The sequence below is a fragment of the Bubalus bubalis genome, chromosome 7 (assembly GCF_019923935.1).
Source record: "Bubalus bubalis isolate 160015118507 breed Murrah chromosome 7, NDDB_SH_1, whole genome shotgun sequence".
Lineage (NCBI taxonomy): Eukaryota > Metazoa > Chordata > Mammalia > Artiodactyla > Bovidae > Bubalus > Bubalus bubalis.
This window is the reverse complement of record NC_059163.1, coordinates 115,715,240-115,855,066: the sequence shown is the minus strand read 5'-3', so window position 1 is coordinate 115,855,066 and position 139,827 is coordinate 115,715,240. Positions and strand designations below refer to the sequence as shown.

Sequence of the window (139,827 nt, the reverse complement as noted above, 5' to 3'; positions counted from 1 at the left end):
TCCCTGGGTTGGGAAGATCCCCTGGAGGAGGGCATGGCAACCCACTCCAGTATTAGTGCCTGGAGAAGCTCATGGACAGAGGAGCCTGGCCATGGTGTCCAACAAAGTTGGACATGACTGAAGCGACTTAGCCCGCATGCATTCATTTCAACAACAATATTTATTGGCCTTCAAGGTCAAATGTTTGCTGTTCAGTTCCTGGCGTTTCTGATACTGACAATTGCTTTTGTCCTATAGCACAGAAGGGCTTCCTATCAATATCAGAGCCCATCTGAAGTGATCCATTGGCAATGTGCAAAGGTTACCTCAGACAACGGCTCTCATTTGCAATACAGTAGGAAGATGGCCAGTCTAGTCAGATATTTCGTTTAAATATTAATCATCTGGATGATTCCAAGACATTAATGTGGCTGGATTTTTTCTTTTTTTTTCTTTTTTACTGATTTGGCAGAGTCTTACTTCTAATCACAGTATGTGTATAAGCAGATTGGAGGCCCACAGAGTATACCTCTAACCACTTGGAATAAAGGAGGTCTGAAGTCACAGTTCTTGTTACTGTTATCCTGCTCTCAAGAACTTGAAACCTAGCCTACAGATTGCTCGGTGTCAGTGGGTTTCTTATTTCAAAAGACCAAAATGGTTGACTATTCAGTGAGTACAGTGTGGGGTGAGGAAAAATTCTGGAAATAGACAGTGATGGTGGTTATACAACACAATGAATGTATTTAATGGTACTGAGTTGAACACTTAGAAATGGTTAAAATGCTAGCTGGTACATCCAGAAAAGTCAGAGGACAGATCCTGAACGTTTCTGGGACACATTTGGGCTTCAGGGGTTCAGCCCAGTCTGGGTACAGATCGTCAAGGGAAAGAGGACAGACAAACTGCATATAACCTACCTGACAAAGTGCATGTATTTGCCCAAGAGCCTGGTGAAGGATGGACTTGCTCCCAAATCGAGCCAGGAACAGGAGACATGTTTTGCTTTCCCATATGTTATAGGCTCAATTATATCCTCCGCCTAAATTATATATTAAGTCAGTAATGCCCAGTACCTTAGAATGTGTCTATATTTAAAGTTAAGACCTTTAAAGAGCTTATTAAGTTAAAATGAGGCCATTCTGCTGCTGCTGCTGCTAAGTCGCTTCAGTCATGTCTGACTCTGTGCGATCCCATATACGGCAGCCCACCAGGCTCCCCTATCCCTGGGATTCTCCAGGCAAGAACACTGGAGTGGGTTGCCATTTCCTTCTCCAATGCATGAAGTGAAAAGTGAAAGTGAAGTCTCTCAGTCATGTCCGACTCTTAGTGACCCCATAGACGGCAGCCTACCAGGCTCCTCTGCCCACGCAAGAGTACTGGAGTGGGTTGCCATTGAGGCCATTCTAGTGGGCTCTAATCCAATCTGACTGGTGTCTTTCTAAGAAGAGGAAATTTGGGCACACAAGAGACTTTAGGATGCTCACCTTTCGGGGAAAGACCACGTGAGGACAGCTTGCCATCTGCAAGCCCAGAAGTCAAGTTTGCTGACACATTCTCCTGGGCTTCCAGCCTCTGGAACTGTGAGAAAGCAGCTCTCTGATGTTTAAGCCCCCCAGTCTGTGGGGTTTTGCTGTGGCAGCCCTAGCAAACTAAAACAAGTACAAAATGTGTTTCTCGAGGTATTCTTGTTCTATGGTAGAATAGTTTTATAGGCACTAATTTTTCACGCATGTGTGCTAAGTTGCTTCAGTCATGTCTGACCCTTTGTGACCCTCTGATCTGAAGCCCACCAGTCTCCTCTGTCCATGGGATTCTCCAGGTAAGAATACTGGAGTGGGTTGCATTTCCTTCTCCAGGGGATCTTCCCAGCCCAGGGATTGAACCTTCCGCCCAGGGATTGAACTTGCATCTCTGATGTCTCCTGTACTGGCAGGTGGGTTCTTTACCACTAGCGCCACATGGGAAGCCCCTAACCCTTCACAGGCTGTGCTGAAGAAGACTAAAGGGGAAGTGAAGGGGAACAAGCCTGATGAACATTGCCTTTGGGGTGACTTGAGGAGCAGTTGTCTAGACAGGACGTTGTGAGGAGCATCTTCTACGTTGTCACATCCTCTCAGCTGGAGATCCACCCCTGTGAGGCCAGCTCCCCGTGTCACTGTGCTCCTACGACTGACGGGGTGAGCATCGTCAGGGCCCAGCCATCTTCATTCTCTGACCCTGTTCCCATGCAGACCTGGAAACGGAAGCAAACGCTGCCCTAGCCACAAGTGGCTTAAATACCTGACAAAACCAATTTTATTATTAAACTAAAAGTATGCAAAACAACTGAACAAGAAAAAACAGCATATTCATTTTTCAAAGATTCAAAGACCTTTTTGAATGAGTTTTTAATTGATTGGAATTTTTTAAAAGACTTTTTTGATGCGGACCATTTAAAAAGTCTTTATTGAATTTGTCACAATACTCCTTTTGTCTTTTATGTCTTGGCTTTTTGGCCTAAGGCATGTGGGATCTTGGCTCCCCAACCAGGGATTGAACCTGTACCCCCTGCATTGGAAGGGGACTTTTTAGCCCCTGGACCACCAGGGAAGTCATGACTGGAATTTCATAGAAAGAAAGCTTCTAGTCCCTGGTCCTTTGGGGAGTTACCAGTTCCTAGCCTGGTGACTATTTTATTCTCTGCCTGCTGGTTTGTTTGAATCTTCCTCCTTTGCTTCGTTCTATGTGAAATGAGTCCCTACTGCAAAGCACTATGTTGAGTTGCTACAAAATTGGAGTTCAGTAAACACAGTTCCTACCCAATCCTCCTTTTGAAGGAGTTAAGTCATGTGAAGAGCCAAGTGGTCCAGTGGTTTCCTGCAGGGTGTTTAATCTCCCTGCAATGCAGGGATGCAGGCTCAGCTGAGAGCAGAGAGCGGGGGTAGCCAGAGGAGATGGAGGCTCCGCGAGGCTCAGGGAATGATGCTTGAGCTTGATTTTGAGGGAGACATTCTTTCACTCATCCAGCCAACAAACAGTTACAGGTTATGTGTCAGGTATTTGTACAGCGTTTCCAAACTTTAGTGAACATTAGAATCATCCGGAGGGCTTGGTTAAACGCAGATTGCTGCTCGCTAAGGCAGGTCTGCAGCGTACATTTCTAGACGAGGGTGCTATTGATCCAAGAATTGTACTTTGAGAACCACTGATTTAGGCAGAGCAATAAGAAATGGGGAAAAGATAAGCAGTGCCAACTGTCGGGTTTTGCAATGTTACCATGAAACAAAGGCAGCAGCGTGGGTTGTGGGGTGGCAGTGAGCTTGAAATCCAGCCCCAGTTGCGCTGGTTAAGCCCCTAGGGCCATGTAGACATAAGGGAAGGGCCACCTGTCTGTATTTGTCCTCCCAGAAGGGCCCCTTTGTTAAATGTCTGCCCTGTGGGTGTGTCTGCTCAGAGGGACCACTTTTTTTGTAACTTTCACAAAGGCATGGGTAAATCAAAGGCTGGAAGCAACATGCAAAGCAGGGCATGTGAGAGGGAAGTGGATGTGGCTCAGCTCGCCCAGAATGGAGCAGCGAGATGAGGCCATGGTTCCTGACTTCCGCTGTGGTCTATTTCATGCAAACGTCTCCATCCTTTTCCACACACAGATGGATTCTGGGTTCAGCTATTCCACTCACAAGGAGATTGTCTGCCTCTCAGCCTTTCTTGGGTTCATCCTGTCACTGTGGACAGCCCCTCAGCTTGCCTACATTTAGGCCAGGTGACGCTGCTGCTGCTGCTGCTAAGTCACTTCAGTCGTGTCCGACTCTGTGCGACCCCAGAGACGGCAGCCCACCAGGCTCCCCCTGTCCCTGGGATTCTCCAGGCAAGAACACTGGAGTGGGTTGCCATTTCCTTCTCCAATGCATGAAAGTGAAAAGTGAAAGTGAAGTCGCTCAGTCGTGTTCGACTCTTCCCGACCCCATGAACTGCAGCCCACCAGGCTCCTCTGTCCATGGGATTTTCCAGGTAAGAGTACTGGAGTGGGGTGCCATTGCCTTCTCCATTTTGCTATTGCCTTCTCCGCCAGGTGACGCTATCAGATGCTAAATAGATGCCAGAGAAAGGCAGAGATGAGGGACTCAAAGGACTGATCAAAGGAAACTAACAAAATAATGGTTTGGGCTGAAGAGGGTGAATGGATGGACTACACAGGAACAAGAAGCCTGACGATTACCGAGAACATCAGGGCTCAAGGTATGAGCCTGGTGATTAATGAGAAAAGAGGAAGGAGATTACTCACATGTCAAGTCAAGAAACAGCAACAGAAAAGATGATCAGAGTGGCTGCATTTGGAACTGACCTGAGAGGATTAGCAAAATGCTGCCTGAGAAGAAAGCCTATTAAGACAAGGCTAGAGTCCTTGGACAAAACAACATCTTAAGAGATCTAGCTTAGTAAAGAAGAGAGAGAACAGCCACCGACAAGCCCAAATAACCTACAGACGAGGACTTTTTAAATACTTAAAAGAAACACAGCCTGCTGGTTACTGTGTGGGAACCACACTCACTTACGTATCTAGAGCACTTCCACTGCCTGGAATTATTCACCTGCTTCTTTTCAACAGGACTTGGTTTCAGGGAATAAGATTCATGTGATACAATAGATTGGGGTGAGAACAAGAAAATATTGAAATATCAACCTTCCTGTAGTAGAGGCAAAAGGCTTCAGAAAGATGTATTTAAGGTCCTCCACAGCTGCTTTGTTCAGACTTCCCTCAGCACGAGAGAGACTCTGCTCTGTGTTATCTAGTTACTGTGATTAGAATCTGCTGTCTGCCCAGGATCCCACATGTGAAAGCTCAGCAGGAATCAAGGCCCTGGGATGATTGTTCTGACACCCTCTGGAGCATCTGATTCACCTTCCTGGGTATGCCCTGAAAGCTTGCATTTCTAATAAGGTCCCAGCTGATGCTGATGTAGCTAGTCTGGGGGCCACACTTTGAGAGCCACCATTTGGAAACAGCAATAATATCACTTCTTACAAGCAACAAATCAATGTCTAAATGCCTGAAGTTTTAAGACAGCATCTCGGGGACTTCCCTGGCAGTCCAGCGGTTGACTCTGATTTCCAGTGCAGGGGGTGCGGGTTTGATCCCCAGTTGGGGAACCAAGATCCCACATGCCTTGCAGCCAAAAAAACCAGGACATAAAACAGAAACAATATTGTGCCATGTTAAGTCGCTTCAGTCGTGTCTGACTCTGTGTGACGCTATGGACTGTGGTGACGTCCACAGAAGGTCTGGGAGCCTGGAAATCAAAAGAGCCACTGCTGAGATTGGGTTATAGCTCTCCTGTGCATTATTTAAGCATGCCTAGATTAAGTGCCTTATTTGGCCCCAAAGGAATCACTGAAATAATTGGAAGCAGGAAGAGCTTTTGCACACTGTCCTTCTTTATTTGATTCAGGACTCATCTCTTCAGTAAACAGATTCCAGCCAACATAATGATAAATGGTTCAGAACTAGGATGGAGTAAGCTCAAACTGGTGAACCAACAGCCATGGTGACTCCAAAATAAAACCGTGTGGGCACTGAAGAACTATTGCAGGAAACATGCCCGAGCCCCATTAGGAATGCTGCCGGAAGTAGCTGTGACGGGAGGGTAGAGTTCCGTTCCTTTAAGAGGAAGGTTGGGACTACTGACTGCGCTCTCAGCTTCTCTCATTAAAGGAGACTTGAATGAAGACTCCTGGCTGTGAAGGGGAGGCCAGCCAGACTGGGTGAAGGAGGATGCTTCTGCTAACAAGCCTGGTGTGAGGCCTTACAGAGAAAACCATCACAATCGGCTTCCTTTGTTGCTTCTACGTGGACTGATGTATAGGAGAGAAGGCCCTGGTGGGTTTGTTAAGGACACCCCTTTGGAGGGAGCCCTGGAAAGGGAGCCAGATGGTGAAATAAAGACTGGCTGAGATCAGTGTGACAGAGCCTTCACTGTGCCTTTAGTTATGGCTCTGTTATTCCGGGAAAACATGAGTTCCCCTCCTAGTTACACGCTTTGCTCATGTTGTGTGAGTGTCTTGAATGTGCCCCTGTATATGCAAAATGTCAAGACCAATAAAGAGTGTTGTTTTAACTTGTGCACACAGAGGCTCCTCAATTAGACCTCTTCCCATGATTTAAGTATTATGATGGTTGCTATTCTCTACTCTGCCCGTGGGGTAGAGCTGGTTGTTCAGTGGCTCAGTCGTGTCTGACTCTGTGACCTCATGGACAGCAGCATGCCAGGCTTTCCTGTCCTTCACTGTCTCCTAGAACTTGCTCAAACTCATGTCCATTGGGTCGATGATACTGTCCAACCATCTTAGCCTCTGTTGCCTCCTACTTTTCCTGCCACTGCTGCTGCTGCTGCTAAGTTGCTTCAGTCGTGTCCGACTCTGTGCGACCCCATAGACGGCAGCCCACTAGGCTCCTCTGTCCCTGGGATTCTCCAGGCAAGAACACTGGAGTGGGTTGCCATTTCCTTCTCCAATGCATGAAAGTGAAGAGTGAAAGTGAAGTCGCTCAGTCATGTCTGACTCGTAGCAACCCCATAGACTGCAGCCCACCAGGCTCCTCCATCCATGGGACTAGGTAACCGTAAATCCCAGATGGGCTGATAGCAAAAATTCACTCTAACCCACTTCAGTCAAGCATCTCCTGTTCTTTAAAGCACTTACGATGCATTTAGCACGCTTCTGTCCTCAGTGCTTGTGAGTATTTGGGCTTCTCCCTCGTGGAGAATGAGCTGGTCCCTGCAGTGTGTTCCTACTGCGTGGCCTCCAGACAGTGTGCCTATTATAAATGAGTTCAACTCAGAGGCCGGATTTCAGATCAGACTCAAGGTTAAATGGAATCTGATTTGGCAAGGAAATATGTTTATTTCTTAAATGTTAGCTCTGTCGTGTGTTTTGTTTGTTGTTTAGTCGTTAAGTCATGTCCAGCTGTCTTGCAACCCCGTGGACCATATCCCATCAGGCTTCTCTGTCCCTGGGATTTCCCAGGCAAGAACATCGGTGGTTATAGTGCATTAGAACAAATGAAAGTTAACTTAATATTACTACTGTTAATACTAATGGTCAATATTACCACGTTTAATGCCATGGGGGTAATACAGTTTCTGAGGCTTTGCTGAAACATGACTGACTACTGCTAATAACTACTGCTTTATTAATGCCTACTATATGCCAGGGAATTTACATACATTATTAATCATCTAAAAGCTCTATTAAATGTGTAAACCTTGGAATTAAGAAATAGGGACTGGCAAAAAAAAAAAAAAACAAAAAAAAAACCAGAAAACAAAAAAAGCCCAAGTTAATTCCTTCCAACTGTCCAAGTAGTAAGCAGAAGAGATGGGTCCAAACTGAGATCTGTCTGACTCCAAATTCCATGAGTTTCCACAACACTGTTATTATTTTGGAGTTTTTCTTTAAAATGAAGGAAAATTATTTTGATATATTTGAAAACTTTTTTTTTATTTTAAAGTTTTGCAAGTCATAAAAGGAACATGCTGCTGCTGCTGCTGCTAAGTCGCTTCAGTCGTGTCCGACTCTGTGCGACCACACAGACGGCAGCACACCAGGCTCCGCCGTCCCTGGGATTCTCCAGGCAAGAACATAATCTATCATAAAAGTATGTTTGGTACCCCAAACTCTAGGAAAACAATGGACGCCTTTCCGAAGGATGCTACCGTTCTCCTCCATTGACTCTGCAGCGCATTCAGCTATAGAAATTTTTTCCTAGACTTCTAGTGGAAAATATCCCCATTTTAAGCAAAGCTGCTTTCTGCATCTTCTACATTAATGGCACTAATTTTAAAATGTACTAATTAGCTGATGGACAGTGAACTAAGGTAGTTTCACCTTCTAGTATATTATGGGAAGTGGCGGCATCTACTGACGACATACGATATTGCAGTCTGGCCTCAGAAATTCTGAAGACTTTAGTACAGGAAGAACCGTTTTGTCAGGTTCTTTGAATTATAGAATGCATCTTCCTGGAGAAATATAGTATGTCTGGAGTATAAGTAGTTACATAATATGCATTGAACAGATTTCTGACATCTCAATTTTATTCAACATTTTTATATGAAAATAAATACATATTGTGACATAGGATCAGAAAAGGCGATGGCACCCCACTCTAGTACCCTTGCCTGGAAAATGCCATGGATGGAGGAGCCTGGAAGGCTGCAGTCCATGGGATTGCTAAGAGTCGGACATGACTGAGCGACTTCACTTTCACTTTTCACTTTCATGCATTGGAGAAGGAAATGGCAACCCACTCCAGTGTTCTTGCCTGGAGAATCCCAGGGACGGGGGAGCCTGGTGGGCTGCCGTCTATGGGGTTGCACAGAGTCGGACACGACTGAAGTGACTTAGTAGTAGTAGTGACACAGGATGCACAATTAGCCTATTAAAAAAAAATCTATGATGGAAATTTTCTAACAGTGTCTCTGTTTCAAACACGTTCATTCTCATCTTGCCACTAGAGGTTCTTCAGTGGAAAACTTTTAGAAATATTGGATCTAGCTCATTCCCTTTGTATGAAACATGAGAAAACCATGTTCCAGCTCTGGGTCTAGACAAGCTCATGAAAGAGAGAGTTCCAGACTCTTATTTTTCATTCTTTCCATCTGAACTTACCACAGGATCCCCATTTGTATTCCATATACCCAATTAAAGTAGCAAAAAAAATTCAATTTGGGGAATCACAAACTTGTGATTTTGGGTCAAAAGAATTTGGAAAATATGAGAATTTCTATAACCTTAGAATCACTGAAAATTGGTAGCAGTGCTAGAATAAAAATCTCTCATGGGAGAAATTCTGCAAGTCCTTAAAGGGCTGTGAGTGACATTAGTGATTCCAATAGCAAGCATGTCTTCTTTTTGCTGGAAGATAAACTTCAATTCTTCCCGGAGGAATTTTTGGTTATGAATATATCTTTAATTTTATTATGTAAGACAGTTAATAAATCACCAGCATTAACATTATAGCACAGTCTGCATTATGAAATACATCTAATCCATAAAATGAAGGACACTCAAATTTAGGACAAATTTTTAAGTTCAAAAAATAGTTTTAAAATAAGACTACTAATGAATCTATATTACTTGATTTGCAAATCACGATGGTGTGATCACTCACCTAGAGCCAGACATCCTTGAATGTGAAGTCAAGTGGGCCTTAGAAAGCATCACTACGAACAAAGCTAGTGGAGGTGATGGAATTCCAGTTGAGCTATTCCAAATCCTGAAAGATGATGCTGTGAAAGTGCTGCACTCAATATGCCAGCAAATTTGGAAAACTCAACAGTGGCCACAGGACTGGAAAAGGGCAGTTTTCATTCCAATCCCAAAGAAAGGCAATGCCAAAGAGTGCTCAAACTACCACAAAACTGCACTCAGCTCACATGCTAGCGAAGTATGCTCAAAATTCTCCAAGTCAGGCTTCAGCAATATGTGAACTGTGAACTTCCTGATGTTCAAGCTGGTTTTAAAAAAGGCAGAGGAACCAGAGATCAAATTGCCAACATCTGCTGGATCATGGAAAAAGCAAGAGAGTTCCAGAAAAACATCGATTTCTGCTTTATTGACTATGCCAAAACCTTTGACTGTGTGGATCACAACAAACTGTGGAAAATTCTGAAAGAGGATGGAAATACCAGACCACCTGACCTGCCTCTTGAGAAACCTATATGCAGGTCAGGAAGCAACAGTTAGAACTGGACATGAAACAACAGACTGGTTCCAAATAGGAAAAAAAGTATGTCAAGGCTGTATATTGTCACCCTGCTTATTTAACTTCTATGCAGAGTACATCATGAGAAATGCTGGGCTGGAAGAAGCACAGGCTAGAATGAAGATTGCCGGAGAAAATATCAATAACCTCAGATGTGCAGATGACACCACCCTTATGGCAGAAAATGAAGAGGAACTAAAAATCCTCTTGATGAAAGTGAAAGAGGAGAGTGAAAAAGTGGGCTTAAAGCTTAACATTCAGAAAACTTAAGATCATGGCATCTGGTCCCAGCACTTCATGGGAAATGGATGGGGAAACAGTGGAAACAGTGTCAGACTTTATTTTTTTGAGCTCCAAAATCACTGCAGATGGTGATTGCAGCCATGAAATTAAAAGACGCTTATTCCTTGGAAGGAAAGTTATGACCAACCTAGATAGCATATTAAAAAGCAGAGACATTACTTTGCCAATAAAGGTCTGTTTAGTCAAGGCTTTGGTTTTTCCATTGGTCATGGGAGTGTTGGACTGTGAAGAAAGCTGAGCACCAAAGAATTGATGCTTTTGAACTGTGGTGTTGGATAAGACTCTTGAGTGTCCTTTGGCCTGCAGGGAGATCCAACCACTCCATGTTAAAGGAAATCAGTCCTGAATATTCATTGGAAGGGCTGATGCTGAAGCTGAAACTCCAATAATCTGACCACCTCATGCGAAGAGTTGACTCATTGGAAAAGACCCTGATGCTGAGAGGGATTGGGGGCAGGAGGAGAAGGGGACAACAGAGGATGAGATGGCTGGATGGCATCATCGACTCGATGCACATGAGTTCGAGTAAACTCTGGGAGTTGGTGATGGACGGGGAGGCCTGTTGTGCTGAGATTCATGTGGTCGCAAAGAGTTGAACATGACTGAGTGACTGAACTGACTGACTAATCCAGATTTTGGGGATCATAGATGTGTTCTACTTCGCTTTATCAGAAAGCAAAAGAACTTAGATATGGCCTAACAATAGATCACTTCAAAATTTCCAAATGATCCTTCAAAATGAAATCATAGACTGAAGTTGGCAAAAATAAGAACTGAAAATATGTAAGGATCATTATGATAGCAAATAGCCAAGCCAGGCTCAGAAATGTGCAAATTAGCTGCTACCATATTGCTGAAAAGGCACTTTTTTCCTTTACTTATGTTATATTATAAAAAATTAAAAAGTTATATTATTATTATATTTTCTTATCATGTTAAAGTTTTGTAAACCTTTTTGATAGTGACAAAATTGCTTACAAATTAAAAATTTATTAAATAAATATTAAGCATATGAGCCAATTGTTCACCATATTTGATGTGTATGTGTTTTCCTAGTTTAAGTTTACATATTTATGCTATTTAAAAATATTTAAATATATTACATGTTAATACCACATACGATGTTGTGGTGTCCACATGATTATGATTGCATTTGTAGACCAAATCTATGGATGTTTTTAGTTGTTCCTTTCTTCTATTATGTTCAATATCACTTTTAAGGTTTTTACCTCTCAATTCATCTAGAATATATTCTTCAGCTACAGTGTAGCTTGCAAAACATGTTTTAAAGATACGCTGTAGCTATATGGATATTATAGATATATAGATGCTGTAGCTATACACACATGAGCATCTGCAATGGTATAAGATTTCAGCAGGTACATCGGTTTTCATCGTTGTCTCTTCACAACGTGAGGATCCTTTTTGACTGCTGGGAGCCAGTCTGGCTCAGAGAGCTGCTCTCAGCCGTGTGGAAGGTTTAGGATTAGAGGCCTGACCCTGTCAGGGGGGACCACGTGGTCCAACACTGTGGTTGCTGGGTCAGTTGAGGCAGGTTCTTAGCCAAGAAATATCTTCAAAAAACCAAAGACAGTAATTTCAAGTGGATGAAAAGTTGAAGAAAGAAGAGAAGCTTTTTTTCTTAAGAAAGCTTGTAAAGAGTGGAAGAAGAAAGCCCAGTGATTTCAAGTGAAGAATCAGAGCAGAGGGAGCCCCTTTCTGGGTGGACTTTCAGAGCTAAAGTAATGCTAGTAAGGAACATGGAGAAGCATCTTAGGCCGTGAAATGTGCGCCAAGACAGAAACTTCAAAAAAGTACTTGATGACCCTTATCCCATAAAGAGCCATCACAGATGGCCTTTTTCAGAAAAGCGTTCCCTGCTGGCTTGGTTGATGATTATGACATAGTTATGTATGGGCTGTTAATTTACCAAAGAGGACCTGAATGCTTCAGACAGTGACACTTGAGAATAAGGAACTTCTGGCTGTAATGTTCCTGGAGTTCCCAGTGAAGGGAAGGTGATTGGTTTTGTTCCTGGAGTGTCAGAGGATGGACGTTCTTTGAGGTCATCCTTTTTCCATTTCACTAATAAACCCTCTTTCTGCTAACTGCCTCCTTCCCCTTGTCAAAGTCTAGTAAAATCAGAAGATTGTGAAGAGGTCAGTTTAGATAAGAATGCGAGAACAGTGTTTTAAAGCTTACCACACTCTGAGTTCTGCTTCTTGGTCTAGCAATTCTCAATCCTAGGATGTGTAAATGCCACACTGGCATGACTGTCGCTAAGTTTTACAAGCTGCCATGTAACATCCTTACAATCATTGCTTATAAAGAATTTGCAATACACTCAGGTGGCATGTTTATTGGTGCAAAAGAACTTTCAGAAAGTTATCAGGAGAAAAAACAACCCACCAAGTTCAGTGCTCTTTCTACAAAATTTGCTCACTCATTACATTCTTATTTGACAAAAGTGAATCTCTTATAAGACCTCAGATAAAAGCTCTTAAACTATCTCAACTATTCCTATTGGGAAGAAAACTTATTTTTACCTGATTTTTTTTTTTTTCATTTTACTGGAAAGCAATCAGTGGAGGGTGAAGAAAATAGATGCTAAATTATTTGGTAACAAAGCAAGAATTAGTGTCCAAAGATAAATTAAAAATTTGCTAAATATTGTTAATGATAATTTCTTTTGAAAAACATATAAACCTGGAAAAATTAAATTTATGAATATAAATAAAAGTTATATCAGAAACATTGGCCTATCACTTCCTTATAGTTAAAAATTCATTTTAACTTTGTAAATTATCTTAGTGATTGATCCATATCGTGGGGTTAACTTTAATGTTTTATGAGAAATATACACTTACGCCATACTGTTTGGTAGAGCCCTATTAAACTAAGAATACCATAAAAATAAATTAAAACCTAGTTATCCTTTTGGGGAAAACAGGTCTACATTGCTAATTATTGAAATAATACATTTTGATAAAAGTCTTACAAAATTTTGCTAGCATATTTGAACATCATTATAGTTTGCTCAATTTAAATTGCCAAATTTTGACTGTCTCCTGTGATTTATGGAAGGAAGAGAATATTTATACCTTTTAGAGACATTGAGGGGCCAAGGAATAGGTTGGAAATTAAAAGGAGATTTAGTCTCCCCTGGCTTCAATGTATTCTCCCCACAGCTGCTAGAATATTTTTCCTTAGACCCCAGAAACAACAGGAACTGCCTCGGGTTGATATTACCCTCCCATCATGCCACACACAGTACAGTTTTATGCAAACAAAAGAAATTTTCAGTAAAATGGCACTGATAAATAATAGCATCCAAAACAGATAATTATCAAGATGTGAGTTAGGGTATGTGTAGAACTGGCCAAATGTCCAAAAATGTATTGATGACAGAAAATTTTGAAACCATTGGGAATTTTACCTTACCTTCTCATTGAGGAGCTGCACTGTATTTGAATTAATGTTTTGCTACAGAATAACTCAAAGCTTACAATGCTAGAGTTTAACTTTGCTGGAATGTAGCACCATCATCTCACTGATTTTTAAAGCAGAACCCATTTGGTATAGTGCTTTCACAAAGGAATACTATTTCCTATAATTTATTTATTAACAACCTATTAAAATGTAAATTATCAGTTATATACAAGCAGGTACTTCATCAAAAGAAATAAGGAAATTAGACATGGGCTTTGGTGGTTTTCTTTCATTGGAACTTTTCCCAAAGTTGCTTCATTAAAATATTTTCTTAAGGGACTTTGTCAGATTTTGGAGGAAATTCAAATGAATAATTGTATTTTATTTGTATTACAGTGTTTTCCCCTTTAAAATATATTAAAATGTACTGTGCAATGGTCCTAGGTAATATTTTGTCAGACTTGGAAGCATAACATTTAAATTAACTCATCTCATTATATTAAGGCTACCACCAATGCTACTTTTGATTTTCTAAAATATAATAAAGAAAAAGCAATTGGATATGTACATATATTCTTCACAAGACCATGGACTTAAACTCTGAGCTTTATCTTCCGCATCTGTGGTTAAGATTCTTTTGTTTTAAACTAGAGAAACTAACTCTAGCTGACTTAAAGAACTGCTGGAGAGATATGGGTTACTGACATGAATAACAGGGAAGCTGTAGAGCATGGTCAATCTTAAGGGGCCAATACAGCAGCCACTGCCTCCTCAAGGCACTCTGTTGGCTTGAAGATCAAATTCCAGCAAAGGAGAGTGCAACTGGCCTGGTTTGGATCACAAGGTTGTTCCTTGTCTAGGACAGGACAGGACACTTTCGATCAAACTGGGTCCAGTGGAGAAAAAAATAATTTTCCTAAATGATATTAGTGCAGTACTCCAAAAACATAATGGAATAAATGTTTGGAAATCAAGGACAGAGACTGAATACAAAGTGGAAAAAGGCAGAAGAGAAAGTAAAATAAAAATAATAAGGCAAAAAGCTATAGTAGAGGGCAAGGCAGGGTACCTAAGTACTGGACATGAACCTGTAGTGGGATGCTATGAACTCAATCCCCATGACCCGACAAATGTTCAGGACAGACTGTGCAAATCATGAGAAACTCATGGCAGGGATCAGATTACTTGTGGATCCTCTGAGAGGTTCGAAATTTCATATCCAGGCTTACATACAGAGTGACATGAGGCTTGGAGGTCACTGTGAGCTGGTAAAACAGAGATGGCAAAATAGAGATAGCAAGTCATCACAGAGGGTTATGAAGTTCACAGAAGCTGAGTGTTTTGGTCAAACTCAGAGTTACTATGCTGTGCGTCAGAGGTTTAAAAATAACTATGATGCCTCTCTCTAGGAGCAAGGCAAACAGACACATAAACAATAGTTTATAAAAGACTATTACTAGTCTAATGCATGAAGCAGGTATGGGTGGGGTCATAGAAGAGGAAATGAGCAAGACCAGTGGCAGACTTCTCTAAGGGAGGCTCTGTGAGAGCAGGAAGGGGACCACTGATGGCTGGCAGTGGGAGGATGCTCCAAGAATTGTTTGGGTGTGAATTGTCTTGGAAGCCATAATGAGGATTTCTGTGCTATACTACAGGCCATTTTTTTTTAAGCATTTTAAAATCAATTCTGTTCAGTCACTCAGTCATGTTTGCCTCTTTGCGACCCCATGGACTGCAGCACGCCAGGCCTCCCTGTCCACTACCAACTCCTGGAGTTTACCCAAACCCATGTCCATTGAGTTGGTGATGCCATCTGGCCATCTCATCCTCTGTTGTCCCCTTCTCCTCCCACCTTCAACCTTTCCCAGCATCAGGGTCTTTTCAAATGAGTCAGCTCTTCGCATCAGGTGTCCAAAGTATTGGAGTTTCAGTTTCAGCATCAGTCCTTCCAATGAACACACAGGACTTATCTCCTTTAGGATGGACTGGTTGAATCTCCTTGTAGTCCAAGGGACTCTCAAGAGTCTTCTCCAACACTACAGTTCAAAAGCATCAAGTCTTCGGCGCTCAGCTTTCTTTATAGTCCAACTCTCACATGCATACATGACTACTGGAAAAACCATAGCCTTGACCAGACGGACCTTTGTTGGCAAAGTAATGTCTCTGTTGTCTCGGCTGGTCATAACTTTTCTTCCAAGGAGCAAGCGTCTTTTAATTTCATGGCTGCAGTCACCATCTGCAGTGATTTTGAAGCCCCAAAAAATAAAGTCTGACACTGTTTCCACTGTTTCCCCATCTATTTGCCATGAAGTGATGGGACCAGATGCCATGATCTTAGTCTTTTGAATGTTGAGCTTTAAGCCAACTTTTTCACTCACCTCTTTCACTTTCATCAAGAGGTGTCTTAGTTCCTCTTCACTTTCTGCCATAAGGCTGGTGTCATCTGCATATTTGAGGTTATTGATATTTCTCCTGGCAATCTTGATTCCAGCTTGTGCTTCATCCAGCCCAGCATTTCTCATGATGTACTCTACATTTATATGTACTTATGTTAAATAAGCGGGGTGACAATATACAGCCTTGAAGTACTCCTTTTCCTATTTGGAAAACTTAACTGTGGCCACAGGACTGGAAAAGGTCAGTTTTTATTCCATGTTGTTCCATGTCCAGTTCTAACTGTTGCTTCATGACCTGCATACATATTTCTCAAGAGGCAGGTCAGGTGGTGTGGTATTCCCTTCTTTCAGAATTTTCCACAATTTATTGTGATCCACACAGTCAAAGGCTTTGGCATAAAGCAGAAATAGATGTTTTTCTGGAACTCTTTTGCTTTTTCGATGATCCAGCGGATGTTGGCAATTTGATCTCTGGTTCCTCTGCTTTTTCTAAATCCAGCTTGAACATCTGGAAGTTCACGGTTCATGTATTACTGAAGCCTGGCTTGGAGAATTTTGTGCATTACTTTACTAGAGTGTGAAATGAGTACAATTGTGTTGGAGAAGGGAATGGCAACCCACTCCAGTATTCTTGCCTGGAGAATCCCAGGGACAGAGGAGCCTGGTGGGCTGCTGTTCATGGGGTCGCACAGAGTGGGATATAACTGAAGCGACTTAGCAGCAGCAGCAGCAGTGTGGTAGTTGGAGCATTCTTTGGCATTGCCTTTCTTTGGGATTGGAATGAAAACTGACCTTTTCCAGTCTTGTGGCCAAAGCTGAGTTTTCCAAATTTGCTGGGATATTGAGTGCAGCACTTTCACAGCAAATAGTGCACACCTTTTATCAAATAACAAAAGATAGAGCTCTTAATTAAAAGATGTGTGTGTCAGTAGCTCAGTCGTGTCCGACTCTTTGTGACCCCATGGACTGTAGCCTGCCAGGCTCCTCTGTCCATGGAATTATCCAGGCAAGAATACTGGACTGGGTTGCCATTTCCTTCTCCAGGGGATCTTCCTGACCCAGGGATTGAACCTGGGCCTCCTGCATTGCAGGCAGATTCTTTACCATCTCAGCTACATCTCAGCTAGTAGGTCAATAAAAGATAAAGCAAACATTAAAAGATGCCTGCTCCTTGGAAGAACAGCTAAGAAAAACCTGGATAGAGTGTTAAAAAGTAGAGACATTACTTTGCCAACAAAGGTCCCTGTAGTCAAAGCTATGGTTTTTCCAGTAGTCATGTATGGATGTGAGAGTTGGAGTATAAAGAAGGCTGAGCACCAAAGAATTGATGTTTTTGATCTGTGGTGTTGGAGAAGACTCTTGAGAGTCCCCTGGACTGCAAGGAGATCAAACCAGTTAATCCTAAAGGAATTCAGTTCTGAATATTCATTGGAGGACTGAGGCTGAAGCTGAAACTCCAATACTTTGGCCCCCTGATGCGAAGAACTGACTTATTTGAAAAGACCCTGATGCTGGGAAAGATTGAAGACAGGAGGAGAAGGGGATTACAGGGGATGAGACAGTTGGATTGCATCACTGACTCGATGGACATGAGTTTGAGCAAGCTCTAGGAGATGGTGAAGGATAGGGAAGCCTTGGTGTGTTGCAGTTTATGGGGTCACAAAGAGTCAGACACGACTGAGCGACTGAACAACAACAGAGCTCTTAAAGAAGGCTCTGTTTCCATGTCTATCAGAAGGCTTTGGAACTTCTCTCTGGATCAGGTAGAGGGTCCCTGGCCCTGAGAACTAACTAGTCTTTCTTTCTTTTTTTTTTTAATTTTATTTTATTTTTAAACTTTACATAACTGTATTAGTTTTGCCAAATGTCTTTCTATCGCTCCTAGTGGTGGCTCTTAGGATTTGCCAGTGGACTTCATGACCACAATTTCAAAATACCAGAGCCCTGCCACTTTTACTGGGTTGCCAGTCCCAGGGACAGGGAACCCTGGTGGGCTGCCGTCTGTGGGGTCGTACAGAGTCGGACACGACTAAAGCGACTTAGCAGCAGCAGCAGCAGCAAAGAGTGAAATATAAGCTATCAGATTCATTATTTGAAATCTATTATTTCCACTTTTTCCCTCCCCTTCTGTTCTGAGTGTATGTGAGCTGTATACAGATTTATTTTTCACCAACATGAATTATATTCCCTAAGCAATTGCAGAAAATGGTGACAAAAAATAATCTATAGTACACAATGGCCTTCCACGGTGGCGCTAGTGGTAAAGAACCCTCGTGGCAATGTAGGAGATGTAAGAGATGCAGGTTTGATCCCTAGGTCTAGAAGATCCCCTTATCTAATAGTGTCTTCACTGATCTCCCCAAGTCTCTTATTGTGCACCCATGTGCATGTGAGGGATGTCAGAGAAAAGAAGTCAGGTACCCCGGCTGGATGGGGAGGGTAGCTCCGTTTGGAGCAGGATTGGGATGATCCACAAGACTGATCTATCTCATTTATCAGAAGCAGAAGCTCAGGGCCCAGTGTTACCAAAAAAAAAAAAAAATGTAAGCTGCTCCCGGAGAGGTTAGGCGGGATGCAGGGTTAGGTCCCCGGCTGACATTTGAACTACAGGTGTAGCGTAGGTGAGAGCTGATGCAAGTATGAACAGATGTTGAGAGTGAAGGATCTGGAGAGGAGCAGAGAGATTCGAGTGACATGGGGGCAGTGAAATGGGCAGCTAGAGGAGGCAGAGGGGAGAGGCGCTGCTGTCTCAGAGGCCTCTGGTTTGTGGGACCAGATGAATGGCAATTCTGTAGATGAAAATCAGGTATAGAAGACAGAGTGGGTTTAGAAGGGAAGATGTCATTCCTCACAGTTTGCGAAGTGTTAGGCTCTTAATTAGGAACCAGGAGAGGGATCTGGATTGAGAAATAGGAATCTAGAGACCCTCATGTAAGAGAGAACTTGAGATCACACTGTTGATATGCATGCTAGCATCCATCTTGCCTCTTTCAAACTTCAGTTACTTAAAAGGAATGTGAGATGAGTATGAAAAAAGAAATAGAAGACACTGAAGGGAAAGACATGTTTTTGATTTAAGTCATTCAGAAGCAGTCAGGAAACAGGAAGACATTAGAGCCTCCACCCAGGACAGAGAGAAAGAACCTATGGAAGTTAAACCGAATCAAAGGAGGAGAGAAGGCATAAGTCTCAACCTTTACATGCTGCTGCTGCTGCTGCTGCTGCTAAGTCGCTTCAGTCGTGTCCGACTCTGTGCAACCCTATAGACGGCAGCCCACCAGGCTCCCCTGTCCCTGGGATTCTCCAGGCAAGAACACTGGAGTGGGTTGCCCTTTCCTTCTCCAATGCATGAAAGTGAAAAGTGAAAGTGAAGTCGCTCAGTCGTGTCTGACTCTTCGAGACCCCATGGACTGCAGCCTACCAGGCTCCTCCGTCCATGGGATTTTCCAGGCAAGAGTACTGGAGTGGGGTGCCATCGCCTTCTCCTCCTTTACATGCTAGATTCTGTTTAATGCCGTATCCCCTTGCTAGAAATGCAGTCTCAGCGTAGGCGGACCCTGAGAACTCGCACACGTGCTCTCAGCCCCCCTTCCAGGGCAGGTGGACGATGAGGACTGAGCATGGCAAAGGCACGTGAAGGGACCCAGTGAGTAGCTTCACCAGCAGGAAGCCCGCTCTCCTGCCTGCAGAGGGGTGTCTCAGCGGAGGGGGCCTCGTGCTTGCCAGCTGCCTGTGCGTCTGTGTTGGCCGATGTGGGCTGTCATCTGAGGGCTGCAGAGGAGTAAGAAGGGAGCTGAGAGGCTTCCCTGCAGATGTGCAAACGGGCTCACCAGGCCACCCCAGCACACTCCCCCCCAGTCAAGGGCAGATTCCAGAAAGTCGGTTCACAGGAACCGAGGGATTCTCCCAGCCAATTAATTCTCAGTAATAAATTAAGGGCATTGGGAAGCCCTATGGGTTGGGTTTAGTTTACCCAAGTCGTTACTTCATGAACCTCATAAATTGGGCTCTTCTTTTGGATATTGGAATGGAATACAGTGGAAGAAGAGCAGAGAGAAATTATTTTAACTTCTGAGTTCAGGACACAAATTAGTGAGACTCACACCTTTCCACAAACATTAAATTCCCCTCATATAACTTGCAATTACTGGCAAGTTAATTGGTTTTAGACCTCAATGTTATCACTTCCTGTAGGAAGCATAAGATAGAGTTTGTCAATATTCCTGGAAATATATTATACACATGCAAGCATTTGAGGCAAATGGAAATAAATAGCTTTATTATGGAAAATTTTCCATTTGAATCTATCTACCCAACCACAGACAGAGAAACCGGAGGCCCAAGTGTTGCCTGGAAGGATGGGGAGGCAGAGGTGCGGGGTGTGTGTGTGTGTGTGTGTGCACACGTGCCTGTAATGTCTGTGGGTGTGTGTATGGCATGTGTGTATTAGCAGAACTTTCCTTTTTTATGGAACCACAAAGCCTGGGGGTGTAACTGTTTCCTCATAATACCATTCTCCCTTGGAGAGGAGACTGATGGGGAACACATGTATACCTATGGCAGATTCATTTTGATATTTGGCAAAACTAATACAATTATGCAAAGTTTAAAAATAAAATTAAATTAAAAAAATAAAATAAAACAGTCCGTAAACCTCAAAAAAAAAAAAAGAAAGTAGGCAAGAGAAATCACTTCTAAAATTATTGAAAAGTAAAAGTTAGGATTATAGCAAGTATTTTTCTTTTCTTTTGAGCCTGTACTTGAAGCTTAAGCCAGATCACAGTAGAGTTGCAGCAGCAATGCACCTGATTTTATATCTGCCCAGGATGTACTATCATGCAGGTGACCAGGAAGATCAGTACAAAAGTGAGAGATGAGACAAGGCAAAGAGATCTTACACTGGGGAGAATAATGGCTGCTAAATGAGTCTGTCCTCCCTTCAGATATGGACTCAATCAAAATTAGTGCAGAGAGAAAGAGGCATGAGATATGTTGACCTGCCTGGACATTGCTTAAAACAAGCCGGTATTTAAAGAATAATTGTTAAATTTAATGGTGGAATTGGGAGATATATGTCTTTTAGATTCAATTCTACCAGTGACTGAGGTACGTGAAAAAGTGTCAATGTGTGAAAGCAACCTACAAGGTCCATACTTGTACCTTTAATGCATTTTAACATTAAACGTTTATTTTTCTTTTTCTATGTAGGAGCTTAAATGAGATAATTCTCTTTACTCAGGGGGTAGCATAAATTCTATACAATATATAGTATTTTTATAAAAATATTTTCTCTTAAGAAGTATGCTCTCATACTGCAACATGAGGAAGACCAAAAGAATTGTAAAACAAGTGGAACTTGCTGGAATAATTTAGAAGCAGGATTAAAGCATGCACAGAACCGGGCAGCCCTGGAGAAGATTTGAATCCTGGCTCTGTCATTTTCTTGCCATGACATTTTGATCAATCACCTGTAGCAAGAGGATCATATGGCTCTTCTGCTTGGTGATGGAGCTCAGTAAATAAACTAAGGAGAATCATCTGGAAGCTAGCCCATGCTTAATAATATTAGAAATTTAGTCTGAAATAGTCTTTTCTGCAGATAAGGAAAGTGAAGTTAAAAACCTCTGTGCCCATGAGTGAGCATTAGAAGCTGGCCCCACTCCCAGACCTAACTAGGCTCCAAGGAAGGTCTTCTAACATCACCCCACAACCATGACAAAGTGAATATGCTTTTCTTTTAATGTGATACCTTCAAGTCAAAGATCAAATTCTCTGTGATCATTGAAAATCTAAAATATGCCTGGTCTTACTTTTCCAAAGCAAAGGAGACTGAGACTGTGAGCTGTGACTTCCTCTGCTTTCAAAGGGACAAGGCTATTCCTCATAGAGTTTCTAACATTGTGTGTGATAAAGAAGCAAGTGCACGGCCTAGGGGTATGACCCTCACAAGTAGTCCCCTAATGATTCAGGGAGAGGGACAGGAGGGGCTGCCTGGCTTGCAGATGAGGGGTGTGGAAGTCGGTCTCGGATTTGCAGTAGTACTCTGAGCAAGGGTCCTCTTTGTACTTTTGCCGTCACCCACTGGGAGTTCAAAAGAAATTAGGTCTCACCTAAACTGGATTTTCTCCCAGTACATTAGCATTTGTAAAATCTTGCCAATGTTTGGCAACTTGCTAATTAGTAATAGGATGTCTTCACTAAATTAAATCATGTATTATTGCTGCTGAATTGACCTATAACCAGCCAGTCAAGGAGTACTTCTTGTATATAGGTTCCATTTTTATTCTGGTCGGAACACCTCAGTTAGCAAACATAATCCAGTACTAGAAGTTGGATTACAATGATTTTTTAACTAATTCAAGGAAATGGGAATTTACAAAAATATAGCAAAATGTTAGGAAGCAACTGTTGTTTTTCTGATTCACTTACACTCAAGTATTGGCCAGGAATGATTTGTCTCTTTAACAAGTAGTAGAAAAAACAAAGCTTTAGTAAAACAAAGCTTTAGTAAGGAAAGGATAATTCTTTCTCAAGAATCATTAAGAATTAAGCAACCAAAGACTGAGGTTGAAAATATTTTACTTCATAAGACCCTTTAATCTTCCTATTATACAAAGCTTCAAGTATTTTCAGAAGTTGAAATAGAAAACATTGAGCTGGAATTAAGCAGAATAACATCTGGAAGTTGGAGCTAGATACTCCCAGGTGTATCTCTGGATTATTTATTTGACTGCAGCTTCAACTGATGCTCCTGGTTTTCTTTAGATATTTAGAGAAATACAGATATTCATGAATCGCACACTCTTGCTTTACACCTCCTCACAAAGAGGATCTCTAGTTGGTCCTAACAGAATCATTATTAAATGGATGAACTTAGTATTTTTAAATCTCTTTAATCTTTAGGGAGGCTTCCCTGATGGTTCAGATGGTAAAGAATCCTCTTGCAATGCAGGATACCTGGTTTCAATTCCTAGGTTGGGAAGACCTTCTGAAGGAGGGCATGGCAGCCCACTCCAGTTTTCTTGTTGGAGAATCTCCATGGACAGAGAAGCCTGGTGGGCTACAGTCCTTGGGGTCGCAAAGAGTCAGACACGACTGAATCACTAAGCAGAGCAGAGCACAGCACAGCACAGCATACCTGTAAAAATTGTTGATCTGTGTTTGCTGAAAAGTTCTCAAAGGATTTAATTCAGGGCTTCCCAGGTGGTGTTAAAGGTAAAGAACCCGCCTGCTAATGCAGGAGACGTAAGAGATGTGGGTTCAATCCCTGGGTTGGAAAGATCCCCTGGAGGAGGAAATGGCAACCCACTCCAGTATTCTTGCCTGGAGAATCCCATGGACAGAGGAGTCTGGCAGGCTATCAGATTTAGCACAATCTTTAGACATCTGTCATGTAACGGTATAATTTAACTGCAATAAAATTTGGATACATCCGTTTTCCATTTTAATTGGTTTGAGAAGACAGAGTTATGCTTTTTGTTAGTAATTATGCAAATACACAGGAAGGAAAGCAGATTTAACTGCAAATTCATGTATTTTTGAACTACTTCTCTAAATACATAGGTACACAGCAAAGCCATCACCATCGCGTTAGGATTTTATCCTTCATAATCTAGTCCACCTAAAAATGAAGTAGGCTCACAATTTCTCATCTTAAATGATTTGTTTATAGTTTCAAGTTTACTATTTTCTTTAGGTTGAATCTATTTAAGAAAGTATATACACCTCTTCAATTCTGTTTCTAGGTTCACTGAGGTGAACAGTCATGAATGTAGCATCTAGATAAACTGGCTAAAGACCTAAGCCTCTACAAAAATAATGGGAGCAATGTTAAAATTTTATAACTGCAGAAACTTTTCCCCCAGGGAACACATTTAAATCAACACACAATATCACTGCATCACAAATGGAGCTGCTGAAACCATGAAATCATTCCTGAAAGTCCAACAGCAATATACTGAAGAGAGTTTCGAGGCATCACCCATAATTCATCAGCCAAATCTCATTTCGAGGAAACTGGAAGCTGTGATAGGCTGTAAATTCTGGCTCCTTGGACTCGATCAGGATCTCAGCTGTCTCAGCCTCGTCCTCCATTCCTGCCAAGGAGAGCCATTCCTGGGCATCCGTAGTGAAGGCGGGGTGCGCAGCGGTGGCAGTCACGAGCCCCAGCAAGCACGGGGCGGAGGGCCCTCCCCCAGGCTGTCCCCGGCCCGTGTGCTCCTCCGCCGGTGTGTGCGTCTACTGACTGGCTTTCTTTTCTGACGGGAGACCTATGGAAACCAACGAAAATGCTTCAGATTGAAAATTAAAGATTCATTTCTTTTCTTCTGGCTTAGGGCTAACATAAACTTTGAGGCTGGCAAGAAAAGAAATACTTTATTCATGAGCCCCCACAAGTTTACACTGCGAAATCAAGAGGTGGCAAATGGAGGGTTATTATTTTCAACATTGACATATGCGAACTATTTACTGAAATCACTTGTGGCCTAGTTCTGATCATGCCTGAGGAGGAATGCTCTGGACTGCTCCTCATTCTTGCTGGCATTTTTGTGGCTCTGGAATTTGCTTATGAAAGTGAGTTATATATGTTACTATTAGGTTTAGTACTCAATCCACAGAGAGATAATTGCCAAATATACTACTTGAAAAATATGATACTGGGTGCATTATTGCCAAGGCCATAGATCAGAGTTGGTAAGATGTAAATGCGTATCATGAAAACCAATATGAAAAATTTGGAATTTTAGTAGGAGCAGGGAAAAATGCGACAAACGATTGCCATAGGGAAGATAAAGAAGTTTACTCATGGCAACAGAATTAAAAAATCATATGAATGCCAAGAAATGGGGTTTTCTTGATTGATGATAACGATTTAGTATGCTAAATGTTTTATATTTGCTGCCCTGCATTTGGCATTTCAAATATATGCTAAACATTTTAGTAACAGGAAGATAAAAAGTTACTTTTTCCATGTTTAAGAAATATTTTTCTGAGAACTGTGGTCATTATATTAAAAAATATCCACTGGAAACCACAAATCTTATAGAAGAAAACATAGGCAGAACTTCTTTGACATAAATCATAGCAATATTTTTTTGATCTGTCTAAGGCAAAGGAACAAAAGCAAAAATAAACAAATGGGACATAATTAAACTGGAAAGCATTTGCTCAGCAAAGGAAACCATCAACAAAATGAAAAGACAAGCTACTAAATGGGAGGAAAATACTTGCAAATGATTTGAATAACATGGGGTTAAAGCTAACATATATAAATAGTTCATATAACTCAATATTAACAAAAAACAATTGAAAATGGACACAAGACCTGAATAGACATTTTTCCAAAGAAGACAGACATTTGACCCATAGGCACATGAAAAGATGCTCACATCATTAATCATCAAAGAAATGAAAATCAAAACCACAATAAGAAATCAGCTCACACCTGCCCAAATGACTGTCATCAAAAAGACCACAGATAACCAGTGTTGGCAAGGAAGTGGAGAAATGGTAAACCTTGGGCACTGTTGATGGGAATGTTAGTTGGTATAGCCACTGTGGAAAATGACATAGAAACTCCTCAAAAAAATGAAAAATTGAACTACCATATGATCCAGCAATTCTACTCCTGGGTGTATAGCCAAAGAAAACAAAAGCACTAATTCAAAGTGATATATGTATCCCAAAGTCCATTGCTTTTAAAGATTAGTGTTTGTCTAGGAATGTATTTCGGAGAAGGCAATGGCATCCCACTCCAGTACTCTTGCCTGGAAAATCCCATGGACGGAGGAGCCTGGTGGGCTGTAGTCTATGGGGTCACGAAGATTCGGATGCGACTGAGCGACTTCCCTTTCATTTTTCACTTTCATGCATTGGAGAAGGAAATGGCAACCCACTCCAGTGTTCTTGCCTGGAGAATCCCAGGTACGGGGGAGCTTGGTGGGCTGCCGTCTATGGGGTCACACAGAGTCGGACACGACTGAAGCGACTTAGCAGCAGCAGCAGCAGGAATGTATTTACTACTTGCATTTTCATATGTTCCTGTACATGTAAATGTACTTTTGTGTTCTATTTAGTATTCTTGTAGCAAAATCACTTAGTTTACTGATAGGTTGACCTTTGGAGTATTAAAGGTGAAGTGGCATTTCTCCTATAACTCTTTTCTAACACTCTAGAAACAGGCATGAAATTATCTGTCTCTAAATTTCAATTAATTCTTCTTTCTCTATTCACTAAGAAAGTAAACTATTTTATAAAAGAAAAATATTGTTTTGTCCATTGGTATTGAAAATTGTACAATGCATAGTCTCTAAGTTTCTGCTGTTTCTTACATTTCTTGAGTAGTTTTTGCTATTTACACTGGTCTGTTATCTCTTTATACAACTGGGAACTGTAAAACTCCAACTAATCCAAGCCATTTACCAATGTAAAATCACCTGTAACGTTTATATATAAAAACAGCTATTAAAGACACAAACTGAGAAATATAGACTCTGACTTCCAGGACAGACCATCAGAATTTATTTAAATACAATAGTGCAAAGTATGATATTACTACATTTTACTTGATATGGCTTAGCGGTTACAATGTGGGCTTTGGAGCTCGACTGTGGGGGCGTGTCTGTGTTCCAGCCATGTGGGGTTCGACAAGTTACATGATCTTTCTGCTCCTCAGTCTCCACGTTTGCAAAACAGGACAATGGCAGTCCTCATTTCACACAGTTGCTATAAGGTTTTGATGAGATAATAAACATAAAGCACCTAAAATAGTTTCTGGCATATAGTCAGTGTTATAGGGTGAACTGTGCCCTCTTTAAAAGATATGTTTAAGTCCTTACCCTGTAAACATGTCCTTATTTGGGAATAGGGGCTTTGCAGATTAACATAAAGCCATACTGGATTAGCCTAATCCAATATGACTGGTGTCCTTATATATATAAGAAGGGGAAAATCGAGACACAGACACAAAGGGAAGATAGCCACATGAAGAAGATAGACACAGATTCAGATTATGCTGTCCCAACCAGGGAACATCTGGGATGACTAAAAGCTGAAAGAGGCAAGGAAGGACCCTCCCCTCCCTGCAGGCTCTAAAGGGAGCTTGACTCTTGTCAACACGTAGATTTCGGACTTCTACTTCTGAGAATAAATTATGTGAGAGCATAAATTTTTGATGCAATAAGACACCTAGTTTGTGGTATTTTGTTATGGTCGCCCTAGGATACGAATTCAGCCATTATTCTATTAATTACTTATTACTTGACATTGGTAAAGGCCAGTTAGAATGGTTAGGCTTTGATCTTCTGTATTGTAAAGAAATAATGATGTTTGCTTACAACACAATCTTGCATGCCTATGTTCACGCATTCCAAATATGTAAGGACTGAACAGCTTATTAGACAAACTTTAACTCTACACCATATGAGAATTTTGGAAGGTACAGAAGTGATCGGCATAAAATACAGTCAAAAACCATAGCCTTGTAACATTTCAGAAAGGAGGCAACAATGTGTTTTCAAGGCTATACTAACTCTACTGTGCCATAATTGTTTTGGAAACATGGAAATCATTTTGCATCCCATTCTGATAATGGATAAAATGAGATTGAAATATTCTTTGTAAAATCACACGTTTAAACAGAAACTGTAACCCATTAACATCTGTGGACTTCAAAGTAGAAAAATGCCATTACTTAATCCTATGCAGAGAGAAAGCCAGGAAACTCTCAAAGATTTGAAAACCTTTATTTAACTCTTTAGCTCTAAAAGATTTGCTTTTCAGTGTGTCCCCAAAGCACTCTAAAATAACCACGGCTGTAACTGAGAGCAAGGCTGAGCCGACGACTGTCCCATGCGTACCAAATACCTGCTGACCTTACTGCTCAGCCAGGGAGCCCTTTCCTGTGCCTCCTCCCGTCTTCAGAGGACCCAGCTCTGGCCCTCCTCCAGCCAGACTCCCCTTCACTAAGGGAGCCTGCCTCCCTTTAGAACAAGCCCCAGCACCTGCAGGTAGACCCACAGGTTCTCTGCCAGGCGACCCTGCGTCTGCTTCCAGGCTCCATGTGGTCCTCTTCTGTTGAGTGAGGGGTATATGGATGAAGTTGGGATATGCCCGCTGGGCTGTTCTCAAATTTACACTCCAGACCCCTCCCAGGGGGAGGGTGAGAGGGCACGGATGGGGGCACTGCCCAGATCATTCCATGCCACTGTGTTCTGGCACAGAGCTGATTGAAATCTCAGGGTTCTAAAGTTGATACTGGCCTTCCAGCTTCATTTATCAATAGGAAGATTGACATATTTTGGGATTCCCTGGTGGCTCAGATGGTAGAGTCTGCCTGTAATGTGGGTGACCTGGGTTCGATCCCTGGGTCAGGAAGATCCCCTGGAGGAGGGCATGGCAACCCACTCCAGTATTCTAGCTTGGAAAATCCCATGGATGGAGGAGACGGGCCGACTACAGTCCATGGATCACAAAGAGTTGGACATGACTGAGTGACTTCAATTTCACTTTCTTTTGCACCCACTATACTTTTGAAAAATCAGAAGGCTCCATGTATAAAAATCAGAGTCACTATTTAAGGTTAAATTATAATAAGAGGAATCACAAAGGAAGATGCTAAGATAAAAATATCCTACATATATTGGGGTCAGAAAAATAGATCTGTCATGAGTATAGGAAATTAATAAAACCCAAGAACTAGGACAATCTATAAAGCACATGTACTAATTAACATTAATTTAAATATCCATATTTTTAAAAGGATCCTTTTTATTTAAACAAAATATTTAAAGTATTATATGAGTAAAACTTAGAGCAATTTTCAGAAATAGTTTGTTTATAGATTATCAAAAACAGAGTCTCATTTTTCTACTCAATTTTCTTCCCACTGCTTGAATTTTGGTATTTCTGGCCCCAAACACAGGCCATATTGACTAGCACTATATTCTTGAATAGTGGAGAATAAATATATTCGTCATATAATGAGACAATAGAAATATCTTTATAATAAAAAGATTTTAAAACCTATATATTTTAAACAATACCACAAAATTATTTTCAAGCATGCTGAGCAACTGCATTGGTTCTACAAAGCAAAAGGAGCTTTCCAATTAAATGAAACAAAAACTAACAAGAATCATTACTGAAATTAATTAATGGTACATGCAATGTCTGTGACAGGGTGATTTCAGAGTTTCTGCCAAGTCTCAAGACCTGGCTTGACCTTGGAAATAGCATCAGCTTTGGAAACTAGAAGAGGAGCAGGTAGATTTTTAAGTAAGGAGTTTCTCTCTATGATGGTCCTCTGGTCATGATCAACCCTTTCCCTGCTATAGACAAGCCACAGTTAGCTGCAGAGCTGTGTTGGTACGGAGGTCAGGTTTCAAATGGTAATATCCCTTTAGTTTCCGCCAGAACTGCTCAAGCAAGATTTATCTTACGACACATTTATTATGCACTTATTCTTACGTGGGCTTCCCTGGTGGCTCAGTCAGGAAAGAATCCGCCTACAATATGAGAGACCTGGGTTTGATCCCTGGGCTGCGAAGATCCCCTGGAGGAGGGCATGGCAACCCACTCCAGTATTCTTGCCTGGAGAATCCCATGGACAGAGAAGCCTGGTGGGCTAAAGTCCATGGGATTGCAAAGAGTTGGACACAACTGAGTGACTAAGCACATTCTTACATAGCACTGTCTTTTACCTGTGAGAGTCTAAGTGTCGAATGAGAAGCACAGATAATGCATGCTATGACTTCCTAGGAAGAGGAGATTATTGAGGGTTAGGTACTAGTCCATAACTGTCCAAGATAAGACCCCAATTGTCATTTTTATATCTATCATTTTAGAAAATGCTTAATATAGCAAGAGAGGTAGGTTTTCAAGGGCACTATAGGATGTGATTCAAAGCACAGGTTTGGAAGTCTTAATGTATCTGAAATCTAATTCCAGGGCTAAATCTTCCTAATCAGTTTCCTCATCTGTAAAATGGTCACTTTATAGCATTGCTGTGAAGATTAAAACAATGTTTTAAAAGTACTCAGGTTGCTACATAATAAAGGCTAATTTTTCATTGTAATTTTACATCTGTAGACCATGTCACACAAGATGTTTTACATTACAAAGCTCTATATTTCTTACCAAATAGACAAAAATCAGTTGATCTCACACACTGGCTATAAAATTATATATTTGCATATTATTTAGGTTCTGGAGGTCATCACAATTCATTCCTGTTTTATATAGTTATTAGGTTCTATGATATTGGTCCAAGATGAATATAATAGTGATATATAAATAGCTTTATGATATTATTGAATTTTCTACTGTATAATTTTTTGTCTAGTGATTAAACTCCAACTCATGAGAAAATGGAGAAGGCAATGGCACCCCACTCCAGTACTCTTGCCTGGAAAATCCCATGGATGGAGGAGCCTGGTGGGCTGTAATCCATGGGGTCACGAAGAGTCGGGCACGACTGAGCGACTTCACTTTCACTTTTCACTTTCATGCATTGGAGAAGGAAATGGCAACCCACTCCAGTGTTCTTGCCTGGAGAATCCCAGGGACGGGGGAGCCTGGTGGGCTGCCGTCTATGGGGTCGAACAGAGTTGGTCACAACTGAAGCGACTTAGCAGCAGCAGCAGCAGGAGAAAATATGTTTAATATTCATTCCAGATCAATATAATATAAAATGGGAAATTATAATTGGGTGGCAACTCAGCTATTGTATAATAATGGATTTCAAAAACATAGACATTATGCAACAACCATTATGGTTAATAACATGCTTTTCAATTAAAAGCTCTCCATTAAGACTTGAACCCAAGAACCTCATTAAAGACAATGGTTATCTTAGTAGTAGAAAAGAAAAAAGAAAGTACTACAGTTTTCTGATAAATATATAGACATTCATTATAGAGCTCTCACTCTCTATCTTTCTTCTGCATAATACGACTGTGAGTTGTGGCCTTTGCACTCCACTGCTTCTGTGTGCAGCTGTCAAGGTTGTGTACTGCACAGCTGTAGGGAGCTCTGTTTATGCCGACTACCATGAAAAGCCCCTGGACTTGGGAAGTTCCCAACCGGAGCAACTACATATGGTATCCTGGCCCCTACTTCCACTCCATACTGGACTCTTTGTACTAGAAACTAGAATTCTGTGGCCTCAGATATGAACTAAAGGAGAAAACATTTCAAGCATGGCCTGAAACTGGTCTATGGCTTGTTTTCAGCTTTTCTAGATGGATTCCAATATCTGGATACTAACTACTTAAAGAGTTCCAGGTGTGGGTCACGTTGCGATTTTTAAGCATGTAGCAGACATTGCTGAGTTTTGATTGCGTGTGATGAGAACAGAAGTGGGATTATGATTATAGCCCAGTTTATTCAGCCCACTTCTGGGTGGCCTCACGAGAGCAGAGAAGCAAGCAACAGAATGTCTAGCAGGTTCTGAAAAGAAAGAGGAGCGTGACAAACCAGAGAAAAATAAGACGAAAGAGTATTCTTATTTGTGAGTACTTTGTAAGTGACTTTTTACTGTTTTCAAGCACACTTAAGAGTGGGTGTTGTGGGCAACTCTGGCCTAAACTTGGAGTCTGACATTTAGTCATTAGGGAACACAGCCCTGAGCTTTTGGTTTCGTCTGTCTGTCTGTCTGTTAGTGACATTTGAAGCATGTGTCTAGCAACCTCAACCTGAAAGAGTGACGCGCATCTGTACTTTGTAGTAGAATCACAGAACTTTGCGCTGTTATTGGTATAACAGAGCTCTGCTGGAATCTCTAACCCCAGCTGGAATACTGACTCTGAGATGGAATAGGAACAGAAGTCAGAACTGAGATCCATGCATTTCTGCACTCGAGCATTTTCTTTTTCTAAAGGAGTTTGATTTAACTCCAGGCGCATCACATGAGAGTTGTGTATGCAACACAACTTTATAGTGGGTCCTCCCCAAGTCCAAGTGAATGCATGTCGAGTAAACATCCCCCCCAAAGATCCTATTGAAATGTAAACATGAAAGAATGCTCAATCCAGCTGTGGTCTTACCACTTGCCTTGTGCTGCACATCTGGCGGAAACTGGTCAGGAGCATGCCACTGGCAGTCTGGCTGTGTGGAACAATAAAATATTATTATAGCAATATGCGCTGCAAGCCAAACACGGTGGCATGTTAAAAATATAGCTGTTCTATGTGGCTTTATTACCCAGGCAACACAAAAGTAGTTGCTACCCAAACCTGTTTCTCCCTTATCTCCCTGATCACTGTTATCATCTCCCGACCCACCCCCCTCCTAAATCCACTAAGTGTTTGGTCAGAATTTGGGATTCTGACTTTTTTTTTTTGAAACAGATGTGTTTTGAATATGTGCAGAAGTATAAACACATTTGTAAAAACTTACTATAGCCCATAAATAAAAGAATTTATCATCAACAAATGCTCTTTTTTAAAACCCTCACACAGGAGGTAACAGGAAGACCAAAAGACAAAAATGTCCAAGTTGAATGTTTTCCAGTGGTTCAAGGAAGGAATGTCAGCCATGAGGGCATGGCTTATGGAGGCTCAGGATGGGAAAGCAGGGAAAAACTTTCCTTTTGTACTGTTCCTCTGCAGAAACTGTTCTAAATTGCTTACATAGTTTAGAAAGGCAGTAAGACAGTAAACACTGGGATTCTTCTCTTGGAACTTCTCCTAGATGTACACCAATTAAGAACAGCTACATATTGAACCTCAGGAAAACTGTAAAATGAATTGCAGTGAAATAAATATAAACTATGGGCAGTCCTGGGTGTTCATTGGAAGGACTGATGTTGAAGCTGAAGCTCCAATACTTTGGCCACCTGATGTGAAGACCTGATTCATTTGAAAAGACTCTGATGCTGGGAAAGATTGAGGGCAGGAGGAGAAGGGGACGCAGGGGATGAGATGGCTGGATAGCATCACTGACTCAATGGACATGGGTCTGGGTGAACTCTGGGAGTTGGTGATGGACAGGGAGGCCTGGTGTGCTGCGATCCATGGGGTAGCAAAGAGTCAGACATGACTGCTCAGTCATGACTGAACTGAACTGATGGGCTTCCCAGGTGGATCAAGTAGTAAAGAATCTGCCTGCCAATTCAGGAGATGCAGGAGATGTGGGTTTGATCGCTGGGTTGGGAAGATCCCCTGGAGGAGGACATGACAACCCACTCCAGTGTTCTTGCTGGGAAAATTCCATGGACAGAGCAACCTGGTGGCTACAACCATGGGGTTGCAAAGGTCAGACACGACTGAACACAGACAAACAAAATATAAACTATAGACCTGAATTTCAAAAGATAGGTCCAATGCCAGAATATTGTATTTACCCACTTAGAAAAGAGTAGTCTCAGCTTTACCCAGGAGGTTGGTCTGTCTTCCTGCTCCAGATGCTGGTCCCTGCTTCCTCTACCTCTCTCCCCAAGACACAGTGAATACAAAGCTTTTGTTCTATTATTCAATTACCACCTGAAAATAACTCAGGAACATTTTCTCTAACAACCAGCCAATAGGGAGCATTTTACAGGGCTGCCAGACCACTGAAAGTAGCCTAAAATTTCAGTTCCTGACAAGCATCCTGACAAGATGCTAAGAAATACTGGATCTGGTGCAGTCTGACTCCACTTTATCCTCACTCAGACACCTAGGCTCTTGGCTCCTTTTGGTCCATGAAAAAACTAAAAGAGGATATGAGATCATCTCTGTTTTTCATCTCCTCATTTATTTTTAAATGTCTCAAATAACACTGGATAAGTGACTTGAGCCTCAGTTTTATATTCCAGGGCAGCTGCCAAAAGAAGGTGAATATATCATAATTTTACAAACACTATTGCATGGGCTTTAATTCAGGCTTAGAAATAAGCATGAAACATGAAATATTATTTTTAAATGGACTCTAGGAGTTTCTGTAATTTTTATCCTTATACTGAGATTTTGTTTAACTGAATACTGCTTGAAAATGTAGCCATTACATGACTTGGAATCTGGTTTCAAATACAGACCTTTATTTGGTGATAATTTTATGTGATCTGGACTGCCTTATTGCTTGTAATTGATAGGAAAAGACTCATGTGCTTTTGTAGTAGGTGAATTTCTGTCTTCTTGAAGATTTGAAGTCAACAGTCATTTTTACTTCCAGGAAAATTTGAATGACTCATTGGTTTTCTAGTTAACCTTCCACAAGAGCATTTCCCCCCAATTCCCTAAACTGTAGACAACTAAACTCCTTAGTAAATTTTTATCTCTTTATGTTTCCCACAATATTAATTTCCTTCTATATTCTGAAAAAAAATTAGAATGATAGCTGTGTTTGGAGATTCCCAGAAATGTTTCTAATGAAAAGAAAAAAGTAAGTAAACAGGTAAAGAAAAAAAAATGGAGGGGGGAGAGCAGACAGAAGCAGCAATCATCAGCAACACAAAAAGAACCAAATTCTCATCTGTGCACTGTGTCACACCAGGGTCAAATAAGAGATGCTCATTAAATTCTGACATCCTTCCGCCACCCAAAGAGTAATTATCTCCTGTCTTGGAAAAGGGCTTTTGAGTCAAAAGCCTCAAATACAAAAGTGTGAGAAGTTTCAGGCAACTCTGAACTCCTTGACTGTTCTCCTAGGAAAAGCCCAGTTAAAATTTCAGACTCTTTGCATAATCAGAAATATGGTTAATAATAACTAAGGGAAAAGAGATTGTCTGAGCCAATCCAAAATGAAGAAAAACGCATGATTTATTTCCTGCATAATGATTCTGTCTATGTAGGCGAAATAGAGAATAGAGACAAATTTCCAGACCATGGGAGAGGGTGGGTGGAATACTGCCATTGAGAAGGAAAGGGAGGGTGTTTTGGGTCTGACTTATTCAGGTTGACTGTTCAAATCAATTCCACTCACAAATAATTGCTTCACTGTTCACTTCATTTTGCCTGGGTAGACACAGCCATAGAAAGCAACTTAAGTGGGTCACTTTTTCTTGAATCCTTTAAGAATTCCCTTTCAATTGGAAAATGTCAAAGACTATTTTGCACAGATGTAACCATATTCACAGTAGTTGAATATAAGTTTACAACTGAAAAAGGCATCTCCCAGACTGTTTTGTTATGTTCACTTTGCTTTTCTTTAGACACAGAAATGTCTTCTTTGGTAGAGTCAGGTGTCATTAAAAATGACCCATATCAAATGGTATGTTTGTTCATGGAATTTTAGCTCAATTTGATACCTTTCAGTGAATGTATTCATATCTATATTTCCTGTAGATGCAGAGTTCCAAAGATACTTAGAGTGTACATTGACCACTGTAACTCTGCAAATCAGAGGCTAAGATAAATAGAGGCTCTTTTTGTAGAAAATAATATGTGCCAGTATCCCAGAGACAGACATCATTTCTACCAAAAGAGAGTATTAGTCAGAGAAGGCAATGGCACCCCACTCCAGTGCTTTTGCCTGGAAAGTCCCATGGACGGAGGAGCCTGGTGGGCTGCAGTCCATGGGGTCGTGAAGAGTTGGACACGACTGAGCGACTTCACCTTCACTTTTCACTTTCATGCATTGGAGAAGGAAATGGCAACCCACTCCAGTGTTCTTGCCTGGAGGATCCCAGGGATGGGGGAGCCTGGCGGGCTGCCGTCTATGGGGTCGCACAGAGTTGGACACGACTGAAGCGACTTAGCAGCAACTTAGCAGCAGAGACATAGAACTTGATGGTTGGAATGGAGGCCTTTACTTACTGGGTGCTTCTGTAGGTTCTGCACAGCCCCAAGGTCCATCAGTAGGTATGGATCCCTCAGGTGGAAATTCCAGCCGCAGTTACAGGTTGGGAAACACATCTGAGGAGAAGAATGCTGTTAGTTCACCGAAAGCAGGTGCAACTGGGGAGTCACACTGACCCTTGCTTTATACAACCCCAAGGTTTGGTTGAAATCTTACGGTTTAGCCTAAATCTGGCATAATCCAAATTCAAGATAGGAGGTCAGATACTGAGATAGATGAAGCCATAGGCCAAATTTTATTCAAAGTGAAACTATAGTTGTTTTTCCATGTTGAAGATACTAAAAATACCTGAAAATGTATATAGAGTTAACTTTATGTTTCTGAGTTATCTTCACAGAGTCCTCACTTAAGAAGAACCAATCTTTAAGTCATAACACAAATTTTCTTAAACTGCAGCCAGAGACTCCAATGATATAACTAATGTCCAGAGAGGAAATGAGGAATTAAGAGAAATAATATTCATTCCTAAGTCTACTAGAGAACCAACGGAATGGAATGCTCTAATGCCCAAGAAGATATTCTTTCTCAAAAGAAGGCAGAAGACATCTTTGACGTTGTTTTCAACTGTTAGTATAAGCGACTGTATGAACTATCAAGGAAATATATTTCCCAGGTGTTTGTAGTCTATGAAGAAATTTCTATCTGCATGAACACACACTAAGGCGTGTGCTCCTGTTGAAACCTGTTCTGTAAAGCATGTGCTTTTCTTGAGTGTTAGGGTCGAGAGGCCTTGGTACCTCAGTATTATCTCTCCACTGACATTTTAATTGATAATGAAAAGCATGAGTTGCCCTAGGCCCTCTGTAGCAGAACTTGAATTTGCCTTTAACTGGGACCACGAGAAACTGCTGCATTTGGGAATAAATGTGAGTAAAACTCAGAGTCGGCATTTCTAACATGACAAGAAGTTGTGAGTAAGGATCAACATACCTGTTTTAACTGCCTCTCTAGTTTTTCTTTCTCCATCTGACAGGCTTTTATCTGTGGACAAGACAAAAGCATTTGTGTATCAGAAAGAGCTGATGTCTTAAAGCAACTCCTGGCCCAGTTGGCAGGGATCTGCTCAGAAATCCAAGGGGTGAAGCCCTGATAACAATAATGCCAATAAAAGTAGTTGAATTTTGGATTTTCCAGGCATAAATTGGTTCTATTGTGAAATTTCCAAATTAAGTTTGCAAAGTTGGGTATTTTAAAATTGTTATTCCAAATTATTGTGACCACGGCAATTCTGTTTTAGGTTGATGTATTTGGATCTAGGTGTGAATGTAGATATAGACATAGATGTGGGTATATAAATAGCTTCTACTGCTTATTGAATGTAATTGTACAGTCAATTGTATAGTCAAAAGTTTCCACAATACATTTTAGAAGTTGCATATGCACTTAATACATGCCAGACACTGATCTAAGTGCTTTATACTTAATAACTCTCATTCAAGCCTCCAATACCCCTAAATGGCACTTAAAATTTATATTCCTATTTTGCAGAAGAGGTCACTGAGGTATGAGATGCTGAGTAACTTGTTCAAAGTCACACTGTTGTACTCCATCTGGCAGAGTCATCTCCCCTGAGTTCCCCCAACATCTGACACATCTAAGGAAAGCTGGTTTTTCTTGCACTCTTTACTCATGCTGTTGTCATCCCTGAAGTGAAAGTGAAAGTGTTAGCCACTCAGTTATGTCCAATTCTTTGTGATTTCATGGACTAAAGCTCACCAGGCTCCTCTATCCCTGGAATTTTCCAGGAAAGAATATTGGAATGGGTAGCCATTCCCTTCTTGAGAGGATCTTCCAAACCCAGGGACTGAACCCAGGTCTCCTGCATTGCAGGTGGATTCTTTACCATCTGAGCCATATGAATCCTTTCCAAGTCCCACCTATGGAATTATTCTCTCCTTTCAGTTCAGTTCAGTCTCTCAGTCATGTCCGACTCTTTGCAACCCCATGGACTGCAGCACTCCAGGCCTCCTATCCATCACCAACTCCTGGAGTTTACTCAAACTCATGTCCGTTGAGTCAGTGATGCCATCCAACCATCTCATCCTCTGTCATCCCCTTCTCCTCCCACTTTCAATCTTTCCCAACATCAGGGTCTTTTCAAATGAGTCAGTTCTTCATATCAGGTGGCCAAAGTATTGGTTCCAGCTTCAACATCAGTCCTTCTAGTGAACACCCAGGACTGATCTTTAGGATGGACTGGTTGGATCTCTTTGCAGTCCAAGGGACTCTCAAGAGTCTTCTCCAACACCATAGTACAAAAGCATCAATACTTTGGCATTCAGCTTTCTTTATAGTCCGACTTTCACATCCATACATGACTACTGGAAAAACCATAGCTTTGACTAGGTGGATTTTGTCGGCAAAGTAATGTCTCTGCTTTTTAATATGCTCTCTAGGTTGGTCATAGCTTTTCTTCCAAGGAGCACGCGTCTTTGAATTTTATGGCTGCAATCACCATCTGCAGTGATTTTGGAGCCCTCCAAAATAAAGTCTGTCACCGTTTCTTTTGTTTCCCCATCTGTTTGCCATGAAGTGATGGGACCGGATGCCATGATCTTAGTTTTCTGAATGTTGAGTTTAAATCCAAAATTTTCACTCTCCTCTTTCACTTTCATCAAGAGACTCTTTAGTTCTTCTTTGCTTTCTGCCATAAGCGAGGTGTCATCTGCATATCTGAGGATATTGATATTTCTCCCAGCAATCTTCATTCCAGCTTGTGCTTCATCCAGCCCAGCGTTTCTCATGATGTACTCTGCATATCAGTTAAATAAGCAAGGTGACAATATACAGCCTTAATGTACTCCTTTTCCTATTTGGAACCAGTCTGTTGTTCCACGTCCAGGTCTAATTGTTGCTTCCTGACGTGCATACAGATTTCTCAGGAAGCAGGTCAGGTGGTCTGGTATTCCCATGTCTTTCAGAATTTTCCACAGTTTATTGTGATCCACACAGTCAAAGGTTTTGGCATAGTCAATAAAGCAGAAATAGATGTTTTTCTGGAACTCTCTTGCTTTGTCTATGATCCAATGGATGTTGGCAATTTGATCTCTGGTTCCTCTGCCTTTTGTAAATCCAGCTTGAACATCTGGAAGTTCTTGGTTCATGTACTGTTGAAGCCTGGCTTGGAGAATTTTGAGTATTACTTTGCTAGCGTGTGAGATCAGTGCAGTTGTGTGGTAGTTTGAGCATTCTTTGGCATTGCCTTTCTTTGGGATTGGAATGAAAACTGCCCTTTTCCAGTCCTGTGGCCACTGCTGAGTTTTCCAAATTTGCTGGCATATTGAATGCAGCACTTTCACAGCATCATCTTTCAGGATTTGAAATAGCTCAACTGGATTCCATCACCTCCGCTAGCTTTGTTCATAGTGATGGTTTCTAAGACCCACTTGACTTCACATTCCAGGATGTCTGGCTCTAGGTGAGTGATCACACCATCATGATTATCTGGGTTGTGAAGATCTTTTTTGTATAGTTCTTCTGTATATTCTTGCCACCTCTTAATATCTTCTGCTTCTGTTAGATCCATAACATTTCTGCCCTTTATTGTCCCCATTTTGCATGAAATGTTCCCTATCTCTAATTTGCTTGAAGAGATCTCTAGTTTTCCCCATTCTATTGTTTTCCTCTATTTCTTTGCATTGATCACTGAGGAAGGCTTTCTTCACTTTTGTTATTCTTTGGAACTCTGCATTCAAATGGGTATATCTTTCCTTTTCTCCTTTGCCTTTCACTTCTCTTTTCTCAGCTATTTGTAAGGCCTCCTCAGACAACCATTTTGCCTTTTTGCATTTCTTTTTCTTGGGGATGGTCTTGATCCCTGTCTCCTGTACAATGTCACGAACCTCTGTCCATAGTTCATCAGGCACTCTATCAGATCTAGTCCCTTGATTCTATTTCTCACTTCCACTGTATAATCATAAGCGATTTGATTTAGGTCTTACTGAATGGTCTAGTGCTTTTCCTTACTTTCTTCAAGTCTGAATTTGGCAATAAGGAGTACATGATCTGAACCACAGTCAGCTCCCAGTCTTGTTTTTGCTGACCATATTGAGCTTCTCCATCTTTAGCTGCAAAGAATATAATCAATCCAATTTCAGTATTGACCATCTGGTGATGTCCATGTGTAGAGTCTTCTCTTGTGTTGTTGGAAGAGGCTGTTTGCTATGACCAGTTCGTTCTCTTGGCAAAACTCTATTAGCCTTTGCCGTGTTTCATTCTGTACTCCAAGGCCAAATTTGCCTGTTACTCCAGGTGTTTCTTGACTTCCTACCTTTGCATTCCAGTCCCCTATAATGAAAAGGACATTTTTTGGGGGTATTAATTCTAGAAGGTCTTGTAGGTCATCATAGAACCATTCAACTTCAGCTTCTTCAGCATTACTGGTCAGGGCATAGACTTGGATTACTGTGATATTGAATAATTTGCCTTGGAAATGAACAGAGATCATTCTGTCATTTTTGAGCTTGCATCCAAGTACTGCATTTTGGACTCTTTTGTTAACTATGATGGATACTCCATTTCTTCTAAGGGATTCTTGCCCACAGTAGTAGATATAATGGTCATCTGAGTTAAATTTACTCATTCCATTCCATTTTAGTTTGCTGATTTTTAAAATGTTGATGTTCACTCTTGCCAACTCCTGTTTGACCACTTCTAATTTGCCTTAATTCATGGACCTAACATTCCAGGTTCCTATGCAATATTGCTTTCTACAGTGTCAGACTTTACTTCCATCACCAGTCACGTCCACAACTGGGTGTTGTTTTTGCTTTGGCTCCATCCCTTCATTCTTTCTGGACTTATTTCTCCACTGATCTCCAATAGCATATTGAGCATCTACCAACCTGGGGAGTTCATCTTTCAGTGTCCTATCTTTTTGCCTTTTCATACTGTTCATGGGGTTCTCAAGGCAAGAATACTGAAGTGGTTTGCCATTCCCTTCTCCAGTGGACCACGTTTTGTCAGCCCTCTCCACCATGACCTGCCCGTCTTGGGTGGCCCTACACGGCATGGCTCATAGTTTCATTGAATTAGACAAGGCTGTGGTCCATGTGATCAGATTGGTTAGTTTTCTGTGATTGTGGTTTTCAGTCTGTCTGCCCTCTGATAGAGAAGGATAAGAGGCTTATGGAAGCTTCCTGATGGGAGAGACTGACTGAGGAGGAACCTGGGTCTTGTTCTGATGGGCAGGGCCATGCTCAGTAAATCTTTAATCCACAGCCCTGCTCATCAACAGAAAATTGAATTAAGGATTCTCTCCTTTGGTCCTCCCATATAGGGTCTCACATTTATTACATGTACTTTTTGTACTCCAGTGTGCACTATGTTCAGTCAATTCTCATGATTCACAGTAGTTATATTCTATAAAATAAGCATGAACACTGAAGTAACAAATACTGAATCATTGCTTCTGGGGAAATGCAGGCTTAGGTTCCTACCAGCCTCTGGTCATGCCAATTTTGTTAATCAATCAATACATAATCTTGTTTTATGTGTGTTTCTGTTAAAGATACCTTATTTGGTGTTCAGTCACTCAGTAGTGTCCGAGTCTTTGTGACCCCGTGGACTGCAGCACACCAGGCTTCCCTGTCCTTCACCATCTCCTGGAGCTTGCTCAAACTCATATCCATTGAGTCAGTGATGCCATCCAACCATCTCATCCTCTGTCATCCCCTTTTCCTTCTGCCTTCTATCTTTCCCACCATCAGAGCCTTTTTCCAATGAGCCAACTCTTCACATCAGGTGGCTGAAGTATTGGGGCTTCAGCTTCAGCATCAGTCCTTCCAATGAATATTCAGGGTTGATTTCCTTCAATATTGACCACTGTCAATACTTGCTGTCCAAGGGATTCTCAAGAGTCTTCCCAGCATCACATTTCAAAGGCATCAGTTCTTTGGCACTCAGACTTTTTTATTGTCCAGGTCCCACATCTGTACATGACTACTGGAAAAACCATAGCTTTGACTGTATGGACCTTTGTAGGCAAAGTAATGTCTCTGCTTTTTAATATGCTGTCTAGGTTTATCATTGCTTTTCTTCCAAGGAGCAAGCATCTTTTAATTTCATGGCTGCAGTCACCATCCAGAGTGATTTTGGAGGTGAAGAAAATCAAGTCTGTCACTGTTTCCTTTGTTTCCCCATCTATTTGCCATGAAGTTTAGTAAGTACTATAGATCCGTAAACAATAGCGCTATATTCATCCCTGAATGAAGCTTATCTGACACATATCTTTTCTCCAGTAGGCAGTTTGCAGCCTTCCTGCCCTTAGGAACACTGGATAGCACTTCAGCACTAGCTTGAGGGCCATTAAAAAATGAGATCCCCAACAAAAAGCTCAAAAATGTGAAAAATGTGGCACTAAATAGACCATGAAAAGAACACTTTATAGTACGAGAGCTGAAAGAAGGCAGCGTCACCTTTTGGACTTCCACTGGGAATAAGCGTGTTAGGAGGTCAAGTATTTTGCTGCTCTGTGCAAGTTCACAAATGAACTTAAAGGTGGTCCAAGAATTGATTTTGGGGGTGACAAATATATTTTAGTGAGTAAGTGAATTCACAAAATTGGAACCTGCAAACAATGAGGATAGACTATACAGGTTCCCCTCACTATACTGTGGGCCTTTTTGTAGCATGGATTATTTTTTAGTTCCTTCACAGCATATTGCAGAATGCCTTGCAGAAAGAAAGCATCAGAATTAGATATCATGAGGCACTGAATGTGGCAGGCTAATTATAAAACTAAATGAAACTATTATAAATTCTCCCTTCCAATAAACTATTTACAAAATACTTGTGAGCCATGACTTGGACTGGATGTTTTTGAATAGATTTTGTTTTTTTCACTTAATCCTGAGAATAACCTTGTGAAGTCATGAGGCAAGTATCATTATATTTTACAGGTGAGTATGGTGGTGGTGAGTGACTTCATTTTCACTTTTCACTTTCATGCATTGGAGGAGGAAATGGCAACCCACTCCAGTGTTCTTGCCTGGAGAATCCCAGGGATGGCGGGGCCTGGTGGGCTGCCATCTATGGGGTCACACAGAGTCGGACACGATTGAAGCGACTTAGCAGCAGCAGCAGCATGGCTGGTGGTAAAGAACCTGCCTGCAAATGCAGGAGGCTTAAGAGACTTGGGTTTGATCTTTGGGTTGGGAAGATTCCTTGGAGGAAATCATGGCAACCCACTCTAGTATTCTTGCCTCGAGAAGACATGGACAGAGGAGCCTGGAGGGCTACAGTCCAGAGGGGCACAAAGAATCAGACACAACTGAAGCGACTTAGCACGCATATGGTGAGAGAAGTTAACTAACTTATTTTAGAGAGAGAAGTTTTGGAATTACATGAAACATTTTAGAGATCATCTAATTCAATTTTGTCATTTTACAGATGAAGAAAAGGAAGTACAGGAAAAAGTTCAATATTTACTCAAGATCCTCACCAATTGTTAAAGCAGGCATGAACATCAGACTTTTTTATCCTTAGATTTCGCCTAAGCATCTTTCACTTTGCCACACTATTTTTACCAGTCATTGCCTTAAATGATAGGAGGCAGTGATAGTGAGAGAGTCAGTTCCTAGGCAGGTTGATAAGGAGTCTAGGGGTTCCCAAGGAGAGAGGGGTCTGGAATTCTCAAGGAGGAAGAAAGAACAAACTTTTTTTCTTTCTCCACATTCCTTAGGATTATGTAACAATAATGTATCGTGCCTGAGGACAGTCTCTGGATTAAACCTTCTGGCTAATTCTGTTATCTTAAAATGTAAATTATGGGAGTAGGTCTGATGAGGTCTTTACAACCTCCAGACATTCTTTGGATTATATAACTTCATTGTTAACACTAGCAAGCGGGTACTCTTTCTGCCCCCTTCTGATGCCTATGTCAGAAGCTTTCTCTATCTCCTTTATACTTTAATAAAACTTTATTACACAAAAGCTCTGAGCGATCAAGCCTCGTCTCTGGCCCCGGATTGAATTCTTCTCCTCCGAGGGCCAAGAATCCCGGTGTCTTTGCGTGATTCAACAACAACCTTTCAATAGGAGTTGATAGGAGGAATCACCGTCCTCAGTGATAGGAGGAATACACTCTGGTATGTAAGCAACTAGTACCAGATGGATTTGACCTAAAAATTCCTTTGGTCAAGTGGTCCATTTGGACCACAGGTAATATACTACTCAAATAAGTACTCTATTATATTATGGCATTTAATCTGCTGTTAAGGCATTTAATACAGATTGTTACACCATCTATTACATTTTGTGAATTCTATCCTACTTTTACCTGAGTAAATGAGACTTTTGAAGAATAAATGCTTGTACTATCATTATAAAGAAAATTTTGATAGTTTTAACATATTACTAACATCCTCCTTTAGTTCATAAGCACAGTTACACAGCACTGTGATTAAACAACACATTCATTTTATTGATATCAAACAGAAATTACAGATGACACAGAAAATTACTGTGGATTATAGTCTATAACACAAATAGATGATTGTGTGTTTCTAGCTGTACTAGAGTTTCTATAATGGGAAGAACATTGCCAATCTAGGTAAATACCTATCATCAATCTGATTTAATGTAGTAGAATGAATAAAATTAAAATATGGCAGGTAGTAAAATGATTTGTGCAGTGACAAGTTCAAAGAAATTAAGACAGTTATGCATGTAAGACATAAAAATTGAGAGCAATTTTCTAAGAACAATCAGAACATTTCTCACCCACTGTTATAAAAGTAGGTTGCATGAATTGCTTTTGGAAAAAGCATTTTATTATGTTTTTACCATTATTTTATTCCTTCCAATTTCTTAGAAAGGAAATGGTTGTTCTAAATAATTTTCCATGTGAAATTAGGAATTTAAAATTAATCCTTAAAAAAGATGTCAAAGAAGAAACAAAGAATTTAATTCACAATCTACTTTGTATTAGGAAGAAGAGTATGACAGAAAGTTTAAAATCTCCTCTGAGACTAAGGATTTTGAACTTACAGAGCTGTTACAGCATGTCTCACAACAATTTCCTATCTATTGAAACACATTGCATAATCTTGCAAATTAAAAATTTAGTGGTTCTTTTTCTTATCTTTCGGAGAAGGCAATGGCATCCCACTCCAGTACTCTTGCCTGGAGAATCCCATGGACGGAGGAGCCTGGTAGGCTGCAGTCCATGGGGTTGCACAGAGTCGGACACGACTGAGCGACTTCCCTTTTCTTATCTTAAGCCTAAATTGTGTTAGCTATATTTCCCTCATTAACATCAATATTTACCCATTATGGCAACTTCTTGAGTCTATGTTTAATAAATTCTATTGCACTTAATTTTAGCATGCTTACAGTTAATATTCTGTTCTAATAAAGTGGCTTATATTATCTGGCTTCCTTGAGAGCGCTCCAGTTACATTAAATCTGGGAACCCACTGAACAAAATTCTTGGTCTCACTAGATATATAAATGACATTCATTATGCATGTTTTTGGAAGATAGGAACATTCCAATGTAGTCCTTCAAGGAAAAATGCTAAGAATTTAGAAACAACTTCAATGTATTGGAGTGTTTTGTCTTTGAATTTAAGTGCTATTTAGTCCCAACTCTCATTCTACCAAGATAAATATTATGAGAAAAAAGATCAAAAGAATTGGATTTTGTACAAGACTTTGGAATCCAATTTCTTGGATAACTCTTTAATATACTTAAGTTCAAAGAAATCACCAGTCACTTTCATCTCTTTACAAAATTGTTTACAAATGATTTCATCCCAGATGCTAATTTCTCAAAAAAAAATGGCCATTAACAGAAGCCAAAATATCTTGATTTTTTAATGAAAAATAAATATAAAATACATATGTGCTGGTAAAGGTTATTTGAACTTATACCTGAGAATTCAGCCTGTTCAACTGGGATTGAGAAGTCTGAATAATCTGCTGTAGCTCCTCTTTTTCTTGCTTAAGTCTTTCTCGGTCTGATCGCTCCTTTTTGAAGTCTTCTTCATATATTTGCACCTAGGAAATATTAACATGCTGTTACTGCTAGCTTCCTTTTCTCTTAAGCCATTTAAATGAGTTCAGAAGAGATGCTGTCTGGGTTTGTCCAATTTGACATGGATGTCCTCTTTTCATGAATATTTCTTTATGGTGGGACTCCATCTTGATACCTGTGACTATAATTTTGTCTTTTAGTTTGTTTAGAATGGTACTTCCTCAACTTTTTTCTCATTGAGCAGTAATTCATAAGTAAATTCATGGATATTTTGCAAAAAATTCCCTTCACCAATATTTCTATTGCATATTACGTGACTGTGAGGAAACCTTGACCCCCCCGACTCCATCAATGTTAAGTGTCACTGTTTTGGAACAAATCATTCATCTCTAAAACAAGACTTTGACATATAAATATTGCTTGAAGTTCTTCGGTCAGTTTACTGACAATAGCTAAGCGAAACCACTGAATACTGACATGTCAAAGTTTCTAAACAGAAATTATAAGTTGAGCACAAGTTAAAAATGAAAGGCTCATGTATGTGGGAAAGCAAGGGATGTTTGTTAAAGGACATTCACCAGAGTTGCCCTTTATAAGTACCTGTGGGCACATATCATAAAAAAGAGGAACATTTTAGTGGAATGCCTCTTGAGAGGTACTCCAAATATTGTAGAAAAGTAATCAAAACAGCCCTGCCCCAGAACAGATTTAATTATTGTTTGTTTTAATTGGCATAGTGTTGATTGGTGGCTTGGAGACTAGAATGTGGAGTTATGAAAACAAATGAAGCTTAAGGAGTGAAGCAAAGGAATTCCTCTAAAACTAGATTTAAATTATAACTTACATGAGAACCTGCCAGTTAGATGTTTGTCTATTAATGTTAAACCACATTGCACCATCATCAACAGTGCAACAAATTTGAACTAAAGGGTTATCAATTTTAAGTTAATAATAATAGAGCAAAGAGTAATAGGCAAGAGAGGAAAAAATGAAACATTTTATATAGCCCTATACACAGATTTACATATTTAATTTCAAGCCTTTTTTCATCAGAAGCATTGCAAAAGAACTATACGCAGTCAAGCTGACATTTTGTTTTCTGGTGTTGGCTTTTTTTGGTTGAGAGTGCCAGTCTTAAGGCACAGATACAGTTTAATCAATGTACAATTAATAAACAATTACCAGAGGCAACTAAAGTGGGAGAAGCCCATTGATTAGACCAGAACACACTTATAGTGATGTCATCACTTAGGTGGCCAATTCAAGCTCAGTTTCTTGGTGAATTTAAATCCTCTAGAGTTTCATGCAGCACTTGGTGGTGTAATGATAGTAGGTACCCAGTTAGAAGTGTGCACAGTTAAAATATGAATGCAGAAAGCTATCAAAAGGGCCAAACATGAAGGAGATTAATTCTGGTCTACTCTGGGGGTTATGAAAAAAGAATACTTGCCACTGTCTCTATCAAATACAAACTAAACCATTGCTGTCAACACTGCACGTAAGAGCAACTCTCCTGCGTGAAATTCACATTATGTGAGAGCAATGAAGATGACTCGAGTGTCGAACATAAGCAGCCCTTTTTTCAGAGGAATCCTGGCTTGTGCCAATGATACTTCAGGGGCTGACAATGTGGCAGAGTTTTAACACTCTGACTATACCCTTATTCTCTCCATGGGTTTATTTCTAAGCTGTATATTTGATCCTGAATGTAATGAAGCAGATTATTCAAATGGAGTTGATAGAAGAAAAAGATCCAACTTTACGTCAAATGCTCTGGATATTTTAGATTTATACATAGGTTACACTCTACGAAGTAATAAGAGTAATGTAAATAACAATATCACAGTTGCTCAATTCTTCTATGTTTTGCATCAAGATTCCTTGTAATTGGCACTTGCTCAGAGCAAAACAGCCAACAAGTTACTCCCAGGGACATCAGAAAATCATACATATCCACTCTTCGTTCTATGACATCCTGCCCTGCAACCTGCCATTGTTAATATATCACCAACAATGTGTGCTTCAAGGATTGGAATTCCTGTATTTATCAATATCACCTTGAACTGTTCCAGCCTTTTACCTATATTAGTTCATTTTACCTCTCATAGGAAAAGAGATGTGATATGCTCGAGTGGCCCCATGGCTAAGCCAGTTCCAGCTGCTGCTGCTAAGTCACTTCAGTTGTGTCTGACTCTGTGCGACCCCATAGACGGCAGCCCACCAGGCTCCCCCATCCCTGGGATTCTCCAGGCAAGAACACTGGAGTGGGTTGTCATTTCCTTCTTCAATGCATGAAAGTGAAAAGTGAAAGTGAAGTTGCTCAGTCATGTCCGACCCTCAGCGACCCCATGGACTGCAGCCTACCAGGCTCCTCCATCCATGGGATTTTCCAGGCAAGAGTACTGGAGTGGGGTGCCATTGCCTTCTCCCCAGTTCCAGCTAGATGAACTGAATCTAGGCTCCGGTAGTTTAGACAGAGCTATGTCCCATAGCCCTGTGCCCCTGATGCATGCAGGAGCTTATTAGAGCATCCTTGACTCTTGCTGTGTACTTGGCAACAGTGAGTGAAGCAGGGTGGGTGGAAAGGAGGAAGCCATAACTCGTCAGTAAATTCCCAGGCAGTGCCATCCATATGTGGGAGTAGATAAACAGACGTGCCTCCTCTGTGATCAGTGCAGAGTATTCCCTTTAAAACTGCCCTCATTGTTCCAAAGCCTGGAAGGTCTGCAGCTATGGAGGAGCACCCCAGCTGCTACCATTTTCTGAAAAGGTCCAGAGTTTGGGTTAATAGTGTCTTCGAAATAAATTGTGTCTGCGTGAAAATCTCTGGAACCAGCACTAATAGAATTTCACTAAAAGGTTAATTAGCATGCCCTTCTTTTAAGTTGTGTGCTCTTGGGCAAGCCACTCGACCCATCTGAAATTCAATTTTCTCTTTTATAAAGCGTGAGAGTTGGACTAGTTGATCTAAATTTTCCCATAAAACTTTAAAATTAGGTAATTATAATTAAATACATGCAAAAACCTTTGACACAATGTGAAAAGCAGGACTTCTAGAAATGTCTAAAGCAGCACATGAACAACAGGCCCTAAGTTCTCCTCAAGATTGCTCCACTTTCAACTTCTCACCTGCTGTTTGAGAACTTCCATTTCTGTTCGCATCTCCTCACGGCTGCACTCCATTTCAGGCTTCCCCAAACGGTCCTCAGGAGATGAAGAACAATCCACTTTCAAGGCATCCTGCAGAGCCTGTGTTATAAGATAAGCACACTGTTGACCTAAGAGTTGCCACATATGTATTTCTCTGCAATTATTACAATCATTTCAAATGCACTCACAAGGTAGAAGTTCATTTTTAAAGGCCTCACTAAATAACATTATTCTGATTTTCTAGCATATGTGCATTTTTTTCCAGAATCTCTGTCTTTTCTCCATGATGGTGCTTATGTTATTCAATTCTCATTGTTACCTAAGAAGGTTTTTAATATTACAGACCCTCCCTCCCACCTGACTAATCATGGCTCTGCTTCAGTCAAATATATGCTCCATCAATAAAGCTCAAACTTTAGGAGGTGTCAGAATCACCTGGAGAGGCAGCAAATATGCCCATCTCTGGGCATTGTCCCCAAGGATCCTGAATCAGTATATGTGGGGGTTGGAACTGAAAATCTGCATTCTTCAAAAGCTGCAGCTGATGATCTCGGATGACATTCTGAGTAATATATTTCTGCTATATAACCATGTCCCTTACAGGAGAGGTGGGAATCCATGCAGATTTGTTACCATTAGATCTGTGGCACTGTTCTGCTCTGCACTCCTTCAGCATACCATGCCCTGGCCTAGCTACAGTTGTATTTATTCTCCAATAAAACATCCATTAACCCTCCACAGGGTAGACAGTTGTTGTTGTTTAGTTGCTAAGACGTGTCTGACTCTTTGTGACTCCATGCTCTGTAGCCTGCCAAGTTTCTCACCCATGGGATTTCCTTGGCAAGAATACTGGGGTTGGTTGCCATTTGCTTCTCCAGAGAATCTCCCTGACCTGGGGATCAAACCCACGTCTCCTGCATTGGCCAGGTGGATTATTTACCACTGAGCCACCAGGGAAGCCCACAAGGTGGAGAGAGTGCTCTGCTTTCTTGACATTCAGTACAATTTGGTGTTTTCACCATGGTGTGAGGAAGTGGAAGAAATAAGAGACTCTTAGATTTGCTAACCAGATCATCATCCTTACTCATAAATCCATGGTACTCTTACATATACTACACTTTGTCAGATTATATAAAAGATACTGTCTCTATTTGGTGTTTTCACCATGGCGTGAGGAAGTGGAAGAAATAAGAGACTCTTAGATTTGCTAACCAGATCATCATCCTTACTCATAAATCCATGGTACTCTTACATATACTACACTTTGTCAGATTATATAAAAGATACTGTCTCTATTCTGAAGACCTTTGCCTTGTGACGAGTTAAATAAAATGGCTGCCAAAAATGGTGAACATACCTCATCTTGTTGTGGTATCAAAGCCCACACACAATACGACTACTTGCTCCTTATCGAATGAGTCCTCTATACAGATAGGACAAGTTCACTTCCAACGCTACAAGACTTTACTTCCTCTGTATCTCGTTAGTTGCTTCAGTGATGTTCATTTGATGATTCTACTAGTAACTCACTTCCCTGCATTACTGTGTAATATGGTTGTAAGGTTAGAAAAGTAAAGTAAGTTTATGGTGTTAAATGTGTATATAATTAGGACTAGAAACTTCCTAATAGGATGTCATCTAGTCTATGGATGCTGTCTGCTGCTGCTGCTGCTAAGTCGCTTCAGTCGTGTCCGACTCTGTGCGACCCCATAGACGGAAGCCCACCAGGCTCCCCTCATCCCTGGGATTCTCCAGGCAAGAACACTGGAGTGGGTTGCCATTTCTTTCTCCAATGAATGAAAGTGAAAAGTGAAAGTGAAGTTGCTCTGTTGTGCCCGACTCTTAGCAATCCCATGGACTGCAGCCTTCCAGGCTCCTCTGTCCATGGGATTTTCCAGGCAAGAGGACTGGAGTGGGGTGATGGATGCTGTCTAGACTGATATAAATACCATTTTTCAGGAGGTTGTAAGAAAAACAAGAACTTTTTTCTTCCTCCAGGAATTCTTAAAACAACAGTTGTTTAATAATTTGTGTTTTGTTAGAATGTATTGCTAATCTACATAGTTCTAGGAATTATCATGATAGCTATACTTCTGATTAAATACCATTTTTCAGGAGGTTGTAAGAAAAACAAGAACTTTTTTCTTCCTCCAGGAATTCTTAAAACAACAGAAGTTGTTTAATAATTTGTGTTTTGTTAGAATGTATTGCTAATCTACATAGTTCTAGGAATTATCATGATAGCTACATAAAAAAAAAACATGTTAGTAGCATCAGAATCTAGGTGGGGTGAATGAAGTGAGTCAAGGTAATCAAATATGCTGGCTCCTTATCCTACAGCTATAAATAGACTTTTTGTGGGTCTTGTAATATTTGAATTTCCTGATCTACCTATTCAGACTTCTAGAAATTTTGCAAATGAATCATAAATGAAAGGTGAGTTTAGCAGATATTTATTTCATCTTGGGGTTTTCCAACTTCCCTGAACAAATAACTGTAACTTATTCTAGAACAGCAGTTTACCATCAGTACAGATAAGATATACTAAACACATTGATGGTGAGATGGCAGACACGTCACTTCTGCCCATGGGTGGCACTGGTTGACTGCTGCTGCTGCTGCTAAGTCGCTTCAGTCGCGTCCGACTCTGTGCGACCCCATAGACGGCAGCCCACCAGGCTCCCCCATCCCTGGGATTCTCCAGGCAAGAACACCGGAGTGGGTTGCCATTTCCTTCTCCAACGAATGAAAGGGAAAAGTGAAAGTGAAGTCGCTCAGTCGTGTCTGACTCTTAGCGACCCCATGGACTGCAGCCTACCAGGCTCCTCCATCCATGGGATTTTCCAGGCAAGAGTACTGGAGTGGGGTGCCATTGCCTTTTCTGACTGGTTGACTAGCCCCAGGTAATTTTTCTCACTTAGATTAAACATTTGGATTCTCTTGTCCAGACTTTATGAAAACAATACCCTTAGGTATCTCCTTCAAAGCAAAAAAGTAGAACTGAGTATATGTAGTTGTGTGAACTTCTGAAAACCATCTGCTAATTGCTAAGCTGACATGCTATGCATTTCTGCTGAGAGACTGGGTTAGCAGGCAGTAAGTTTGAGCAAGCAGGGTGGGCCCCAAATTCCATCCTGTGATGAATGGTGTGCACAATTAGCTACCCAAATCATCATTTTTGTGTAACTTCTATTTATTACAGTGGTAAAAGAGAAAAGAAAAATCTACAGTATAAAACAATAATTTCTTACATTTCATTAGACACTAAAGGAGAAAAAAATCTCTTTGTACTAAATGAAAAAAAAGAGAAAAAATTCTTTTTATAACTCATCACTTTTTATCTGTGTTTAAAAGTGACAGTTGAAGGTATAGATGTGGGAGATGAAATCTCTTCTTGTTTGAAGTACACTTTTATGTTTTCTTACTACTCATAAATAAGAGTAAAGCATTATGCCTATTAAAGCATAAATGTCAGGATCACAATTGGCTATTGAACATATTACGTTATCAGTAAATTACATTAGTTAGTTAATTCATCCACTCAACAAATATTTAAGAACATATTATGAGCCAGGCCCTGTTCTAGGCACTTCGAATACAGCAGTGAGCAAAAGAGAGACACTCAGGGCCCCGTTATGACTATTGTCCTTGTGTGTCTCCTCCTTCAAACAATATGTATTGATCGTAAAGTTATATAATTGCATTCTTACAAAGATGAATATGTTAATATTAATACGAAATGTTTTTTCGACCTAAAAAACTTTGAGTTTTTTTCCCTCTGACCTTAAGAGAAAGTAAGCATCTCAATGGGCCACTAAAAGTATTGTGAGTACTCAACATTGGGTCTACCATGCCTAGCAGAGATGTCTGCCCTGCAAAAATCCTGCCCACACGGCACTTACAATCAAGACTGGGAGATAGTAAGCAAATATGATAATAAACATGAGACATTTTGCATGTATTAAATAGCAATGAATTCCAAGGAAAAATTAAAACAGGAAATTTTAGAGGTGTAGTATATAATTTTAGTTAGGATATCCAGAAAAATCCTCTTTGAGAAGATGACGTTTGTATCAAACTTTGAATTTTACTCAAATTAATTTTTCTTATTGAGATTTCAGGATTATTATCATGAGCTATTAAGTTTTTACTTATTAAAAGTTTTTATTTTGTCGACTATAAAAGCAGATACACAGAAATTAAGGTTATATATGAGCTTCTCGAGTTAAAAACAGAGTTCTTGACTGTTATAATTTATACAGGCTTTATATCCTTATGTCCACATTTAGAGAAACAGAGAACTAATAAGCGATGACATACCAAAAGTGGGAGAAATTTCAAGTATAATCTCAATTAATGTCAGTTCCTCTCATTCATTTGCAGAGAATTTCCAGCAGAGAATAAGAGAGAAAATCCATTTGCCCTGAATCTGTATCTCTGAACATTGATTTTCTCTCTTAAAGGATAGAGAAGTACACTGTTTATGAAGTCAACCTCCAATTTCTCACTTTATCCTGAATATTAGCTTGCCTCATAAACAGATCAAACACAGCGTCACATTTGTAAAGCGTCCTATCAGCTGTTACAGGCACATCGTTACCGCTCTGGGAATCTTTAAGTTATACCTCTGGAAACTCCTTAACTACAGGATGGCACATAGTCCAAAATGCAAGCACTGAGCATGAGTTTAAGGCCAATTGCCTACTCACTTTAGCAGACGATTTCTGTTACTTTGGCCAAGAAATACCTAGCTTGAGAGATGAACATTTCAGCTCCTACAGGTATTTCTATGGTCCATGTATGAAAAAGTCAACAGCAAAGGGTTTAATTTTTTCCCTCTGAACAAGTCAGCAATCCCTTCCCACAGAAAATTAAGGTTTAGTCCGTGAAAGAACACACAGACACACTCACTCACAAGTCATTCTTTTGCAGAATTCAAAGGTGGTTTCTTTGAATAGTTAAGTTGGAGCGAAGGCATTAAAATCACCGGCATTTTCTTAACAGATCTATCCCCACTCTCCCCCCAAAAGGCTTTTTCTCAGAAAGGCCGTCATTCTTGGATTTGGCATTTAGCCTGCTTCCATAGAGTCTGCTTCACACCTAGCAGCTCCACAGTGATGATTTTAAAGTGCAGTCTGTTTCCTCAGGAAACTTTTGTGGTTGACCAAGACATACGCTACTCTTCACAACCACCCACCTGCTTTATGTGGTTCTTTGAACTACCAAAGAAGAAATTCTTACTCTCTTTTATAATATCTCCTTATCTTTTTAATGACAGTCTTTGCAGGGACACGAATTCACCAAAAAATCCTTAGCCAAGTCTAGCTGAACGAGGAATATAGGAGAGATTTATAAAATTACAGAGACCTTTTGTGCAAGCCCCCCAAGCCTGTGAGCTGCATTGCAGTGTGAGTGGATTGTGCTGTGAGTTTCAGCCCAGAATGTACTCTTTATACAGAAACCTCACATTTGACCTCTCCAACTTCACCTGGCTTGATACCTTGTTGAGGCGTTTTATTTCACATTCATAATGTTGCTTCTTGTGGTTCATGAGAGCATTTTTTTCCTTCAAAAGGTTATTCTCTATCTTCAATTCATGTAATTCTCCATTTAGGCTCTCCTTCTGAAATAGAAAGCAAGAAAACAAATTCCAAATCAATAAAATTCAGATGAGATGATTTTGTAGAACTACCACTGAAATTAAAACAACAAAACAAGACCTACTAGATTTTCACTTAACATCCCACTTGAGTAATAGTCTCTGGGTGGGCTTCCCTCATGGTTCATCTGTAAAGAACCTTCCTGTGAATGCAGGTGATGTGGGTTTGATCCCTGGATCAGGAAGATCCACTAAAGAAGGAAATGGCAACCTACTTCAGTATTCTTGCCTGGAAAATCCCATGGACAGAGGAGTCTGGCAGGATACAGTCCGTGGGATCTTAAAAGGGTCGGATGTGAGTTAGCAACTAAACAACAACAACTCTGGGTGGAAGTTAGGATTAGGATAGAAGAAACCTTTATATTATCCTTACTGCTACTAAGTTTTGTGACCCCAGAACAAGATGTCAAAATCCCCACTCCTCACTTTGAAGGATCAAATAAGTCTGCTGCTGCTGCTGCTAAGTCACTTCAGTCGTGTCCGACTCTGTGTGACCACATAGACGGCAGCCCACCAGGCTCCCCCGTCCCTGTGATTTTCCAGGCAAGAACACTGGAGTGGGTTGCCATTTCCATCTCCGATGCATGAAAGTGAAAAGTGAAAGAGAAGTCTATCAGTCCTGTCGGACTCTTAGAGATCCCATGGACTGCAGCCTACCAGGCTCCTCCGTCCATGAGATTTTCCAGGCAAGAGTACTGGAGTGGGGTGCCATTGCCTTCTCCAAAATAAGTCTGCAGAATAAGCTATTCCCTATGCACTGTTATAAGGTGGTGACGAAAGATTGAGTCACTGAAAAATAACTGAAAGTTTTAAAATGCAAAAAGTGTCATTGCAACAAAAAATACCAATATCTCAAAGCCCTGTTTCATTCTGGCCTGGAGAGAGACAGAGAGGATAAAGGATAAAACCTCAGGCAATAAGACCCTACACCACAGATAATTACTCAGAGTGCTGTATTTTTGTGATGATTACTTTTAAAATGTACAAATGGGCTGGTCCAACTGCCATCACTCCTCCACTTTTCAGAACACCTTCAAGCAATCCAGTGTTTTAAGTACCTGAAGCAAGGCTGGTGGCTTAGACACAGGTTCTGGATTCAGACAACAGCTGTCTCTTATCTCTTAATTTTATATTCTGGGCAGTAAACTTTTTGTCGAGTGAATTGGATTCTTAATGAGAAGAAAATTTTAACCTAGTAAAATAAATATTCTAGAGTTTAGGTAAATCTATATGTTAAAATATATTGTTTTAATAGCTATTATTTCCCAAAACAATGATTTAAGAAATCAACTTTAGGTGAGTTGTTTTCTTTAAAAGTGAAAACATTTCTATTTGCCTTTGTTTAACCAGACTAGATCTATATGTACACCTAGAAAATTCACCAATCTTTTTCTAATTTAGCATAGCTTAAGAGAAAATTATTTCAACTAGAAAATGATCCAAATGGCATAGGGAAAAAAATAACCATGATTCCTGTGCTGGGTATAGATGGAACAGAAAGGAACTTTTACATGGCAGAAAGGGAATTGCTAAACTGTGCTTTCTTTGGACATTGTCAAAGATATCCTTAGCAAGGTGGGAAATCTGAAAAGACGTTGTCATGTACTAATTTGTGAAACTGCCTTAAGACTGGTACATGTTGTAAAACACAACCACTTCATCACAATATCAGTCACAAGACTTCATCTGAGAAAATTAGCCTTATTCTTCTTTTTCCTGTCTGAAAAAATGAGAGGCCGTTAGAGCTCAAAGGCCTCTGCTCTTTTCCTACAATATCCATGAAGTCTCATCAGTTCAGTGAAATTCAGTCGCTCAGTCGTGTCTGACTGTTTGCGACCCCATGGACTGCAGCATGTCAGGCCTCCCTGTCCATCATCATCTCCCAGAGCTTGCCCAAACTCATGTCCATTGAGTCGGTGATGCCATCCAACCATCTTATCCTCTGTGGTCCCCTTCTCCTTCTGCCTTCAATTTTCCTCAGCATCAGGGTCTTTTCAAATGAGTCAGTTCTTCGCATCAGGTGGCCAAAGTATTGGAGTTTCAGCTTCAGCATCAGTCTTTCCAATGAATATTCAGGACTAATTTTCTTTAGGATTGACTGGTTGGATCTCCTTGCAGTCCAAGGGACTCTCAAGAGTCTTCTCCAACACTACAGTTCAAAGGCTTAAATTCTTTGATGTTCAGCTTTCTTTAAAGTCCTACTCTTACATCCATACATGACTACTGGAAAAACTTTGACTAGACTGACCTTTGTCAGCAAAGTAATGTCTCTGCTTTTTTTTTTTTTAATTTAATTAATTTTTTTGTATTGAAGGATAATTCTTTACAGAATTTTGCTGTTTTCTGTCAAACCTCAACATTAATCAGAGGGGTGGGATGGGGAGGGAGATGGGAGGGAGCTTCAAAGGGGAGGATATATGTCTGCTCTTTAATATGCTGTCTAGGTTGGTCATAGCTTTTCTTCCAAGGAGCAAGTGTGTTTCAATTTCATGGCTGCAGTCACCATCTGCAGTGATTTTGGAGTCCCCCAAAATAAAGTCTCTCACTGTTTCCATTGTTTCCCCATCTATTTGCCATGAAGTGATAGACTGGATGCCATGATCTTAGTTTTCTGAATGTTGAGTTTAAATCCAAATTTTTCACTCTCCTCTTTCACTTTCATCAAGAGACTCTTTAGTTTTTCTTTGCTTTCTGCCATAAGGATGGTGTCATCTGTGTATCTGAAGTTATCTTGATTCCAGCTTGTGCTTCATCCAGCCTGGCATTTTGCATGATGTACTCTGCGTGTAAGTTAAATAAGCAGCCTGACAGCCTTGAAATACTCCTTTACCCAATTTGGAACCAGTCTGTTGTTCCATGTCCAGTTCTAACTGATGCTTCTTGACCTGCATATGGGTTTCTCAGGAGGCAGATCAGGTGGTCTGGTGCTCCCATCTCTTGAAGAATTTTCCACAGTTTGTTGTGATCCACACAGTCAAAGGCTTTGGCATAGTCAATAAAGCAGAAATAGATGCTTTTCTGGGACTCTCTTGCTTTTTTGATGACCCAGTCAGTGGATGTTGGCAATTTGATCTCTGGTTCCTCTGCCTTTTCTAAAACCAGCTTGAACATCTGGAAGTTCACAGTTCACGTATTGCTGAAGCCTGGCTTGGAGAATTTTGAGCATTACTTTACTAGCATGTGAGATGAGTGCAATTGTGCGGTAGTTTGAGCATTCTTTGGCATTGCCTTTCTTTGGGATTGGGATGAAAACTGACCTTTCCCAGTCCTGTGGCCACTGCTGCATTTTCCAAATTTGCTGGCATATTGAGAGCAGCACTTTCACATCATCATCTTTTAGGATTTGAAACAGCTCAACTGGAATTCCATCATCTTTACTAGCTTTGTTCATAGTCCCATAACTGTAAAGTCCCATAACTAAAAGTAAAACCAGCAGTCCACATTAAGAAAAGGCATCATCTCAATGCCACTTTCTAGTTCTCAGGAGGATTAAAGGACCGTTCCAATCTGGAAACTGGGGTCAAGTCCCATTTTCCCATGTGTTACTTATAGACATTGACAAGCCATCTAAACTCTACACCTCAGCCTTCTCATCTCTAAAATGACAAAGGTAATATTTTTCTCACAAATGGGCAGAGAATGTTAAATGAGATGAGGAGGATGAGGCGTTTTTCAAAAATGTTATCTTTTTCGGGTGACAAAAGTCATACTTATTTGTAAAGCTTCTTGTAAGCTTGAAAAGCAGCTGTACAAAGATTTGTCAAATTATCAACAATAGCAGTAAAAATAAATCAGTATGAGTAAAAGCAAAAAAGCAAAATGAATTTTTTCCTAGGCTGCAATACCCTAGAAAAACACCCCCAAATCTGTGGCTTGGTTCTCCCTGCGGATGAAGCCTGCTGAACGGCAAAGGAGGAAGCGAATCCTTCTGATTCTAGAGACCTGGCCCCTGGTTTGGGCCCTTGCGAAACCTGTACACCCTGGCCCGTCGGTGGCAGGGGCCCCGTCCTCCTGGGGGTGGGGATTCGCTCCCGAGCCCCGCCCACCTCCGCACGCCGCAGCGGCTCACTGGTCCTGCAGTGCGGCGGGCAGCTCTCCCTCGGGCTCTGCAGCCGCTCCTTCTCCAGTGTTCCCAGGAATCTTGCTGCGGAATCCAGTTTCGATTTCAGCTCTGCGACCTGCAGGAGTGGTTCACAGACAGCTGCAGACACCTAGTCCGAAGCCCACCGACCCCTGTATTTTTCCCCAACCTAACACCAGGGGACAGAACTGGCTCACTCCTGGGCATCCCCTAGGGAGGGCCTCTTCTTCCCACTGTCCCAAACCAAGATCAGGTCTTTTACTTTTTTTAAAAATGCTTTCTCTACAAGAGGAAAAAGCAAACACCAAAACAGCTTGTAGGCTCCTTTCTCCAGACTACACCCCTTTGGAGGGAATAAACCCTTAGACCTTATGGGAGCCATCGAGGCTTGTCATTCTATTTTCAACTGGCAAGGTGTGCCTTGCCTGATCTGAAGAGGGCAGTGAAGGATGGAAATCAGTGAACGTGCTTACATTGCAGAACAACAGATAAGGCCTTTGCTCCTCAGTAACCTGCAGCTCTTGACCTGCTGTGCAGTGTGTGCTAAGCCTCTTGACCTGCTATTAAATTCCAAATTAGGTGTCTGGGTGACAGAGGTCCAGCGAGAGAAGCCTTAGGAACAAGCACGTCATCAAAGATGGGGAGTGTGACCATTTTTAACCCTGGGTCTTCACGCAGCTGCAAGCCCTTTGGGAAGGTAACTAAATGTTTTCTCTGGGATCATGTGATTTAAAATTTGGAGACTCAAAAGCTGCCCCTCTGAATATTATTATATAAGGTGGCTTGGCCATGGCCCGGTGTAGTGAAAACTATCCTGCTTTTTCTAAATGTAATACTTTGAGTATCAAAATGGGGAAGCAAAGAGCAATTCTGCTGTATTTCTCACTTGTGGTCAAATTTCTTAATTTTGAATTATTTAGGGAGTTTACTTTCTCTTCTCTCTCTTTTGAAACATGAAATGATTTTAAATAATAAATTGACTTTTCCTCTTTAAATATATTTTTTTTCCAAAAAAAAAAAAAAAGATTATTTCTCACCAAAACAAAAGTTTCTTGTCTGAGAACATGCTTTAGAGAGAAGAGGGTTTTGCCCCATTTTCCCTCACTCACTGTTAGCATTCTTTCCTTATCTGTTGGAAACAGCTTATGCTATAAAGAATTAGAGAACCAGCCTTGTATAAAACAGTATGAACTTTAAGCCATCTCTCACCTCACATATAACTTTGTGCTTTTATGGCTGCTGCTAACAGAGCCAGGATGCTCTGTGAACTATGATAAATGTGCGTAAGAACTTAGAGATATTGCTGGAGGCTATTTTTAGTATCTTTACTTTTACATTCTCAAGACAATTCACTGACACCTTTGCTTCCTTCATTAATCTTCAGTACCAAGAGGCCAGTAAAACACTCAGCACTCTCCCCCTATCATTTTTCAACAGATGGCTGGCTATTCACAAATCTCCTGTAGTTGAAATCAATGAAAATCTTCACATACTTGGCTCACTCAGATTATTGATTTAAAGCAAATACCAAAAAGAGAGGTGTTTACCTTTCTTTCATATAACTCTTTCATGCTTCTAAATTGCTGATCCCATTGCTGGTTAACTTCCAGGAGCTGAAATTATTAGAATTTGGTAAATCAAAAAAAGGATTCTGCCCAGTTGGAAATTTAGTCAAAATGAAATCACTTTTTGAGGTAAGATTTTGGAAGTCATTGGTGAACACAGTATTCTTTCCACCAAGTTCTGGTAGATTGGGATGAGTTAACACATTCACTTTTCATAATTGGCTCACGTATGAAAAACTAGTACATCTTAGGTATATCTTGACTAGTCAGCCAATCAATTTATTAGAAACTTTTAACTTTGCATACTTATTTGAATTTTCATCTTCTTTGTTCAGTCCAACTAGAACCTGATACAAATTGCATTAATGGTTTTCTGTAATATTTATTCATCTTTGAAGTCTTTTTTCAAATCTTTCCATATTTTTCTATGTGCTTACCTTGACTATTATAATGTAATATTTCTTACAGCTTTTAAAGGCAGAATTTATATTAAAAATTCCAAGTCTCATTAACTGATAATCATTTGCTTGCAATAATGTGTTTATTTTAAAAAAAAAAAATCAGTACATGATTTGTATAATATACTCAACTAATAGATAATATCATTTTTTTGAAAGCTTAGATTATTGGAGGAATAATAGTTTTGTCATAAGACAAATTTAGAAGCAACTTAGGCTGCAATTTGAAACTTTGTTTCAAACTTCAAAACTATGTGCTAAATAGATGAAAGGAAAAACACTATGACCTCATTTTAGTTTTCTAGTCAGGGAAGTCTACAGTTTTCTACATTAAAAGAAATTCCAACAACTATAAATATATGACAGACATGGAGAAGATAGATATAATGACTAAAAAGGTAACAAAACTTTCTCTTAGTTACAAAACAAAATATCTCATTCAGAGTGGCAGTAGCTAGGTAACTCTTATGCTAGAAATAGATATGACTTTTTAGTATAAGACTATATAATATTATTTTATAAAAATCCCCGAGCTGCTGTCATTTTAGGGACTAACATTTCTGTGCTCTGGCAACATTACTTTGCTGAAGTTCAGTACTTCCCCAGAAGAGCACACTATTTTACGCAGTATCAAAGAAGGGTGGAGGACACCGAAGAAGAAGACAGAAAGGCTGTAATGTAGAAAATGACTTAGAAAAGGAAGTACCAGATTGACAACGCGGTGCCAGAATTGTTAGTTTTCTACCTCTTCCTCTGTCAAGGAGAATAAAGAAGTTCTAATATTCATTAAACTCAGAAAAACAGAACTCAAAATAATATCCATTACATGTCCAATGACGTTTTAAAACAAACTTCTTTTGTGATAATGCTCCTTAATCCCTGTTGGTCAGATGCCAACTCATTATGTCATGGTACCCAAGTCAGCTATACAATAAAGCCTTAGACAGTTTGAGTTTCAAGGTGTGTCAAGTTGCAGAGCATTAACAGCCCAGATGATAAACTCACCTGGCCCATGTGGAAGAAATGTCTAATTAAAAAAATTAAATTATAATCATTGAATTTATGGGTTTGTCATTTTTATTCATTTGCACAAGCACTGAGAGACTGAGTAAGAGACGTGTAGGTGAGTAAGAAAGAAGCATTTGCTCTCAGTACAATGCAGTCTGTTACCCTGCAGACACATACTGCAACCAACAACAAAAACAAAAGGCGCTAGATGTCTCTTATTCTCAGCATTCATTCATGGCCCATGTGGCTCCAACTAATATTGCAAAATTACCTCTTTTCTCTGCTTTTCCAGACATCTTATCTTTTGTTCAAGAGAATTTAAGTTCTTTCTTCTTGACGATTGAGCACACTTTAAAAAAAAAAGAGCAAAGCAGAATAGTCTATCAAGTAAACAGGAGAAATGCTGCCTTTCACAAGCTCTCATGTTGTACTTTATAAAAATTTTGCTAAAATATTATCTCCTTCATAGAGAACTGTTGATGAAAAAGCTTTATATTTTAGAAACTCTTTTATATGAATTAACTACCTAGATAATTATTGAATAAATTACAAATGTATCTATATAAGAGGTAAGCAAGAAATTAGAATTTTATGAATTTGGATTTCAATCATTCTCCCCCTAAAATGAAAATACAGAATATAATGTATATAGAAATCAGGTAAGTTCCATAGATACATGTTAGGTATGTACTTGGTAAAATTTAAAAAAATTTACATAGACATGCCCATGATTTGGAGTGGCCCTAAAAGTCAGAGGAATGATAGAACCAAGAAAAGGAGACTAACACAGTATGTTACATGGAGACAAACTGATTCTGAAGCAATAATAATACATTAACTACTTCAGTGACCATCATATGATTATCTTAGAGAGGTGGGCCTAGGTTATCTTGTGTTGTGTAATTTTAACCAGCCCTATGTATAAAGCTGCTAGGTGACAAATTTAGATTAATAATAAATCATTGGCATGGTGAAAAATTAATCACTTTTTTATTTTTAAGAAAATATTATTCATTTAAAGAAAGCACAAAAATTCTGGAAACTGCCTACCATCTGTCTAAAGTGATCACCAGCAAAGTTCACTAAAGTACTGTTTTCTCTGTTCTTACTCAATAGTCTTAAAACCATTGCATGGCTGAATCATAAAGTAATGCAATGAATTGGATGATGAGGGTAGTCTGGAAATCTGCCATTTAGTCTCAGGCTCAATAATTATTGTGGACTGAGAAATTGCTTAAGGGTATTCATGAACAATAAGAAATATTTTCAAAACATGTTGGCCTTTGCCAGAAATGTTACAAGAAATGCTGTTTTGTAATCTTCATGGAATTTCAAGGACTTTATTCATTAGAAGTGATTTATAAAATTATTTTTCTATCTTTGCTAGCTTTTGTCTCAGTGTTTAGGGTTCCATGGTGTTTTACACCTCTATAGACGCTGTTCTTAGTTTTCTTAGTTACTTCCTGTTCAGACACAGGTGTAACTAAGACTGCGTTTAAAAAGAGGCATTCTTCTGTAGGTCAACAAAAATCAGGATGACTATACCTGCTTCTTGACCTCAAACTGGTTTGGCCCAGTGCCAGAAGTGATATCGGTTTCCAGGGGAGAAGTATGTTGGGTCCTGCAATTAAGATTTCTGGTTTTTAGGAAGACTTCTAAGGGACAGAACTTATTCTGGATCAGAACATACTAAAAATTAGTCATAGCTGATTTGGAAAATGCTGTGAAGCAACCCTACTTTGTGCTGGGCTTGGCGAAGCAGAGATGCAGAAAGACTGGATTCTAGACTAGTGGTTCTCTCACCACTAGGGTGCATTCACCTGGGGGCTTGATAAACATAGAGCAACCAGAACACCGATCAGAATTTCTGAAAGGGAGCTATAGCACTCTATCTTCTTTTTAATAGACTTTACTTTTTAGATCAGTTTAAGTTCACAGCAAAACTGAGTGGGGAGTATAGAGATTTCCCATATAGCTATTGCCCCAACACATGGGTAGATTTCCCCATTGTCAGCATCCTCTGCTGCTGCTGCTGCTAAGTCGCTTCAGTAGTGTCCGACTCTGTGAGACCCCATAGACGGCAGCCCACCAGGCTCCCCCGTCCCTGGGATTCTCCAGGCAAGAACACTGGAGTGGGTTGCCATTTCCTTCTCCAATGCATGAAAGTGAAAAGTGAAAGCAAAGTCGCTCAGTCGTGTCCGACTCTTCGCGACCCCATGGACTGCAGCCTACCAGGCTCCTCCGTCCATGGGATTTTCCAGGCAAGAGTACTGGAGTGGGGTGCCACTGCCTTCTCCGTACAGCATCCTCTACCAGAATGGTATGTTTGTTAATAGATGAGCCTGCATTGACACAGCATTATCACCCAAATCCACAGTTTACATTACGATCCCTTCTTGCTGTTGTGCATTCTGTGGCTGTAGATGAATAGATAATGACATGTATCTATCATTATAAGATCCTGTAGAATGTCTTGTAGAACTGTCTTAAAATTCTCTCTGCTCCACCTATTCATTCCACCTCTATTTTTAATAAATACCACTGATTTTCATGAGTCATATTAAAGTTCAAGGTTCCTCCATTCCACACCATGGTTCAGAATTTGAATTTGGGGTTCTATTTACTACAAAGACAAAAAAAATTCTGTGACCAACAGACATTTGTATGACCCTGCCTTCTGGGAATTTAGATTGAGAGTAATCAGATAGTTTGCATTTTTTCCATATACAATTTTCTCTGAAAAATTATGAAGTATTTTGACCCTTGATTTTCTTTTAAAAGTTATTTTTAATTCTCTATAAATTTTATTTTGGAGGGCTTCCCTGGTGGCTCAAATGGTAAAGCGTCTGCCCGCAACGCAGGAGACCCAGGTTCGATTCCTGGGTCGGGAAGATCCCCTGTAGAAGGAAATGGCACCCCACTCCAGCACTCTTGCCTGGAAAATCCCAAGGACAGAGGAGCCTGATAGGCTACAGTCCATGGGGTCGCAAAGAGTCGGACACGACTGAGCGACTTCACTTCACTTTTATAAAATTTTTATAAAATGATTTAGTAAATATATTAAATCTGCAAGACAGAAAAAGCACAGCAATAGGTATAATTTACAAGTCATAGATATATCATTAAGAATTTCTGTGGAGATTAATCAACATTTTACCACCATTCATATGACATAGATGTGTATTAAAATGAAACAAAACAGTCAAATACAAAGTTTTGGAGAAACTTTTCACCTGTTTTTGCTGTGCTTCTTATTTGCTAATAAAGGCATAGAAAGATTTTTAGGTCACTGGTCCTTCTAAGGGCTCATTTAAATAAAAATTACTCCCAAATAAAACGTACATCTATGTGCAAATTATTCAGACCTTGCTTTCTCATTTACCCTAATGCCCAGATCAGCTTTTAAGAGATTCAAGTTCTGGGACTGCTAAATTAAATACCTGAATGGACAAAAGAGTCTGTTTCCTATTATATCTTAGTTATCATTAAAAAATACTTTAAGAAAACACTTTCAATTAGTATCTGTTGCAGTAAACAGTAACAGATCAAAGAATGTGATATTAATTGCATGTATATAAGTATTTTACCACAGGTACTCTATTGCTATAATAGATTTTATTTCTAAGCACACCAATATAATATTCTCTTAAAATTTACATTAAACCAAATTCCTTTTTAAGTCAAGAGCAAAATGTGAAACATAGAATTGAAAAGCTGAAAGGACAGGCTTTTATTTCTCACTTTGTAAAAAAAAAAAAACAGAAATGTACTCAGAGGTGTCAAAGAAAATGCAACCAGTCACCTAGATATTTTTTCTTTATTGAATAGCATTGTTAAAGTATGTACAGCCTATCTTAGCTAAAGATAAAGCAAACTAGCCATTTCTATTCTTATTAGTCATTGCATAATTAGCCATTAGCGATGCTGTTGATGCTACGTATGGTCAATACATCTCCCAGAAATGTGTTCTTACCTCTGCATGATCCGTAGAACTTTCTGCACCACTCATTCTAGCTGTGCTCTGTAAGAAATGTGCCACAGAAGCTGTTTTTCCTGGAGGCTTGGAGAGCAGAAAGAAAAAAAGAAGAAAATGATGTGTTTTAAAGTGAGAGCAAAATATATGTAATTTAAAAAATAGTTAACTCGTGACAGAAAACAACAGTAGCAATATTTCACTGAAAATGTACAGAAGTGACTATGTATGTGAATTACACAGAATAAGGCTAAAAGCAACTGTGACGATAACTTTTCTTCTCTTCCAGCTAGGGGCTTCCCAGGATGTCTCAAGCTGGCAGGCTGTGAGTAACACACGAGGCAGATAGGCTTGCTATGGTATGTAAATTTCCTTTCTTCCTTTACTGGCAGTTTCTCTCACTGGAGGAGGAAGTTACCACAGACTAGCCTAGGCACACCAAGTCTTTCCTCAGTAGCCGAATTGCCATAACTTCACTGTATTTCCCAGATCAATTAAATAACTGATGACTTTTTGACAACTCGGGGTACTTGCTTCCCTAAGGGCTGGATTTTCTGGCAATGTCTTAAGTGTATCAGCTTAACTGTGTGAAATTTAATGTCATGCATAATTCTGTAAGTGCTACTAATTCTTATGGAACTAAAAAAGAAAATAATTCATTACAAAGTTATTGGGTATTGTTTGTAAAGTTAATCGTCTATATTGGCAGGAAGTTTAAACTTGGTTCTCAAGTGTAAAGTCTCAAGACTGTTTGTTTTTTCTGTAGTTGGTCCACATTTTCTCCATAACTCCAGGGAAGTAAAATCTTTTTTTTTTTTTTTTCACTAACATTCAGCTTTAATGAGTTGGCTTGTAGTTTTATGAGGCACTGAGGTAATGGAGCACTTGATAGGTAGGGCAGATAAAAGCAAGGAAAGCAGGTGCTCTGAGCTACACACAGGGGCCGTGATGGAGCAGAAGACCTCATTCTTGCCTTGGATGAAAAGGAACAACGGGAGAGGCAAGAATATAGAAAGAAAAGAATGTGTGGCTGAAAGGAGAAAAGAATTTAGTTACTTAGTTTACATTTTTCTTTAGAACTCTCTATTCAGTATCAACATATATGTAGGATAAATCCTAAAACTCCTGAAATTCAAACTCTTTAAAAGGGAATGAATGGGTGGCTAGGATTTGACTTTCCTTTGTCTGCTTTAGCTCTTCATCTTTAGCTCTCCATCTCTGCTTCTTGTGTTCCTGCCACACTGAATTCCCTCTGCTTCCTGAACTGGCCATGCCCCTGATAACTGTGGCTGTCTCCATCTGGAATGTGTGTGTGTGTACTTTCTGTTGGTTTCTTGGTCTGTTTAGGGGGTACACTTGAGTGAAATAGAATAATATTTCCTTAAGGAAATGGCAACCCACTCCAGTGTTCTTGCCTGGAGAATCCCAGGGACGGGGGAGCCTGGTGGCTGCCATCTATGGGGTCACACAGAGTCGGACACGACTGATGTGACTTAGCATAGCATAGCATAGCAAGGCAATATCCAAAAGTACAAGCGGGAAACAAATTGTTCAGAGTTCTTAAGGTAAAACGAGTCACGTGTGATTTGATTTTAGGGAATATAAGCAGGGGTTTCCTGGAGACTGACACTTCATTAACTGTCAAATCCACTCATCAGGAAAAAAAAGGCAATAACATAAAAATGTATTCTTTTCTCTCCCAACCCCTCCTTCCAAATACACACATACTCAAAGCATAGCTATATACGGTCAAAGTTCCCTTCAGCCTTATCTGCATTTTTAGTAAGAATAACCCAGTGGATCTGGTGGCACTGACCTAAAGAAGTGGTTAGAAAGAACACTTGCTTGCCAGGCATTGCTGTCTGTAGGTCCTGTCTGTATGGGTATCCTGTTGAACATTCGTTGTTGTAGCCCATCAGGGTGTGAGTGATTCTATTGAATGGAAATTCAGTATTTTTGCATTTTTCACTATATTATTTTTTGCCTCTCCTGCCATGGCAGTTTAACAACAAATGGATTTTCTATTAGATTCAGAGAGCCATGTGGTGATTTATGAATAAATAATAACTCTTCTGGAGTGCCCCAAGTTTGGTCAGAGAAAAAAAGGAATGTGCATTAGTACAGTCCTAGGAATACACTGGATATTTTCTGTTATACCTGCTCTCTTTGCCTCACCTCCACTGCCTCACATATGCTGTATACTTTCAGTGTCTGACTTTTAGCCAAACTCTGCTCCCTGAGAAGCCTTGCTAAGTCGCTTCAGTTGTGTCTGACTCTGTGTGACCCCAGAGACGGCAGCCCACCAGGCTCCCCCGTCCCTGGGATTCTCCAGGCAAGAGCACTGGAGTGGCTTGCCATTTCCTTCTCCAATGCATGAAAGTGAAAAGTGAAAGTGAAGTCGCTCAGGTTGTCTACTTGAAAGTTATACAGTCGTGTCCGACTCCTAGCGACCCCATGGACTGCAGCCTACCAGGCTCCTCCGTCCATGGGATTTTCCAGGCAAGAGTACTGGAGTGGGGTGCCATTGCCTTCTCCATGAGAAGCCTTAGTAGCTGCAATAACTTTCAGGGAAACAGACATGTCACTCCATGTTTCTAAAGCAAGCTTGAGGAGTTCTCACTTCTCAAGTGACTAAAATAATATTAATATCTAGAGGAAAATAACAAACATATGGAAATACAGTGAAGTGAAGGACCAAGGAGCTACCAGTCAGTGGTCAGGAACAGTCATTCCAGTTGATGATAACTCCCTCAAAATTAGTCTGAGAGAAATCATCACATTTCTATACATGCTTGGAGAGATTCTTTGGTAGGTGAAATAAACATGGATTTTTCTTCAATATCCTTTTAGAATGGGGGTTAAAAAATTCCTTTGCTTTCTGGATCTATTTGCATGGATTTTAAGTGAATGTGCTATCTAAGTGGGCTTCCTGGATAGCACAGTTGGTAAAGAATCCACCTGCAATGCAAGAGACCCCAGTTCTATTCCTGGGTTGGGAAGATCTGCTGGAGAAGGGATAGGCCACCCACTCTAAGCAGGAGTACTTACCTACTCCAAGCTATCTAACTAGGAGACAGAGTATCTGGTGGTGACTAAAACATCTGCCCTTAGAAAGCAGTCATCTGGATTCATATTTCAGCCCTACCATTCACTGCTTATAAATTTGGGAATGATGCTTAAGGCCCTTAAGTCTCAAATCTCACATAGTAAACTAGGGATAGTAAAGATGTCCTCTTCCTAAGGTTGCTGTTCATAATAACACATATAAGAGCTTAGATATTAATAATAATATGGCCTTAAGGATAGGGCCCATCAGTCATTTACATATCACTTACTATGCACATGGCACTAAGTGGGTTCAAAAGGAAAAATAAAAGTTCCTACTTTCAATGAAACATATATATATATATATGAGCATGCTTGTAAAAATTCAGAGGGAGCTTTCATAGTTATTTAGAAAAGACTCTGATGCTGGGAGGGATTGGGGGCAGGAGGAGAAGTGGACGACAGAGGATGAGATGGCTGGATGGCATCACTGACTTGGTGGATGTGAGTCTGAGTGAACTCCGGGAGTTAGTGATGGACAGGGAGGCCTGGCGTGCTTCGATTCATGGGGTCGCAAAGAGTCGGACACGACTGAGCGACTGATCTGATCTGATAGTTATTGCAGGAGTTGGAATTTTTTCTGGTCCTTGAAGAATGGATTGGATGTTCATAGATGGTGAGAACTGGGCTTTATTACTGTTAAGGGGAGCAATTTAAAGGAAACAGAGATGGACAAGCCTAAGTATGAAGGATTCTTACAGGCCCATTGTAACTAGAGAGGGGCTCATGTGCTCTGCCTAAAGTTGATTTGGATCAAAGTGGAAAAAGCTTTTAATTTTAGACTAAGAAATTTTAACTTTATTACATAGACCATGGGGCACTACTGAAGACCTCTGAGCAAAGGAATTACATAATCAAAGTGGCTTTTTAGTAAAAATAAACCTGGATAGGCACATTATGTATTAAATGGGTTAGATTGACAACTCTAATACCACTTAATAGATATTATCAAAAATAATATCCAAAATATTTAACAATTCATGGTAATCAAAGTACTTAATAATCAGTTCATCTGGGGCATGTAGAATGAACTGCAACTCTGAACTCCAAACACCTATATTAATTGCCTGCTCATCATCCTTGTTTGGATGCTTAATAGATACCTCCTTCACCACTTGTATGAAAGCTATTTCCTTATCTTCTCCGACAAAACTTGTCTTCCCCATCACAATCAGTGACAACTTTCATGCCCTTGACTAAGAATCTTGGAGTCATCCTTGAGTTATCTTTTTCCTCACAGCGTTACCCAATTCATCTGGATATTTTTTAGGGTCTCTGAAAATACAACCAGAAAGGAAAGCAACACGTTGCCACAAAAGCCAAGAGTTTTCCCAGTTTAAAAAAAGAATGAAATAAACATGCCTTTTTATAAATTTCCAAAATGGAAATGTCAATAATTGCCTCCTGATTTTGTTCACATGAAAATTCTTAAAAGAGCATCAAGTAGTGACTGATGCCTGTCCCTGCATCAAATCCTAGTCCACCCTGTACCAGCTACCTGACCTGCATTACTGCTGTAACGTAACAGCTTCCTTGCTTCCACTCTTGCTCCTTTCCCATCTTTTCTCAGTCCGGTAGCCACTGCAAGTCTTTACAATATGTCATTTCATGTCACTCCTCTGCTCAGAACCTCTCGGTGGCTTCCTGTTTCACTCAGAGTGAAAGCAGAACACTTTATGGTTACAGTGGCCTGCAAGGTCCTCCCTGCTCCTGCCTGTGCTCCCTTGACCTCTTTCTCAGTATCCTCCTGTTGGTTTACTCCACCCTGCCCTGGCCACACCACTGGTCCATGAACCTCTCATGTACACACCCTGTTCTGTCTGCTCAGAACCATCTTTCTCCTAGATAACCCCATGGCTCATCCCCTCCCCTTCAGTGGGTAATTACTTCAATGTCATCTCTTCATTGAGATCTTACCTGGCCTCCTATTGAAAATTGCTCCCCATCTCAGCCCTTTCCTGCTATATTTTTCCCATAGCACTGTATGTCAAACCCTATATGTTTTTATTGTCTGCTGTGTTTATTCCGTATTTCTTAAACCTAAAATAGTGCCAACTATTTTAGTACCTGTGCAAGTCCAAGCAGTGCTCAGACACATGTAAAGCCTTCTCCCCATCCCAAACTAAATCTGCAATGTTGATGAAGTGGGTACCTACTCAAGAGTTTAAAAAAGATCTCAGGATCAGGAACATCAACTTCTTGGAGTCCAAACTAGTAAATGACCTCTGTTTCATCCCCCAGATCTGGGCTTGGACTAGATGAGTCCCCTGAGAGGCATGTCCCAAATTCCACATCCTCTTGGGGTAGACAGGCTTGTTTCCCTCCAGCTTGGAGTTTAAAGCCCTTCTTCCATGCAGTACATATATGTCTATTTCCACTGCACAATTCTAGTTTTTAGTGCATCTCAGTTACATCCTAGGGCAAACTGGACTTTGCTGACTGTTCTCTAGTCTTTATGAAACTGAAGACTTTATGAAACTTCCAGTCTAAAAATTTCTCAACACTGCCCAAAGCAGTAACCCATATGATCCAGTCTGACCACCAGCCCCTTTGAAGGCTTCTCTGGTTTGCCAGAGGAGTTAGTTACCTCCTCCTTTGTGATCCCAGGCTGCTGTGTGAGGCATCAATTTCTGCACTTATCATAAAACCGTCATTTTATGTACCTTTTTCTCTCAAGGCTGTAAGCTTCTTGAAGGTAGAGTCAATATCATTTTAGTCTTGGGAACTAACATAGTATCTTTAGAGCACAGGCTAGTGATATATACATTTTTAAAAAATCTGTTTATGTATAAATCTTTATTTAGTAGGAAATCATAGTACACTGCTACTTTTTAAAACACAGTCCTTGGGACGACCCAGAGGGATGGAATGGGGAGGGAGGAGGGAGGAGGGTTCAGGATGGGGAACACATGTATACCTGTGGCGGATTCATTTTGATATTTGGCAAATCTAATACAGTTATGTAAAGTTTAAAAATAAAATAAAATTTAAAAAAAAAAAAAAAAAAAAACACAGTCCAGAGGAGAAAGACCACAGGAATAAACAAAGATATATATTTTGTCTCCAAATAAGAAAGGATCAAGGAGGAGTATCTACCCATTTTTAAAAAGCTATTCTGTTTGAATATATTTTATTTTTATTAATTTTATAGGTAAATATTTCACCTTTATTTTGTTTAAATGATCAACATTAACTTTCTCCATACAAACCCCTTAAATTTTTTTCTCCTAATCATAGGTAATATTTAATAAATACAAAATATCAATGATCATACATGCTATGAGGGATTTTTAAAGGTATAAGTGTGGTTTTCAATACTATTTCCTACATTTGTATAGTGCTTTATTATATAAGTTAATGTTCTGAAATATTAACTGGTGATTCCCCCAAACATACATGGTTCTTTGTTTCATGTAACTAATCCTTTTTTGCTCAGTGAGAAATACCTTTTGTCTCAAGGCTGAACAAGTTTGTTATTGAATGCAAAAGGAAAAACAGTCCCTATTCAGCCTTTGGATTTCAAAACAGACTCTTCAATAGAGGCCATCCTGAAAACTGAAGTTTTGAATTGCAAAGCTAGTATTTCTAGCAATATATTTTTTTAAATTTAAGATTAATTCCTTTTGTGTAATTTATTTTGAAATGTCTCAAAAAGCAACATGGATTGATGGATGAAATGAGCAGTAGGTAGATGGATAGATATGTGATATACAAGTAGAGTGAGATTTTTAATGGTGAAATCTATGGGTGTACATCACAAAATCTTTTCAACTTGGCTATATATTTGAAGTTTTCATAACAAAATGTTTGAGAAAAAAACAGAATCAGGGCATAAAATCTTATACCATAAATGATAAAGAGGGAAGATGAAAAGATGGTATTCCTTTACCTCTTCCACACTCCCCACTCCCACCCCCCACCCAGGGAATGGTAGATAAAAGTAGGTCATAATAGATAAAGGCCCTGAGGAAGAATGGGGAAGGGATCAGGGAAAACCTGAATGTTGTGCCTCCTCTTGGGGAAACTGAGCCCAACTCTTCTAGGAACTCACCCATCATCTATCAAACTGCCCAGACTGAACATCATAGGGCCGAGAGGCCTTACCCCCTGAGTTAAACCTGGGGAAGGGGCAAGTCTTGAAGAGAATTTCTGCAGAGCCTCAAGGCACACAGCTGGGACTTTGTCTAGGTAGGGGGGGTCCTTAGACAGACACCTCAACCCCAGAGTGTTGTGAAAGCACAGTCAGAAATTTCCTGCATTCCTGAGAATGATATAAAAATGGTTAACTCGGGTTCTGTGGATTTAAGAATGCTTGGCTGTCAGATTGAGGAAAACGCAATATTTATCACATGAATCTGGGGACAAGAGATGAGAAGAGGGACCTAGCAGCCAGTGAAGATGTAAGCCAATGAAAAGACCAGAAGGATTAGATTATACTGCTGTTAATGGCAGTGTAAGATGATGGATTATTGCAACTTGATGCTTTCCTCCTAAAGTTGCCAAAACAGCATAAGACATCCAGATAAATTTGAGTTTTAGATGCAGAGTAGTTTTTTAAAAAGTTTTTCCCATGAAATGTTTTGTTGTTTTTATGAAATTTAAATTAACTAGATATCCTATGCGGAGAAGGCAATGGCAACCCACTCCAGTACTCTTGCCTGGGAAATCCCATGGATGGAGGAGCCTGGTAGGCTGCAGTCTATGGTGTCGTGAAGAGTCGGACACGACTGAGTGACTTCACATTCACTTTTCACTTTCATGCATTGGAGAAGGAAATGGCAACCCACTCCAGTGTTCTTGCCTGGAGAATCCCAGGGATAGTGGAGCCTGGTGGGGTGCCGTCTATGGGGTCACACAGAGTCGGACACGATTGAAGAGACTTAGCAGCGGCAGTAGCAGACATCCTATGGGCATCCCAGGTGGCGCTAGTGATAAAGAACCCACCTGTCAATGAAGGAGACGTAAGAGACCTGGGTTTGATGCCTGGGTTGGGAAGATCCCCTGGAGGAGGGCATGGCAACCCACTCCAGTGTTCTTGTCTAGAGAATCCCAGGGACAGAGGAGAATCCCAGGTGGGCTACAGTCCATGGGGTCACAGAGAGTTGGACATGACTGAAATGATTTAGCATGCATGCAGACATTCTATATTTTTATTTACCACATCTGGCAACTCTACTCCAGCCGGATTTCTTCACAAATCTGCTTCACAGATTGTAGGTGCTGCTATGGCAAGAAGACAGAGGAGAGAATTCCTGCGTAGGACTACACTGAAAATAGAAACTGTCTGAGCAAACACCAAAGTGGCTGAGATTTCCTGCAGTCAACTATTAAATTATTCTCCAAAAGGTAGGATGGGGGTCCCAGATTGAAACAAAACAGTTTAAAAAATAAAGAAAATGACAATTTTGCACATGTGAGTTCTGAGGATTGCAGTATTTTATCTGCTTCAATTTGAACTTCATAGTAGTTCTATAACGCTGTCAGAAGAGGCATCTTTGATCTTAGTGAAGTGAAGTACTAGTTGCTCAGTCATGTCCGACTCTGCGATACCATGGACTCAAGCTCGTCTAGCTCCACTTCCATGGAATTCTCCAGGCAAGAATACTGGAGTGGGTTGCCCTTTCCTTCTCCAGGGGATCTTCCTGACCCAGGGATCGAACTTGGGTCTCCTGCACTGCAGGCAGATTCTTTACCATCTGGGCCACCAGGGAAGCCTGAGCTTCTTTGATGTTAAGAAGGATTAAATTGAAGTTCAAGAGATATGATGAGAGGGTGGCTGAACCCATACCAAAACTCAGCCCTGCTGGCTTAATCCCAACAAAGAGCATTTTACCTATGTGAGGAGACATGAATAACATGGCTAAAAAATCACTGGACAAAACATAATTTACTTTGTTTGATGCAGGAGCCTGAGCCATTAAGAAATATAATTCAAAAAACTTTTGAGGGAATTGAGCCTTCTTGTGGGGTATATACAAACCAGATTGACCTTTAAGATCATATCCAAACAAAGTCTTACTACTTTCTACCACTACTTACTTAGAAATTAATTTCTATTGCCAATGAATGGTAGTCAGAAAAGAGAATTTTACCCTTAGAATATTGTAAGCCTGCAACTGAATTTTTAAAAAATGTTCTCTGTTCTGCAAGGACTTTAATCCATGATCACTCAGCATATTTGCAAATCACTTTTTTCTTGTACTTAACATACATGTGTTGACTTCACCTCATTCATGTACTCATTCTTAAATATTTACAGGTTATAGACTGTGAACTGGGTATGTGTTAAGTACTAGAAAATCAAAACAGACATGTCTTTCATGTATTTTCTGATTTTTTAACATAAAATCTGAAGATTAGAGGGACCACTCCATTAATGATGAAATCCTTTCTGCATCACTTCATAATCACCAAGTGATTAGCCTGGAGACCTCAGGTGAAAGATATCACTTTCTTCCTGAGACAATACATTTCAATAAGTCATAGATTTTGATACTACTTTTAAATAGCAAAAACCATAGTTACATATAATAATTAAGAAAGGGGATGTACATATGAGGATGATGTAGGAATAATGGGAGATTATGGTGATGACTTCTGGAAACGTAAGTGATCAAATAGTGTATATCGGGACTGTTTTGTCTGAAAATGAGCCTGACTCAAAGACAGTCTTTCAATATGATAGCCTGAAAAAATTGCAGATATTTGCTAACTGATCTTTAGTGATTTAAGGAAAATTTACTTTAAAAAGTAAATCTTCCTCACTGGAGGGGGAAAAAAGGAATACATGATTCTACTTTTTGCTGCTTATCCCAGAATCCTAAGATATTTATACACTTTGTGGGTCAAGTCTCACTCTCCTCACAAGTACAAAAATGGTAAAAGAGTCTTAAGGTGCATTTCACCTAGAAGGTAGATATTAGAATGCCATGAACCTTTTTCAGTGAGAGCTGAAAATGCCCATTTTGCTGGTACTTTCCCCACACCCATTAAAGAAATTGTTTCTAATCAAACTAGAAATTGGAATCAAACTTGAGGGGAAAAAAAAAAAAATGAGTTTTGAGGCATTGGATTCCCAAACCCAGGTTAGGTTTGGAGGTCCCTATGAGAGACCCAAATTCTGTCAGAAAGCTGTTGGGTTGGCCAAAATGTTAGTTTCCATAAGATCTTGTTAAAAAAAAACAAACCAAAAGCCTACACAACCTTTCTGGCCAACCCAATGAACAGATCTAGAACATAAAGAACACATAACCTGCTAAACAACTCTTAAACAAACGTGCTTATTCATAATCTTCCAAGCCAAAAATTTTGCTGCCTTTAGTACTGTCACTAATTCACAAATTTCTGAATCAAGAGGCTGATGTTATTCTTCCTTTTGCATAACAAGAGGGACAGCTTTTTTTTTTTTTTTTCCAAATGTGATTGCTGAAGTCATTTAAATCTAGGAGAAGACAATGATTCCAAAGGTGAAGATAATACCTCCAGAAGTCTGTTCAATGGAAACCCTGAGACTCTGAATTCTTTTTCTTCTCTTTGCAGGCTCCTGGATGCCTTATGTTTTTTTAATGTTAAAGTGATAAAGTCTATTCTAATTTCCACCCACATGTCGCCCTTTCCTTCCAGGCTTGGTGCCCTCCTTTACCAACACCCCCTGGGGTTGTTGCACTCCTCCTGGGGCCACCAAAGTGGCCTGGATTGGAGCTTCTAGGATTATTATTTTCACAGAGGCAGAAGGAATACTTTTGCACCTATCACTCACATCTTCCAAAGGACACCCTGCATCTTCCAGTGTTCTCTAACCCCATCTCTTGTGGAACCTTGGGCAAATCCTCCCAGCGATGGAAGAGAAAACTTTTGAGTAAGAAAGTGTCCTACTCAAAAGTATCTCTTACTTATCAAACAAGAGGAGCCTGAGTTGACTGCCCCATTTCTCCTTTCCTATAGATAGCCATCTGTGCAACAAATGGATGCCTCTCAAATGGGAGGAGAGCTTTGTCCCTCTTCTTTTATAAGAGTTTTAATTCTTGTGTCTTAGAATTTGATCTTGTTTTCCTGCAGTTTCTGGTGTTATATCTTATTACAAAAATAGAGTTCAAGGTGAACATACACAGCAAGATCTTCTTATCTGGACACATACCTGATATTTATGTATAGTGGAAGCTTTTAAAACCTTCAAAATGAATGGAAGGAGCCATATGTCATATATTAGGCATGGTAATAGCTTGGGAAACACAGCTTGGTCTCTCTGTCCACCAACCTGTTTAGTTTCGAGATTTGATTATACTTTTAGAATTATAAAGCTAAAAACTACTAGCTGAACTTAGAGCTAAGAGAAAGATACATAGCTCATTTAAATGACTTCACCCAGGTTGCGTACTGTGAGCTTCAAACACCACAAAGTACAGCAGCTGAGTTGAGACAGGCCTTCTTGTTGCCTAAGAACTTGCTGTTTTCCTAGCCAGCTATTCAGACATTTCCCAGGGAATAGTAAACAGCTGCTCGTACAACAATGCAACTTATTTTTCCTAACAGAAAAAAAAAGATCAAAACATTCCACAGTTACCATGACTCAAAATTAAATAATGGGATTCAAAGAGTAAGCTAGTAACTGTATGAGAAAAAATAAGAAGACTTTGAGGCTCAAGCTTATCTCACTACCATCATCATAAGAATTGTGTTTTACCCCTTTGGGTTTCCCAGGTGGCTCAGTGGTAAAGAATCTGCCTGCAAATATAGGAGATGCAGGAGATGTGGGTTTGATCCCTGAGTCAGGAAGATGCCCTGGAGGAGGAAATGGCAACCCACTCCAGTATTCTTGCCTATGGACAGAGGAGCTTGGTGGACCACAGTCCTTCAGGTCACAAACAGCTGGACACCACTAAGCACATATGTATGCAAGCAATTTAGCCCTCTATATTTAGAAAATGCTTTCACATTTTCACTCAATTTATTCTTATCACATCCCAGTCTAGAGATGAGAAAAAAAGATTTTGATAATGAAATAGCTTAACTTTTGAAAAAAAGAAACAAGGAAAGGGAAATTAATGTTTTTCTCCTAACAAATGTGGTTACAGAAAACGTTTGTCAACTTACTGTAGTTTCCAAGAAGTTTTTCTCTCATAATCTTTTAAAGTGTCATAAGTTCATATTGAAAGTGAAAGTGAAAGTGAAAGTGAAGTAGCTCAGTCGTGTCCGACTCTTTGCAACCCCGTGGACCGTAGCCTACCAGACTCCTCCCTCTATGGGATTCTCCAGGCAAGAATACTGGAGTGGGTTGCCATTTCCTTCTCCAAGGGATCTTCCCAACCCAGGGATCAAACCCAGGTCTCCCACATTGCAGGGAGATGCTTTAACCGAGCCACCAGGGAAGCCCCAAGTTCATATTGGGACACTTTAAAAGATTATACTCTCTGAGCCATTCAAAGCATTTTACCAAGACTTTTAGCCTTAGGAAGAATGTCCAGAGCTAGAATTTGTCTCCAATTACTGGGAAATCGCTCCTCAACTGGTACCAAAGTTATTAAAAGTCAATTCTTAGTGCTGTGTCTTAGTTAAAATAAGAAAAGCAAAATAGAATCTAAACACATGGCAACACTCTTAAGCAAATTCGGTTTTGGTAGATCTTAAAATTCAAACACTTTTCCTTCCCATCCCAGGTTAAACCCTTGTTTCCAAGCATTATTGGGATGTATTTGTTTGTTCAAGAAAACATCTCAAGTCTTCTATCATTTCCTTTCATATTTGAAGACAAACAATTACAGGGTAATAAATTAAGGTTCATATATTAATTCTGTCACTGTATTAGTTTAGTGTAAGTTCCATTTAATGTCCACTTTGGAATTGAGTATTATTCTCACTTAGAAAATGATTTGTTCTTTGCCTACAAGACTTTCAATGTCTTCTGTTCACCAACTTTCTACTTTCAACTGTCTCAGAATATTAAAACCCGCTTTCATATTAATATTTATCATATTCATCAATATTTATTTATAATATTTATAAATCTAATTATAAATTATATTAAATTAATATAATATTAATTAAATATTAATTATATTGTATTATAAATTATAATTTATAATATTTATCAACAATGTTTTTCTGTGTTAACAGAATATTAAAACCCACTTCATATTAATATTCCTCATATTCATCAATAATGTTTTTCTGTTTCCTCAAAGCAATGAGTTAGTCTTCTCATTTCTATGGGCTTCCCTGGTGGCTCAGATGGTAAAGCGCCTGCCTACAATGCAGGAGACCCGGGTTCTATCCCTGGGTCAGGAAGATCCCCTGGAGAAGGAAATGGCAACCCACGCCAGTACTCTTGCCTGGAAAATCCCATGGATGGAGGAGCCTGGTAGGCTACAGTCCATGGGGTCACAAAGAGTTGGACATGACTGAGTGACTTCATTTCACTTCTTCTCATTTTCTCTATAGTAATTCTCCCTCTTATTTTTGGCAAAGGCAGACCATAAAGGGAACATGACATATGTCTCAGGACTTCTCATTAAATCATATTTCTTTATGATTAGAAACTTACTTAATCTTTTAAAAGATTATACTCTCTGAACAATTTGAAGCATTTTATCCATCTCATAAAGTCATAATGAAATACATTTCTTCCTGGAAAGGGAGTCTCCCTTACTGTTCTTACGCTTGCTCCATCCAGTGGGAAAATGAGAGATGCCTTCCACAGTTGGTCATTGACCCACCCTTGTCTTACTCCAAAAGAATTTTTCTTATCCTTTTTTTTCAGTTTCATCAATATATCAGTGAGAATGGAAACATTTTTGTTTTGAATGTAGGATTTCCTTCTGCGAGTGCTATTGTAAATAGTAATTCGGCAGAGATTTCAGCTGGAAATTGTGTTTACTTAAGGACTCAAATATTTGAAGATACTTCAGATGACAATTGAGAAGGAGATGCCAGAAGTCTGGGAGATGAAGAGACACTTCTGGGGATTGTTCCTGGGAGACCTTGTCCTCAGAGAGAGAGAGTAGAGGCGCTGCAGCTTGATGCAAGGGTGATGCCGCACACAGGAAAGCGGGGATTGGTCTGACAATAGCATCGTTCCTGGTAACAGCTTGAGCTCAGGCCCAGTCACTTCAGATGCTTCTTATTTGAGGAAGAGGTCATTAAAAGCAGGATGTATAGAGCAACCCAGACAGATTTGGATTTAGGTCCAGAATGCAATTCCTACTAGCTATAGTAGAAACCACGAGAAATGTACTTAGCGTCACTGAACCTCAGTTTCCCCATTTGCAGAAGGATGAAAATCAAAAAGACGGTCACACATATTTCTGGCAAACAGTGGATGTGTAAAGTAGTACTGGGGGCCTGTGTAGCTAAAGTTGGGAAAGAAAGGTCTCTCCATTGACATGGAGAGAACCACAGTGTTTAGCTCTGTTTGGGCTCTGGAGAGCACAGCCACATATTAGGCTTACTTGTCACCGTGAGTGGTACCACAAAGTGCCCCGGGAGTGGTATAGCTAACATCTCGAAGCAGCAGTGATAGGTGGGCATCTGACAATCACTGCCAGTCAAAAGCTTTAGGATGAGAAGCTGAGCTTTAAGTGTATATTCAATATCCCTCCTGTAGACTTTGAGATTATTTGTGAAGGATTCTTAGAGATAAGGTGATTATAAGTCTACTTTTCTCATAGTTTAGGACAGAGCAAAAGGGGACCAGAGAACTCTGTAAGACTAAAGAGGGAGGTACTATGATTTCACAATTCGCATGAAAACACAGTTGGAAACACAGTGCATCCAAGGGGCACGGAGGCGAGGGTTTCCATGAAGAATAAACAGCGTGTGAAAAAGCACAGCACGTGGAACTGCACGGTCTGGTAAAGGAGGGTGGGGTGGCGGGACAGGTGCATCTTGGGAAGTGGGAAATGGAGCGCGGAGAAACAACCAACAGCCTTAACAGGAAAGATACTGAGCGCATCTTTGAACATGCTGAGTGAAGCCGATAGGAATCTAGAAAAGAACTACCTGTTTCGTACGTGTGTGTGTCGGACGCCGTCGGCACGTGTTTGAAGTTTAGTGAGCCAAGCACGACGCACCGATGCCTGGGCGACGCTAGTGTCACAGACAGGTGATACAAGAGAGACTGGTGACGGCACGTGAGACGGCACGGGCGGGGGGAAAAGGACGCTGTCGAAGGACACTTTTATAGATGGCGACGGAGAAAGACATTTTAAGAAAGTTAGTGAATAGTATCAAATGCAAATGAAAGGACAAGTGAAAAATCAGATGCAAAATGGCCATGGGTTTATCAAGGTGGAGCTCGTGAGTCCATGGGTTTATCAAGGTAGAGCTTGTGAGTGGTATGACAAGTGGTTGGAAAAACTTGGATGTCATGATCAACGTTGGCTAGGATGTGAAAGAGTGAATTAGAACATTGCTCGTAATGTGCGAGGAGGGAGGGAGGGATTAATTAAGACTTTGGGATTTATAGACACACAGTGCTATATATAAAATAGATAAACAAGAAGGACCTACAATATAGCACATGGAACTATACTCAATATCTTGTAATTACCTATAATGGAAAAGAACCTGAAAAGAATATAGACATATAACTCTGCTGTACACCTGGAACTAACACAACAAGTACACTTCAATAGAAATTAATAAATAAAATAAAATCATACTTAATGGTGAACAAAGAACATTACCCATAAAATAGTATGAAGTCTCAATATTTAAAAGTTGAGGAGAATTAAGCTGGTAAGACGTGATGGGGAGTCTGAAGATTTAGGAGCCCAAACACTCGTTAGTGACTGGTCTTATACCGTGGTCCTCACTGCGCCCCAGGAACTCATTTTAGCTTTGCCCCTCTCTCCCATCTCTGTCTCTCAGTGGCCATTTCATGTGTGTGTGTGCTCAGGCATTCAGTTGTGTCTGACTCTGTCACCCCACGGACTGTAGCCTACCAGGCTCCTCTGCTCATAGAATTTTTCCAGGCAAGAATACTGGGGTCGGTTGCGGTTTCCTTCTCCAATGGATCTTCCCACCGGAGGGATCGAACCCCGATCTCCTGAATTGCAGGCAGATTCTCTACCGCTAGAGCCACGTGGGTGTCTTCCCCTGTTTTAACCACTGGACTTCACCTTTACTCTCTCATTCTCTGTGGATGTCTTTACCTTACATTTCACAAAGCAAACAAGACAAAATAAGAACCAGCCAGGTGCCTGCTCTCCTTTGCCTGGAAATGTATAGGAAGATGAGCAAATTTCATCAAGGAAGAGATAGGGGAAACAGTATCTTAAAGAGACAGAGAAGTTCAGTCAAGTCCCCAGAAGACAGGGAACTAGTTGCCAAGAGCATGGCAATAGGGCTGTGAGGTTTTTGCTGTACAAGGAGGGATCCAGAGAACAAGTGAGCAGAATGCGCAGGGAAGCCAGTCATGAGCGAATGAGTCTTAGGGGTTGATAAATAGAGAATACGTGGATCAGGCTTCTGGAGGGGATTCAAATTCTCATCATTAAACTTCTTTTGGGGCTTAAAGTAGATGACCACTACAAAAAAGCATTTCCATGAAGGAAGTAAGTCTTAACTGGGAGTTAGAGGTATCTGTATGAGAGTGGGGGTGGGGATGAAAAGAGAAGGAAGGAAGTGGAGAGAAAAGCCTTTTTTGGCCCCTCATCATTAGCAGAGAGGCATTTCTCACTTTGAAAACAAATGCTTCTTTTTCAGGGAGAAGTGGAAAGAACATACACAATACTATTTGTTCATTAAGTGAATGAAAGAGGTATAGGAGGGTCCATAACGAATTACTAAGTGAAAAGAGTGTTTGACAGAACAGTGTGCATGTGTGAGTATATGTGTCAGAGAGAGAGTATGAATGTGAGTGTGTGTGTGAGTATGTGTGTCAGTGTGAATGTGAGTGTGTGTGAGTATGTGTGTCAGAGAGAGAGTATGAATGTGAGTGTGTGTGTGTGAGAGTATGTGTGTCAGAGAGTGTGAATGTTCGTGTGTCAGAGAGTATGTGTGTCAGTGTGAATGTGAGTGTGTGTGTGAGTATGTGTGTCAGAGAGTGTGAATGTGAGTGTGTGTGTGTGAGAGAGTATGTGTGTCAGTGTGAGTGTGTGTGTGTGTGAGTATGTGTGTCAGAGAGAGTGAATGTGAGTGTGTGTGTGAGAGAATGTGTGTCAGTGTGAATGTGTGTGTGTATGTGTGTCAGAGAGAGAGTGTGAATGTGAGTATGTGTGTATGTGTGTCAAGAGAGAGAGTGTGAATGTGAGTGTGTGTGTGTGTGTGTGTGTGTCAGAGAGAGAGAGAGGGCCAGAAGGAGACACACAGATCTCAATGCTAAGCAAGGCTCTCTAGGAGCAGTGGGCATGGAGGAGATTTCAGAGGCTGATCCACGTTTGGTGAGGCCTGAGGCAACCTCGCAAATTAGTTGAAAAACAATATTTGTTTAGGGGACTGCAAACTCCATTAGCTCCACAATACATTTCTCTATACATGATTTCTATAGTTTTCTCTATGCTTAGTGTAGCTGTTCCATAACGAGCCTGGATCATTTTAGAACTAAGAAACCAAAGCAGAAGTTATGTAAATATTTTTAAGGTCAGCCACATTCTCTAATTTACTTACATTAGATTTATTTTGAAGTGATCATTAGAGACAGTTTCTAATTGGAAGGACTGCAGAGCTTACGAGCTTGTGATGTCATTCATGATGTATTTCTAGAAAGGTATCTGCAAAATTCCTAGCTTGAGCTTACCCTTGAATTCTATTTGTTACATAAAGCACCATAGATAAATATCCTGAAACAAGAGAAAATTCAAAGAACTTATCTAATCAGGAAAATCTTATTTTTTTCCTTTAAAAAATGGGCATGAATTGTGTGGATTTTAGTAACCCAATGTAAGTGAGTTTGCATACATTAGGTTAGCTCCTCCCAATAAAAGAGTTGTTGCTGCATTAAGCACTCTTTCTAATAGCGTGAGCTCCACCTCCCTTTCCTGTAATGACGGTCCCTTGGTATCACACTTTAAACTGGAAGGAGCTTCTGTGAAGGGTTTTTTTTAGTAACAGGAAGTGACTGTGTAAGAGAAGTTTGCACGGGCTCACTTTGTCCTCTCAGTCATCAAGGAAGTGCCTTACTGGAAATGATTCAGGGACTCTCCCCGTGCGTTCTTCTCAGTGACCACGCTGCTGAAGGGTGTATTGAGAAAAAGCAGAAGGTTTTCCTTACCTTCACAGAACAGGGACTTCTATGACTCGACGTGGCCCCCAGGCTGACCCCTCTGGGATCAGAAGTATTCCTCTCAATCAGACTGAGGATTTTATTATCCAGCTCCATGCTTTCACACCTGCCCCCGGGGGACATGGGAAAGCCACATTTTACAAAGGTAATTAAAAATTATTATGTTCGTGAATGACATGGAGGTGTTATTTATGTATGATGCCCCCCACCCCTAGAATTTCCAGGTCTCTAATCTCATATTCATTAGTTGCTGCCATTAGAGAACTTTAAAGAGTATTGGAGTTTAAGTTTCACTTACCCGCACATTTATTCTAAGTAATCTAGTAAGATACAAACAAGTTGAGGGATTTTCACAGGCTGATAACAATGACCAGAACTAAACACTCCCAGTAAGGCAGGTGCTTTACATTCATTTTCTTATTCAGTGGGTACAATTCATTACAGTAGTCAGCATTTACCTGCATTTTACGGATGAGCAAACTTGGATTTAGTAACTAACTTACTGATTTATGCAAAGTCAAACTCCAAAACAGTGGCAGGGCCAAGATCACACTCAGATGTGTAGGATTCTATAGCTTGTCTCTTGGCCATTTTTGCTCTATGTCTTCAATGAACTGACAACAAATCCCAAGGATTATTTGCCACCAAATGGAAATATCATATCAGAGTCAAAGGGTATCTGGAAGTTACCTTAAAAAGAAGCTAGTCCAACCTGCAACATTTATCTGAGAACCAGAATGAATTGCTTATATTCCCATGACTATTAACTGATAATGTAAAAATTTAAATCAGATTTTCTGACTCTAGTCCATTTTTCTTTCGGTTGTATCATGCTGACATGATGGAGAAATCTTCTCATTAAAAACATAATTCAAGAGAAAAATGTATTCATTATGTTATTTTTCTTTACATTTGTTTTGTCTTCCTCATCATTTTTCATCCCCTGAAAACAACCCCTTGAATTGGGGTAGGGATTTTTTTCAGGAATACTTCTCAAAGTTGTCTCCAAGTAAAATAAATAGGTGGATGATCTAATCACATGATGTGGCAGAGGTTACTTGGGCTGTCTGTCCAACCCTCTACCTTCTTTGAGAGTGGGTCCCAGGCAGAGGCTTTGACAGCCATGCTTGTTGATACTACTTGACCTCATTTCCTTGGTTATAGCTGATTGGACCAAGAGTAAATAACCGATTCCAGCTTGGCCAGTGAGATTCTCTTCTGTGTGCAGAGGGAGCTAAGAATGAAGCAGCTGGGTAGGGAAATGCAGAACTGTGAGATGGAGAGTCTTCGCAATTTTCTAGTCTTGAATCAACCCTAAGCCATGACTGCCTTCCTACCCTTATATTCTGCTAATTACCCCATATCTTTTATAATGAATTATTTTTCTTTTCTTAAGCTAGATTTTCGGTGTCTGTTATTTGTATTAGGAAAAAAATCTCTGAATAATACACCTCAACCCTCATATTTCTATTTATTCTTTCCTCGAGCTGTGGAATATCTGTGCTTCATGGCCCACATGTGATGTCACCATATAGAACTACTGGGTGTAACCCTTCATGGCCCCAAAGCTTATATACGTGTAGTATCAAGTTTGTTAGCCTATGCCCAGCGTTTCCTGCAATCCTCTAAGTGTCTCAAAATTCCTTTAATATGTGCCCCAAATCCTTCAGGTTAATTAGATTACCAATTAATTAATTAGTCCAATGGAATTGGACTAGACTGATTGTTAAGCCTCTGAGGCAGCTTTCCTGACCTATTCTGAACCAGACTTGCCTGCCAAGAGGTCACAACACTTTCTGGTGTTACATTCCTTTGTGACAAACATGTTATTGAGCCCAAATCCCAGAGGGGATCATTTTGATATGACCCTCTGTGACCTCCAAGACCCCAAATGACCAGCTCCTGTGCTCCGTTTCTGAGCTCGTATCATCCACTTCCCTCCGCCTTGCCTTTCTAGGCACGCTTAGCCCATCACAGAACACGCCAGTGTGCTTCCCACCCAGGAGCTCGGTGTCTGCACTTTCCTCCACACGTCTTGCTTCCCCCATGCCCTTCAGAGTCTGTCTCAAATGTTACTTTATTAAGAAAACCTCTGCTGATGAACTTATTTAAAATGGCTTTTCATACCCATTACTACTGGCCTTTAATTCTAATTTTCTCCTTATAATTTTTTATGATCTTGATTTCTTATTTGTTTACTGTTCTCCCCAGACCCCATACAGGCTTAATATATGTCCCATGAAAGAAGGGCATTTGTCTGCTTTTATTTGTTGCCCTGTTTCTTGGCACATAGAATGACCTCTCTCCATAAATATTTGCTCTTGAATAAATATGACTGTGTGATGAAGTTAAATTCAAAATATTAACTCAAATCTAACAGTAAATTAGATGCTTATTTAAAATGTATGCAAATAACCTCAAAGAACTGATAAAGTTGGGACACAAAGGAAGCATTAACAGAGGCTCTAAAACTCTGCTTTCCTCTCTAGTTCACTAAATAATTGCATGCAACAAAGTTATAGTCTTAATATGACATTATGACCCAAGATTTGGAGTAGAGTAAAAAGAAGGAGCCACCTAAAAGGCCATCACTACCAAACTTTTAAACACAAACAGAACAAAGCCTTCAAAACTTTGCAGTAGTTTCACTGGGTATGTATTATCCTCACCCGGGATCCGTTCACTGATTCTGTAATACTTAGCTGATTAGGTCAGGAGTATGGCTCCAGATGTCTTTGCTCAGGGCCCCACCCCTTAATCATCCTGATTTTTCAATTAAACTTGAGCCTTAGTGAAGTTAAATACTTTTCTTAAGGTCACTTGACTTGTAAGGGGCAGGATAAGAATGTGTTCTGAGACCCATGACTTTTTAATCTACTTTTGAGTGGCTAGTGAATTGCCGCTACAGCAGGACTATAGGGGACTGTGTTATTCCCAAATAACCGGGCTCAGGTTTTCCACTGTGAGGGGCATTTCTGCTTCAGTTCCAAAGAAAACAACCTATCATTGCCCACACTGAAAGTCAGCTGAGTTACAGAGTCAGATATCAGGAGAGGCTTGGGAGACAAGCTATGAGGACCACTTGCTTCACCGATGGCCTTTTAGGTGGCTCCTTGTTTTTCTCAGTTGGGAACTATAGATTAGGGTCCAGGATGAGATGCAGGGGTCCATGAGTCACCCCAAGTCAAATTAAGTACAAAACTATATTATATCTGTTATATGTTCAATGTCTCTTTCTGAAGAAAGGGTCAAAATCCTTTTGACCTTCCTAAAAAGGTCAAAGAATGTGCAAACTACCGCACAATTGCACTCATCTCACACGCTAGTAAAGTAATGCTCAAAATTCTCCAAGCCAGGCTTCAGCAATATGTGAACTATGAACTTCCTGATGTTCAAGCTGGTTTTAGAAAAGGCAGAGGAACCAGAGATCAAATTGCCAACATCCGCTGGATCATGGAAAAAGCAAGAGAGTTCCAGAAAAACATCTATTTCTGCTTTATTAACTATGCCAAAGCCTTTGACTGTGTGGATCACAACAAATTGTGGAGAATTCTTCAAGAAACAGGGATACCAGACCACCTGACTTGCTTCCTGAGAAATCTGTATGTAGGTCAAGAAGCAACAGTTAGAACTGGACATGGAATAACAGACTGGTTCCAAATAGGAAAAGGAGTTCGTCAAGGCTGTATATTGTCACCCTGCTTATTTAACTTATATGCAGAGCACATCATGAGAAATGCTGGGCTGGAGGAAGCACAAGCTGGAATCAAGATTTCGGGGAGAAATATCAATAACATTAGATATGCAGATGATACCACTCTTATGGCAGAAAGTGAAGAAGAACTAAAGAACCTCTTGATGAAAGTGAAAGAGGAGAGTGAAAAAGTTGGCTTAAAACTCAACATTCATAAAACTAAAATCATGGCATCCGGTCTCATCACTTCATGGCAAATAGATGGGGAAACAATGGAAACAGGGAGAGACTACTTTTTTGGGCTCCAAAATCGCTGCAGATGGTGACTACAGCCATGAAATTAAAAGACACTTGCTCCTTGAAAGAAAAACTATGACCAACCTAGACAGCATATTGAAAAGCAGAGACGTCACTTTGTCAACAAAGGCCCATCTAGTCAAGGCTATGGTTTTTTCCAGTAGTCATGTATGGATGTGAGAGTTGGACTATAAAGAAAGCTGAGCACCAAAGAATCGATGCTTTTGAACTCTGGTGTTGGAGAAGACTGTTGAGAGTCCCTTGGACTACAAGGAGATCCAACCAGACCACCCGAAAGGAGATCAATCCTGAGTGTTCATTGGAAGGACTGATGCTGAAGCTGAAGCTCCAATACTTTGGCCACCTGATGCGAAGAAGTGACTCATTTGAAAAAACCCTGATGCTGGGAAAGATTGAGGGCAGGGGGAGAAGGGGACAACAGAGGATGAGATGGTTGGATGGCATCACCGACTCAATGGACATGGGTTTGGGTGAACTCTGGGAGTTCATGATGGACAGGGAGGCCTGGCGTGCTGCGGTTCATGGGGTCGCAGAGTTGGACATGACTGAGTGAATGAACTGAACTGAACTGAACTGAAAAAGGCAATAATCACTGACCCATTTTAAGTTATCACCATGAGCGGCCAGTTTAAATTCAAATCTTACTGTGGCTTTCTTTGTCTAAGAGTACACTTTGATTGAAAAAAATGTATTTTTTTAACCATGGAAAAACTATGAAAATTTTAAAAAATGACCCCTTGAATTAAATACTATTAAGTAAATCTTTATTTGAGGTGCCCTCCTTGTGACATTTCAAGTGAACAGAGAATTACAGAGGCAGTATTCTTGGGCTAAGAGTTTTCCAAGTTGATGGTGACAAGGAAGTCTAGTAAATCCCTGTTAGACCCTTTGCTTACTCACTGCTTGCTTTCAGCTTAAATGGATATAAACTTCCTGTGTTACTGTTGTTCCTTCTTACCTGTCACTCAAAGAATAAATCAGTCTAGAAAGTTAATAGAAATGATATTAATATGAATTATTTTTTACCTATGGGATATTAGGTTAGGCCAATGTGACTATGAAGCTTATTTTACAAATAGTTTTCCCTAATTTATGTATGATTTCTGAACTCTTTTTCCCCTAGACTACAATTGAGAGGTAATAATCTGCCAAGTAACCCAGCAATTGGAGGAATCAGAGAAAGAGGTGTATCAGAGATCATATATTTGGAGCCCTCAGACTTTTATTACACATTCAAGGGTCTTCAGTGCAAATGCCTCCCCAAAAAATTATCTGATAAAGTGAAGTCTTTTTATGCCATTGTTTAATAGGCTCATTCAAGGATTATTTAATTATTTAAATTCTACTATTTGATTAGAGCCAAGACATTGTTAATTTGTAGAATCGATAGAAAAGAATCTCAAGTTTATGGCTTACTGCCTCTTAGGGCATTACCATTTTTGTATCTAGTCTAGCATCTTATTCTAACATTCCTTTATTAAATTGCCTGTAAATCCCCAACTCTTCAAATGTTCTTTGAATGGAAACCTCATTAATGAGCTGAATTAAAACTGTGGACATATGTTCATTTTATATTGTAGAACAGTCATGGTTTTAACTCTGTGCCTTGTACATTAGCAACGCTGGATATCTATACTTTAAACCATGGAATGTCCAGTCACCGAAAGTGACTGCTGGGGAGCACACAGCCCCAAAGCCCCAGACTTGGTTTTTATGGTTACATGCTATAGTTGCCTCATTAGTATATGCAAGAAGTACAAACTCCTAAGGAAAACAAGTACACTCAACAGAGAAAACGGAAGCCACAATCTTGGAAATAACCTGAAGATCATTTAATTTCTCTCTTGCATTTGGAAGACAGAGAAATGAGACTCAGAGGGGTTAAGTGGCAGATAGCAATGCCAAGGCAAGAATTAAGGACTCTAGTGTTCTTTTCCCCTCAAATGTCCACATTTCCTCCCAGCCTGCCACCAAGGTCGCATGTTATGCTTTGATCTTAAATCATAAGCCAAGTCTTTTTAGGGAAGATTCTGAAGAACAAAGCATATTTTCAAATATAAGACAAGGATCAATCAATAGCATGTTCTTCTATAATGGAAGTTTCCAGATGTTCAAAGACCAGGACTGCACCTCTGGAGACACAGAATGAGCAGTGTTGTCTGAAATACTACGATCAAGCCATGACTTTTAGGTTTTACTTTTTGTTACTGTGATTAGTAGTCTGAGCGTGCTCCTGGCTATTGGTGGGAGGAAGAAATTACTCAATAAAGAAATTACTCTGTGTAAATGTGTTTTAGATCCAGAAGGCATGGCATCTGAATTATTTTAGTGATTGGGAGCTCTAACAGTTGTGTGGCTTAAGGAGGTAATAGAAGAGAAAAGGTCTGCTCACAAAATTTTCAAAGTAGCATTGGCTTCGGGCAAGAATGAATATTTCAAGAGTTTAACCCAAGGTTATGTAGCTTAATAATTTTAAAAAGTGTCTAAATGTGGTCTTCGCATGTCTGAAAAGAGAGCCTAGAGAATGGCGATATTGCTTATACACATGAACTCTGTGACTGCCCTCAGCCTGCATACCTGTCTATTGCACCGCTGCTTTTGTGATGTGCCAAGTCGCTGAGCTGATGCCACAGCCCTCTGCCAAAACTCTTGCGGCGGTGCTCTGGCGGAGCGCGCGGGCAGCGGCGCCAGATTGGACCAAGATAAAGTGCGGCTGCAGGTGCTGTTCAGACCGCGAAAGGTTACAGGTGAGCACAGTTCTGGAGAAACCACATCCTCTTACAACTATCCTGCGGCGATGAGATTTGGCCTTCTTACTGGGACTGCTCTGAGCAAGTGAAACATTCTCGTTCACAAGGGCAGAGTGACAGGCTGAGACAGGATACAGCATCGATGTCTATACACTGTTTCGATAAGAGATACTGTGATACATGCAAGCCTTGGCATTTTTTTCTGGCTAAATGTTAGCCATGGTGCAGTTCTCACCTTAAGTATGAGAGGGTGACATAAAATGTTCTAACTATGTATTTCCATAGCAACCTGCATTTGCTACATTAGGCTGCTAATTACACTTGATTGTAATTGCGCGTTTGCTCTTTTAGACTAGAAACCCTGAAGGCAGGCACGCGTTTAGCTTGCTGATATCACTGCGCCTCCAGAGCCTCACAATGATCATTAAATGTTTGACAAGAGAACAAGTAGTCAGGAACAACTAGGACTGAGGTCAACAAGGATACCAGGGAATCCTGAAGGCGGGGTTGCTTGGAATACAACGTCATGGGTGGGTTGCTCATCAGTTCTCTCTAGATGCCTTCTCTCCACGGAGTCCATGTGATTTCTTCCCTCCTCATCTCAGTACTTCTGCTTGTGGGAGAAGGAGCTGAGGAAGTCCTAACAGCTATGAAGACCATAAAAGGAGACCTTTCTGCTGCAAGCCATAGAGCTTTAGGCATCAGCAAGCAGGGTGCATGCGTGCTAACATGCTTCAGTCGTGTTCAAGTCTTTGCCACCCTAGGGACTGTAGCCTGCCAGGCTCCTCTGTCCATGGGATTCTCCAGGCAAGAATACTGGAGTGGTTGCCATGCCCTCCTCCAGGGGATCTTTCCAACCCAGGGATCAAACCCATGTCTTACATCTCCTGCACTGGCAGATGGGTTCTTTTTGGCTTCCCTGGTGGCTCAGATGGTAAAGCCACCTGAAAAAAGGGAGACTCTGGCTTAATCCCTGGGTTGAGAAGATCCCCTGGAGAAGGGAATGGCAACCCACTCCAGCATTCTTGCCTGGAGAATCCCATGGACAGAGGAGTCTGGAGGGCTACAGTCTGTGGGGTTGCACAGAGTGGGGCATGACTGAGTGACTAACACACACAGTGCCACCTGGGAAGCCCCAGCAAACAGGGTCCTGGAGGGATTTCAGAGCTGAGGGGTCCTTCCCAGTTCCCTGGAATCAAACTGTAGTCAGGTAGATGCTTGAGAAGTATAAATAAGGATAAAATCTTGTCCAAGAGCAAGTAGTAAGCATGATTCTCTCCTCTCCTAACAAGCTCTGAGTTTTTAAGAGAAAAATGACCCCGTTTTTAGATCTTAGATTTGCTGGATAGGCTGACATTGGAATACCAGAGTTTGTTACGATGTGAGTTTCTCTATAGGGACAGCAGAAGAGCAAAGAAGTCATCCAAATATTGCTATGCTACCATTTATTACAGGGTTGAAAATACACAACCCTCTAACCGGCCTACAGGAAGGACGTAGCTTGAGAATCTTATGGGTCAATAGGAGTAGATTCCATGGTTTTTGTTATTCTTGTTGTTTTAATATGGCATACTACCATCAAGGTTGTTTTTTATTTATATAAAATTCCATTCTTTTGAAGAAGCAGAGAGTATAAAAAGTGAATACTCTTATTAAAGATTCAGGAGATAGGAAACATAATTCTCAACCAGCATTGTAAATAAGTTAAACCTCTGTTTTTATGTCAAGAAAACCTTGGCACTTACTCTAACATTTGTATCATGTGGTTAGTGCTTTTGTACACTGTCTGCAGAGGAAATATGCTCATATTGATTTAATGAAAACAAAATTGAACATGTAGAGCAAAATTATAAATTTTATTGTGAATGTGGAACAAGGCAGAGTATGCCACCCCAAAATATGTCACTTCAGCATAAGGATTATTTTGAACAAAAGATACTTGAAAAACAGCAGAAACAAAAAATCATTCTGATCTCCCCTCTTTCTTCCTGCAAACAGGAGATAAAATTAGCTTGTGAAAGATGCCCTCCCTATACTAGGAAGAAAGAAGCATGTTTATTATCAAGGATGGGAAATTAAGAAGAGGAATCCATATGAACAGACCTCATTAAAATAATTCTTATCTTCCTTTAGCCTCTTCATAAGTTACAGTTACTTTCCCACAATTGTCTTTCTCTGATCAGTTTAGTACAAAAGTATTTAGATTTTGCCACTTCTTCAGGTCTTCATTTCCCAAGAGGGCTCCCATGTCACAGAAAATTTGTGAGCTTATCTCCTATTAAGCTGTTTTTTTTTTACAGAGCCCAGACAAAAATTTTCCTCCTCTACACTGTTCTTGGAAATAAGCATTTCAGCAGGAACATTATATATTTTATAATTGTGTCTATATCAAAAAAGCAAAGTAGAAAATTAGAGCAGGTTATATTCATATGAATATAATCATATTTTGGTGTCAACTATAATTTTCCTTTAATTTATCAAAATGTATTGCTCAGATCTGTACATAATACCAAGTTATGACATTCTCTAGGAAGATTCGGAGAAGGCAATGGCACCTCACTCCAGTACTCTTGCCTGGAAAATCCCATGGATGGGGGAGCCTGGTAGGCTGTAGTACATGGGGTCACTAAGAGTCGGACATGACTGAGCGACTTCCCTTTCACTTTTCACTTTCATGCATTGGAAAAGGAAATGGCAACCCACTCCAGTGTTCTTGCCTGGAGAATCCCAGGGACGAGGGAGCCTGGTGGGCTGCTGTCTATGGGGTCACACACAGTCGGACACAACTGAAGTGACTTAGCAGCTAGGAGGATTGGAAGACTAAATTTTAAGTCATGTCCAATAATTATAATATTTTCCTCAGTGTCACATTGCTATTTAATATTGACTGTGTGGATTTAGGTAAAAATATCATTAAATAAAACAATATGATCTTAAAATTATTCTCTAAAATCTATATTGTTTAAGTTGAATTTCATTGGGACAAATATTTGAAAGGACTTTTTTCTTAAGGAACAGCCATTGGCAAAAAAAATTTTATTCAAATTATTTTAAATTATTGCAAAGGAGGTGAGAAAGTGATACTTCTAATAACTGTATCTGAAGTATTGAATAATTTAGACACCATATTCTTGAGAGCTATATAAAATTTTTATGATAAGAGAAATAGTTTACCTTTCTATTTGATTGTTCTTAAGTAATATTTATTTAAACTCTATCGGTTTAAATGTGGATTTTTTACACCTGTGTTGGAGTTTCAAGACGTGACTACAGTTCTTGATTTTAATTCACCAGCAGTTTTGAAGTTTGCGGCAGCACATATGAAGTGCCAAGTGAAGACCTCCCAGTGGGGCAGTTTCCAAGCTGAATCCACACTGGATTCATCTACAGATGGTGAGGAAATAATGGAATAAATTATGCAGACATTTCTTCTGCATGAAATTTTGGGGAGATTTTGAATTCGCTAACAGCTTTACCAAAAGTCACAAACTACCATATGACAATTTGATGTCTTATCTTGTGATCACATGTCCCAATTCTTTTGTTTAGCTGATAAAATGGAAGCCACTTTTTTTTTTGTTGGATTGTTTGCATTAGTTTTGTTAGAGGTGGCACACAATACATGGAAATCATGATGAGTTATTAGTATGTGTACAGTTGTTTAGTGGCTAAGTTGTGTCAGATTCCTTTGCGACTCTATGAATTCCAGTCTGCCGGGGTCCTCTGTCCATGAAATTTCCCAGGCAAGATTACTGGAGTGGATTGCCATTTCCTTCTCCAGGGGATCTTCCCGACCCATGGATTGAACCCACATCTCCTGTATTGACAGGTGAGTTCTTTACCACTGAGCCACCAGGGAAGCTCATGTGCAGAGTAAAGCCTACATATTTAAAGAGAACTGCTTCTGAAAACTTTACACGGAGATACGAATAGGTTCGTTTGTGGCTGGAAACATTGGATTGTGTTGATGAAATGGTGCCTCTAGAGGGCAGTCTGCATTCAGTTCAGGTAGAAACTATAGTTTTCTGATGTTGCCCACATTTTCTGTTGATATTAACTTTGAATTTTGAGTTCAGGAGAGAGAAATGTGTGGTGTGCACATTTGTACCAATTGTAGTTTGCTTCCTTTTTTTTAAACTGAATTTAAAATTTAAAAATAATTTTTAATTATTTTTTAATATGTTTTTAAACTTTGCAGTCATTGTTTAACATTTATATAATAGACTTACACAAAGTAGCTTTCCTCCTATAGTGGTACATAAGTTTTGTTAATTATTGCAATGATCTATATTCCTTCCTTCCTTCCTGTATTTCTTTCTTTCTTTCACAATGTTCATATGCAGGTGAAAATGATGAGCCTAGAATTTCTTTTTGTGCCAGAATTAGGAAATATTAAAGAACTGGTTAGATCTGGGACAATTTCAGCATCAAAGTAAGTAATAATAAAATGCATTGTAACTCATTAAATAAAATAGGATTGGTTAATGTATACTGATAAAAATTTAGAAATAGACATAAATAGGGACAGAAGAAATCTTTTCTTTACATTAGAATAGTGACTAATAAATGTAGAAGAAATTATGGTATTAAAAAATCACTATTTGGCAGCCAGCACAGTATAATTTAAATAGAAATCTCAATGGATGCTAAAACTCGTGCCTGAAATTTTGATGAGGAATGGGATCTTTACATAATTTCACAGCATCTCCCTCCCCCAGTACTTAGTGAATACTAAAAGAAATACTGAAGAATAACTACATTGGAGAATCTTGGCAGATTCCACCTTAATGAAATGATCAAGATTAAAATCACCTGTAGTGAGAAAAACCCAGACATCTGATAAGATGCCTTCAGAAACACAACTTCACATTGTGGTATTCCTGCTGAAAATGTGTAAACTGTCAGGTCAAGAAAATTAAGCAAAGACTGGGGAGCTGTTCCAGATTGAAAGAGGCTAAAAATCATGAAAGACTACATGCAGTCTCTGATCCTGGGTTCTATCCTTCTTTTTTCCTAGGAAGGACACGAACAGAATAATTGGCAGAACATTGAATGACCGAGTATTAGATGGTAGTATTTTAGCAGTGTTCATTTTCTGATTTTGATGTGAAGGGGATCAGAATACACCACCCTAAAAACACACTACTTTGATACGAGGATTGTTATGATCTCCCTGAAAGCAGGGTATCGATTTCCTTTTGTGAAGGTAGCATAAATTTGGTCCTTTTTCTGTACCAGGATGAGAAGAACAACTCATCTCTGGAGATGAAGCACCAGCAGGCACAATGAGTCTGCGTAAATAAACCTTATATAAAATACTCCATTCATCTCCTAGTTACTGCCCTACAATTTATTGTCCCCCAAAGCCAAACCTTATGTTATTTGCTAAGAAGGGTACAGAACTTCCTGAGTCTGTTTCTTTGAATTTCATTTCTTTTCTGTGAACTCTCATGCAAATAAAAATATTAATGTGTGTATTCCTTTTCTTCTGTTAGTCAGTCTTTGTCAGCTAAATCAGCAGGCCCCCTGACACTGACCCTGAGAGAGTAAAGACAGTTTTTTCTTTCCTGCGCTTACATGGGAGAATGTCCTTGGTTGTAGGAGATGCACACTAAACAATCTAGTAGTAATTTATTTCTGAGTAATTCAGTAAAAATATAAAATGTTGTTATATTTAGAAATTTTTGAGAGTTTGAAATTAAAGTAAAAATACATAAATATTAAGCCTAAAAAATCTGATTTGACACGTTATCTTATATTCAATACAGAAATCATCTTATGAAAATGAAATTAGCATTTCATTATGGTACAAAAACTAAGACACAGGCCGATAAATCTCTGAGATTTGCAAAATTAGTGCTAGCCAGAACAGAGCAAAGATGATTTAATGTTTTGCTTTGCTTTTCTAAAAGAATGTGGAAGAGAGTTTGTGTGAATCAAATGACTTTGATATTCTCTTCTAGCCCAAGGATTCCAAAAATTAAATGAGCTATTTTCATCATAATATTTAAAGCCCAGATAGGAAAATACACAGCATAAGCTAACAGAACCCCCAAATCTTGAATGTCTTCATCTTTACTCTGTAATATCTGACATTTCATATCCCTGTGGACTTCTCATAATAAACTTATTGAAAATTGTTCAAATACTCAGATTGTAGAAGACTGCTTTTGGAGACATAGGTTAATGCCAAAATTGATTACCAGGTGACTCAGGGATAAAGAATTTGCCTGCCAATGCAGGAGATGCAGTTCAGTCCCTGGGTCCGGGAGTGCCCTAGAGGAGGAAATGCCAACCTCCTCCAGTATTCTTGCCTGGGAAATCCCATGGACCGAGGAGCCTGGTGGGCTACAGTCCATAGGGCTGCAAAGAGCTGGACATGACTGAACATGATTCACACTGTGTGCAACAGAACAAAAGCTCAAACTCAGAAAGGCTTTTTTCTCATTTAAGTCAACAATTATTTCTTTAAAAATTTCTTTATGTAGTAAAGTCCATTAACTTTCCAAAGCCTATGTCCTCATGATTTTGAATGAGATTCCAAAAGAAAGAAATGTGCATAAAAGATTTTTATTCTTTTATTAACTACATTTTAAAAGCACAATGATATGACTTTGAGCATTGAAGAATATCACAGGGATTTAAAATGGATTTTTATCACAGCATTATTTTTAGATACAAAACCTATAAAATAATGCTACTGTTGACCTTGTCTATTTCTGATTATAGAGAATGGATGGGAAAAAGAAACACTGGCTTCTCTTTGTTACAAAACATCAAACCATTGTATTCAGTGGAAATTATCAAGGGTCATGATAATGTGAGAAACCAGTAAAGTGAAACAGTTATTTGGTATAAAACTGTTTTTTGTTCTTCAAAAGTCTTTACAGGGTTGACATAAAAATAACTCAGGTGCTTGTATAAATGCAACCATACAAAAACTAGAGGAGGAATTCCAAAAACTGGGTAAGCTGGAATATCTGACAGAAGAAGCAAATCTCACATTTAACCGGCATTTCCAAGATAAAGTGAAAAACAAAAAAAATCATCTCTAAAGGCAAGGTAGCATTGTTTAGTGAAAATAAGACCAGCAGGTGGGTGAGGTGACATTGTTCTCAGGAGTGATGACAGAGTAGATGGAAACAGTGGCATGCTACTAAAAAATGACATTCACCCTGCTCGGCTGACTTGCTGAGATCTGTACAAGCACGCAGTCCCCTGAGAGTGATGGCGGTGTCCACTGAGCCCGGCACTGGGCTAAGCGCGGCAGATGCTTGATTCCATTCACCTCATAGAAAGCCTCTTTGAGTTAGGAAGTGCTTCTGCTGTCTTTCAGGTGAGAAAACTGAGGTTCACAGAGATGAGGTAACTTGCTCAAGGCAAGTTCTTCTCACTGCATTTCTTTGAGCAGAGCTTTTGTGTAAGTTGCCAAAAGTAAAGAATTAGAACATATCAACTGTTCTAATCCTGGAAGAGACAGATCTTTTTAATAAGTAGTTCTTTTTTCTCTAAGACTTCCCTGGTGGCTCAGATGGTAAAGCGTCTGCCTATAATGCGGGAGACCCAGGTTCGATCCCTGGGTTGGGAAGATCCTCGGGAAAAGGAAATGGCAACCCACTGCAGTACTCTTGCTTGGAAAATCCCGTGGACCGAGGAACGTGGTGGGCTACAGTCCATGGGGCCGCAAAGAGTCGGACACGACTTCACTTCACTTCTTTTTTCTTTAATAAGGACTTTTAAAAAAGTAACAGAAAAAGGACCATGAACAATGTTCAGTTTTTAAAAGCTAAAAATTAGGAACGAGTTCAGGAAGTAATTGTGTGTGCTTGCCAGTGTAATGGAGATCATAACACAATTAAATTCAGAATGCCAGTGAAATTTGAAAAACTAAAGCATTGGTCAGACTTATTTTTTAAAAATGGGATTATAAATAGGCAGTATTTAGTTCTGAAGATGGAAAAATTAATAATTAATAGTATTAAAATTAGTAATTAATAATTGCTTAAATATTCATTCATATCAAATATAAGTATGCATATCTAGGAAAATTTTCTGTAATAAGTATTTTTATAATTGTTATAATACTAACATAGCTTTAATATAGAAAATTTAGGATAAAATCTCAGTAAATTTACCCTTTTCCTTTATATGCACATGTATATTTTTGTAAATTGGGACTAGGGGTATATAAAGTACTTTATTTTTTCTAGTCAGAATATTAAAGGCCTTTCCTTTGGTAAGAGATCCATGAGTAGAATAGAAATTCAGTGTAAAACATTCAAGAACAAACATGAACAGACCTGGCTCAAAGTATTAGGTTTACTGAACTTTAATAAAATACTATGCATTTAAAGGACATCAAAGACTGGGAAAAAAACAGAAAGCAATGAGGCTATCAGGACATTGTCCTGATGTGTGATAAAAGTAAAAGTTGTACTCATCAAGTGGATGGCTGTTCAGAGTTAAGAAACTTGATTTTTGGCTTAACTGTTAAAGGTTTTGAGTCTTCCTTAACATCTACGTCCAAGCTTAAGTACACAGAGGGTCTATTTTAAGCCTAGCTATGATAGTGGGACTCACCCAAGAATTCTGATGAAATATGGGACACATTTAGGGTTTTCCCTCAATATATGTTAGCCACCAGAGACACAAGGATTGCTAATACTATTTTAATTAATAATAGCCATATAAGAATTTCAAAGACCTTGTCAGTGAGTAGTATAATTTATAATATAGTTTTAATAACATGAAAGTAACAAGCTGTGGAAAGAAAAGTTTCTGTAAGGACAGATCTTGCTTGATTGATTAAATACACACATAAAATCTCTTCACTAAGATTATATGCAAAGGCAATTTTAAAAATTGAGTACATGTAAAAATTTTTTGTCATGCTTTAAAAAATAGATTCTAGAAAAGAACTAAAGGATGTAAGATTATAGACCTTCTGGGTGAGCATAGGGATCTGGTTTCTCTTAGGATCTGGGCTAGGAAAGATTTCATTTTGGTTTTCTTGTAAACTACAGGAAAGAAAAGATAAACAATAACAATGGCAGTACAGGAGCCTTTTCCAAAATGCTAAAACAAAAGGGACGGACTATGGGAAAGATACATCAATTTAAGGTAATAGGCTGAAAAGTAGTATATCACCTTCATTGTAGAGAATCACATTCAGAGAAACTACAACCCAAAACATAGGAATTTGATGTGTGTGTGTATACTCAGTCGTGTCTGACTCTGCGACCCCATGGACTGTAGCCCACCAGGTTCCTCTGTCCATGGAATTTTCCAGGCAAGAATACTGGAGTGGGTAACCATTCCCTTCTCCAGGGTATCTTCCCAACCTAGGGATAGAACCTGGGTCTCCTGCATTACAGAAAGATTCTTTACCATCTGAGCCACCAGGGAAGCCCTGAGAATTTGATCTCTGCGGCCTAAATTTTTAGTTACAAAGAGGTTTACATGGCATCAAAAGTATTGAAGATTTTTTGCCTATGAAATCATCCTCACAGTGCTACAGAGGTAAAAAAGTGAAATAAAAAATGACCCGATTTTATCATTTATCCATTCAACAAATAACTATTGGACATCTGTTATATGCCAGACATTCTTTCTAGTGGTTGGCACAGGATATAAAGGAGCAGAAGAGAAAAAAAAAAAATGCCCACACTTGTGGAGCTTACATTCTAGGATTTCTTTAAAATAGCAACTTTTCCTGCCTCCAAACAAACTGTAGAGAATTTGCTGTTAAGTTCATTAATAAACATGGCTTAGAAGACCCAGTGAGGGTCAAATATGCTTATCAAGAAGATTAATTGCCTTAAGATTATCAAGAGTCCAGTATACCTGCTTAAAAAACATGAGTTTTGGGGGCTTCCCTGGTACCTCAGCGGAGAAGGCAATGGCACCCCACTCCAGTACTCTTGCCTGGAAAATCCCATGGACAGAGGAGCCTGGTGGGCTGCAGTCCATGGGGTTGCTAAGAGTCGGACACGACTGAGCGCCTTCACTTTCACTTTTCACTTTCATGCATTGGAGAAGGAAATGGCAACCCACTCCAGTGTTCTTGCCTGGAGAATCCCGGGGACGGGGGAGCCTGGTGGGCTGCCGTCTATGGGGTTGCACAGAGTCGGACATGACTGAAGCGACTTAGCAGCAGCAGCAGCTGGTACCTCAGTTGGTAAAGAATCTGCCTGCAGTGAAGGAGACTGAGGTTAGATCCCTGGATTGGGAGGATCCCCTGGAGAAGGAAATGGCAACCCACTCCAGTATTCTTGCCTAGAAAATCCCATGGACAGAGGAGTCTGGTGGGCTACAGTCCATGGGCCCGCAAGAGTCAGACGTGACTTAGTGACTAAACCACTACCACCATATCTGCTTAAAAAACATGAGTAGGTCCAGAGAGAGTGTTAACAAAATCGTGGAATATGTTATGAGAAGAACCCATCCTCTCAAAAGTGACATCAGCTGTGATCCTAGAGTTTTTCCTCATAAAAGAACTCTTACACATCTGGGGTATTGAAATAAAAAAAAAAAAAGAATTATGAAGTATAGTAAGAAAGATTATCTTTAACATGTAACATTTTTAAAGAGGTCTTTTGAAAAGGGTGTAGATCTTCTATGATGGCTAGAGATACAAAGTTGGAAAAAAATTAGAAAGTTCAGTGAAACTGGAAAACAAAAAACTTGAGGGAATCCAGATGCCACACAACAGGCCCAGTTGAGAGCACTGTGCAAGGACCAGGGAGAGGAGAGAGTTCAAACTCAAAACAACAAAAGAGGAGAAGAAAATATAGAGGCAATCCAGAGAAAAGGAAACCCGAGACACAATCAGGGAGATGGACATTGGCACAAACTTAAGGACCCAGTAAGTGATGAATACAAAAGCCAGGAAAAGTTTAATAAAATATTTGTAACATCGGTAGGATACTGAGCTCAAAGATACATAGATAAAGCTCACTGTTACTTTGACAGCAGTTTCCACTGAAAAGTAAAAGAAATCAGGCATGGGGCCTACAAGAAAGGAGTGGTGATATTTGTGTAGCTTGGAAATACCCCTGCCTGGTAGAAGTAAGTGGGCAAGGAAAACAAGGACTCCAGGTGCCCTGGCCACAAGTCAAGGTCAATGGATTAGAAAAGGAAGTGGCAACTGGGAACCACTGATTGAAGATTTCAACCATGACAAGCTGAGAGATGTGAGACTAAACTAATAACTGAACTGATTTTTATCTTCCAAATTCCCCTACGCTGAACTGGAACTCCTTGTGTGTACCAAGCTGCAGTGGCTGGGGAAGAGGAACGGATCATGTTAACCCAAGTCACAGCGTGCCACCCTCAGATAAGACAGGAAGCTTGCTTCATTCTTTTGAGGTGATAGAGCGGGTACCTTGCAGGGCAGCTCAGTGACAGAAGCTGCGGGGGTGGCTGTGTCAGGGTACCTGGCAGGTCCTGGGAGGGCTGGGGTGAGGACCCGTCCTCCTCCTGCCACGCTGGGCACCCCTGTGTGGGGCTGCACATACCCAGAAGAACGAACCCCTGTTTCTCAGTCACACAGAGGCAGTCTCTGGGCTAGCGGTGCCCTGCTAACCCTGTCTCCTCTTAAACCATCATCACAGGCCAATCCCTTAACCTGGAAATTGGGGTGGCATTTGGCATTTCTTCTGTCTGTGTGTTGAGACATGGCAACCACTTGGAATCAGTTCCTTTACTGCCCCCAAATGGACAGGCACACTAAAGGAGACTCCTCTTGCCTTTGTTCTCACCCAAATAGGTGACACCTTGGACAGCAAGGAGATCACACCAGCCCATCCTAAAGGAAATCAACCCTGAATATTCATTGGAAGGAGTGATGCTGAAGCTGAAACTCCAGTCCTTTGGCTTCCTGATGTGAAGAGCCGACTCATTGGAAAAGGCCGTGATGCTGGGAAAGATTGAAGGCGGGAAAAGGGGACGACAGAGGATGAGATGGTTGGATGGCATCACCGATTCCGTGGAGATGGGTTTGAGCAAGCTCTGGGAGATAGTGAAGGACAGGGAGGCCTGGCGTGCTGCAGTCCACGGGCTGGCAAAGAATTGAACACAGCTGAGCGACTGAACAACAGCAACAAGAACCACACCTGAGAGTATTAAACAATTGGTTTACTGGGACAACAGCAGAAAAGGGTTTTGATGAAGGGGACACTATACAAATTATGAATTCCCTTTGCATAATCTCAAATTAAGAAGAGGACACTTTAGAGTCCAAGATTTCTCAAAAACTTCACAGTAGGGGCCTCAACTATCTTTATTTAGACCCAATTTCTCAAAACTGTACCTAGTTAGAACTTGCTAGGCTCAGGGGGGTTTCCAGACTTCTGAGCAACGTCTTTCATCTTTACACAAAGTTCTGGCAGTTGGCAGCTATTGGATCACCGGCAGTCTCTGGATGCCAGAGGGGATCCCTGAACACGCATGCCCTGACCAGCAAGCTCCCAGCTCCTGCGGTGCTGTGGTAACCACCATCAACTGCTGATTAAAAAACATCCTTTTCCTGTGACTGAACAATCCAGTTCAAAGAGAGCTGTGGCTGACACTGACTGTGTGGTTGATTTAATGATCAGGGAATTACTGCCAGTGAACAAGCCTGTTGTCTATCTTTTTTTCTCTCAACAGATTTGCATTTGTTTGTTTCTGCTTTTATTCCCTCGGAGAGCCTTTTGTTCCTTTTCATCCAGAAAATTTCTGGAACGCCCTGCCCAGCTGGCCATTTTAAGATGTCTGCTCAGACTCCATTTAGAGAAACAAAACAAAACAAAACAAAACAAAACAAAACTGCTGGAAAATAACGTACCTTTAGGTGGAACTAAACCCAGAGGGAAGTACTACAAAGTGAAACTGGTTCTTTGGATCTGCTAGGTGAGAGTGAAAGTAAAGGTCACTTTTTGGTAAGAGGCTCTGAATGTTAGTAAAAGCAGAACTATGTGTTGGGGAAAAGAGTAGGAGTTGAAGGTCAAGGGGGAAATTTGGTGGCTGCAATAATTAGGGTTAATTTATGAATGGACTCTAAGCCACGTCAGTGGACACTTCTGACGAGCTTGAATGAATAGAGGGCAAGAGAGGAAGTTTTGGGGTGGGAGGAAAGTCCAGAAAACACGCTAATCAAATGTTCCACAAAAGGGAACAACTGGGTACCCACACTGATGCTTTATTTAGTGCTCGGAGGGAATCAGAGGAGGACTCAACACAGAAACCACAAGGCCGTTCTGCTGGCCTGCTTCTCACAGAGCCGCAGGCCCCAGAGCAGGGCATCTGGCTGTCAGGTGTTGTTTTGTGTCTCCTGTGTTTAAAATGAGTTTCTAAAGCATTGTTCATATGCTTCAAAGAGCAAAACACAAAAGTAGAAACAAAAAGCCTGAAACAAAGAGTAATAAGCTTTCTAAGAGGAAAAGATAGTCATGAACCTTAACTATGTGCAGGGTGATTTTTGCCTTAGGCAAATTTAGAGCCAGAGTTTATCACTGCCTTAGGCAGTACACACACCGCTTTCTCAAGATGCTTTCCCAAGTCTATGTCCCAAGGGAAAGAGCCCTGCAACTGGAATCTGAAGATCTGTATTCTAGATGCACTTCTGCCCTTAACTAGCTGGGATTTAGGCAAGTACTTGCTTGGCTCGTGCTCTGTCTAGTGATTAATGCATCTATTCATTTATTCAGTGGCCTTATACTGTGAACCTACCTTGTGCATGATAATCTAATTTTCTTCATATGTAAATTAAAGGAACTACCCTAGATCAATTCAGCATTGGGATCATAGAGTTAATTTTAAATGTCACCTTTTTTGGAGAACTGTGATAAAAATCTAGATCCTCTGATATGGTACATACACTTATTCTGCATTTATCAAAGTATTAGCCTATGTATTTTCAAATAATAGCCCATTTTATTTTTTCTTTATTGGATATTTTCACACTGTAAAAGTTTATTCACTTTAACAAGCCAATAACAGAGAAGATTAAAAAATAATAATCTTACTCTTCCCTCAGTTCCACTTTACTGTGATAATTAGTATTAGCACCAATATTTCACATTTTTCTCTATGTTCATGTAAATATGTGTATGCTGCTAATATGAATTATATTTAATTATATTTGATTAATTTAAGTATTTACTAATTATAATTATACAAATGATATTTCTTTCCCTTTAAAAAAAAAAATACAGTCAGACATCACTCTGTCGATTATTTGGTTATTTTGTATTTTTCTGAACATTTCTCCAGGTTCATACATATTTTTATAGCCAAATAATATTGAAAATTATAAATGGGCCAAATGTTTTTGTCTCTCTGTGATGGAATATCAAGTTGTTTCTAATGATTTTTTCTTTTACGTGTCACAATAATCGGTGCAATAAAAGAAATACTCGTCTAGATATATTCTTACACACTGGTACTTTATTTACACAGGATAGACTTATCAAAGATAGGTTGATGAGTCAAAGGGTATAAAAGTATAAACTTCTAATAATGCTTCTACCTTACTTTCCAAATTGGTTGCAGCAATTTTCATTTCTATCAGCTATCTATAAGAAGTCTTATTTTCCTACTACTGACGTTGGCTCTAGATATATTAATATCTTTGCCAACAATGAGTGTTCCATTGTTATTTTAATTTGTATTTTCCTAATTACCAATGATGTTGATCATATTTCAATATATTTGTTTTTATTTGTTTGTTCTCTTCTTAATTGTTAGTTTTGGTTCTTGACTGACTTTTCTTTGTGGGTATCTTTTCACTTTCCCATTTGCAGTATTTCTTTGTCTAGTCATCATTTTAACAGCAAGAGGTGTTATAGAAAATAATACGAATCAAGGTAAGTGGGGTCAGAACTCTGAAGTGTTGGCCTGGGGAGGTAGGAATTGCAGCTTTATATAGAGTGATCAAAGGCAGGAGTTATGGAGAAGGCGACATTTGAGCAAGCCTTGCAGGAAGTATAAGAGTAAGCCATGATGTGGCTTGCTTGGAAAGCAATATTTCAAATTCTATTGAGGTAACTAGTGCCAAAACTCTGAGGCTACAGCTTGCCTGGGTGTACAATGAACACCAAGGAGGAAGGCATGCCTGGAGTAGAGGGAGCTTGAAAGGGGAGTGGCAGTCAATAATACTAGCAGTAAAAGACAGCCAGCTCGTGGAGGTCTGTGGGTATGAACAAAACCTTGACTTTTACTCCGAGGATATGAGGATTTTGAGCAAAGGAGTAATAGGATGTGACTTATATTTTGGAAAGATCACTGGTTGCTGGGTTTAGAGTTGCCTGCAGGGAGGCAAGGATAAATGCATGGAGACTAAGAAAGCTAGTCAGCAATCTAGCAGAGATGGTATTAACAGTTCCTCTTTACTGAGACAGAAGACTGACAGAGAAGCAAATTTGGGTAGTTTGAGAAATGAGAAGTCTACAAATTATTCATTTTTGTCAGAGGCACTATATCATACATTACTTAGTGTTCTGAGTGTTTAAATACAAATTTACTTAAAGGTGTTGAAATGTTAGACTTGGATATGATCTGGATTTTTTTCTTGTACTAAGCCCCTGAGTTGGACTATAAAGAAAGCTGAGCACCGAAGAACTGATGCTTTTGAACTGTGGTGTTGGAGAAGACTCTTGAGAGTCCCTTGGACTGCAAGGAGATCCAACCAGTCCATCCTAAAGGAGATCAGTCCTGAATATTCACTTGAAGGACTGATGTTGAAGCTGAAACTCCAATACTTTGGCCACCTGATGCGAAGAACTGACTCACTAGAAAAGACCCTGATGCTGGGAAAGATTGAAGGCAGAAGGAGGAGAAGGGGACAATAGAGGATGAGATGGTTGCATGGCATCACTGACTCTAGGGACATGAGTTTGAGTAGGCTCCAGGAGTTGGTGATGGACAGCGAGGCTTGGTGTGCTACAGTCCATGGGGTCACAAAGAGTTGGACACGACTGAGTGACTGAACTGAACTGAAGCCCCTTAATGTACAGAGCTAACTAGTTTTATATATATGCGGGTTGCTTCTTAACATTTTACTTCAAAATAGAAATAAATTTAAGCATTGACTTCAAAGGGCAAAAAGCTAAGAACAGAAAACGGTGGTTAGGTAGAGGAAAATCTTCTCACTGGAAAAATGGAGAGCCACATTAGTGAGACTGGAATTTTTTTTTTTTTTTGCTGTTTGTTTGTTGGTGTTATTAAATACCCACAACTGAAAAGATGAAGAGATCATGGAATTTCAGAGAATTATTCATAAGAGCAGAGTAAAACATCCTTAAGATCAGTTAAAAAAAAATCAATGGTATATGACAGAGAACATAAAGAAGACATTCAGCTTTGATAGCGGGAACTTCTAAATCACAAAGATAAATTAATTTACAAGTCTCAGGAAAATAAAAGATTTTATTAACATTAAATCTATTCAAGTTTGTAGAAACCAATTAGAGTATACTAATACAGACCTGCCTCAGTTTACAGTGGGGCTGCATGTCAATAAACCCTTCATAAAAAAGCATTGAAAATACATTTAATATACCAAACCACCTATCTTAAAGGTGCTCAGAACACATATATTACTCTACAGTTGAATCAAATCATCTAACACAAAGCTTATTTCAATGAATACTTAAAGTGAAACACAGAATGATTATATGGGGATGGAATGGTTATAGGTGTATTGGTTGTTTATCCTCATGATCACATTGCTGACTGGGAGCTGCCACTTAATGCCACTACCCAGCCTCACAAGATGGTGTGGTACCACATATTTTTTGGCAGCCCACCAGGCTCCCCGGTCCCTGGGATTCTCCAGGCAAGAACATTGGAGTGGGTTGCCATTTCCTTCTCCAATGCACGAAAGTGAAAACTGAAAGTGAAGTTGCTCAGTCATGTCTGACTCTTCCCGACCCCAAGGACTGCAGCCTACCAGGCTCCTCCATCCATGGGATTTTCCAGGCAAGAGTACTGGACTGGGTTGCCATTGCCTTCTCCACCACATATTGTTAGGCAAGGAAAAGATCAAAACTCAAAATTCAATGTATAGTTTGTACTGAGTGCATATTGCTTTTGCACCATCATAAATGAAATAAATTCTAAATTAAATCATCATAAGTTGGAGACCTCTGTAGATGATTTATTGAATGTCAATTAATTAAGCAACTAATTCTATGTAGATGCTATATTTCTTTAAATCTCTCTACCTTATTTCAAAAGCCTAGTTATTTTTAAATGTTCTATTTAACTGCTCTAACACTGAGTTAAAATCTAGCAAATTGCAGAACTTGAGGAGAGGGTTATGGGACACCCCCCTCCCCCCACCCCCACTCCCCTTGCCCCAAATTGAAAACCAGTCAGTCAGAAGTACAGCTGGCCTCTGTGACTGGAATTCAAAGTGAGACCAGCCTTGTGAGACTGAGCCCTTAACCTGTGGGGTCAGTTCCAACTCCAGGTATCTAGGGTCAGATTGATTTGAATTGTTGGACACTCAGTTGGTGTTGGAGATTTGGTTATGGAAAAAGTCACTCATTTGGTGTCAGAAGAAAGTGTTACTACACGGGCATAAGTGATGCTTATATGAGCACAAGCAGTGTTACACACGGAAGGAATATGGAGCCCAGAGGAAATAGCAAAGCTCCAAATCAGCCTTGTGAGTTCAGGTCGGGAAAGTTATGGAACGCACTCGTGCTCAGTCGCGTTTGACTCTGCGACCCTTTGGACTGTAGCCTGCCAAGCTCCTCTCTCTGTCCCTGAGATTTTTCAGGCAAGAATATAGGAGTGGGTTCCCATTTGCTCCTCCAGGGGATCCTCCTGACCCAGCGTTCAAACTCGTGTCTCCTTTGTCTCCTGTATTGCACGCAGATTCTTTACCCAGTGAGCCGCTGGGGAAAGGAAAGTATGGAAAGTCTTACCTGTACTCATGTGTGGCTCTGAAGCTCTATAAAATAATTGCAGGCGAATCAAGGTCCTTTGTACTTTGATCCCAAATGGGGTGAGATAAAGATCACTTACATAATTTATATTGTGATTTTAATTCACTCACTCAACAAATACTTATTGAAGCTTATGATAGGCCAAGTACTGTCCTCAATGCTTCTTATATTTCTTATTTTAAGAAAAAAGTCAGTGACACATTTGGGAGTATTGGATAGACTTATACCTAATTTTACATGACTGCTTCTAAGAATAGAGAAAATTATTGATATTTAAAATATTTTTAAGGCAAAACATTTTATGTACCATACCTAAGTTGGTTGTTTAAATACATCTGAAGGATGACTGAATGCTTACTATGTGTCAGAAGCTCTATATGTATTATCTTATTTAATCCTCACAACAGTTATTATCCCCATCAGAAAGATGAGAAAATGAAGATTTTTAGAGAGATAAGTAAGTTACCTAAAAAATGTGATTTGAACTCAAGCAGTCTAACTCAAGAACCCACACTCTTAACCACAAACCTGTCTTTAAAAGGTGTCAGTGAGATAGTGGATGCTTTTTACTTGTCAATAAATAAGAATTTCCACCTGAGCCATTGATGAGGTGTCTCATCATCCTCTAATAAATTACACCATATAATAAAGAAGGATTACTACTGTTTGCAGAGTGTGGGGCAAGTTGAGCCAGTAGTATTGACACATACACAGTACCACGTGTAAAATAGATAGCTAATGGGAATCTGCTGTATAGCATAGGGAGCTCAGTTGGGTGCTCTGTGATGGCCTAGAGAGGTGAGATGTGGGGGAGGGGGGAGGTGAGAGGGAGGCTCAAGAGAGAGGGGATATATGTATACTTTATATCTTATTCGTGTTGCTATACAGCAGAAACGAAACAACACTGTAAAGCAATTATACTCCAATTAGAAAATAAATTTAAAAAGATCGCCACTATATAGAGATTAACTAAATCCTTGTAGTCTAGAATATTTCTAATAGTCTTAAATTGAACCAGGTTTGGTAATTATACTTTTGATGGTAAAAGTCCATGTGTTTCTTAGGGCAAAATTTGTTAATACATTGCCTGTAACTCTAGCTTCCTATTATATTTTAGCAGTTGCCCAATCCAAATTCTTTCATGCATCCCCCAAAGTTCTCACAGATCAACAAGAAGGGCAAATAAAACCCCAAATAGGTATCTGTAGCATAAAAAAGTGTCTCAGCCCGCTCGAACTTTCCTAAGAAAATGCCACAGAGGAGGTGGCTTGAACAACGGAAATGTATTTCTCACAGTTCTGGAGGTTGGAAAGTTCAAAATCAAGGTGCCAGTGAAGTGAGTTTAGTTCTGAGGCCTCTTGTCTTGACTTGCAGATTGTGCCGTATTGCTGGGTGCTCGCTCGATCTCTTCTTTGTGTGTGTGTGTGTGGAGAGAGAGAGAGCTCAAGCCAGCTTTTCTCTTCCCAAAAGCACACTAATCCTATCGCACCAGTACTCCACCCTTATGACTTTGTGTGTGCTGTGTGCTAAGTTGCTTTGGTTGTGTCTCTTTATGTCCCTGTGGACTGCAGCCCGCCAGGCCCCTCTGTCCACGGGGTTCTCCAGGCAAGAACACTGGAGTGGGTCGCCATGCCCTCCTCCAGGGGGTCTTCCGACCCAGGGATCCAGCCTGCATCTCGTACGTCTCCTGCATCGGCAGGCAGGTACGCTACCACCAGTGCAGCCTGGGAAGCCCCTTAAGGCTTCATTCAACCTTAATTATTGCCTAAGGGCCCTAATCTTCAAATATAGTCGCATGGGCTTAGGGGTCAACATAGGAACTTGGGGAAAACACAATTCAGTCCACAGCAATAGGGGTCAGAGATTACTACAAATTTTAACCTCAAACAAACAGAGCTAGGTTTGGGAACCATGCCAGATCAGGATCTGGTGAAGGATGCGTTGAAAACAGGAGCACTGGGGTCTAGCGGTGATGAACATCAATAAAATCTTCCCAAGGAAAAAAGTCCTCATTATTTAAAAAACAAGTACATGACAGATTCAACTTGTTTATATTGCCTCTGCTATATGATCTGCATCTCAGAATAGTCATATAGTTTATGGGAAAACTTTTTAAATAGAATTATTCTACAAAATAAAGAAGAAATGGTAGAATGTTCTATGGCTATTTTAAAATCATAATGATAAATGAATAGATCTAGACAAGTATCAGAGGTTGATAGTAATCCAAACAAGAGATGAGCAAGCAACTATTTTCTGGCAGAAGTGTGTGATGTCACCTATGAAGTAAAGAAATCTTGCCAAATGGAATTGTTAGTTGCTCAGTCATGTCCAACTCTTTGCAACCTCATGGACTGTAACCCACCAGGCCCCTCTGTCACTGGGATTTTTCAGGCAAGAATATTGGAGTGGGCTGCCATTCCCTTCTCCAGGAGATCTTCCCAACTCAGGGATTGAACCCAGGTCTCCTGCATTGCAGGCAGTTTCTTTACCATCTGAGTCAAATGAATAAATAAAATCTGATTCTGACCAAGCCTTTAGATCTAGGGAGCAATTATAGTAAGTATAGTGGACAGAGGAACATCTATTGTATGATCAACATGATTGCTACTGGCAAACTGTACAAATTACCCAGTTCCTTTAAGAGGCAACAACAGTAAAACAAAACAACACAACTGCAAGAAAAATTAAAGAAGAGGAAGACAGAGGAAGCTATAGACCAAAAGATAATTAAGAGCTATACCAATCAAATTAAATATTTGATCCTAGTTCAATAAACTGTAAGTAGAAACAAGTTAATTGGGAAAAATCTTACCACTGGATATTTTGTGATGTTAAGGAGTTGTTAATATTGTTAAATACCCATTTGAATGCAGAGTTCCAAAGAATAGCAAGGAGAGATAAGAAAGCCTTCCTCAGTGATCAATGCAAAGAACTAGAGGAAAACAATAGAATGGGAAAGACTAGAGATCTATTCAAGAAAATTAGAGATACCAAGGGAACATTTCATGCAAGATGGGCTCACTAAAGGAAAGAAACCGTATGGACATAACAGAAGCAGAAGATATTAAGAAGAGGTGGCAAGAATACACAGAAGAACTACACACAAAAAAAGATCTTAATGACCCAGATTAACACGATGGTGTGAACTCACCTAGAGCCAGACATCCTGGAATGTGAATTCAAGTGGGCCTTAGAAAGCATTACTAAGAACAAAGCTAGTGGAGGTGATGGAATTCCAGTTGAGCTATTTCAAATCCTGAAAGATGATGCTGTGAAAGTGCTGCACTCAATATGCCAGCGAATTTGGAAAACTCAGCAGTAGCCACAGGACTGGAAAAGGTCAGTTTTCATTCCAATCCCAAAGAAAGGCAATGCCAAGGAATGCTCAAACTACCACACAATTGCACTCATCTCACACACTAGCAAAGTAATGCCCAAAATTCTCCAAGCCAGGCTTCAGCAATACGTAAACTGTGAACTTCCAGATGTTCAAGCTGGATTTAGAAAAGGCAGAGAAACCAGAGGTCAAGTTGCCAACATCCGTTGGATCATCGAAAAAGCAAGAGAGTTCCAGAAAAACATCTATTTCTGCTTTATTGACTATGCCAAAGCCTTTGACTGTGTGGATCACAATAAACTGTGGAAAATTCTTAAAGAGATGGGAATACCAGACCACCTGACCTGCCTCCTGAGAAATCTGTATGCAGGTCAAAAAACAACAGTTAGAATTGGAAATGGAACAACAGACTGGTTCCAAACTGAAAGGAGTATGTCAAGGCTGTATATTGTCACCCTACTTATCTAACTTACATGCAGAGTACATCATGATAAACACTGGGCTGGATGAAGGACAAGCTGGAATCAAGATTGCTTGGAGAAATATCAATAACCTCAGATATGCAGATGACACCACCCTTATGGCAGAAAGTAAAGAAGAACTAAAGAGCCTCTTGATGAAAGTGAAAGAGGAGAGTGGAAAAAGTTAGCTTAAAGCTCAACAGTCAAAATTAACTAAGATCATGGCATCTGGTTCCATCACTTCATGGCAAATAGATGGGGAAACAATGGAAACAGTGACAGACTTTATTTTCTGTTTCCAAAATCACTGCAGATGGTAACTGCAGCCATGAAATTAAAAGATGCTTGCTCCTTGGGAGAAAAGCAATGATCAACCTAGACAGCATATTAAAAAGCAGAGACATTTCTTTCCCAACAAAGGCCCATCTAGTCAAAGCTATGGTTTTTCCAGTGGTCATGTATGGATGTGAGAGTTGGACTATAAAGAAAGCTGAGCACCAAAGAGTAGATGCTTTTGAACTGTGGTCCTGGATAAGACTCTTGAGCATCTCTTGGACTGCAAGGAAATCAAACCACTCAATCCTAAAGGCAATCAGTCCTGAATATTCATTGGAAGGTCTGATGCTGAAGCTGAAGCTCCAGTACTTTGGTTGCCTGATTCAAGCAACTGACCCATTGGAAAAGACCCTGTTGGGAAAGATTGAAGGCGGGAGGAGAAGGGAATGACAGAGGATGAGATGCTTGGATGGCATCACCGACTCGATGAACATGAGTTTGAGCAAGCTCTGAGATTGGTGATGGACAGGGAAGCCTGGAGTGCTACAGTACATGGGGTTGCAAAGAGTCAGACATGACTGAGTGACTGAACTAAATAAAGATATTTTGGGTGTCTTTTAAAAAAGAAAGTCTTATCTTTCAGAAATTCACAGATGACATGAAATGACATCTTCCATTTTCTTCAAAATAATCCAAAATTGGGGGTTAGGTGTGGATAGAGTTTGAAATAAAATTTCCCATGTATTGAATATTATAAAAACTGCTATGATGATTAAGGGCTTCAATATAATGCTTTCTCTGCTTTTGTATATATTAGGAAATAGTCGTAATATATTTTTAAATGTAATATATCAGAATTTTGAGAAAAAAAAAAGGAGGGGAAAGTCCCATTCCAAATGGGAAAATACTCAGAATGTGTCTGCAAACTGGTTTCTGGGCACCCAAAGATCAAAAGGCCACCATCAAGAAGTGTGAAGAGGCTGATGCTTTCTACTTGCAGGCTAATAATTTAGCCCATCAATGTTTCATGGATATAGCAGCAATGAGACTTCTATTTCAGAAACAAAAGACTTGAGTGCTCACAGAAATATCAGCTCACAGAGTATCAGTGTTTATGATAAATTGGGCTAGTCCCTCAAGCTCAGTTCTCAGAATGAGATGCAAAGGTGGACTTATGACCAGCTTTATTGCACTACAGAAGAGGAGCCCTGATGTTAGAAAAGTGAATATTTTATATTGGACAGTAAATATGCCTGCCCCTGCTATTAAGAGAGACACTATAATCTAAAATTGTAAGCAATTGTGCCCTTTAGTTCAGAGAAGACATTATTTTGTTCTAAGAATTTTTTAAAATGAAAAGTTTGGAAAGGTAGCCCAGAACAAAGGCAGTCAGTGCCTCTGCTTGTAAGACATGCATGAATGTGGGAGCCTCATGGAGAATTGTTTCCTGGCAGTGACAGCCTTGAGAAGGCACTATTGTGAAGAAGAGGATGAGGCTTGGAAGAAGGAAGCATTCTGGGGAGTCTAGTGGTGAAAGGATATAAGAAAAGGCTGTGGAATTCAACCCGATAAAAACAAAACCAGAAGATACATCAACTTTGACAACATAAACTAGCAAAAAAACCCCCAAAAGTATTTGTCTTATCAGCATCCTCTTGAGCTAAGAAACCTAGTAAGAAATTCTCAGCGTCTATATATAGACAACTGCTATTCCCAGTCCATGAAATGATTATAAAATGGAGAGTTGACAACCACTAAAAACTACAAGAAGGAAAACAGAAAGTAAGAATCAAAAGATTTTAGCTGATTAAAATATTCTCTAAAAAGCCAAACATGAAGTTCAGGAAAACTGTAATAAAACAGCTATCCCAAAAAGCATTAAACATCTCTAAATAAGCATTTTTAGATATAAAATGGATCTTAAATCATGAATTCAAGAAAACCCAGAATAGAAGTGAGCAAAATAACAGTGTAAGGTGAGATATGACCAAATTCAGGAAAAAAAATTGGAAAAAAAAAAGATAAAAATTATCTCATAGGTAAAGGCCAAATTACATGGTATCCAAGGAGGGATAGATCTGACTACAAGTCTCATAAGAGATTTTGAGTAGAGAGACAAAAATATAATGAAATAAGTAGTATCCAAAAGAAAGTGCTTGATATAGAACAGTGAAAAAAAAATTCAGTACATATTTGATTTTTCTGAACAAGAAAAATAAAACAATGAAATAAAACTAGCATTTAAAGTATAATGAAAGTAAAAAAAAAATGAAGTCTTAATCTTATTGTTGAAAGGTTCCTCCCGCCACCATATACCTTCAAAATTACAAGATAGAGTCTAGTAAGACTATTCAGTTTTTAAGAATCAGTGCTCTGGGGGAAAAAGGAAATACCAAGAAACTAGTTTCTTGACTGAAACAAAGAAGAAAGACAAAAATGACACAGCATTTAAAAAACAATAAGGAAAATATGAGTAAAGAATCTTATATCCAACTAAGCCTTTTTACATGTATCAAAACTAAAGGAAAATTTGGCAAAAGGACTGCTGATGAATATTAAAATAGTAGATCTAAGAATATACTCAAGACTAAAACAAAAGTGAGAACAAGTGTGGAAAAGTATTATCTAAATATGGGTTCTGACAAAATAAAAGTAATTTTAAAAGTTATAGGAGAAGGAAAAAAGTAAAAATTAGAATAAGTTCATTGCTGCATAGACTATAGATAGGAGTCAAAGAGTATCATTTAAATCTAACAAACCAGGGAGGAGAAACCTAACTAAGGGGGGAAAGAGATCAAGGGAATAAGCAAAGAAGACAGTTCAAGTGGGGAAAGAAACACAGTAAATCTAAAGTTAATATTAAATAATAAGACAGAACTGACAACAAACATACTGATCATATCGACAAATGTAAATGGGTTTAACTCAGCTGTTTCATGAACAAGATATTGATCATGGCTTACAAAGCAAAACCCATCTCTGTGCTGAGTAGAAAAGACACTCCAAAACCAAATGATCCTGAGAGGGTCACAGTAAGGGTTTGGGCTAAGAGACAAATAAAAACAACAATAGGAGTGCTGGGGTTGATTTCAGCAAGGTAGAATTCAGGTGCTAATCATTAAGGGAGACAAGTTAATACTTTGTGAAGTTAACTGGATATAAATACACTTGATGACATACCAAGTCTCTGGCCATTGAACTGAAAATGTCAGAAAACATTAAGCCTCAGTATCTAAACACAAAGTCTCACTTATGAAATTATTCTCAAAATTGATCTTGACTTGCTCTGTTTCAGTAATGGGCAGATATTCCATCAGGTATATAGCACATATGAATTTCACTTTTTTTCTTAAATCCCTGTTAAAATACCAAGAAACAAACTCTTTAAACCGTCATTAATCCACAAGAACACAGAGAATTGGGAGAGAAGACAACTTAGATAAATTTTTTTTCAATCAGTTTTTGGAAAAAGAAAAGCAGAAGTTGTAACTGAACGACTGGAGTAGAGGAAGTTAAAACCCACGTCTTTAGACAGAGACGCTGCCAAGAAGTGAGACCAATTTGCTGCCATAGAATGAATCTCTGAGAAGCTGAGCATTTGAAAGGAGTGAAAAAGTGTTGAAACAAGGGAACTGATTTGCTCTCTGATTTTGGAGCATTTGAATCGCTGAGGTCTGTTTTCAGAAGAACCTGGGCAGCCAGGCAACTATCTTAATACCCACACATGGCCAGAGGCTGATTCTTTTGGGAAGATGAAACCCAAAGTCTCTGGATTCAGGGACAAGAGGCACAGAAGAAGTCTGGGGTGGGGGCGAAGGGTTGCATGAAAATCTACATAGTAAATAAACTGTAAATAGTCTGAGAGCTGTTCCCTCCCTTTTGCTCTAAATAGTACAGCCATTTGTATATCTCAAGATTGGTAGTTGGAAAAACCCTTACTAGAAAAACTGAACAGCCAGAAAAGACCAATGATTAGAAATTCTGAGGTAGTAAAGGAGGTTCTAGGAAAAAGACTGTATGGTTGGCCCTTTGGCCAACAATCCAGATTGGAGATTGGAGAAGGAAATGGCAACCCACTCCAGTGTTCTTGCCTGGAGAATCCCAGGGACGGGGGAGCCTGGTGGGCTGCCGTCTCTGGGGTCGCACAGAGTCGGACACGACTGAAGTGACTTAGCAGCAGCCAGATTGGAGAGAAGGACAGGGAACTCAAGAAGTGAGGATGTTATCTGATGGCGTTGACTGTAGAGCAAAAGCCTACTACGGGTAGGTTTTCTCTGTGAGAAGGGCTTCTAGAAAGACGACCAACTGCAGTGGCAGAGCAACTTTAACTTAAGTAAGGGATAGTATTCTTAGGAAAGACATTCTGACTGCACTGAATTACTTGGCTCAACAGTGAATAATATCTGGAGCAATAATAACAGTGTAGAAAAATTACTCTATTTCTGGAGGGAAAGTGTTATTTTGCTTGGGTGCATATCAAAAGTTTTAAGTTTTTCTGTACTTTCACTCAATATTCCACTTTTAGAAATTTACCCTAAGAATATAAAAGCAAATGTGTACAAAGATTTAAATATAAGCCTGTCTGTTGCAGCGCTGTTCCTAATAGTAAAAAATTAAATACAACCGGAATGTCTCATACAGGAAATCAGTTAAATCAGTAGTGATATGGCTTAATAATTGGATACTGTAGAGATGAATATTTACTCAGGAAGATATAACTACTTAAAATTTTTCATAAGCAACTTTTTGTCTATAGTCTCATTTTTATGGAAAAAGGATAAAAAAAGAAGTAGAGAGAGATCTGGAAACTTCAATTAGTAGACATTTCGAGAGTTAGTACTAAACTTGAATTTTCTTTTCTTTCTTTTCATCTGTATTTGCAAACACTAAAGCCGTCTTCATAATTGCAGTGACTGTTAAATTTGACACACACAGAAAGAACTGACTTATAGCTCATGTTTTAATGTTATAATTAGAAAATAGAAACTATTTTCAAAAAGAAAGAGAGAGACAAGAAGAATAAGAGGATGGCATGGCAGCAGGTTAATTTCTAATAATCAGAGAAATTTTCTGCTTAGCAGAGGAGTAATCTTTCAGGCTAAATTAATCTCTACTCAGTCATTCAATAAATATTTGAGGGCATTTATCACATTTACTCACTATGTTCAGCTCTTTTCCTATAAAGAGCAATTAACCTTTAGGCAGGTAAGACAGAAGCTATTGGAAATAACCAAGAATCATACGCTGAAGTTAATATTTCCGTGTAGTTTGTAATCTACTTTAAATTTAGATATGCGTGAAAGGACTATCTAAGCTGCATAAAATACTAAGTAGTATAAATCTGATTATGAATAAGGGCACCCCAAGAGTGTCATATTCAAATATTGATAACAAGGACAGTGTAGAGTGGGAAACTCATCTAAGTTTTGTTGCTATTATTTACATTTCCTTTCTGTTTATATTCTAAAATAAAGTGTACAGAGTAAAATAAAAAATTTTTAAAAGACAAATCAGCCAAATGATTGGAGTCTTACATTGTATTTCACTTTAATATTTTATGCAATAATTGAAAACACTGAGCTAGTAATATAAGGAATATAATGGAACTTACATGGTTAGAACAATATAAATAATTGAGTTTGGAAAGCAGATATCTCCAGCTTAGAAATATATCCTAGATATAAAATGGAAAATTGATTCTCTACTGCAGTTGCCTTGGAAAGTGAGGTGATGCAACTTAAGTAATTACAATCCTTCCTTAACAAAGCAATGTATTCAGAATATAAAGTGAGCACAGCATTTCAATATAAAAATTAGCAAATGACATAAATGACTAAGAGCAGGGAAAAAACATTTTATTTCAAACAAATTCTGAACATAACTTCCCTACTTTCTAAAGTAAACTTAGGTTTGAACAGAGATGTACATAGTATTTGAAATATTAATAGAAGCCTACCAGCAATGAAAAAACCCAATTCACTAAGGGTATTAAACTTAATGGACAGAGGAACCTGGTGGGTTCCAGTCCCTGGGATTGCAAAGAGTGGGACACGACTGAATGAGTTTCATTTCATTAAACTTAAAATTTCACTTATATGAAGGAATAAAAGAGAAAGACCCAAACCAAAACCAAATCGAATTTTCCAAACTCAAGTCTCTTCATTTTTCTGTGTTCTTTCCTCACTTAGTGTTTTGATATAACTTCCTGTCAGGGCAGCATAAAGAGAGTTGTCAATTCATTACTTCTAAATTGCCCTGAAAACTGGAATTTTGCTAACGCGTATCTTCCATTCTGTTGCTTGCCTTTGAACTGCGTCAAATTCAAGCCACAAAAACTAAATGTACTGCCTTAGAAGGGTCCATGTATTTAATAACCACATCGGAGGACAAGCCATTAGCTTAAACTCTGAAGCCTTCTGCAAAAAAAGGCAACTCTTAAGAGTTGCCACACACAGAAAGTACAGTCTTGTAACTCATTCAGCTGGCTGTATGTTTTTTGTGGCCTGACAGGGGCCTAGTTAGACCTCCAAGAGAGCTCTGTGCCTCCACAATGAATACCAAAAATGTTTCCACTGAGGTAAATTCTGGCAGATTCAATCTCCAGAGACAAAATTTCATGCTGAGAGGTAGTATCAGTTCTTCCTAGATAACTGGCAAGTAGCTCCTTTGGAGAATTCTAACTTGCTATTTTTTCCAACACTATTTCCCCAAACACCTCCTAGCATATAGTAGGAACTTTAGGAATGATTGTTGCATTCAATCAAAGAAAAGGTTATATAGGCATAAAGTATTAAAAACATTCAGAACAAAAGATATATTGTGGATGTCTTCTTGGGCATTTTGTTTAAGCTAGGCCTTAGTAAATGGAAAGTCTATGTTCATCCCATGGGTGCTGTTTGCATGGGAAAAAAAAAACCTTTTCCGAAATGTGCTTAATGGAGTCTGGCTGAGAACACAAGTTTTCTAAAAACCCCCTGTCTTAGGTCTCCGTGAATGTATCCATCCAATAAAAGTTAATTTTATGCAATATATTACACATAAACACATGTTCAAGATGCTACTTTCTTATTTTGGAAAGAGAAGAGATTTAATTAGACTGTTGTCTAGAAGCCCAATGTAACTTTGATGTTTATTAGTTTGAAGAACCATAATTTCTGAAAAACGGACAGATTTGTCTCATGAATTTTAATACTGAAACTATTTAAATTAAACCATGACTAAGAGTTAGCAAAATTTATGAGAAAAAAATAGATGGTGATCTGTGAGGTTCAGTGAGTCTTTAAAATACTTATTCAGCACTTCAAAATTAATTTCTCTTTTATCTGATGAACCAATTTGAATGGATAGAAAATATGTCTGTCTGAGCAAGTAGATGATACCATTAACTTCTCTCTTCACCATGTGGATAGCAACTCTATAACTGGGCTTTTATTCTGCCCTTCCAGAACAGTTTAATTTAGAGTCAGGTAAGAAGTAGGTTAAAAACAGAGGCCAAAAGAATTGTAAAAATGCTGATAATATCATAAAAATGATCGTGTTAGCTCTTGCTTACCACATAGTCTTGCTCCAACCAAAATGTCTGCCTATCACCCCATAAACGTCCCTATGCTACTCTTCCCTGTATAAGCAAAAAATCAAGCTTTTTAAGGACCTTTAATAGTCAGCAGCTGTTTGGCTGCCAAATACTACATCTGGAGGCAAGTGTACTATTCATGTGGCAAAAAAAGCCTATTGTTTAGTTTTCTTTAAGCCCACCAGTGTTTTACATAAAGACATTTAAATGCTTCGAACATGGGGAAAGACACAGGAGGTCCTTAACCAGCATATTGTTCAAAAGCAGTATATTGTTCCCAGAAGACAATGAAAAACATAGATTGTGGTCGACCATGTTCAATATATAGGATGAACGAGTGCTAACGTAAATGGGTTTGATGCCAGTTAAAGGGCGTACGTCATGGGAATTTAACATTCATTTTACTCTACTGAGATTACCTCTACTTGAGTCTATAATGAATCATAATAGTTTTTCTTGCTAGGTAATAATTATAATTTCTGAATACATTATTTTAAAAAATACTTACATTTCTTAAAATGAACATTAGAACAAGGGGTAAAAAAATCTGCTTTAGAAAAATTCAAACAGGAGCTGGTCTTGTAAGAGAACATCAAAGCCAGGATGACCCCAGGATCATCATACGTTGAGTGGGATTTTTTTTTTTTTTGATGTGGACCATTTCTTTCCAAGTTTTTATTGAATTTGTTACAGTATTGTTTCTGATTTATGTTTTAGTTTTTCGGCCTAGAGGCATGTGGGACCTTAGTTCTCTGACCAGGGATCAAACCTGTACTCCTTGCATTGGAAGATGAAATCTTAACCACTGGACCATCAGGGAAGTCCCCGGGTTGCTTTTTAAATAATGTGACTTGAGGTTCTATTAACAGGAAATATAAAAACCATAAAATATTAATTTACTGATAGTGTCTCACTGGGATCAAAGTTGTTTCCTCTGCTCCTTTACTTTAAAAAGAAGTTTGGTGTGACAACTAGTCATACTAGTGTATCACCTTCATGAGGTGGCAAATTTTACCCTTGCAGAACCTAAAATGGTTCAAGTAGAAAGGGGTTGGTTTAGGAGAGAAGTAGGGGAAGATGACCGGCACTCACTATTCAGTTCCCACTCTGTGGTCTCTCACAGCTCTCCTTTCTTCCTGTCTCTCTCAACATCCCCTGAGATGAAGGCATGGGCTGCAGCCTTCATCCACCTATCCTTCTTCTGGACCCCAAGTCATATACACTAAAAACATTAACCTGAAAACCATCTCCTGAGCATTTTAAATTACTGTCAAAAGACCTATGTCTCTCATTCTCTTAGAAAATCAAAAATTTTACTACTGTAGAAAAAACTATGTTAACTACTAAATTCTGAGTAATTTTCATCATAGGTAAATGGAGAGAATCTAAACATTAATTTGGGTTGCTGAGGAGAGGAAGCAATAGAATGGGACTCAGGAGCTTACAGTCTTTATAATTGTCCACATAGAAAAAAATGGTGTGTGTGTGGGAGAGGGAGAGAGGGGATCCCCAAAAAGGAGATCCCTACCTTTTTGCATCATGGTTATACAGAAGGAAAAGCTTCGTAGGGTATATAAAGATACATAGGGTATACGTATCTTCAAAACACAGAAACAATAGATTTGTCTGCCTTCCTTCCTTTTTTCCTCTCTTCTTTTTTCCTTTCCTTTCTTCCACTCGTTTCATTTTAAACTGGTAAAATTTGCCAAATATTGACCTTTGCTACCAAAGGAGAATGGGGTATCATCTTTCCTAGAAATCATTCAATGTCATATTTTGTCTTCTACACTTCTATAATATCTACAGTATCTTAGAGGTTGTCAATAAAATCAGTTAATATTCAAACTACTCCTGTGAAGTGAATTCCTATTTTACTTACACATTTTATAACAATTTATATGAAATTGATCAACGCTGATTGTAGACCTACTGCTAAAGTGGGTTATATGCCAATTTCTTTTCCTTGAGGTAGATAAAATCTTATTCAGAAGACAAGACTTATACATACAGCACAAATTATAGAATAATAAAGAGTAGTACATAGTAAAATGTTTGTTGTATAATTAAAGACTAAAATGCTTGTTATTGATACTGAATACAACTGGTAGAGAGGAATGGGAGAAATCAGCATTTCTACATATATTCAAACTTCTGGTCATCCCACCCCCGCCCCCCTCCCCCACTTCCCCGCCGCCAATTTCAGACACTGTGACCAGATTAGCTGATTGTGAACCCTTGTTCAGAAATCCTAATGGCTTCCCTTGTGCACAGTCGTGATTTTCACAGTGGAAGTACACATGAGCTTCTTTTAATGAAAAAATTTCATGATCTAAGAATCCTGAGACTATGTCTCCAGATGCATAGCTTATGAGAATCCAAGTTTGAGTACTCCTGAGTTGAGAACCTGAGGGTAATTATTTCTTTAAATTACCCTTCACTTGAAAGAAGTTGTCTTCATAGCCAGAGAAACATTGGCCTGTATAATTAACCCTCAGCTATTTAGTCTCTCAGTCAAGACATAGTTTGTATTCCATACTGGATGTGGAAGTCAAGCTGAACTACTCATTGGTCCAATACAAGTCCTCAATTTACCTACATGACTTTTTTGTATACTTTGTGCCTTTAGCCTGGAATATTCTTTCATTTTTCTCTTTTTCCATCTATCCCCCTATTTTTTTTTTTTTTTGCCAGAAATTAAGTCAAATAAATCCTCCACACACATCTTGATGCTCATTAATAGGATTCTTACCTTCCTCTCATATCTCAAGACAGATTATCTGTGCCTCTTTTTTATGAGACAAAACATTCAACATACATTATACTTAGGGGTGTGTGTGTATGCATGGTTTTTTACTTCTAAACTGCAAACAGCTAGAGGAAAAGGACTGGATCCAATTCACCATCTAGAAGTGATTGGCACAACATCTTGTGCCAAATAAGAAGTCGAAGAAATAACTTCGATGTCAATGAATAGAGTGAAGCTTGATAAAAGCCAGAAACGATCATAGAATATAGCAAGTGACTGAAAAAGGAGTTTTTTGATAAGGGGCTTAATAAATTTCTCACCCTATACCTGAGCTAAGGATTTAATAACTCAGGAGAGAAGATATAGCTACTCTTCATCTTATTAATGAAATAGGTTGCTTCCTAGAAGAAAATGTGTGCTCTTCAAGAGAAATTATCTTAAGATCCAAACTTGTCAAGGGAAATTTACCAAACATGTTAAAAAATATCAAATCTGTTCAAATACTCCATGTTGTTATACACAATGTCAGCTTTCTTATCAACTCAAGAGTTGATACCTGTATCTGGATATCTGTATCCAGATAAGTTCCAGGGCTTCCTTGGTAGCTCAGATGGTAAAGAATCCGCCTGCAATGCAGGAGACCCAAGTTCAATACCTGGGTTGGGAAAATCCCCTGGAGAAGGGGATGGCAACCCACTCCAGTGTTCTTGCTTGGGAAATTCCATGGACAGAGGAGCCTGGCAGTCGAAAGTCCATGGGGGTCGCGAAGAGTTGGACATGATAGTGATTAACACCAGATAAGTTCTCATCTACTCTTAGTAGACTCAAACCTTTTGTCTGAAAGCTGAAGTCCTCCAATTAGAATATTTCTACTACAGGCATACATTCTGTAAATAAAGTGTCTGCAATTACCTTTCAGAATCTTCTGACTGATTGGCGAACATGACCAGTTTCTCTTCGTGTTTCTTGTTTTTATTTAAGAGTTGTCCACATAGAATCTAACAAAAAAAAAAAAAAAAAAAAAAAGGACTTGAGACTTGGCCATATCTCATGGGAAGATAAATATATCCATCAGTGGAGGAGAAACCACCTATTAAACACATATTTCCCCCAAAGCCATGTTTTTATTCTAATGTCTTGTTTTCAGCACTGCCAGTTATGAGAAGACAGACTGTGAACTTGCCTTCTGTCTAGTTTCCATCAGAGGTAAAATACTGGGTGTAAACACGAGGACCTGGTCTTTCAGTTAAGGAAGAATCCCTTGACAGGGAGAAATTGTCCAGGAGCAAGTGAAGAAAGCTGGACATTCCAATGCACGAGTCATAAACTGTTCATGTTGTCAGACTGACATGTTTGTAGTTCAATTAGCCACAGTCTATGAATGAGTTTTCCAGGAGAGCCTAATGACCCAATGACACCAAGAGCTTTCTTCTCAGAACCACATTCATTCCAACTTTTTCTCCCATAGGAGTTAGTGATTATTTCCATGATTTTTAGGGTACAAAGAACTAGTAACGTGATTATTAAAAAAAAGTAGGAAATTTAGAGATGTATGTAAGACACCAAGTTTTTTCCATTTTCCACTTTTTTTCTTATTTAATATTAATTGTAACTTAAGCACCAAACTGTGGCCAAACATTATACAGACATCATAGTCCCTTGTGGGGATAAAAGTAGATTCTTGAGACTGAAGCACTGGAAGACTTGTGTATGTTTTAAAAGCCAATTCCTGCAGGCACTTAACACATTTGAAATGCATCTGGAAACCACTAATTGCTGTGATCCCATTAGAAATGTTAGGCAGTTCAGGTCTGCGGGAAATGTGAAGCCCCTTTGTTTGAGTTTTATGAGTTTCTATTTAAGTGTAACAACAGCCCGAAAAAAAAAAAGTTTGTTTGTTAAAATGCTCCAAGAAGGATTTGTTTTAGGTATTGGCAAGCTGTCTTTACATAGTGTGGGAGGGTGGCTTTGAATTTTGTTTTGTTTTCAGCTTGTGACAGCTATTTAAAAGTCATCCATTACCACCACGGTTGGACACGACTGAAGCGACTTAGGAGCAGCAGCCAGTTACTGGATGAAAGCAAATGCCTTTAAGGACTGCTGTAGGAATCAGGCCACCAACTAGTAGAGCTATCTTTTATCTATATAAAATTGCAAAATTGCCCCATTTCTTCATGTGGCATTTTGGAAATACCGTACAATTCTGCAAATGCTTGAAAAGGCATGCAAGGGATATGCTACCTGACAAAGCATGACTTGCAATAAGGGTGCACTCTGAAATTTCCGGAAGATGAGGTTTTTAAAAGTTAATTTGTTAATAAATTACAATTGAACTGAGGTTTAAAAAATATCCTCAATTGTTTCATTATTCCTAAAATTACTTTTTAAAAAATGTTAATTTTCCAGCAGACCTGAAATGGCACATGGAATCCGAGTTTCAGAGAATCATAGAATTTGAGACATTGGAGAATACTGAGAATTATGACACCATCATTTTTACAGAGGAAACAGAAGCTCAAAGAGGACAAATGATTTGGCTAATTAATGACTGACCTAGGATTAGATGCTAAACCATTCAACCCCTAGTCCATGAATTTTTATTGCTGTCGCACAAGTGAACACTATACAGGTATAAGTCACATGTAATTTAAGTTTGAAATAGGTGAGATCTAGTGTTAATGTTAAAATATTTAAAAAGTAATATATAAATGAAACCTCATTAAAAAAACATTTCTTAGGCAAGGACATTGCTTTATTTGAATTCTGGTGCCGTCTATGGGGTCGCACAGAGTCGGACACAACTGAAGCAACTTAGCAGCAGCAGCAGCAGCAGCAGTAAAAAAAGAAAACCCCAAAACAGCCTGTGGAGAGGCAATTTCCAGACTTAAAAATGTTATAGTTTAAAACTCACAGATAATACCTCCAAGGCACTAGAAACAGATGAAATAGATAGTCTCAAATGTGTAATTTACTGAACACTGTATTTTCTTCTAAAGAGCCTTTTCATAGGCTGAAATTTTACACTTCTTATGCTTCTACCCAGGAAGTCAAAATATCAAAGAGTGATAATCAGAAAAGTCACTATTATAGGAATAATCATAATTTCTAATAATTTATCCACTTCTCCCATGGCGGGTATTTTTCCATTGGAACAAAAACAGGCAATCAGAGAAAGACACTCAGCAATTAAACGGATTCTCTTTCAAGTGGAAACAAATTAACCAAGTCAACCCTGAAGACACAGGGTCTTTCTCAGTATCAAGGCCTCACTTTTTTTCAGTTGTAGAGAAAATGAACCACTTGAGAAGTCTCATAAGACTTAGCAAACATGTGTGTGCCTCTCTGCACTTTACTAATTACAAGTTACAGTGGCATTAAACCATAAAATAAGGAATTCTACTGAAGTTCTTGCTCCTTTAATTTTTTACAAAATCAGCCTGGGAGACCATGGACTTCCTGGATTTGAACTGGCTAATGTGGAGACATGAGAACAGGCAGGAACAAGGCATCTGTTACATGGAACTAGGAGACACAGTCTTCAGAACTCCCTATTCTAGAGCAGCACACCTCATCCTTCTGCAGCTCAACTGAGGTTCATTCATTCCTTGTAAAATGTGTAACTCAAACTTTTTGCTTTGCTAAACATGTTCAATATTTGAGGCAGATCCTAATTGGGATAACTAAATCAGACACAGAGCATGGTGAGCTTTCATTAAAGAGAACTGTACCTATCAAATAGTGAAAAGATAAAGAAAAGATAGGATACCTCTTAACCTTGGTCTTGGCCCACTCAATGTGAATTTCTCAGATAGCTTGTCCTGAACTACTTAAAACATAAGCCAGTCAAGTTTACACTGTTGATTTTGATGTCTGCTTGCTATACTCTTATTTCTGTTAACTTTCAGGTAGAAATTAACAGTTCTTTCCTTTCTTTCATACTGTGACATTTGTCTCTACCCTGCAGGGACATCTGAGAAGCCATAGTTTCTCCCAGATATGTTGACATATGTGGTCCATGAGACACAGAACCTTACACTATCATTCTTGATGAGAAGTGTAACCATAACATGACTGCTCCCTGCAAACAAAGCTACTGTGCGTTAAATACTAAGACCTCTCTTCTGAAATTGCTTCTAGAATCCATGGCACATTCTTTTGGAAATGTTTGGAAAAGGCCTAAATTATTTTGGCCTTTAAAAGTTTGGTAAATAAGGTGAAGACAGTAAAGCTAAGTAATATCAGTGGTCTAAATATATTAGTTTGTAAACTTTATATTTAGTGAAAAATATTAGTTTGTAAACTTTTTTTTTTTAACTTTTAAAATTTTACAAACTTTTGGTTTTTTTTTGCATCTACAGGAGCAGAGTATAGCATAGTGATTAAGAGCAGACTCGGAAACAAGACTGCCCAAATGCAATCCTTTCCCCTCTGATGACTGTTGACTGAGGTGTTACAACCTTTGTATGTCTCTGTTTGCTCTTGGGTAAGGTGGGGATAATAGTATCTGCCTCATTAGGGCTGTAATGAGGCTAAAATATGTTGATCCATGTAATATTTATACAGTAGTGCCTCGTGTGTAGCTAGCACACTATACTTGTTGATGGGTATCATTGTAATGGAGTCTTAGGATGAAGGAGGCAAATAATGGTGATCATTTCACCCCCTTGACTCATGGTGGGTGAAAGGATCTCATATTGGGAGAGCTTGGGGTATGGGGATCGGTATAGATGATATCTTCTAAGGTTCATTTTGACTCTAAGCTTCTCTCTTCTAAGATTCCAAGTAAATAGGTATTTGCTTTCAAAGAATTCATCATCTGGTTGAGAAAATAGGATGCTAAGTCTTAGAGGCCCAAATCTAGGTGTTTCTTATTTTCATATAACCAGGATCCTACCTGGTACTTATATCACAGTGAGGATCAAATATTTTAACAGTAGAATTAAGAAGGACACCTAATTGTATAAAAGATGTGTGAAATGTGAAAATGTGAGAGAGATGTGAAAATAAAAAATGACTGATATTGACAAGTAAAAGTTTGAGGATAATAGGTTTTACTATGGCCAACAGCAGTTGCTCAGATATTTTTGGTGGATTTATTTTTACCATTTGCATGAAAGAAATTTGAAAACAAAATAACTTAAATTTTTACTTAAAGTTGTTTTATACTTTTGATTTCCTGAGGGAAAATTAGTATAAGCCATGTGTAATTTCTGGAAACCAAAAGATTTACAATTAAAGACCACGGAAGTTAGAGTACCTAACTGGTTTACAGCATCCTCTCGGCTAAAACCAAAAACATTTGTTTACATAATTTGGTTAATTTTTTTTCCCCCTCTTCTCTTCCCCTACCAGTTTTTCCTCTTTTCAAGGAGTTTCTTACTGCTCAAGAAACAGCTGTTGCTTTCTGTTTAACTAAACCGAAAGATGTCTTGGATTCTTGGATGGATTTCAGTACCTCAGTGAAGATCATAAACTGATTGTTTAAGCAGAAGTTTACAGAATTCACAGTTCCAAAATAACCCAACTTTAGAGGATAAACTTACTTTTGGAAGTAAACCAAGTTTTATGAATGTTTTGCCATTTGTGGTGACAGCTTTTAATACACTTGGCTTTTTAAAGTCGGGTTCAAGGACTAGGGTGTGAGCATTACCAGTCATAGTCAACAATGCAGAAACGGGTTTTACAGATCTTGAAAATATCACATTAAAAAATTGCCAAAGAATTCTTCTACCACTGTATAAGTTTGTTTTGTTGATCAAGACTATGCTATAGCATTGAAATGTGTCAAAATAAATGTGCAATTAAAGGCATGAAAGTTTTACTTAAAACAGAACCTGAAGCTGGCAAGTGATTTTTATCAACATAAAATGCTCTGCCCTCTGGGGTATATAATTTAGAACTCATAATTCTTACCCAGAAAATCTGTTTCATTCCAGAGGCCACTTTAACTAAATTAAAAATTAAATGTTAACCAGGTTCAAATACATTTAGGATGAAATGTCCTAGGCAAGTACTAAACCATCATGAAAATTATTATCCTTATAGCTATGAGATAAATAATATTTTATAAGACAGTATGCTGAAAAACATACATATACATATATACACTCATACTTTCATATTTTAAATCAGTTATATTGATTTTAAAAGAAATGATATATTTTAGTCTAATATACATAAATGCTTTCTCATCATCACAAAAGAGACTTTACAGGTACTCAGCGGATCAAAAACTTGGTTAAAACTGAGACTCATGAAGAATAATACATTAATACCATATTCATTCATTGTCACTTAAGATACACAAGTGTGCATGAGTTGCCAAGCCTTCTTTTCTCAGAAGGGGTCTACTGATGGTATTTCACATAGACAGTCAGGCCCACAACAAACCCTCCGTGAATTCTAGTTTTAGTTTCTTTACAAGGGAACTAGAATTGTAAGCCATTTCAATGCTGTCTGAAAATAGAATGCTTTTAGAACTTTATGATCTTTTTCCAATCTTTTAAATTTGCCTCACCCACATTTAATTTAAATTTGGCAAGTTACCTTCATTGGATGTTTCCAAGGTACTCAAATTAGCTTGCACTGAGCAATTCTTTTATCTTTTTTGTACTCATGAATCATCAGCTTATATACATTTTATTTAAATTATGTAATTACAAAAAAAAATTTAAACTGGTCATACATTGCTTGGGGGAACAAATAAGACCTACTCTTGGTAAATGTGCCGCTCAACTTTTAGAGGCAGAAATAAGTGAATGTCCTTAGCTATGAGCATGCAGTATGCCTTGAGTGCCAGTCTACATTTTTAGAGAGAGAATAGACAGCATGGTTAGTCCATGCTGAGCTGGTTAAGTAGAATCTGGGAAAAGAGCAATGGTTTCAGTCAGGAGTGGGAAAATGCCTGCAGGGTCAGGAAGCTAAGATAAATTGATGGCATTAGGTGGCGGAAGGGCCTGTGGAGAACAAGCAAATAAATGTCCTGCCTAAAGGCTTTAAAATTCATTAACACACACACACACACAAACACACACACAAAAGCAAAGTGAACAAACAAAAACAATGCTCTTAAAAAATATTTCTATTGACTTTCCACAACTATTAGATCTATTTTTCATAGCCGTTTATAATTTTCAAAGCACCAGTTTATTTGTTCCCAATATGCAGATAATCATGCATACTTTTTTAGATACTTGCAATTATTAGTAAGAAAGAAACATGAGAAAAACACTAGATTAGAAAGTAGAATTTGTAGGAACTTTTATTATTTTTTTCTGGCCCCAATTCCTAAGTTAACTAGATGTAAAATTTTAAGCATTTTAATTATTTTGTCTAGATTTCAGCCCTCTTCTGCAGAATCAGGGCCCAATTGGATTACCTTTAATGTCCCTTGACTTCTAAAATTCTGTGATAATCACTGCCAAATACGCGCTGCCAGCACTGAGGACGACGACCAGAATCACTGCTGGGTGAGCCTCTGCAGTGGGAAGTGGACACGGGGCTGCTCTTCTGTGCGTGTGTGCTCAGTCACTCAGTCGTGTTCAACTCTTTGTGACCCTGTGGATTGTAGCCTGCCAGGCTCCTCTGTCCTTGGGATTTCCCAGGCAAGAATACTGGAGTGGGTTGCTATTTCCTGCTCCAGGGCATCTTCCCAGCCCAGGGACTGAGCCTGTGTCTCTTTTGTCTCCTGCATCGACAGGTAGATTCTTTACCACTGCAGCACCTTGGAAGCCAGTCTTCTGTGTTTGGTTCTCCTTAAAATAGAATTAAGTGACTTGTACAAAACTCAAGAACAAATTGGGAAAAGAAGGGGCCAAATAAACTTCTGTTTATGCTTACTATTCTATTACATTTGCTGGTAAGAAATTATTTCAAGTATTTTATAGCTTCTTACCAAATGCTTGCAAACCACTGATGATATTTCACCTGGACCACTAAAGTTGCATCCTAACTAGTTTGCTTCATCCCAGTTTTGGCTCCCTTCAGTCTGCTCTTTAAATTGTAGACCTAGTGATCTTTCCAAAATACATATTTGAGCTTGTCATCTCCCTTCTCTCTACCCCTAAAATAAACCACCTTCATGGCTTTCCATTACAGTGACTAAAGTCCTTATCATCACTGAAAGGCTCTGCTTGTCTCAAACTGGTCACTATTGGATGTAGGAAGAGATGGTTCTTTCTTGTGGGGCAAATCTCCTGGTTTTGCAAGATGCTTGACATCACCGGCACCCAGTCATGATAACTGAAAATGCTCCCCTCTCCCCTATTGACCCAGAAGCACCTTCCAACCAGTTTTCTTATCACCCACTAGACTTTTTGTCAGTTCCCTGAAGGTGCCGTTCTCCCTTCTGCTGTAAACTTTGAAGCTGCTGTTGCTTCCTTTTGGATGGCTCTTCCCCTCAAAGTAAATCTTTCCTGACTTCTATTGCACAGGTTCCTTTAGCATGATTCTTACAGCTGTATGCATCTCTCCTTTGGAGCATTTATCATAATTTTAATTTCACTATTTTGATGTATGATTGAGTATCTGTTTAAGGCCATTCTTCTCCACTAGACTGTAAATTCTCTATTTTTTCATGTGTTTTGCGTACCTTGAATTCCCAGTGTCTGGTACAGTGCCTGTAATATGCTAAATGCACCACACTATTGAATGAATTGAAGAATATTAATTATGCCAGCAATTAGCTGTACATGGAACTGTAACATTTTTAATACAAAATATTGAATAAGATTTCCTAATACTACCTTGCGCGTGTGTGTGTGTGTCAGTCACTCAGTCGTGTCCGACTCTGTGACCCCATGGATTGTAGCCCACCAGGCTCCTCTGTCCAAGGGATTCTCCAGGCAAGAGTACAACCTTAGTTTAGTCTAAATCACTCTTGAAACCTTTTTCTGTTCAAGTTTTACCCCCAGAGCTCCCTATTAAAACCATTTTATATTGAAAAAGGGATTCCCTTAGCCTGGAAAAGGGTCTATAAAGCATACCAGGTGTTTAAAAGAACAACCTAAATTTATAAGCAAACAGCTAATATTTCACTGAAATATTTCACAAAATTTCTATAAATTATAAATAAATAAGACATATGCTCAAGGCTTTTAAAGAATACAATAATGCCATTCAAAAAAAATAAGCATTTGTTCTAGGTTTTCATTCATTTACTTTCTCTGGTGAGAAAGATTCCTAAACAAGTATTTAAGGCCCTTTGATTGTAGATGCGGAAGAAATTGGAAGAGAGGAAAATTACACTTTACTCTCATTTACAGTAATGATGAGGGAAGTTAAAAATAAGAAAGAGATTTTGGGGTACCCATTGTTTGGCTAAACCAAAAAAAAAAACTTAAAAGAAGGGCCGTGTTTTTTTTTTTTTCCACTTCATATTTCTGAGAAAGGTGCCAAATTAGGGGACTTTTATCATCTATTTCCTTCTAAGAAGCCTTTTTTGCTTTATGGTAGTAAAGTAAAATTCTTCACAACCACAGATTCTCTATTGTTCAAGAACTTCAGGGCACCTACACTACTTCTATATGAAAAACTAACATTTGAGGACTGAAATTGGAAAAGTTCTTGAATCAGAAGTCAAGAGACCAAGATTACGTCACCAAGGCTGTCACTAAACTTGCTCATCCCTGGATAAGTTGGTCCCTCAAGTTTCAAGAGATTGGATATCACAATAGTGAAAGTGAAAGTGAAGTCGCTCAGTCGTGTCCAACTCTGTGAGATCCCATGGACTGTAGCCTACCAGGCTTCTCAGTCCATGGGATTTTCCAGGCAAGGGTACTGGAGTGGGTTGCCATTTCCTTCTCCAGGATATCACGATGGCTCAGAGCTTTTCCAACACTTAGGTGCTGTGAAGTTGGTCGTCCTAAAATGACATATATTGCAGTATCACTTGTGACACATAAATCTTATATGCTTGCTGAAATGTGACCAATGGCCAATTCTTACCCTATAGAGAGGAATGCATTGTCCATAGAATGACCCTTTATTCTACAGTAGGACAAAGATGTGCTTACTCTGGACCTTTATCCAATTCTGTCTAAGGAATTATTCTCAAACTTCAGATTTCTGTTGAAGAACTTCACTGAGGTCCCCTAATTTATAAATTCACCTTTCTTAACACGTATATTCTTTACCATCTGCTACTGCTACTGCTAAGTCACTTCAGTCGTGTCCGACTCTGTGCAACCCCATAGACAGCAGCCCACCAGGCTACCCTGTCCCTGGGATTTTCCAGGCAAGAACACTGGAGTGGGTTGCCATTTCCTTCTCCAATGTGTGAAAGTGAAAAGTGAAAGTGAAGTCGCTTAGTTGTGTCCGACTCTTAGCGACCCCATGGACTGTAGCCTACCAGGCTCCTCTGTCCATGGGATTTTCCAGGCAAGAGTACTGGAGTGGGGTGCCATTGCCTTCTCCATTACCATCTGAGCCTATTACAAAAAATATTAGATTAAGTAAATGTCAAAAGATGTGAGTTCCAGTCTATCTCTAACACTCAACAAACTTTGTGACTCTTGGCAAATTAAACTCTCTGACCCCCAGTATCCTCATTTGTGAAGTAACAGTAATACTTCCTATCCTCAAACGGAAAAACATAAAGGTTAGCCAAGAGGTTACTCTTGAAAGCATTGCTAGCTTGCCTCCACTACAAGATTTGCCCTGACTTGTCTGGTGAATAGTAAGTTCTAAATAAATACTGTAGAATTTAAATATGCTTTAACATTCAAAACTCACTAGAAAACTGGAGAAAAAGTGATTCTAACTGGACATGAATGTTTTATGTACGTTATTATTTATTTATGTTTTGTTGATAATCATGAAAGTAGGAGATTAATGATGTATTGTTTTATGGCAATATGCACCAAATTTTTAGCAATAGAAGCCATATCAGTGACTATACTTTCAAAAGAATAATAATAACATGTTATTATCATTATTATTAATATCAAGGAATTGTGATAAATCTAAATATCTATGACTACATATAAATTACATTGGAATTTTAAAGTCCAGGTAATTAGCACCAGATTAACAAACGTATATATAAAGAACTAAGCTATCTCAATATGACTCAAATGAAAATAAATTACTGTTTAACAAAAATACATGTATAATAAAAATTAATAATTACTAAGCTCAGTTCTGAGATTTTAATAAATACTTTCTGATTTAATAAGAAGTTGAGATGAAACCTGACCCCTGGACAGATGATTTTAAATAGAGAGAGAATCTATCCTTTCATCTTCACTATGAAATTCAAGATCCTTTCAGACTAATTATACAGTCTCTGTTATAGCCTTATCTAATGTTAATATTTATGATTTTATTTTTTTGATATTCTTTCTTGTTTTTATATGCAACAGAATAATCTCTAATTAGAAATCTGTTATTTTTAACACACATTTAAGTAGGATTAAATTTGTCTACATGAAACATCTTAAGGTTAAGAATCTTCCTACTCATATTTTTCAATTATAAATCAAATTTGATTTTTTTGATACTCTTCCGATATTTTATGTTCCTCTCTACAAGAAAAATTCAAAAAGGGGAGCACATTTTCCTATAGTTTAGACTGAACAGTTTTTTTGTATGTTTTAATAAATACAGTTGTTTTGCCTTTTGTAGTTAAAAAAAAAAGTAAGCTTTCTTCCCAGAACACTTTTGAACACTTTTCTCCTAGTCAAGAGTTGGTTAAAAAGTGATAATGTATTCCTTAAAACTGAAGGAAAAATAGCAAATATGGCAAACTACTGAGAATCTACTGATATACCTTGTAAGCATATAATCCGTCATCTGGACATAACTATTTATGAATGTTTATTCACATCAAAAGGAAACATTTCACCATCTTTGTAATTTAAGATATATTTTAAAACTGTGAAAAAAGTAATTTACTTTCTAAAGTGTTTTATGAATTACTCTACTTAATATGTTTCTTCTTGAAGAATTTAGTGCATCAGATTAGCAAAAGCATAGAACAATTACCCTTAGCCACCCCATGGACTGCAGCCTACCAGGCTCCTCCATCCATGGGATTTTCCAGACAAGAGTACTGGAGTGGGGTGCCATCGCCTTCTCCATAACTTTAAATACTTACATAATAATCTACTAACTGTGGACTAACTGCCGCACTCTGACTCTTTATCTGTCACCCAAGGTTTTTTACATTCTTAAATCAATTAAGGGATCCATTTGTTGGAACTGTGCTTTGCAGTCACTAGAATAATTTGCACTCATATGTTGTTTTTATTTTAAAACCTGGGAATGCTTCATGTTTTAGTGTTTTCAAATAAAATTGATTTTTTACTCATTCTCTGGGCAATTTCAGTAGAAAGACATTTTAAAAATTCTGTCCTCTTTCTTAAAGACTTGAGGACATATGTGGGTAAAATATGTTATTTTATTTTAAATCCTTCTTCTTTCATGAAAACAAAATTTGAAATATCTAAACTGTCACAACTCCAAACAGATGGCAGAACAACTGTGACTAACAGGTTTTCCTCTGAGATTTCTTCATTATCTAATCTTAATGAGGAAGCAATGTTTACAAATGGATAGCTAAAGCACTTAAAACATGAAAAAGCAATTTTTTAAAGCTAACAGTTAAAATAAGGCCTCAGGCTTTATCCTTGGCAGGAAGTATTCAGTTGACAAAGAACTTAGTAAGCATCTTCATCCCCTCCTCCCTCTACCCCCTTACTATGTAGGTAAAGACACTTAACCCCAGTGGAAGAAGGTGGTCAAGGCGTCTGTCACGACCTTGACTGATGAGGCACCTAGGATGGTGCCTGTCTCTTCATTGTTCCTCGGGTCCCTCTGACGTCTGTCTTTTGGGTTCCTTTAGCAGAAGGAATTGAGTTTAATACTAAATTTCCTATGTTTAAGAGATACTATTTCTTTCCCATTCATGCCTCATTTATCTCATTAAAATTGGGAAACTATTCAGTGGCTAAAAATCTCAATGGAAAAATTATACAGGAAGCCAATGATGTATTAATTAAAATATAAATAGTGAAGAGGGAGGGAAACCAGCTGAGAAGGAGGCAGAGAGGAGAGAGAGACCAAAAGATGGGAAAGAATCAGAGAGAGATGTAAAGAAAGTGAAAAAGAAAGGAGAAAATGAGAAGATTTGTTTCTCTTCATTTTCTGGATTTTAGAAATGTATTACAATTCTTATTTAAGAAAAAAAAGTAGATTTCAAAATTTGAGAACATTTCTGAAAATAGCCTGTGTTATTTTACACAGGCTGATCCATTTTACACACACTGATCCATTTTACAAATACTTGCTTGTCACACATAATGTTAAGATCCTGTGCAGACCTTCTGCTGTGCGAGCAAGTCCTTGGATGCTTTGCCATTTTAAAAAGGTCTTTCCGGGTTTCTGCAACACGGCATTGCCTGAGATTCCCAGGAATGAAGTCCCTTAGTATTTCACAGTAGAAAATTTTGTGACTAAACCAGACACCTAATATTGCTACATCAGTGAAAAAATCATCACTCTGTCCTAGTCATCTTGAGTACATTTGTTCACTGTTGGCTTTAAGAATGAATGTTCCTGGGATGTCAATCTGATTGCTGACATTAAAATTATACCTATGAAAGTCTGTTTTCCACTCTCCTTTGGAAAATTTGACTAAATAAATCAACCCAGTGACTTTATATTTAGAACTTTCTATGCTTCCCATCAACACGATGCTACATGAATCATACATGAAACGTATCATGAAGGCTCTCCACCACTGTGACACACGCTGCCTGGAGCCTTGCACTGATTACAGCATACTCAAGACTGCTGAACCCTGCAACATCACCTAAGAGGACAAACGTAGTACAACTATTCATGAATGCCTAAATTAGCTATTATTTAAAGATTTGTCAGAAATAGTAAATAGGATACCGTCACTTAGTTAAATGTGTCATTTCAGAAGCTTCTCTTATCTGACATGCCCCAAAGGACTAACGGGTGAACGCTGTAAAAATTTTGAAGGAGAACACCACACAATACTACATTTTATAAATCCTATCTCATTTCCCCTGGAATACACGAAACCAGATCTTAATTGCTAATATTACCAAACTCAAAAATCAATCATGCACACCAGCTTGATATGAAAGCTCTAGGCATTTTAAAAAGAAATTAAGTTACAGCAAACTCTGATAAGGAAGCGAAATGAAAGTACAGGCAGGAGGGTACGTTACTTACCTTGTTCTGTACTGAAAGTTCCTCTCAGATCTAGGGGAGTGTACTATAAGCTCTAATAGAGACGTGGAGAGGGTGTCTTTATGACAGCCTTTGAATCAAACAGCAACCAAGTGGTTTAAGTAGAAACATATATTTTGAAAGGTTAATCCACCCATACACAGGGAAACTCCTGTTTTAAGAAAGTCGCTCTGCTGCCAACAGGCTATTAATACTCACCTCCCAGATACAAACACAACCTACAGATAAAAGATTCACAACCTATGTGAAAATACCACAGAGGATTCCCTCTGAGTCGCTATGTTGTAATGGAAACACAAGAAAACAATATACCTCTTCAGGCACTTGGGGTACTACAGGAAATCCACCTGCCCACTTAATGGAAAAGTTATATCAGCTTAATAGGGCCACAACACATAAACATCAATGTAGAATTAGTATAATTTACTGTAAGAACCACATAGGTCACGCACTCATTTCTAGGAATGTTCCTCTGTTTCATCTTCCTATTTCTTTCCCTGAGAGAGCTAGCACCCAGGTTAACACTTAAATACTTGTTCTTTAAAGTAATTTAGAAATAAGCCCACTCCCTTTAAAAAAAAAAAAAAGAGTTGCTGAGTGTTTTCTTACAGGAGAAATTGTATTTATGGCCTCTGTGTTGCTTTACTAGCATTACAGGATAGGAATTATGTATATTTTTTTCATCATACAAGAAAATACTTAATATAATTATTAGCAGTGGCAAACCTCTCCAAAGTAATAAAAAGTTTGTATGAGTTCAGAAATGAAATCATTGTGGATAAAATACCCAACAGGTATCATTAGTGGTTATTTATATCATTTGATTATATTGATGTATTAATTTATCTGGTAGTCATGGTGAGAGTAAGTAACAGCCAATAGCATGTGGGCAACACACTGGAGAAGTCAGATTATATCAGAGTTTGACTGTTGGTATATTTCAGCTTTTATCACAACAGGCATTATACTTCAGAAAAACAGATTGACATCATGAGAAGATCCCACTTTTATAATTCCACTTCTACAAACACACTTTAGAAAGTCAATGAATTTCAAAGAGGACTTTGACTTTTTTTAATGACAAAAATGTTAAAAATATCAATTTTGAGTGGCAAAATCATGACTGTTTCTTGTATTTTTTTTCTTTTTTCCCCCTGTATTTTCAAAAATTTTTAGAAGAAAAAATCTATACGGCAATGTAGATTGCATATACCATCAACTTACAAAATCTAAACAGAAACTAAGAAGTATGCAATCTGTCTTTAATCTGAGTTACTAAAGTAAACATATTTGATATGAAAATACCAATATTGTTATTTTAAGATCTCCTAAAGTCTTTATAACATGTCTTCTAAAAGGTCTTTCGAATTAACACAAAATTACATTTACCCAGTCAGTTTCTTTCCATGTGAGAAAAATAATTAGTATTTCACAAGAGTATGCCATTTTAGTGTAATTGCAAAAGAGCAAGGAGACATTTATCAGGTGACAGCAATAAGGTGGAAAGTCAAGTTATTCTTATAGACTGGAAGTTTTAGATCTGATGCTTTCATTTTCTGAAATTTCTTTTAAAACTACAGAGTGCTATACAAATGCACACACAATTGCTGCTATTAATTGCCAACCTAGATAGTATATTGAAAAGCAGAGACATTACTTTGCCAACAAAGGTCCCTTTAGTCAAGGCTATGGTTTTTCCAGTGGTCATGTATGGATGTGAGAGTTGGACTGTGAAGAAGGCTGAGCACAGAAGAACTGATGCTTTTGAACTGTGGTGTTGGAGAAGACTCTTGAGAGCCCCTTGGACAGCAAGGAGATCCAATCAGTTCATTCTAAAGGAGATCAGCCCTGGGTGTTCTTTGGAAGGAATGATGTTAAAGCTGAAACTCCAGTACTTTGGCCACCTCATGTGAAGAGTTGACTCGTTGGAAAAGACTCTGATGCTGGGAGGGATTGGGGGCAGGAGGAGAAGGGGACGACAGAGGATGAGATGGCTGGATGGCATCACTGACTCGATGGACGTGAGTCTGAGTGAACTCCGGGAGATGGTGATGGACAGAAAGGCCTGGCGTGCTGCGATTCATGGGGTCACAAAGAGTCGGACACGACTGAGCGACTGAACTGAACTGAACTGAACTGATTAAAACTTTGAAGTATTCCCAGAATGAGTCTCAGGACCAACGTTGGGATGATCCTATAAATTAAAGTATGTGGAGAGAACATAGAAGTTTCTTTCAGAATTTATTGAAGTTTAAGCAAGATTATTTCCATTTAAATCTATGGGCTAGAGGACTTCCCTGGTGGTATAGTGTTTAAGAATCTTCCTGCCAATTCAGGGAACATGGGTTAGATCTATAGTGTAAGAAGATTCCACATGCCTCAGGGCAACTAAGCAGATAAGCTGCAGCTGAGCCTGAATGCTGAAACTAACTAAATAATTTTGTTAAAAAATTGAAAAAAAAACACACAAAACTATGAGATGGACAATGGCGGTGGTGGTTCTAGGCAATGGAAGATGGAGTAGACATCATTTTCATTTACTTCATGAAAATGTTGGAGAAGGGCGAGTCTCTAAAACACAAGGACAGATCTTCTTATCTCAACCTCCCACCACTCTGACTGTGAAAGGGAAGCTGGACCTTCCCTAGAATCCTGTCCTGAAGTACGGTCCATAAAGCACCGTATTGCTTAGGG

At 39.3% G+C, this 139,827-nt stretch overlaps 1 protein-coding gene and 1 non-coding gene across 9 annotated transcripts; one reads left to right on the top strand and one right to left on the bottom strand.

Annotated features, from left to right (window-relative positions):
* Nucleotides 1-23,431: 23,431 nt before the first annotated feature.
* On the bottom strand, nt 23,432-137,322 carry TNIP3 (TNFAIP3 interacting protein 3). 8 transcript variants are annotated; one of them, XM_044946262.1, is made up of 15 exons: nt 137,116-137,320; nt 123,826-123,911; nt 83,811-83,928; nt 65,498-65,584; nt 61,796-61,873; nt 60,041-60,106; nt 58,967-59,050; nt 58,459-58,590; nt 54,254-54,376; nt 48,733-48,852; nt 45,501-45,626; nt 36,559-36,609; nt 35,586-35,684; nt 31,896-31,956; nt 23,432-24,122 (listed from the first exon to the last, which is right to left on the bottom strand). In XM_044946262.1, exons 2-15 carry the CDS (start codon nt 123,855-123,857, stop codon nt 24,091-24,093), a joined length of 1,209 nt encoding a protein of 402 aa, XP_044802197.1. In that variant the 5' UTR covers nt 123,858-123,911; nt 137,116-137,320; the 3' UTR covers nt 23,432-24,090. The 8 variants fall into 8 exon arrangements, with proteins under 8 accessions (XP_044802197.1, XP_044802198.1, XP_044802201.1 ...); XM_044946263.2 differs by lacking the exon at nt 137,116-137,320 and adding an exon at nt 130,292-130,661; XM_044946266.1 differs by lacking the exon at nt 83,811-83,928 and having other exon boundaries at nt 137,116-137,317.
* On the top strand, nt 98,101-98,172 carry TRNAY-AUA. The gene has a single exon. It is a non-coding gene; the product is annotated as a tRNA-Tyr (tRNA).
* Nucleotides 137,323-139,827: the final 2,505 nt, after the last annotated feature.

Coding starts and splice junctions, on each gene's coding strand:
- TNIP3 (XM_044946262.1), bottom strand. CDS start 123,857: ATGTTCGCCAATCAGTCAGAAGATTCTGAAAG. Junction 59,051..60,040: donor AAGAGTTATATGAAAGAAAG/GTAAACACCTCT, acceptor ATTTAATAGCAG/GTCAAGAGGCTTAGCACACA. Junction 54,377..58,458: donor AGCCGCTGCGGCGTGCGGAG/GTGGGCGGGGCT, acceptor TTTCTATTTCAG/AAGGAGAGCCTAAATGGAGA.